The sequence below is a fragment of the Numenius arquata genome, chromosome 12 (genome assembly GCF_964106895.1).
Source record: "Numenius arquata chromosome 12, bNumArq3.hap1.1, whole genome shotgun sequence".
Taxonomy (NCBI): domain Eukaryota; kingdom Metazoa; phylum Chordata; class Aves; order Charadriiformes; family Scolopacidae; genus Numenius; species Numenius arquata.
In genome coordinates, this window is record NC_133587.1 from 7,814,625 (window position 1) to 7,958,803 (window position 144,179).

The following is a 144,179-nucleotide window of genomic DNA, read 5'->3' on the forward strand; positions in this document are numbered from 1 at the left end:
AAACTTGCCCATACATTTTGTCCCACATATAATATGCTACACCTAGAAAATATTCAGAAGGGGGAGGAAAAATGAGTAAACCATTTTTAAACTAAAAACATAAAATATTAGTTTTCTTTAGAGAACTAATCTGATGAAGGACACAACATAAAAAAAAAAGAAGGGAAAAAACCCGCCTACATTAAAAGCCAAACAAGATAATAATTGTGCATGTCTGGCTAAGAGAATCTAGAGGGCAAGCCTTACGTCATTGGCACTTGGGTTACCATGGTGAGTGATTTATTGATATATATCAAGAATGAATAGATCAAAGGCAGCAAGATGACAGGTGATCAATCAAATGTCAAATCAAAGCTGGCAATCAACTGGAAAGCTGATTTTTCAGTGGGTGGGTCTGGCAGAAGAAAAATGAACTTCCATATTGCGCTTCCCAGAAACAAAACCCCACCACACTATTAAAAAAAAATAAAAAGCAATTAAGCAGCCTGAAAGAAAACTCTTTGAAAAGATTTACTATACAGGCCCACTCATCTGTTTCTTTTTCTTGGCCCCCAAAAGAAAAAGAACACCCTACAAACGACAGAACAAAACACTTCCAAAGTTGCAAACTATTTTCTTCTTTTAAAAAAAAAAATTAATAAATTGCAAAACCACTTGGCATGTGCAAATATATAAACTCGGCTACAAAACAAAAGAAGGATTTGATTTGAAAATGTGGATTGTCTTCTAACAGTCAGAACGTTTCATTTTATTTCCTGTTGCAATTTTCACCACTGATGATCAAAGGCTGAACTTCCCCACCGGGTTCATCAGCAGAGACAGTCCCTGTACTATTTCAGGCATACACAACGCGCACACACACACACACACACACACGGACCCGGCCAGCATTGCCACCAGAAACACGGTGAAATAAAAGATGAAACACACCGACCCACTTCGCGAAACACACGTTTTAAAAACAAAAAACCACCGGGAGAGGGGAAAAAAAAATCAGAAAGGGGGGAAAAAAAAAAAAAAAAAAAAAAAAGACTAAAGCGGGAAGCAAACGGGAGGCTGCTTTCGGTTCGGTGAGGGAGAGGGGCCGGGGGAGAAGGGGAGCCGAGTGGAAGAAAGTTGGGGGGAAAAGTTTCGGCAGGGCAGGATGGGAGCTCGGAGCAGGAGGCAGCGGGGACCGAGCGCGGTGGGAGCGGCGGGAGGGTGGAAGGGGACAGCCCATGTCAGAGTAGAGATCTTGGCAATAAGGAATGAAACTGGCTCCATAGAGTTACGAAGGGAAAGGGAGGGGGAGGGGGGATAAATAAATAAAGATCCAGCCCGGAAAAGCAAGGGTGACCCTAAATAATAATAAAGATGGGGGGTAGGATCAGAAGGAGTGGAGAGACAGAGGCTGTGTAAGTGGATGGCTTCTCCTTACCTGCAGCCCGTTTGGGTGCTTGCTGTTTCCTCCTTGGCATCGCTCTACTTTCTCCAATCTCACTTCTGTCCCCAGATCCGAGAGCCCTGAGACGCTCCTGAGTCGTGTTTCTCTGCCTCTGCCTCTCAGCTGCTTTCCCCAACACCCCCCTCAAGCCGCCCCTGCCCCCCTCCTTTCCACTTCACTGATAGGAACCTGTTTGGTTTTTATTTTATTTTAGAGATCTAGGTTTCTTTCTTTCTCTTTTTTTTTTTGGTTGGCTTTTTTTTTTTTTTTTAACTGTTGCAACACTTGCTTTGCTTTGATTCAAACATCCAAGCTCAGGAGCAAATGAAAGGCGCCCACAGTGCCAGAGAACGGTAATAAATAAATAACAAAATAGATATGTATATATTAAAAAGGCAGCTCTGGAAAGACTGTGGGGCTGGCTGCTTCCTCCCTTTCCTCTCCTCTCCTCCTCCTCCTCGCAGAGCTGTATGGCGGAGCGGTGCCCGGGTGTGCGTGGTGTGTGTGTGTGTGTGTGTGTGTGTGTGCGCGGAGCGCTGCAGGTTCCGTGCTGTCAGATGCCAGGCAGTGAGTGATATGGGAGAGGACAGGGAGGCTGGGGATAGAAGGAAATCTGGTATTCGCACACACACACACGCACACACACACTCGCACAGGCACACACACGCACACACACACACGCACACACACACACACACACACACAGGCAGGGCGAGGCGATGCCAGCAAACATCGATCCACTGAGCAAACTGAACATTAACAAACTCCTCCTCCGCCACCCGATGACAGGACGAGATTTACTCCGCGCAGACGGGCGGCGGAGCGGGTTATTAAAGGGACAGGGCGCGCCGCCACCCGCCCCGACCCCACGCGGGACCACCCCCCCCCACACGCGGGACCACCCCCGCAGGACCACCACCACCCCCCACGCAGGACCAACCTCCCCTACGCGGGACCAGCACCCTCCTCCGCGGGACCACCATCCCCCCTGCGGAACCTCCCCCCCCCCCCCCGGCGGGACCACCCCCCGCGGCCCCCGAGAGCCCGTCTCCCGGGGGAGGGCGCTGCGGGGAGCGGCGGGAAGCGTCGGAGGGGGCGACGGGGAGGGGGACGGGGTGGCCCCGAGGGCGGGGGGGGAGGAGGCAGCGCCCCTCGCCCGGTGTCACTGGAGAAAGGCGGGGATACGAGCGTTTCCACTAGAATAACGGGGATTTGAGGCAATTCCCCTGGCGTGCGTGGGGGGCGGCGTGTGGCGCTCGCCGTTTTGCCGCGCCACTGGCCACCGGCCGCGGTGTGACCGGTGCCTTCTCGGGCATAGGCGCCCGCGGGGTGCTCTCGGCTGGGGGAACCGGGGCCCTTCCACTGCTGAGATCATTTTCCTCACCCTCCCGGTCGTCCCCGTGCTGGCAGGAGCAGGGGGACTGCCTGGTCAGCAAAGTTTGGTGAAGTTCGGGTGAAACCCAAGGCCCTCCCGTCCTAAGAAAGCCCTGCACCACTGATGAGCCCGGGAGAGCAGGGTTAGTGTGCTGGGCTCAAGCACCCTCTGATCTCCAACCACCCTCTGATCTCCTCGGGTATGTCCATCAGGTGCTTCTGCACCCTCATGGCAAGCCGAATCGATGCCCCATCCCACCGTACAGAGTTTCTCACCCTTTCAGAGAGCCCGAGAAGCTGCCAGGCCGAGGAGGGGTAGGTGACGCTGGAGTTTGGAACAGTTTTGGTCACTAGGACACATGGAGATAACTCCCCATGCCCTGTTTATTCATTTCAGTTGGTTTTTTCCCCACAGCTGCTGTTGACACCTAGAGGTTTTAAAAGTGATTTGGGACTGAAGGAATGGCTTCAATTCTATGTATTCAATTACAATTTATATAAGAATTCTTAAAAGTGGATTTTGCAATACTCCAAAGCCTAATCCCAGAATTTGCTATGGAACTGAGATCTTAGATACTTTTGTTGCTGTTTTGACTTTAGTGTCTTTCTAATGAAACTATTGGGTTTAATAGGAATAATTTGCATCCCTCTAAAATCAATCTTTTAGATCAGGCTCTGTTAGAAAGCACCAGCAAGAGCCGCTGTGTTAAAGCCGGTGTCACTGGCGCTCTGCAAACCGCAGTCCCGCAGCTCAGGCAGGGAGCGAGTTTCTGCAGGAAGACCCCTAAGTGACCTTTGTATTTAGCAGTCTAATACAAGATTGTGTTGATGAAAGTGTCCACCTAACTGATTTCACTTAAATTATTTCATAGCCTTCCCTGTACGAACTTTAGCAATTTTTATAAGCAATTTGAAAGTATTTATTGGTGCAAGCAAATGCTTAGTTTGGAAGATAAAATAGGATAACGCTACTATAAAATACTCATTTTTCCACTTCTGCCTAGCATAACTCACACTGAAGTGAACAGTTCTGTTTGAATCAGTCGGAATTGCCCAGAGCTCTTATACCTGTGTGCAACCCATGCAAAATCCTGTCGGTGCGCACCAAGGGATTTCTGCATTGCCTCCAGTTCAGGCAGGTGTAAACACAGGGCCAAGAGGGGCCGCAGCATCCACAGCAGCGGGACAATTATCCCGGCACTGTGATGAGAAGAAGTGACACACTATCTAATTTCTTAAGTGCGGCACTGGACCTGGATCAGGTAGTCAGGGGCAGGGTGGCGAGCTAGGATTTTCTTTTCACGTTTCATCCTGCCTTGATTTGTGGTTTTAAACCCTTCAGCTTCTGCGTCTTGGTTCCCAAATCAGAAAAATGAAGATACTTTCAGTTGGTTTTGTATTTCCTCTCCTTGCTGGCTGCACAGAAAGATACCACACCTCTCATTAGGATAATTTGTTTATTATGGAGAATAGTATATTAAATGCTGAGGCTTTTGTCAAAAATTCTGCCACACCGTGGGACACGGCGCGATGTGTTTGGACACTAGCAGGCATTGGGAGGGGGGTGAATGACAGAGTCCCCTCAGATTTTAACCTCTCCATCTGGGATCTGCTACTTTTGTGCAAGTTGCAAAGATACAAACTCTAGATGTAAGTGAAGCAGCGATTCTGTGTAGTCTGGGATCAGCAAGTAGCGGCTATTGTTTTCCAGAGTCATGGCTTAAATCCAAATGCTACACACTGGGTATGGTATTTGTATCAGTGACGTTTTCAGTCTCAACATGCAAGATGAGAAAGTCACTGTTTTAAATGGTTACTCCTTTGGGAAGGGGAAATTGAGAAGATGGACTTCTGAGTAGAGCACTAGTGAGATGGCACCCTATCCTCGGTGATAAATGGGAGCATTAACAAGGCTTGGTCGAGAGGAACCCTACAGATTTATGGCTTCCTGTCTCCACCAGCAGATGCCATTATGGCTGACAGAACAGAATGCCTTTCAAGAGGGAACTGGGGTGGGATTATGAAGAAGGGGAAAAAAAGCAAGCAGAATCTGGTGTCCATTTTTATCCGCTGGTCAGAATGTGCTGATAGGTTTGAATAGAGCTGAAACTATACAGCGTTTGTGTGCTCCCTGCTTCTGTTATTTATAACTAAGTTGGTGAAGGTCATTTAGCATCTCTTTTAGCACGAGAAGAACCCATAATATTTACTGAAAGCATTTTTGCACACTTGAAAATTAGAGATAATAAAATGAACAGATAGCACTGGAGGCTTCCTTGGCTTATCCAATGGAATAATCTTGATGGGTGCTTAATGTTTACTTTGGAAATGTAGCAAATGATTCTGAAGCTATATTGAATTTTATCTATTTTTATTACATTGCAGAATAATATTTCTCTTTCCTGACAAAATGTTATGACCAGTAATAGCAATGGCAGTTATGCATGTTCAAAAAAGAGTAATCAAATCTCATGCTTCAGGGCATGAGCTGAATTCCCCACTGGGATCCGGAAGGAATTTTCTCCCCCCAAATATAGCAATATACAATCAACTAGATATGTTCTTATAGGTTTTCCAATTTCTTGGTTAGGTGCAGATTACATGGAACAATAGTGTGATCTGGGATAGTGAAAATCCTGTATTGCTATAGCTTTGGGGTGGTTTTCGTTCTATTTTTCAAAATAATGTGTGTGATTTGTTTTGCATTACAGAAAGTTTACAGACATTTTGTGCACAATAAAGGTCCAAATACACTTTGTGTACTTTATTTCGATAACAGTTCCCATCATGAGCAGTCACAACGAATCGGCTGTGTTGCTTGAAGTGTCTTATCTTACTTATTTTTGTTGCCTGTCTTTCTTTCTGTGGCTGCTATGCTGATATTTAAATGTGGGTTGGTTTTTTTTTTCTTTCCTTCATTTTTTCCCCTAGAAATTATATATATGTAGGTACATAACTCATCTTGAATGAAATTCATCTTGGAATTTATGACCCCCTCCGCACTTTACCTAACACTTCAGAGAAAGAAAAAGTGGAAGTTCTGACAAGTTCTACAAATAAAAAAAAAAAAGAAGTTATTTGGGTTTGATAAATGAAAATTTTTCAATATATAGTATTATTACCAGCTAAAGACATTGTCAGCTTCAATGTTTACTTCCTTTTTATTTGGAATTTCTGAGGAAAAAAAATTTTAGAAAGGGGGGGATTGCAACTATTTCAAAAGCATCAACTTGATATACGGACTGGGGATTCCTTACAGAATAGAGTGTACCTTGGTAAGTGGTCTGGTGCAGTCCTCTCTGCCCATGATGGGATTAACTGTACTTGTTTCACTCTTGAGGCATATTTGACCAATACGATGCAGATTCAACAATCCCTCTGGGTAACCTATTCTAGTGGCTTTACCATTGGAAAATTTTCCTACTGCTGAACACTTTCTGGAAACCTGTCTCTTTCTTTTTATGGTGTTCTCAGATGAAATGGAGAACAATTTATTTCCATCCTCTTTGCATCAATTTTTAATATATTTGAAGAGTCACCAAACAACTCCAATTTCTTCAGTCATTCCTTGTAGGTCATGTTTTCTGGACCTGGCACTATTTTCATTGTTATGTGGCTGGACAACATATGTTTCGAAGTGCAGCACCAAAAGCTGGATGCTGGATTGTGTTTGAAATTTTCCCAGCACCAAGTGGGATTACTTCACATGTCTAACATATGACACTCCTGTTTATATGTCCCAGTTTGACATATGCCCTTTTTGCAACAGCATGACACTGTTGAATCATGTACAGCTTCTGATTCACTGTAACCCCAGATGCTTTTTTGCAGAACTGCTTTGTAAGCAGTTGTCCCCATCCTATATTTGAACAGCTGATTATGCATCAGTGACAACTTTGCACTGATTCATCTTGAATTGCATCCTATTTTTTCAGACTGTTTCTGCGATTTGTCAAGATCATTCTGTATTACAATTCTGTCTTCAAAGGCTGTTGCTGTTCCCCCTAGCTTGGTACCATCTGCGGATATCACGCATGGTATTTTCTGTTCCACCTTCTAAGACATTAACTGGATATTGGATATTGCTGGGCCCAGGACCCACTCCAGACGTTGTTTCAGCCTGACAATGGGCCATGAAGGTATAATTTTAGAGTATGATTTTCCAACCTCTTCCAGCCCCCTGCTGTAACATCATCTGGAGGATATCCCGTAGCTCCCTTATGTGAGACTGGTATGTGAGACACTGGTAGAAGCTTACAGAAGTCAAGACATACAACTTTCCTGTCCACAAGGTCTGTCACACTGTCATGGAATGAGATTAGGTAGGTTTGACATAATTTATCCTGAATAAATTCATGTCATCTGTTGTTCATCTCCAAAAACCTTGTTCTAGTTTCTTATGGATAGTTTGATTTTTTTTTTCCAGTATTTTTATATAAACAGAAGGTAAGATGACCTTCCCTTCCCTCCATTCCATCTTAAAGATAGTTGCTGCACTGGCCTGAGTCTTCTGGAAACCACTGGTCCTCCACGGGTCTTCAGGGATGATCACTGGTAGTTCTGAAATTCTTCTAAGGTGAGTTTAATGGCCTGACCTTATCTATGTGCTTTCTAAGTGCTCTTGAAACTCTTCTTCTTCCTGTAGCCAGAGCTCCCACTATTCTGACACTGGTCTTGATTATTTTTGCAATCTGATCACAGCTGATTCCTGTAGCGAAGATGAAAGTAAAAAAGGCTTTCTTAGGGTGATCTGTCAAAAGCTTTCTCTCTTTGCTGAGTGACAGACGTAATCTTGCCTGGGTCTTTTCCTGCATAGAGAAGGCACTTACCAAACACTTTCTTATTATGTTCCTTTCTAGTTTTATCTTGTGACTTTCACTTTATAATTTTTCCCTGTGTCTTCATGGTCACTATAAGGAACTCTTTTCTGCAAGTTTTTCACATTTAGACAAATACTCATTTGTTTATAGAATATATATTTGGCATTCTTTCTAGAAATATTCCTTGCCATGCTGCCTTTCTCCCTACAAAGGGGTAGAACAGCAGCACTGGGACAAAATCCGTTTCCTCCCTTTCAGACATTTCTCTCCACACAGTTCTGTTACTCCAGCTTGATGGGGAGGTAAGGAAGGTTAAATTTCATCTCCTGGGATGAAATCCTGATATTGCTAATAATTTATACTTTGAGTAACAGCAGGCAGCATTTCCAGAACCCCTTGCCTTCTAATCTTCAGCTAAAGGATTCACCCTTCGGCTGCAAAAAAGGCATTTGAGTTAGAACTCCCATCTAACTGCAAAAAATAATCTTTTGTGGCCAAGTAACGACAATTTAAAACAGTGCGATGGTTTGCACAGCTCTGGCTGCAGCTACCTTCTCCAGCCACATCTGTGGTTCATCTTCCATCACAATGTCATCAGCTAAAATATCACATAAGATCTCATTCAGAACTATACATAAGGCTCACCATGCATTTTTTAACTATGACATCCTATTTCCAGAATTTATAATTCAGTCTTGCAAACCTACTGCAGACTGAAACAGCCTGGAAGCTCTCATTTTAGGAACTGAATTTTCCTTCTTTAAATCATAACAAATCTCCAGTTTAAAAAAACACAACAAACACACCACTTTTTCTGAAATAAGCAGAGCAACACTGTAATACCATTTCCCAATCAAAACAGGAAAAGCAGCTAATTGAATTGGTTTGATTTAAAAGTTGTTCATACTGTAATCCACAAACCTCCTATTTTCTTCAGTGGATCTTGAGTTAAGTCCCTAATCAGCAGGCACTTTGGACTAGTGGATTTAAATTATTTTCTAAAAAATAACAACATATTTTGAATTTTTAAAAATACTAGCAATCAGCTAGAACTGGGCAGGAAATGAGTGTAGTCTCAGAAGAGTCCTTGGAAAAAGACATAACTGAAAAAAAGGAAAAACTGAGAACTGCCATTTTTAGGGTGAAAAAGAAACATTAAGAAGGCAGTGTTCTTCCAAAACTTTTTTCCCTAAAAGTTTTCATTGAAAAATATGTTTTAATAGATTTTAAAAAAAAAATGCTATGAACATTAAAATTAAAAAATGAACATGTTTTATGCAATCTTATATATACTACTGAATATCTTACTGTAAAGTACAAGTTTGAAGATTATATCAGTTTGTTTTGTTTTTTATTTCCAGTGAATCAAAAAAATGACTGTGCCCTACTCTAATTGGGAAGCAGGGAAATGAAAAACACAAGCCCTGAGTTTGGTCCTTTCTTTCAGAGAGCAATGTTTCTAAGGAATTCTGTGCCCATACGAAATTCCCATTGTCTTCTCTGTTAGTTGCTAATAGCTCAGAGATTGTGAGGTTGTATCTTCTGGAGGAAGCAGAAAAAGAAGGCAGAAGCAGTTTTCTTTCGGAAAATAGAACATCTTTCCTCTTTTGAAAGTACTAAGGGGATGGGAGAGCCCAGGCCACTTACAAAGACAGGCAAGTAAATATTGGGAGCTCTTTGATGCTGTATTTCTCCCTTCCTTTTAAAGATTGAGTAGCCATCCAAATAAAGAGAGCAGATAAACTGTGGAAAATATATTACAGAGTTGACAAAACCAGATAAACATCTACAGAAAACTTTGGGTTAGAAGCTGCTTGCCCTGAGCAGAAGGCAAAGAGAAGGCAGAGATGTTTGGGACTAAAGTTGCTTTTAAAAATGGCTAGAGCAGTGTCGATTTGAAAAGTATGCAAATACCCCTATCTCTGTGGATAATTTCATTATAAAGCACCCAGTCACCATAGTATTGGGATGTATGCTATCCATTATGCCATAAATTAATTGCATGTGCAGTGTAAGTCTATTCTTTCTTTTATTGGTATGATTATCTATTATTATTTATTGTTAGAGAATAAAATTATGCTGGCAATTGGAATAATTGATGTATCTGATATTTTGGGGGCTAAAATAATACTGGCACTTTCTGAAGCCTCTAGTATTCTGTCTCTGATAACAGTTGGGGAAAAGGTGAGGCGCTAAATACTTTAAGAATCTGTAATTCTTATGTTGCCACTCATACTAAACCATGTCACTCACTGAGCCATACTGGGATATTTTTTTTTAATGTCAAGAAAAGATAAATGGACAAACACAGTTTACTGTTTAGTAAACAACGTAGTAGTAAACTGAAATGCTAAAGCCACTAAAAGGGACAAAATTCTTATTTTAATTGAAATGTAATTTTAATAAAATAAACCTCTTATTGATATAAGGGGCAAAGTTGTCATACAGCAAAACCCAATAATTTCATATGAAAGCTAAAGGATAGTAAAATTTTGGAATTTTTTCTTTCTACAGAAGAACTTTCAAAAAATTTCTGAATGTTAATGAAAATGTTTGTACTCTAGGCCCAGAAGACTGAGCTTGCGTTTCTGGGTGGGACTCACTGGCTCTTCCCCAGGTGTTTCCCATAGACACTGCAAACTGCCCTGATGAGCAGCAGCTGCTGGGCAGCTGGGGGGGGGGCACTGCTTGGGTGAACTTCTCCTGCTGCCCCGTGGCTACACTGCCTGAGCTCAGGGTATTTACTCTGGTGGCTGATTCTGTCTTGCCTCTCTCTGTGCATGCCTCTGTCAGGTAAGTGGTTTTCAGTAATATTTTTCTTATGTTTTCTGTGTAGTCTGGTTTGAATATGTGCTGTGAAGGGGTTTCTCTGATGGAAACAATTTCCTTCTTTCTCTCCATAAGTGAAGAGTGTAACCTGCACGCTCAGGTACCTGACGTGTGCTGCTTACACCTAGGGTAAGTGCCCATCCTTAGTGTGTTGTCTGCCACTGGTGTGCAAACTTCTTTGAGTTAAATAAAATGGAGTTTTATCAGTGAATCACATGTAATTGGGGAGTTGAAGACAGAAAGCAAAGAGCAATCTGTATAAATGACTGAGAGTTACAGAAGAAGCAGATGAGAAACATTCTAGTTTTGTGGAAGTCTGAAATGTTAAGGGTAAAAACTGTGAGGCAATGTAGGCAATATCCTCCCTAATTGGAAATTTAGGAATAAAATGGAAGGGCATTCAGAAACAAGAAAGACTTACTGCTCAGCAGTAGTAATTGGTTTTGTATTAAATGTGTCCAAAATGAGTGATAATAAAACTAGGAAAAGTAGTATTTTTGGAGGCTGGAGGCTAACAGTCGAGAGGAATAATGCTGTATTTATGCTTACTCAGGAAAAATGCTGTATGTTGCTCTTTCTTTGATTAAAAAAAAAAAAGCGCTAGGAGGTTTTTTTTAATGGCTATCACTGGTCAGAATATTTTTTTCTTTGTTCCTAAATCATCAGGTGTTTCTGAAGCACCTGTGTCACTAGTGGCGGAACTTGTTGCATCACCATGTGCTGCCTCACACGTGTGTCAGAGGACACTAGGTTCTTACAAACTCTCTGTCGTACTCATGGTTGTACATCTCATAGTCAGGTGTTGTTTGGCCACTTCCTTAGCTTATGGGAACTGGTGAGACCAAGCGTTAGGATGGTATTTCATTCCCCTTGAACTGAGACTTGCTATGCACTACCAGTGAGGAAACGCAATTGGTTACGTTACTTGTTCCTGCCTTGTGAAGGCGAAACGTCTCCGCTTCTGAAAAAGAAGTCTGAGGCTGTTCAGTTTGGCTTTAAGAGTGCCCCATAAAAAGCAGAATACTTAGTGGGGGAATGGAATTCTGGTTTTGTGGAACAATATTACAAAAGGATACATCAAACCATTTTCATGGAAATTGACGCTTTTATGGGCCTTTCTCTACTTCTGCTTTTAATATAAACTGTATAGTAAATACAGGTGGGGGAAAAAAAAAAAGCCCACCTGTCAAAATATAGCTCTGTTTGGTTACCTCTGTCCATGGGACAATTTTAGTAACCTGTCAATCAATGGGCTGCTAAATAGCCTCTCCAAAGCACAATCTGCTATTTCAGACGACATCAGTGTGTCAATCATTTATTGAATCAAAGCCAAATTTGAAGCAAAGCAAGCCCAGTTTGTCAATCACTTCTCAGTATTCTCTCCACTAACCACCTGACAGCTTTTAACTTTTCACTTTTATATTCCATGCAGCTAGTTAAGATTCTTTCATTTTTAATTGGGCTTCTTTTATGATTGGTAGCTAAGCAACTAATATGTTGTTTTATATGGTAATAATGGGCCCAAACTTGAGAGCTTTCTTGACCATTCCTATTTGTTGTTGGGAAATTATTTTCTTTCAAGTTGCTAAATAGCAGATGTAGCAGAAACAGTTATTTAATTATGGGTTGTCCTGTTGTTTCTATCTATAAACACTTTTGGCACTGTTTAAAAATAAACACTGCATGCGCTGGCAAATATATACTGAGTGATTTTAACTCCTGATAGAGTCCCTTGGAATTTCACTGCTCATTTACAGGGAAAACTGGGTGCAAAAATGAAATGATTGCCCAAAAACAGTTTGGAAAAATATTAGCAAAGGACAGAGCAAGAAACCTCTGTTCCAGAATCCTACTAGGCTTTAATCCAACCTGATCAGTTTTCAGTCTTAATTTAGGTACAATTAAATTTCTGAGGCCAAGTACAATGCTGTGAACCACCATCTCTCAAACAAGGCAGAAGCCCTTCCTGAACGAGCTCAGCTGTCTTTTTACTCCAGAACAGTGTTTTGAGTTAATTTAGATTTTCTGTACCTGAGATATAAAACTTCTGGGTCAGAACTGGGTCCCCCCCAAAGGTGACCACAAATCCTGGTGTGGTTTCAGTCCCACCTCCTGTTTGTGCACAAGATGAACACTGCTCTCGCATGTGTAAAATGATCTTATAACTAGTAGTAAATGTTCTTGCCTTCCTATTTCTAAAGACTATCATCAGTAAAGCCAATGTGTTGTTTTCAGACAGAAAGAATTAACTTTCTTTCCTTTCCATGAAAGGAAGTTTTGAAAAAGAGCTATTTCTGTGTTACAGAAAATTCTATTTTGGGTTCAAAAGAGTTTTCTTCATTTAATTCTTTTGCATATCGGTTTGATGGGCTTCTGGCTGCCTTTTGACAGACTGCTGTCATCTGGTTTGATCCAAAACTGTGGAACTCCAGATGTGCCCAAGAACTTGGGAGAACATGGGTATAGTTTAGTAAAAAGCTGCAGTAGGTTTCAAGGCAATCTGATATCAAATGTACTTTCCAGTCGTATTTGAATTTTACATTGCTTTTTGTGTTTGCTTTTACCAAAGGCTCAGTAAAAAAGACTGACAGCCCATGAGGATTGACAGTGGAGAGGCAAACAAGGGCTTTGGTGGAGTCTGGAGTGTTTCAGAAATCCAGTCCAAACATTAAATGTAGGTGCCTTTGCCCTGTTAAGAAGCTGAGGGAGGCTCTGAAGAGCACTGGGAAATATGCTGGTGCTAGGACTAAGTGCCCTTCTCTTAGCAGATTCTAGCAGACTGTTGAGATTGGATAATTAATAAACTAAAACAAAAGCTGTAAAGCAGATCATCCTTTGAAATTGATGAAAACAGCAACTACTCCTAGCACACAAATGAGTTCTTAAGGAAGTGCCAAAAAATACAGTCAAGCTTGGTTTTTCTTCCTCTTGATGGGATTTCTGATGCCTTCCATTGAAACCAATAGAGTTAAGCAATAACGAATTACTATGAGATAAAGGATGGGCATCTACTGTTAAATGACATTCTGACAAATTAGTTGTAAGTTGTCTGACTGCACAAGTGATTAAGAGATATTTTTTTTTATGGACAGATTTGTGCTATTTATATAACTAGATATTAACAAAAGTTTAAAAAATGTGTTTTGATCCCAGGCTGCCTCCGTAGTTTGGCACCAAGTGTTAATCTTGGCTCAAAGGGTGTTCAGGCCTGGCTGAACATGATGCTTAGCTCTTGTAGTTCAAGCATCTGAGCAGAGGGGAAACCCACACAACACCCACCTACACAGCACCTGGTCTGTGAATCGGCATAAGACTCTCAATGGAAGAATTAAAATACACAAGATCATAAATATTATACCAATAAGAGAAGGGCAGGGTCAGGAAAGCCAGAAATACTTGTAGGCCATTTTTTCAAACAGCTCCATTTTGGTCATTGGCATAAAAATAATACTAAGAAATGTCCTTCTGTGTGTCAAAGTGCCTGTATATGTGTTATTACTCCTGTCCTATAGCTCTTCCTAAGGACCCTTTGGACCAGAACAGATGATACTTTTAAGTGTATTCAAGCATATGCATTGTACAGTGGCATTTTTGTTAAATGAAACCTGTTGGTCAGGAGCAACTTTGAAGCACCTGCTTGGTTGAAATTCCCAGCTGGGCAGGAATGCTGGAGCAAAGTGTCTCTGTATTGATGTGGTAGTTTGCTCAGTCTTCAATGCATCCGCTGAAAGTCAGTGACAAGCTTTAGTGTCATTGGTTACACAGGATGCACAGGGATTTAAAAGGTTTATAGGGCCATTCATCCCAGGCAAACTTAAAAATATGGAGTCCAAGTCTGTCCTTCTCTTGGTAGTGGTCCTTCTCAGGGCGCTTACTGTGGTAAGATAAACACATTACCTGGAACTAAGAACAGGAGTTTTCCTTGATTGTTAATGCTGTCTAGTTCTTTATTGCACGATACACTCGGAGCTTTGTGGTGGTGCAGCCCCATCACTTGGGCTGAGTCTCTGTTTCTATTTGCCTTGTACTGAGACTGGTTCCTGTAGCTGATGGCGAAGTACCATTTGTCCCCGAGTGAACTGTGCAGGGATATCCATCTAAAATGTTCATATTCACCATTACCTACTTAGCAAGCCCATTTTTCCACCTATGTGTCAAAAAGTTGATCAGTGTCAACTGCTGCCTTTGTTCACCCCTATTGTGGGAGCAGTACAAAGACAAAAATGGTTAATATCTTTTCTAATTGGAAATGGAGGAAGAATTTGCTAAAGCAGAATGCAGTTACCTATGTTGGAATTTGTCCAGGGTACTCTGGTTAACACAGTCACCCTTCCAGCAACTAAAACAGGATATTTAGCTATACTGAGTGCTTGCATTCTTTGAGTTTACATCTCAAACGCCTACTAACCAGGAGCACCGTGCAGCCCACTAAATCATCAGTAACCCTACCCTTGTCACCTTGGTGTTGCTTGGAGTCCGTTCTGTCGCATTCTTACCAACCCGCTGTGCAGCTTCCAGCAGTCGCAGCATTTCCAGGAGCACAGAGAAGAGGCTATGGTTACAAACCATTTTTATAATCCAGAATTTATACATTGAACACTGTAACTGGTATCATCTAGAGGTACTAACTGCTAAAACCGCTAGCTTTCAAAACAGAAAAGCAAGGCTTCTCAGTTATACAGGTACTTAAAATGCAAAGTGAGGTTTTCCTCACTTCAAGAGGGGCTTTGTTCAGAGCAATATTTGTTCTTTTGAACTAGAACTAAGAACAAAATGGGTTAATACACACATACAAATGCATATACGCACATGCTGTGCTTGATGCCATGTAAGGAATTTAAAACCATAGAAAAATCACAACTGAGAGATTTCAAAATAGCAACAAAAAATTTAGATTGCTTAATTTTAAAACCTGGCTATTATTTGCCTTAAGTAGCAGACTCAGCTGTAGGTTTTTATAAGTCCTAAAAAAAAATAAAAATGCAAGATTCCATACACCTACAAAACCCATTTTTTTGTTAGTAATGGGTTTCTGATTAATTGCATATGTTCTATACTTACAAAGTTGAAGAGTATTTGAGTGCCTGAAATTATGAGCACTTCAGCAAACCAGTGAAGATATCTGCAATGTAAACTTTACACATACATGGTTTGCCCTGCCAATGACCTTAATCTTATTCTAGCAGGGGAACACAGCATGTAATGCAGTCAGTGTTAGCTTTTTCCTGATCCCTTTTTAAGTACATACTAATAACATTCGTGTAAGTGTAGATGCTGTTATGGGCTCAGGTCACTAGAGGATATAATGAATTAAAATCACTTGACCTCAGAAGAAGGTGCTTCTTTGAACAGGTAACACTCAATCAACCCCTGTTTTCTATACCATCAGGTATTCCGAGGTTTTTATAACACTTAAAGAAAAATATAAGGGCTATGGTACCACTAGGACTTCCATCTAGCTGAGCTGATGTGATGGTTTTGAGGCAAGGATAGATAAATCGGCCTGAAAATACTTCTGTATTACTTCATGTCTCAGTTTCTTTGGGAGTAGATATCAATACGATTTTTTTCAGGACCTACTTTCCAAGGATGATGTGAAACTTAATTTTCACCATCTTTTGAAGACTTCATATTTTCTGGTAAAAGATGTATTTATTTGGTGATATGACTATGCTCTAAAACGCTGTGTAAGCTACCAAACCTTGTAGTTCCTCTTTAAAGAACAGATAATAAACTCTTTGTTACCATTCAGTATTAGAACCCATTCTAAAATTATTGGGAGGATGCCTGGCAACAATCTGGTGCCATTCTTTGCTATTACTTAAAACTTGAGTTCTAAATTTTCATTCTCATAAGAAAATCCAGGTGTTTCATTGATGGGATGGATACTATATTGGGGAAGTTGGTTTGCCCAAGAGGACATAAATGACTCTTTTATTTTTATTTGTACTTGCTTAATATCCATGCTGTGTTTTATACCTTGAAATTTTTGGTAGCTGTAGAACTGTGCTTCATAGTACTCAAAGTGGTTTAATAAAAAGTATTTGCAACTCTGACTTAAATACTATTCTTTGCCAGTAAGTTGTTTTTTTTAAGTTATGGAGAGAAATTGCAATCACATGTTTATGTCTACACCTTTCCAAGCATTGCAGGTTGACATGGTATCATAATAAATGAAGTATTAAATACACTACTGTAGCCAGTCCTGGAGACGTTGAGGTTATCCTTTTTACGGTTTTACTTAGGTCTGTCTTCAGCTTGAGATGTTTGTTTAGTTGTGTTTTGGGAGAGTCATTCATTCTTGCTTCCAAATGCCCAGTGCCCTTTTATTCTGTTTGCTGGAACTTGTCTCTTCGAAGTGTTTCTATTTGGGTGTTTTTTAACTTAAAGAAAAATGGTTCCAATATCAATGAAAGAAGCATTATGTTTAAAAAAACAAGTTTAACACTTAAATTTAACTACATGATCAGATCCTGCAGTGTAGAAAATAAGCTACATTTTGCTCTTGCTGGCTAACTCTCTGATTCAATGCGATGCTAATTTCAAGGAGAGGAATTCCTCTGTGGCCCATAGTGCGATCCTTTGGCTTATGGCTCGCTGCCGAAAGGTGCAGAGCAACTCCAGTAACGGTTTTGGCAGGTATTTCTCGGTGTCGTGCAGACTTCTAGTGCTCTCATGTTGTAGATCCTAGCAGGATAACTGCCCAAGGGTCAACTTGTGTTGATGTTGACCGTGCCCGCTATATGCTGCCTTGTCCTTATTCTGGTGCTACCTAACTGAAGATGTAAAGGGTATGCTTTGCAATGTCACATCTGGTATAGACAGCCCGTGTATGGAGACAACTTTTATGCACTTAGCTCGCTCTTGGAAAATGGGAATCGGCTATTGTGGAGCTGATTACAGAGGCTGCATTGTGACAGGTACAGGTTGAAGAGGTTTTGGGATTGGTCTGGTACATACAGCTGACATGTGAGCCCTGGCCTGGGTGGGATCAGTGGTGGGATAGGGTTTACTCTTTCCAGAGGCAGCTCTTCAATTAGTGCAGGGACATACCCCTGCAAGCAAAAGGGCACCCCCTGGGTGCCCTATCAGAAGTCTGTCCCAATCTGTTCACGCTGCTGTCTGCTGCATTCAGTGGTGTCCCTACTTGTGTGTGTCTGCATCCCTGCATGAGAAATGACATGCCTCCTTCATTTCTTCCTGTTATGGCTGATGTTCCCTTTTTGGAAAAGGGAGTGAGGGAAGGGAGAGGAAACTTTTATCGAGAAAAGTAGTCCTTGATTTGAGGCCGGTGCTGCTAGTGTGTTGTGTAGAACTGATGTCTGTTTTCATGCCTGTTATAATTTTCGTAATTGTCAAGTGCAGGATATCATGGCATTTGGCATATAAATGATAACCAAATATTGCTCTTTACACAACTGTCAAGGTGATCTGATGCTGATTTTCTCTTCCCTCCCCACCCCCAACTCACTTCACAAGTCTCTTGAAAAATTAACTTTTGAAACCATAACTGAATACTTCGTAGAAATTCGCTTTATCACTCCTATGGGCAAATTTCATCGACTTGGAATTTAAGAGCTAATTTTGCTGCTTAAGTTATATTATCTTCAATTCACATTGGCAGCTAATGAAATAAGAGAACGCTAAGGAAATAATTAAATGTTGTGCAATTAGGGCTACAGCACATCAGGATACAAATAAATACAAGCCAATATATCCTTTCACGGATTTACCTTGTCTTTATTTTGTAGCCTTTGATCTGTGTCTACCACAAAGTAAAATCTTTCAGAGCATGATTGTCTGATCCTAAGACTGCACGAAACTCTCACTGAGTTATGCTGATTGCAGGTATGTGGAACAATGATCAGAGGAGAGAAAACAAGGTCCAGTTCTGTACTTGTATTATACTTATTTATCGTAGGTGCCTTTGAGCTTCATATGGGTTACAAATTTATCCTGAATTCCCACAACAGACTAAGGTTTAAAAAAGCAAAACAGTAAAGAAATGTTCAGATGAAATATTCAATATATTTTCTTTTCCCTGAAAACAGTTTGTGGTTCGTGGGTTGTTTTCTGCCTCCTCCATTTTCCAGAGTGCTCTGGGCATGACAGACCATTGTTTGGAAAGACCTTTTTGAAACAGGGAACAGTGATGCTTACCAAAATATTATTAGGTTGATTCCAGCCAGGCTAGCTTTCATGAGAGGTCCCTGACGTTGAACAAACCTGTTTCCTTCACTAGGATGTGTCAGTTAGAAACACCAACTGCAAGGATTTCTTATGTTCTCACGAAAAAGGAAGGAAACAGCTGGTAAATGTTTCACAGATGGTAAAGCTCTTGGCATCTCTCAGGAGAGGGCCACCCATACAGATGGCTCATTATTTTAACATTTGGATTTTCATCTTATTAAAACATCTTTTTTTTTTCTGGTTTTATTTAGCATCATAAATTCTCTTACACTTTAGTTAACAACTCAGTGATTTGGGGGAAGCGTGTGCGCTATAAGGAACATCATTTGGCTTAAACATGTATCTGCATCATTATTCTCGGCTCTGATGTGTAGTGAGTGGACTTGAACCCGATTAAAAATACCAAATGTAAGCAAATGTTTAGAAATATGACTTTATCAAGCAAAGGTCAGCTAAGCCTGTATAAAAGCTGAATTATTCAGCAAACGAAGAAATCTACTGAGTGAAACAAGCAAACATTTTTATCTTGGGCATTACATCAATTAATGCTACAGTGCTTTCTGCACGCACCATAATAGACAGGGACTGCATGTACTGAGTGTTAGTAAATGTTTTGTGTTTATAGTATCACTAATTACAAATTACTACTTTTAAAAAGATCTGGTCAATAACCCAGATGATACTTGGGTTTTCAGAAATGTTTGTAAAATGGTGCATTTGCAAAGGCAGTTCTACCTTGCATTTATGGTGGCATGTGCAATCATAAACATGCAAATAGATGGTATGTTTAGCATATGTCATACATAAATCCCAGCTCCACACATAGTTTAGTAAATATCATTAGTCCCATTTGGCTTTATGGCAGGAGGAGGGGATGGAAAAGGTGCCAAAAGGTGACAAGAACTTTCCCTATGTGGCAGAGGAAATTGGGGCAGGCTTAAATTGAGCTTGGATGTTCTGGCTTTTGGCTTTAGTGCCTTAGCTTGCTTTCTCTCTTGATACTAGCTGGTCTCTTCAGTAGCTGATGCTCTGCACATGCACAGTTTGAAGAAGCTGAGGCGGAGACTTTAAGCCCTTTCTGCAACACAAAGCAAGCAATAGGTAGGAGATAGTGTGGGGGAGAGAAGGAAGGAAGAGAAAGTATGAAATATAATGCCAAATCTTTGGCCTCTGTATTCCTGCAGAGAATTTTTTTTAAGTTTCGTCATGGCCTCTCTATGAAACTTCTAAAATACAGGCTTGTGGTGTAAATATGGATCAACAATAGCACAGATTGCCATATGGATCGATCTGTAAAGATTAAAAAGTAGCAATTGATGCATGTGCTACAGCTGCCTTGTAAATCTCATTATGGTCCCAACGAAGATATGCAGTGCCTTAAATATTCTGGGTTCTGTATGATTAGGCTTGTTCTCTGCAATTTAGTTTTAATTAAAAATTAAATAATCGGGAGTGGGAAGAAAGAAACCTAAGTCTCTTTCTGCAACTCCTCATTGATTCCAGTAGGTTACATCAACACCAAAGATTTGACCCAAATGCTAGCTACAAATATTCCATTTATAAATACAGGGACAGATTTGTAGCATGTAAATCACTGGAGCTCCACTGATGCCAGTGTAGTTATGCTGATTTACATCAGCTGAGGAGTTGGCCTGTGGAATTCACATTCCTTCTGAGATCAAAGATGTGTCAGCAAATGGTAAACTTCATTTGTATTTTTCAGCCTTCTAATTTAAAAATAGCCAAATTGATTTATTATTAAACGGCTGGGCTCTTATGGCGAGACTTTGTATGCCACGTTTCAGCCAGACGCCACTCTTGCAGCCAAGCTGTAAATCCTTCCAAAATGGGGTTTTTAGCTGAAATGCTGAAAACTCTGTAATGCTTGTGGGTACTGCTGTGTCATATTTATAATGGATGGGCTAATCTAACCATATCCTAAAAAATGAAAGGCATGAAGGGCTGGATGGCTCAGAGGGTTGGCAGAATTGCCAACTTAAATTCAGTCATAGCCAGAAATGACGAAGTTGTTACTGTTTTTGGAAACCTATGAGATGAGTTGTAGAGACTCAGACAATTTGTTGTCTTTCTTTCCTTGGAGAGGTCAAAGAATGAGTGAGCCATGGAAGAAGCTGGTGTTCTAGTTAGCTGCTTTTGACTTATATGGCACTGCAACTGGTGCCTTTCAGAAGTACTGCAAAGGTACCTTAATGGGCTGTGCTCATGGTCTGGGGAGGTTGGTGAATGTTTATCCTGGGTGCTATAGGTAGTGAATAACTTTGCATGGAATGGTGGCTGTAAGACAGAGAGGGGAGTATTTCCAATATCCTTCCTGATTTGCCTCCAGGCTCTGCTGTACTGTTTATTAGTAAGTTTTAATAGGTGATTCAATTCAGGTGTCTAAATATTGTAGGAAGCTTATCAGAAGTGCTCAGAACTGTTGATCTTACTAGGAGCATAGCAAACTTAGATTAGAAGGTACTTTGGAGCTCCTCCGGTACAACCGATTTGCACAAAGGAGTCGCTAACTCTGAAGTCAGATCAGTTTGTTCAGGATCTTCTTCCAACTGAGTTTTGAATACTTCAGTGGATGGAGATTTTGCAGCCTCTTTGGGGAATCGGTTTGCATTGCAGTGGTGATGGAGCAAGTGGACCAGGAAAAGGAAGTTATATGAAGTACATCTTTTTTTTATTTCCTATGAAAATAAACTAAACGCAATAATACTATTTGTGGGTAATAAATTTAAGCAGATATCCACAGTTAGTGCTGAGGGATATGAGAGAGAGAGCAGGTCTTCTGTACGTTGGGTGAAAATGGGTGGCCAGTTGGAGGGGGAAGAGATCATGGTTGAAGGACAGGTTGTTATATAAACTCATTAGGCATAAGGAAACTGGGGAATCCTTTACAGATGCTTCAGCAACAGGGGTAGCTTCAGGTGGATCTTGCAGCCTCTTGGGTTTCAACTGACTACAAGATACAAATCCATAAAAAGCAGGCTTTGTTAGTTCTTGTCATATAAATTGCTAGTGTCTTTTTTTAAGTCTTTAATTGCAGTATTTAGTGTTGATAACTAAAGAGGCACAATCTCTAGCTGAGCCTGAAAGATAGTTTTTACCATTAATGTCTTTATTTGTGATTCTGAGGTTTGGGTGCTATACTCACTGAAAAAGGGCACAGTGGAAATAAAGTGATACAGAAGGTGAAATAAGGAAGAGACTTATTTTGTCTCTTGAGAGCTTGTATTTGCAACAAATGAATGCTGCCATTACTTTCAAGCTCTTCCAAAATGAGAGTTTCTAATCATGCACAGTAACGGGTATTCTAATGGACTCCTACTTGACCATAACACAAAAACAAGTAGCGAAATGGAAAAATAGCTAATGAACTACACAATCTAAAATGCACACTTCTCTCTTGGGACTTACTGCTACAAAGCATCGCTGAAATAGCTTGGTAGGAGTCACATTAGATATTTGCATGCAGGCTGAGTGTATCCAAACAGCATTAGCCTTAAAACAGTTTGAGCTATATGGCCCTGTCTGCTCTATACAAGAGGTTAATCACTAACTAGCAGAATTGAGAAGAGGCTTGTGCTGTACACATGCATGGTGCAATGTCTTGTGGAGGTGGATTGTCATTGCTGCAAACAGGCAACAGGAGAGGATGGACCACTGACCTTTATATAATACAGTAGTTTGTTTCACATTTGTTTTACCCTTCAGAAATGTGTATCCTAATTTTGTGTAGGCTTAGATGTTATTAGCTTGCAAGGGAGTGTGGATTGCATCTCTGAAATCTAATGTGGGCATGGGGGCTCTCTTTTTGATCATTATAGGGTATGAGTGTTTTGTAATTCTTCTAGTGCAAAAGAAGGTGTTTGGTGACAGGCATCAAGTCAAATTCCTGCAAGAGGCTGGCAGCAGAATACATTTGTCTATTTAACTGCATGCAAAACACTTGTCAAGACAGATTCTGGTCCTCTCTCCTAAGCAGGGACTCTTGCTACCTTGTGTTCCAGATAACCTGGCAGAGAGAGAGGCTTGTGCAGAAGCACATGCTGAGCTGTTACCAGGGCTTACCATGTCTCTGGTTCCAGCATCTGCCAGATAGAAACCTCGTTTGCACATTGCAATGGGAGAAAAATGAAAGGCAGAAACATTCACATCTGGAGGTAGGCTAAAACAGAACAGTATTTCTTAGACCCTCTAAAGAGATGACAGGTTGTCTCATTCTGTAATGCATTTGCCACCATGTCATGGCATTTGGTAGGAAAACATGGGGGTAAACAACTTCCTTTGGGAGAGGACAGAAGGTAGAAGACTGTAGGAAGCATGGTGGTGGTGAGACTGGTGAACCTGCTTGGGTGGTGGGCAAAAGAGAACAAAAGCCTGGAAATGAAGCGTCTGCCCCTCTGAAGGAGGAAATTAGTTCTGCTTTGTTCCCCTCCCATTGTACTTGGATGCAATATAAGAGTTTTTCTTATTTGGTGGCTTTGAGATGTGCTATAAACTCTATTTAAAAAGTAAAGGTGTAGACACATGGGACTGAGGTTGCTACTCATTATACTACTGTTACAATTATAGCTTTGTTTTCTTTTGGACTCTCTCTGCTATTTAAATGTGCTTATCTTCATGCTGTGCCTCTCTATTTATACTTGATATTTCTCTTTTCCTATGCATGTTACCCTTCTTTCCATTCCCCTCACTTTCATCTCCTGTTGTCTCGGCTCCTCCGCTTCCTCCTGTGTGTATTTCACTCTGCCCCTTTGCCAATTCAAAAGTGTTATTCTATCATTTCAAGTGCTTCAAGCTACCTCTGGGGCCATCTCCTCCTTTAGTGCTAGCTGACCTTTTCTGAAAGCCAGCCTCACCTCTTCAGCATCCAACTTCAGAGGCTAAAGAGACAGGCAGGCTTTGGCACGTGATGGTCAGCTCTGGCAGAAGTATGTATGTGTTTTGGAAGGGGAGGAGGGAAAGATGGGGTTGAGGTAGCTGAAAATGATAAACCTGTCACAAACCTCATCTCTGAAAACTGTAGAAATATTGAAATATCCTCGAGAAGAATAAACCCCCACCCTTGAATTCATACCTTTGTCCAACCTGTGGTTTTACAGAATTCCTGCTTGCTACGTTGTCATGGCGCAGATGCTTTGTACTGCCTTTTTGTTCTTGTTTCAGCATTGAGAAATCTGTGCTATCTTAATTATTAACCTGTTATGCTTAAGTTTCATTACCTATATATTTTTTAATGTCTTCTATTGAGGTGACAAATGAAAGTGGTAGTTCTGCCACCGCTGCAGTGCTTTAACTTCAGACTCTGCACTCGCTGCGTGCCTGTAGTAATGATTCCCATAAAAGTCCTTTGATTGTTCTCTGATGCAAATTGAGATCAGCAATAATGCACCATTCTCTTTATAACAATTGTATACTGCTCAACTTCTTTGGACACCTTATTGAAGCATAAGTCAACATTAGGATAGGTTAATAAATACTATGGTAAAAATTTAAATACTTGCCAAAGTATGCATCTCTCTGTGCTGCTGCTCATGGAAGAAGCAGAGCAAAAATTTTCTTTCACTCAAATAGCTTGGTTTGAGCCTAACCCCTTTTGGAAGAGAGTAAGGGGAAATACCAAAGCAGGATATGCTGGTGGTAGGGTAAAAAGGACTCAAACCCCAACAGCTAGCTACTATTATAATTTGTAAGTCATTGTTACTTGAGTCAGGGCTGAATCTCTGTGCTTGCGTGTTTGCTGGGTGTTGGAGCTTACAGTTCAGCTATTCCAGCCTATTTGTGCGTCCACCCACTACAACAATCGAACTCCAGGCAAATTAAGGTTGCTAAAAATTTGCACCTCCTTTTTCAACTCTTGCATATCTGATGGGGGGAGAATGTTGGTAAAGATGACGTAAGAAACATAAGGTTTTATTCCCTGACTCTTGCAAACATGCTTTGGATTTATCACTATCTGCTTGTTCCCTGACTGAATTACACCACTTCGCTATTACAGCAGAGCGTTGGGAGAATTAATTCAGTAATGTTTGTAAAGTGCAAAAGCAAAATAATAATTATCCTCTTATAGCCCCTTGTTTGTATATCCACTTCCATGTAGAAATGCCCTCAAACTGAGTAAACATACACAGATGAGCATTAAAATAAACCTGTCAGCACCAGAGACTCAACAGTCCACCTCTTACAGTCACCCTTTGCCACGCTCACCCTTGCGCGTTCAATATCCACCCAAGGCCATTTGTCTGCATTCGGGCTGGGGCAGGAGTTCCTTGCCTCTGTCTGGCTTTTTTCTTTGTTTGCTCAGCTCTTTGTTTGCAGAGCTCCTGCACGCTCAGTAGAACTTAACTATATCCACAGCATCTTGGGAAAAAAAAAACACTATTTTGTTCTTCTTATGAATGCTCTAAATATAACTATTGAAGCAAAACAATACAGTGGGATAAACAAAGAAATGAAGGCAGTGTAAGCAAAAGCCTCTTCAGCAGGTCTCAAGTCAGCCAGTCTTCCTTTCTTTTGTATGTTTTAGCTAACAGCCCATTGAACTAACAATGAGAAAAAAAGGGAACAAAGATTTAACAGTACTCATCACTACTCTTTTAAAGATATTAATGCTAGTATAAAGGGTATGACTTAAAGGAACTACAACAAGGATGTTTAGCTAGGACTGCTAGTTTCCTTGAATGTCCCCCGAAGAGTAGTTATGGAACAGGGTGCTAAGGGCGGTTGTGTTATCAGTGATTGTAGGTTGTGTGACACTTCATAGCAGCGCTGCTATAAAGGGATTAACTGGTTTAAACAACTCCGATACTTTTGCTACAATTTTTGCTTGTATCTTAACTTCATATATTGTCCCTACGGTTGTACCCCACTGCCATATTTGTGGCTGCACAGTGAAGCAGACCGAAGTAGTGATCTGGCTGAAAAAACAACATGGCCAGAAAAAAAAAAAGGTTGTTTTCAGTTTCCTGAACTGCTTGCCCTGCAGCCACATCAATAGCCAGGCTACAACTGAGGGGAAGGTGATCTGGAAGCAGAATAAACTATTAATGAAGGGATGCTTAAGCCACCAGAAAATTTCTGGTCGAAATACCACCTCACAAAACAGTTTCAGGACACAGTCTCCCTTCCAGTAGCGGAGAACTGCTTACAACAGAACAGGGGACAAAAGCCTCCGTTTTCTGATTCCCCTTGCTACTTCGATCACTAGCCTTTGTGCCATGGCTTGCAAGAAGACAAGGTAAAACTAGGGTTAGAGGGGAAAAAATAGCAAACATGCAACGATATTACATATATTTTAAATCATTTAGTTGAATAAGTAACTAAGGACATAATTCTGCACACCATTGCTCTGTAATGACAGTTCTTGGAGTGTGAATAGGGAGTGGAAGGTTGAACCCAGGAACTGAACTGCTGAGGAAATGCACAAGACTTCTAGAAGCACTACATATTGGTCTTGATGTCCACTAAAGTTACTGGGAACAGAGTTAGGCTTTTGCTGAGCACTTTTAAAGATCCCAGTGACAGAGCAGACAGCATTTCTCATACAGGTTGGACAGCAAGTGTGAGTCTGTAACTGTTTCCCCATGGAAATCGCTGTGTAAGTGGATCTGATGCATAATACATTGTAAGTAGCAGGTTTCTGTGATTACACAACAAATGCATTCAATTATTGATATTTTAAACATATATCTCTTGTCATGTTTGGCCCCTTGGAAGCTCTGGCCCATGTGGTTCAGCATTGACACTGGATGGTACTCTTTTCCTTTAGAGTATGAACTTGTGCTGAGAGGATAAAACCCCAGTGTGTGCTGGTGCCATGCAGGGAATGTGCTGCACAGTCACACTAAATCATAAAAAAAAAAAAAACCCTAGATAAGACATGCCTTTAAATTTCTTTGCTATTTAAGAATCCACCTCAGGATTTTTTGAAGTGATAAGTAGGTGATAAAATAACAAGTAGGGTTGGCTTTGGATGCTGTCTGGCACATGCGGAACAGTATTTTGTTAGCAAGCACCTGAGCAGTGGCTGTATTTGAGGGAGACAACTTCTGAAGGGCGCTGCAGGGCTACCACAGACCTGGCTCTGCATGGCTGTAGATGGTGACAGCAGGCATAGGGCCTGTGCCGCTGAGAAATAAGTGTAACGCACAGGTGAGGCTTGAGCTTCATTTGAGACAGGACCCTCTATAATAGAATTATGGAGAGAAGGAGGATCCCATTAGCTTCCTCCACCTGCAACAGACATGTTCTTGGTGAAAATTTGAGTGTGCTGCATCACGCCAGTAGTGTGTGGCAGTGCCTTACATGGAGATTGGCAAAGGGGAATATCGCTCCCTGAAATAGCATGTCTTGACATTATACGCAGCAAAGGGCAACTCTAAATTACTGCACAACAAATGCATTTGAATAACTGATTAGTGTTTCTGTAACATTCAACTTCTGTTCTGAATTATATTAGAAACTAGTGATTTTTGGGGAACTTGATACCTTAGGGGAGCTCTAAATATCCTTTTTCTTCTGCCTCTTTATTAAATAAATGGAAGCTTTCATCCAAGTCAATCCTCTTTTTCTGTTAACTGAACAATAGAAATGGTGTGCAAGGTCCGAGGCCGGAGAATTGGACTCCTTTGGAGCTGGTAGCTTTGCAACGGGTCAAGGGGCACAAGAGAAACCTCTGGCAAATTGCTGGCATGGGAGAACTCCTAGGGGTTGCCCATCTGGCTATGGAGCTCATGTTTCTGCACCTGCCAGAACAAGAAACATGCTGGGGTTGAGACAGAAGAAAGAGAAGTAAATACAGTTGGCAAAACATCCAACACATCAGGAAGAGCATCTCCCATGCTGCGCATGCTGTGCAAATTTGGCACTGGCCTGAAAATCAGAGAAGCATAACTGCTTCCTTGGAGGACTCTGATGCTTTGCTTCACCCTAAATTTGGCCCATTATTAATATCCCCTATCTCCCTTGCAGAAATGATCCATTGCTTTATATGTCACTTTTTATTTAGGGTAATGCTATCTGATGTGTCCGGGATGGGCCCATAATTAGTATTGCTTCCTTTCTAAATCCTTGACCAGCTACATGAGAATGATTTAACTTCCTCTCCTCCCACCTGATTTATCAGTCTCTCTCTCAATAAAGGAGGGTTTCCTAATCAGAGTGCTATTTTCATGTGAACATTTACCCAAAGTACAGCCTGGTGTTCACGTGTTTTCTACTGATGTGAAACCTGCTGGTTACAGAATTCAATCTAAAGTATTCTGGGCTAATCATTAATTCATCTGCTTGCAATTCATTCATCTTTATTTCGCTATTTACTTAATGAGGATAATAGGGAGCATCAAAATCTAGAGACTGATCATTTTTTAAGAGCAAGCATCTGATGATAATTAATTAATAATAGTGACAACAATAACCTTAATTTTCCAGGTATTCCCCAAAGAGCTGTATTTTAATTATAGTTGCCACAAGAACAAATTAAATCTCACGGATTCAAGCTTTGGTTTATGGCATTCACTTCACAAGAGTAAGGAGAAAGCTATCTTCATGTAAAAATAATCTGAATTTTTGGAAGCTCCTACAAATGGCAGAGATGAAGAGAAGATAAATACTGCTGATGATATTTGGTGTGACATTGGTAATTCTCAGAGGGACTCCACAGTGTAGTGTGCCAGTGTAGATGTTCTTTGCTTTTATGAAGGTGACAGACTTGACCTGTCATGTACTAGTTACACCCTGGACAGACTAGAAATGTCACAAACTGCTAACAGTTACTACATAAGATATAAAAGCTTCTCTTTGGAAAGCTGTGGCACTTACAAAGGTGGGGGGCAAGCTGCTTTCCTACTCTAAGGGGTTTTTTTTGTTTCTTTTTTTAGTCTATCCTCCCATATGACAGTATACATGCCAGAAATTATTGGGGGCAGAAAAAGCAATTTTAGCAAGCTTAAAAATGCTAAATTAAATAAATCAGTGGCAGGGAATAGGTACAGTATTTTGTTACTATTTCAAAGGCTTTGTGGAGTATGAGGCTGAGGGGGACTGGGAGAATTGTAGAAGAATTTCTTACACGTATAGAAGATGCAGATATTAGGAAGGTGTGTGACTAATTCCGTACTGATTTATCTTGCTGAGCATTTCCTCTAAGTGCACTTCAGTTGCTGTAACTCGGCTATGCACTGGGTTTCTCCAGTTTAAACTGAAGCTGGCGTACAACTGGAAGGAGTTGGTTACTAGAAAGATATTTGTGCATGTGTCTCTCCCTAGATAAACCTGTGTGCTAGATATAAATACACCACGTGTGTATGTGAGATACCGGTCCAAGACCTGAACTTCAGCATATGGCTGAATTCTGCCTCTGAGCACCATGCCCAGCCTGGTGAGTGCACCCACGTGTTGAGCTCCCAGTTCTGCTTTAGTCCCACTTACGTGTCGGCTCCTGGTGCAGCTTGTGTTTCTACAGCAGCCAGAGGCAAATCTTGTTCTTGGAGCTGGTGACATACCATTAAGCTGTCTTTGTGGCTCTACAACCTTGTTTTGTACTTGGCTGTGGAATAGCCACCACATACAATGTTATAATTGCAGGATTTCCAAGTACTTTGTCTGTAAAATGTATTATAAAGCTTTTAGGTGAATGAGAAGCTTTCCTAGCTGTTGTTATGGTATGATCTAAGTTTAGTAGCGAAAAGGAGACAGACATACGTGGCTTCATGTAGGTTAATCTTTCATCAAAACTTTGTTTCAGCAAACTGGGAAGTAAAACAAATGAGTATCTGGTTGGTTTGAATTCACTCTTAACTTCTGCTGAAGTTATTTGAAGATATTTGAAAAGTTTTTAGGTTGTTAATGTTTTGATTTTACATGGCTGTTCGTTTTAGAGGAAACTCAGCTCTGAGCAAAACAAACACAGGACCTGGCTTGCCCACTCCAAATATGTAAACGTGTCTTAGTCCATATCTGAAGTGCTTCCGCGACACAGATGATTAATGCATGAACCGTATGTTCTTTGCAGGTTGGTGTACAGTGTAAAACGCTGCTGTGTTCAAACACAACTGTGAAGAACTGCATGAGTCAACTGACCCAACGCTGAGCACGGTGTACCCTGCTCAGCAGCCACTGGCTGCTCGTGAGCGCCGTAGCTGATAGCTGCCTTGGTTCTTTGTGTGTATATTTGACCATGATAACATTGTCTGGTAGAGATAAGCGATTAGACTCTCTCAGAAAATTTTACTCAGATTGTTTTCATCTTAAAGTCAAATATGCTTGGATCAGACCCTTCCGGAGTTGACTTTTGGCGCAGTTCAACTTATTACAATGGAGCTGCGTTATTTAAAGATATCACCTCCAGTCTTCAAAGTCAACAACTGCTGCACTGGAGGCAAGTGTTGGTAATTGATGTTTGAAATATTAGCTGGTCATAGAGGTATGTGTTTAGTAAAATATAGTTCAAGTTTGCCCTCACTTGTTTATACTTCCAGGGAGCTTTTCACTTGCTTATCACTTGGTCCCATATTTTGCTGGACTGTTCAGCAAGCCCCAGCAATATACTGAATCTTGAGCAATAATTAATCTAGTTTCTCTTGAACTAAAAGCTACTACTTCAGACTAATGCCAGTCTGAAGCCTGTTGCTGCAGGACCCTCCCACTGTGTCATTTCATAGCTGCAGGACTTCGACCTCCATTAAATTGTGTCCTTTTTTCCTCCACAGGCAAGTGTTAGGTTTTTTTTTCTTGCAGGAGTCTGAAGTGAAGGAAGCTGTTTCTGGCTGTCATTTCTAGGAAGAAAGCATGCAACTGCCTCTGTGGGGACAGAGAAATGCCTTAAGCAAGTTGTAATGGGTATATCAACATTAAAAAGATTAAGGAAAGCTTAGGAGAGCCCTGGACAGGAGGGTTTTTTGGTAACCTGCTTACCCTGTCTCCTGTAATGCTAGAAGACCCTAGAGGAGAAAGGAGATGCCCAAAGAGAACTCTTGCCGGGTTGCCTTGGTAAGGATGCTGAAATTGCCATGAAGCAGGTTAGGGATTTGCCCAGAATCAGTTAAAACTTAGGGTTGCTTCTGTCTTTGTGTAGTTTGTGGAGGATATTGGAAATACCTGAAGATTAGGCATTATGAAGTGTTTGCTGACAACTCTGCTATTTGAGGAATATCCTTCTAGTTGAAAACAATGCTAACTGAAATTATTTCAAGTCATTCTCATTAACATAACAACAATTAACCTCTACCTTCTCTCGCATATGCTGACTTGAGTGGGAAATAACCTGGGATCTGACTGCACTGTCTTGCTCCTGACCTGGTACCACTTCCACTGAAGTTGCTGGAAGCCCTTTAGTGACTGCAGTGAGAAGCAGAGCTGTTGGATGTTTTCTGAAGAACCAGGATATTTCTGTAGGCTCCTCTTGGAGTCTTATACTTTAAATGAAGTATCAAGGAAAAAGTGTTCTGGGAAAATGTGTGTAATGACTATTAAAACTACCTATGAGGTGCTGTAGGACCTTTATCACCTTTTATGTATAAAAATAGCATTTTAGAAGCAGAATAGCCATAAAGTATACATTGGTAATGTCAGTCTCTGCTGCCTTGTAATACACAGCACATTAGAACTGCAGGGAAGCTATGCATAATCTTGACTCTCCCTTCTGTTTTTCTTGCCTTTTAAAATAGACAAGGAAAAGACTCCAGCATCCGCTTAAAGGAAATGTGGAGCTAGTCATTAGCACTGGCTCAGCTTTTAGCACTTTGTTGTTGAAGGTACCTACTGGTCTCAAGAGGCATGACAAGCTGTTTTCATTCTCTAATTTACAGGAGAGATGAAATGTGCAACCCATTTCACATTAGGTAGTGGCGAATCTGCAATTTAAGCCTTCGGTCTTTGCTCTGTCAAAATTTTTCTTGGGGAAGAAAATGCCCCTGTAAAGGTTTTGGGATTCTAGTCCAAACTGTTATTGTCTCGAGAGCAGGTAGCTTGCTTTCTTACTAGCAACAACATTTATGTAGTAAATGCTTAAGTAATTTAGAGATAATGAGGAAAGGATAAATCATTGGTTACTATGAACATGTCAAGGTTGCTTATTTTATTTTTTCTTCCTGAATTCCACATGTGACAAGCAGCGTCATGACATGTCAGGTCAGGCTGCATCAATCATGTCCTCTTATATTACTTCATGTGTGCAGGATGGTGGAAACCACTTATGGGTCACACAGGAGAGTGAAGAAACAAATTTTTTTTGTAGCTTGAATGGGGGAAAGAGGGTTGGAGAAAGGGAGGAAACTGAAGTAAAGCACAGGATTTTTTTCCCTGAACAGATGGCCAGCCCACCCACCATCAGGTGAAGTCAGATAGGGCTGGGGATACAAACCTCATCAGATGGATTGTTATTTCATAATGCTGTAAGAACCTAAGATGCAAAAATGTGCTAGCTTCAGGAGAGAGACTTTCAATTTAGAGTTGGAAAAACTTTTAATGGAATACTTGAGTTTTGGGGTGGAGAAACGAGTTTGGATATCTGCAGAATTTTCTGAATTTACAGGGACAGAAAGCAAAAGTTTAGACCCTATAGGAAAAAACTCTGAAAGGGAGACAATTCTTTAAAAAGCAGTCTTCACTTTGTCCAAAGTCTTTTCTAATACATACAGTAATTAAAAAAGTAAAATATCATTGATGTTGAAATTAACTTTTTATCTCAGTGAAATTTTATCCTTGGAACTTTTAACAGTATTAATTTCTTTAGGTGTCCTTTCTAGTAGAGGCACAATTATGGAAGATGCACGTTTGTAAACAAGGATGGTCACCCTCAGTAAAGCTCTGCTTTTAAAGATGAGCCCATCAGTGGGAACATCTTGACTTTCAATGCTTTCTGAGAAAGTTTATAATCCAGAAAATGGATGCTCCAGGGTCATTTGAGGCTCAGCTCCACAACAGAAAGCCAAGTGTAACATACAGCAAATGTTTGTTATTTCTTTGTTGGTATCTGGGTCACAGAATCAAAACAGATTTCAGCAGATTTTGGCTTTTTTTTTCCTAAGATTTTGCTTCTGTTCTTGTCAACAGCAGGTTTGAATGTCTTTCTGCAGAGGTCTGACTTGTATGGCTGTTTCAAATCATGGAAAACAAAGCTTCATCTCAACTGTTTTAGGCCAAGATTAAAGCAGATCAGGTTTTCCAAGCGTTTTCACAACAGAATTAAAGTAAAAGGTCTATCTCCACACTTCCAGAAAATAAAACCAAGTTGATTTTTTTAGTGAAATACTCCCTTTATGCTTTACATATTTTTTTGCTTTTTGTTTTAAACTCAACATAATTTTTAAGCAAGGTATTTGAAATGGAGAGTTTAAAAAAAAAAAAAAAACACAACAAATTAGCCTAACCTTTTCTTCCTACTGACAAATTGTGGTAATTCATGCTTTTTCATCTGGAATATATTTTAATGGTATTGGTTGTGATCCCTTCTAAGACTTCCAAGCAATGCCAACAGCTGCTACAGTTTGCAAGGTGGGTAATGTGCTTTTATATTATCATGCATCCTTCAAGATTTGGAAGTTACTGAACTTTTTTTGGATACTTCTAGGCTCTTTTGTTTTACTTGCCAAATATGGTGAAAAATAAACGTGTGATATCAGAATTATTTCAGTAGTTGTTGCGGTTCCATCCAAAGAGGCAAAGCACCAATGAAAAAAACACACCCTCATTTCCTTCTCAAGCTACTGCTTGCTTGAATGGGTTGGCAGATTAAGAATCAAAGAAAAGCTGTTGGCTCAGAGGTCATAGTTGGCACAAAGTGGAATTTCTTTTAAAAAGGCTTATTGAATTCAATTATTGGAGGTATTGAAATGAAATACAGTAAGTGCTTAGTATGTCAACTGAATATGTAACTCCTTAAATGAAGAATTAATTTGATATCTGGAAAGTTGGTGTTGACCAATTGCCTTAAAGGACAGATGGGAAAGGGGAGTAGTGAACCCTGTGGCTGTCCAGACAGTACAGCGACAAGTACTTCACTCAAACATGTTTTCAGGCAGAAGGCCTAAAAGATCTAGCAGTGCTCAATACTGAAATTCATTTTCATATGTCTCTTCTTACAATATGTAGTATGAATGTGTGTACCTTACACTGTGTAGTGCAGCTGAATCTGACATGTCTTGTCTAGACTGAGTTTGTCATAATAAATGCCATTTCTTTGAGTTAGCTCTTGAAAGAAAAGAAATACTCAGTTATTCCTTTATTTTCCTCTTTCTTTCCTTCCCATCCATCATTTGGTTTTTCTGCTCGTGTAACTATGGCAAGAGTTCTTGGAGCGTACCTTGCAACTTGCCTCAGCTCTTGCCTCAACTCTTCTTGTTTGTTTTTGAAAGTAATAAAAGTGTGGGACACTTCTTTTGATAGGTTGAGCTACTTAAAATTTAATTCTGCTATCTCTACCTATTCTTTTGACCTTCCATTCAAGGTTTTGCTCTTTCTTTTCCCCTTGTGATCTGACTCCAAAAGAAGATAAAGGGTGAGCTCCTCCTTGGTTTTAAATTGGCCTTCACTTGTGCAATGTTAGCTGGCACAGATCTGACTTCTGAATCTTCCCTGGAATAAGATCTGTCCAAAAACAGAGTTCTACAAAGATGAGATCATCTCTGAGTTTCCCCAGCAGAAATGAGAACCGACTCAAACTTTTGACTATGATTAGAGATGAACTACAGGAGGGGAAAATGGAGAACAAGCTAGTTGTGGTTGACAGTGCCTGGCTCAAACTTTTAGCCTTATTTTCACTGTCCATATAGCATCTTTTGGAATAGCATGTAATTCAAAATGGCGCATCTTATTTTCTTAAGTTTTAAATTATTCCTAATATTAAAAACTGCATCTAGTCATCTCCATACTGTAAGTTTTCCTCAGTTTGCTCCCTTGACAATAAAATGTGTCCCCCTGAAGAGATAACCATTGCAACATATTGATATAATATAGCAAACTGAGGAAACTGCTGTAATTTAAGTGGCTTGGTGAAGAGCAACCAACCAAGGAATGTGTGTACTACAATGTGCTTAACATGAATCCACAATAGTATTGCAAATATATTTTAATGAGATGCTCTGGAAGTATTGCCCATAGCCTCATTGGTCATGTTATGAAAATGATGATCTGAGATCTGAGACATAACAGAATAAGTGGGGTAACTATGAATTGGTTTTGAATGATCCATTCCCATACATGGAGATGTGCCTGCACGAGCATCACAAGCATGTTCGGAGTATCTTGAGGTTCTCAAAGTAATCGTAGGATTCATTTACTTTCGTTTATTTCCATCCCCTTTTTATTAAACTCAACTTTAGCTCTTAAACTCTAAGTGAATAAAAATGGTATATGTCTGTCTAGCTTTTGTTTTTGTATTTTTTCCTCTTTCCAGAAAGTATTAGCATTGCAGACAAGTTTAGAGGATGTTAAATCTTGGCTTGCTAACAGGAGGCTCAAAGATACTGCAATCTGGTCTCAGTATAATGAGCCCCTTTGTTATATTTAAATACTATCATACTATCCTATATACAGCGAAGCATTGGGATGTTTTGTATTAACAATGCACCAGCACTAAAACCTCAGACAACTCTAAAAAGGCACTAATTATTATTATTAGTGTTTTACACTAACAATAAATGTCAAATGGAACCCTGCAAACAAATAACTACCTGTCACTAAGTGAATGAAAAGCAATCTTAGTAAAGTGAATTAAAACCCAAACAACAGAAAACTCAACAGGCAGGCACTACTGGGGTGGCTTAGCTGGGTGGTTGATGCAGCTCCTGTTACAAGAGCAGCAGCAGCATGTTCTTGATTGTGACAGTCCTGATAGTCGTGTCTTTTCATTGACATGTAGGGCACCTGGTTAGTGGGAGGTATATGAGCTCATATCTGCTGAAGCACATCAGCTGTAGGAGACACTTAGTCATGGTAAATGGAAATTGGATACTAGTGAGGATTTAGCTGTTTTATTTACTGTATTTGTTGCAGTGCTTGGGAGTTCTAGCAGTGAAAAATTAAAGTTGGACAATAGAGTATGTGCTCATTTTGGTGACATTTCTCTTAAATTTTTCAAGATACCTGGAGTGTGTCTCCCAAAGACTTATAAAAATAAGTCGTACATTTTATTTTTCAATCTTCATGTATCTTTGATATCTGACTGACGTTTTCAGGACATTCTAATCCTTTCTACTGAAGGAAGCTCTCACAGTGGCAGCTCTTGCAATCAGCTTCACAGAGCTCTCCTTGGTCTGTTATTATGATGGGGATGAGGTCTATGACTGAAGAGCTGAAAGGAACTGAGATCCGATGAGTGGCAGGACAGGCTTTCATGGTGACACAGTTTGATTCGCACATAGACTTGTTCACAAAATTCATATTTGTGGACCCTGAGATTACCCTCACACCGGTTTGAGTCTAACAGTCCAGGAGCCTCAGTTGAGGACATAAAGAAGGAACAAAGGAGATGAGAATTGACCCCGAAGCCTTGATTCAGACAGTTTGCAATCACAGGCAGCAATGGAAGTTTTGAATACAGGTTATCTGAACAGCTTTTCTGCAAAGGGGGAGAAAATGGGAGAGAGTTGAAAGGATGGTGGCTTTCAAAACCAGATCTCTTACAAAATTTTATGCCTCTGCTAAGGTAGACCAACAAGTTGAAGTGGGTGAAAATGAATGAGATCAGTAGTTAGTGCTCAGTAGATTGTCATCCGCAATGCAGGACAGTCTAAATCACTTCCTTTTAGATTACCTACCTCAACCTCTTCTCCTTGTTTTAAAAAGAAAACAAAACCAAAATACCCCAGTCTCATAGGTGTCCTGAGATGATGCTCAGAGTTAAGGGAAACTGGTATCTGTCTACTCGCCTACCAAGACCCAGCACAGGTGAGTATCTCTCTTTATGCCTCCCCTTTCCAGGTTCATCATCTTTTCTTTTAAATGCTGCATGATGGAAACAGACATATTTAAAAAAAAAAAAAAAAAATCCATTCACAATGGGTTCATGACTGGGGTGATCTGTGTTGTGATTTATCTTTAGTACTTGCCAAATCATTCTTGGTAGGCTTGCCTCCTCTGGGTATAAGCCATGAGGAGACACCTACAATTCATCTAGGAAAGAAAGCATGGATTGATGTATTCAGATTTAAAAGGGAAAAATTCTGCCAAAGCCGTTTTATTCGTTAAATGGTGAAAGCAAGTATCTGGATTGCATGGTGGTTTTTGTAGCGTTTTGAGCTTCAAATCGGGACATGTTCTGTCATGCACAAAAGGGTAGGCTTTCCTGTAACAATACTGGCAACTCTAGTTTATTTTTCCCTGACCTTGCCAAAAACGTTGCATGCTTTAGAGCCATCAGCTAGGACCCATTTTGGACACTATTTGGATCCTTCTATTGCAATATTATTTGCTGAAACTTGGGGTGTTTCTTTTCTGTAAAGGGAGGTCACGATGAGGAAGGAACGCAGCTTATACTGAAAAGTTTGGTTAAACTCAGGCTAACCTATCTGAAAATTTTCTAAAACTTAAAATATCTCTACTGCAGGGTTTGGGCTGCTGTGATCTGAATTTCCTCATGAATGCTGGTAAAGGATTTGTAACTTCAATCAGAGTTCATGCAATAATTTTTTTCAGTAGTTATCGATAACCTGTGGATGCTAGCTTGGATAATTTTGTTTAAGTTTTTGATATTTTTGGCTCAAAGACCAAACTTCTAACTTTAAGTCAGAAAATGCAAATGCAGAACTGAGTTATTTTAAGTTTAACAAAGCTCAGGTACTTGCTATCTATTACAGAGGACTGATAAGACAATTCTGTGGGCATCTCTGCACTGATACAGGCTGAAATCTGGGGAGGGCTGTTGTGCACAACTTCAATTTGTCCTCACCTGAAGGCAAAGATGAAGCAAGAGGGAACTCACGCAACAATAAATACACAGATAATGAGCAATTTATAGGAAAAAACTTGAAAATAAGACTGCATGGAGAGAGATCTTCAGTGTCATGGGGGAAAGTAAAACTTCTTTTGCTGGACATGTACCCATCTAGGATATGAAGGATTCCCAAAGGAAAAATTCAAGTAGCTTTCTGCAGAAGGAAACGGAACCTTTCTTGCCATAAGCAGTGCAAGGGTGAAAGTGTTGCACACCCAGGGGGTCCCCAGAAAGGACCAGGATCATGCAGTGCAGCTCTGCTGGAAGCTAAGGGAGTGATGTGGCTGTAGGTCAGGAAAAGGAGTCCAGAGCAGGTACTTGGTGTGGGGTTTTGCAGAACAACTAGAGTCAGCCAGCGTCCCATCTGCGACTTGAGGAACAACTAGTCACAATTAAGAATACAAGGATGTTGCATCCTTGTATCTCTGTACCCTTCTCTGAAACAGAAGTTTGTACAGTCATAGGCATCGAGATGAATGTTAACACTTGAAAGCAAAGTTAGTGGGTCACAATTGCACTGAAGGTAGTTTGTGTTCAGCTAAATCCACTTCCTGGAAGCCTCTTGCTCTGCAGACTGAGAGCAAAGCGGAGCTTGGAGATAGACTCATGCAGAGGATTGCTTTTCAACAGAGAACTCTTTCAAAATTTCCCACCAGGCGTCAGCAGCTCTTTAAGTCATGCTGTCTATTTTGAGTTTTATTTAGATTAACAAATTCCACACCCTCGCATACAAAAGCAGAATAGAGTGAAAACACAAGCTGCCCTAACAGAGCAATATCCAACAAACATTATGCTACTCAGAAATATTTGCTGTACAATCCTCCCCACAAAAGGGACTTGTTCAGCCAAAAGATGTCAGATAGCATCTTGCTAAAAGCAATGGTGCCAGTGGAGCTTGCTTCCAAGTTCATGCAGCTGATTTTTTTTTTTTTTTTCCCTACGCTTGCTTTATGCTAAGAATATCAGCCATTTATTTCCCTGAATCTCTGAACTTAGAGAAATGAGAAAGATGGACTTTACGCAGGACTGTATCTACTAAGGAAATGGAGTACTGTGTAAACAGAAGATGTTATAGTGTGCAGTAGAAGCTGCTGCTCTTTATTTAACAGCTATATGCTATTCCACAGGTTGGTTTACAAATACGTGTTGCTGCATTTGCTCATTTTTACTCTCTTAGGCCTCCAGGAGCTAATAGAGTAGAATTTTAAAAACTATTCTGTGTGGCAGCGGTCCGTTTTTGTGAAATCTGAGCAATTTATGCATTGAAATCCCAATGATTTTTGAGTGGCCCGTGAGGGCCTTGAACTGTGAGAACATTTGATATGTTAAGACAAAGACACTTTTCTCTATTTTTATAGTAGATCTCTTGCAGAAATTTTGTTTTGTGTACAAATCACAAATGATGTTATTAGGATAGATTGATTTATTTTTGCATTAAAACTTGGAGAAGAGAGGAGAGGAAAGGAAAGAAAAGAAGGACTTATATGCTTTTTGACTACCTTTAGATGGATCAGTTTTGCTTTTAGTACTAGGGCTAAACTTTTGCTAATGGAGGGGAAAGTAATCCCTCTAGTGAACTACCTGTATGAGAAGTCCAGTGCTATTTCTTTGATTTACAGAGAAATATTTATGTAAGAAGCTGCCACGCAGCATTTTAAGTGGGGAGGACACAAAGGTGCTTACACAGAAGCTATTATAAAGCTAAGCATTTCAATCCATTTATCAAAATACTCATCATTCCCGTCTGGAGACAGGTGAAATAATAAATATTGAGCAAAGAAACCTCAACTAGATCCAAACCATTTTATTAAAGATACTTTTTTTTTTTTTAAAGTGACAATCTTTCAGTTCTTGCCAACTTGCTTAATAATTAAAGTACGTACCCATCTATCTGCTGACCATGGCAGGCTTCTGCAAAGGTGTTTATTGATCAGAAATGTGATTTTAGATTATATGCTTTTGCCTTATCTCTTAGATTCTCAAATAACGTTTAGCAGAAATTGCATTAAAAAGCATTTTTTCTAAAGATACATGTTGTTTAGAGGTAATTAAAAGACCACCATCCTTCGAAGGCTAAAAACTCTCTGCTATTTGTGGAACTGCAATATCACTAATTTAATTGGGCAGTAGTTGAGATGGTGGGGGGAAAAAGCAACCAAATTAATTCTTGGTATGATCTCTGTAATGGGAGGGAGATTCTCATTCTAACCTTGAACATAATGTTCATAACCGTCTATAGTGTAATGATCCTGGAATAACCAGAAGAATCACTTCTCAAACTCGATGATCTAATTTGATACATTAATTCAGAGGGGTGGGGGCGAACAAAGATGTGATTGAAGCTACTTTTGCAGCAAATATAGGAGCATTCTCCCTCCCACCCAAAAAGGAAAAAAGCGTTAGAGGCTGATACTTCCAACCTGTGCGCAGTCGCTTCCTCAAAAGGTGTGATCCAGTCTCACAAGGAAATGCCATTCCAAAAGTGGCAACTAGAGTGTCAGGTAGGAATGAACTGGGGCATGGACGATATGTGGATGTCAGACCAGTGAGTCCTCACTGAGTAAATTGAGGAATAATGCAGTAGTTACAGGCAATGCTGCTGTTTCTTGTTTTCTGCTGTCTTTTAGCCAAGCTGCAATGTATATATCTTGGAGCTACTGGTAGGATATTAACCTAGCATAAAATTATCTCAAAAGTTTTTAGAAGTACCCACTCTTCCCATGCTTATTATGTACCAACCTAGCAACACGTACCTCTTCATCTGGGGCTTCTGGAGAAATGGACAAGCTCATTTCCTGCAAAAATACCGATGACTTTTATATTTGCTTATTGAAAGTGCTGAAACCCATTTTAGCTGGAATCTATATTCAAGGTAAGAGCTGGGTCTCTCCTACATGCATTTTCAGGCGAGGGTGTTTGGGCTATTTTCACTAGAGATTTCTGGTGAGCTTAATAGCAGATCCTCTGTCCTTTCTTCTTCCTGTTTCCAGTTATTATCAATAGCATCACATCTTGGATTAAGCTGGTTCTGGTTTTAGCAAATGTGGCTTTTTTCCTAGTTTAAACCTCACTGTTTCAGGGGAATCTGTTACCAGAGCCATCAATTTTGATTTGTATATCGATAGCACTGTCAGTAGCCACAGGGTATGGCACAGGGATTTCCATAAGCCTTTATTGGTGGTGTTGCTGGAAGATTGTTTCAAATTAGGTTCAATCTCATAAAAGTACAGTATAATGTTATTTCCCACTTGTAAACAAAATGGTGACTAATTAATTATTGCAGTAAGCAAAACTGGATGGTTTGCTTGTTCTAGAGTTTCAGCAGAGCTCTCGCTCCACAAATGTCTGAATGCTGCAAGTCACCTTTTCCTCACTGTTTTAAGGCCAAATACACCACAGGCAGATTGGAGAGGAGCATGCTTAGAGCAGTAATGAATTTGGCTGTCTGTATATGTCTTTTTTGTCCTTGAAAATAAAACTATTCAATGCTAACTCATTTAAAAAAAAAAAAAAAAAATCTATGGGACAGTTACTGGAGACTGGCTAATGCCATGAAACTCAGATTCATAACGAGAGACATGAAACTCCAAAGTTAATTAGTGCTTCAATCTAAAGATTTATTTTAGCTCATTATAGATACTCAAGCTGTTTGCGAGATGCAGGGAGCAGATTTGGTTGGAATACTGCATTGCTTTCCTTGGCATTTTTGAAGCCATGAAGGATTTGGGTTTTTTAAATATCAATGAATATTTCTAGAAGGTTATGAAATACGTGTAATCTGAGAATTTTAATGTGACTTCATGGGATATGTTTTCAAAATATTTTTATTAAAGATTTTTCTTTTAATCTAGGGGGAAAAGCCTCTCTATCAAGAGGGAAATTAGAAGGTCTTTTTGGTTTTCCATTTTTATGCACTAGGATGTACAGCATGTCATGCATGAGGACTAACAGTAGTACAAAGCAAGTGTGCAAATTTTACTGGAACAGTAGCGCTTTATATCCACTTTGTATCAGTGTAAACAACTGCAAAAGACAGAGGGCAGTTGGAGGAAAAGGCTCCAGAGAGCAGAAGGAAGCTGATTAATCTTCTGCTATCTTACAACTTCATATTAGTAGTTTCTCTTATCACACATATTTATAATCCATACCCCATGTATTTCAAGTGCGGCTAACTTGTACTTTCTAAATGCCAAATCCATGAAAGCTAGCTTGCTGATGCCCCTTTAAAATCAACTTAAACCTGACACTGTAATTTACACCACTGTTTGTCACTATTTAATTTTCTCTGACACTCCCATTAGTTATACCTGTTCACATCTGTTCTGAATTTATCCCTTTCAATTTAATTTACTATTACTTTCAATGCATAAAAATCTAAACCAGTAACAAATTGTCCAGGCAATAAGTCCCATCCTCTGGCATGCCTATAGCCAAGAATTTGTTGACATTTCCATTATACATCCTGGGGTGCAGGTGTAGGTAGGAAGGAAGATACACTGACAACCAAAAGACTCAAAGTGCAAGGAAGGTTAAGGCCAGGATAAGAACTAGATCGGTTTCTGAAGAGACTGGATGATTTTCTTAAGGGAATGGTAGCAATTAATACATTGCACTCGTACAAACTGAAAAGACCTTCAGGAAGAAAAAGATTTACAGTGTTCTAGATAGTAAGTCGGTGTCTGCTCAATAAGTTCATGTGAGGAGGCTGGATGCAGCTGTTGAATCGATAGAGGTGGGAAACAATTCTGTAAGGCACATTGTTGAGTGCAAGGAAGGAAAAGCAATAGGAGAACAATTGAGACGTGGCGCAGGAAGAAAATTAATGTGTTTGGTTTCCCAAGAGACAACAGAAATCTGAACTGAAATTTTCAAAAAATGGGAGAGCAAAAAATGAAGGAACTAAAACCCCTGTGTCTGTTAAACTTCCACTTGCCCCTTCCACAGGGGCACTGAATTGCTTTGGGTTTTTGTACATGATCGTTCACGTTCCCATCTGTTTTATGGGATCTAATATGCCCTGTAGGACAACAAAAAATTTGAGACTTTAATCTGTTAGTTTTGCAGAATGGCTATTTCTGCTCCAGGATAATTAATGTTTGTTCCTGCGTATGTCTCTACTCTCCCTTCAGTCTCTTAAGTGTAGGGCATGTCCCAGGGTTGTGTTGGGCAGAGAAACCTCAGCAGCACATGAAAGACCACCAGCTTGCTCAGAAGTTTCTGGAACAACAGGTTTGACATTAGTTTCTGGATCTGGAATGTGAAAATAAAACTTGAGGCTCATTTGGAGGAAGGCCCTCATTGCAGTAGCTTGCAGGTCTGCACGTTCTCATTAAGGAATGAGATGGAAGATCCCAGTGCAGGATGAACATCCTTGGGCGGGTGGAAGAATTAGATGGTGATGTTTGATAGGCAAGCAGGATTTGAAGATGCAAAAGCACTCTTGGAAAACCACCTGATGACTCTGCTTCAGCAGAGTACACTGGATTATTCATTCTGTGGGAAGGTGAAAGTCTTTGCTTTTGAAATTGTGCCTTAGTGAATAATCTGGAACGTTATGAAAACAGTGAATTCATCTGTTCATGAATAGTGTGGATATTTTTGCTTTTGTGCTATACCCATCCACAGCAATATTTTTTGTATTAAATACTATGAATCCACTTCACCTGTCAGCACTATTCAAAACACAAAATGCTGCATGAATAGGAAGGATGTTCTGGGATCTCTCAGATGATTACTGTTGCTAGGAAAACCACTTCCTGATATCTTTGTGCTCAGTGTCTGTGTCTCTCTTTGTGTACAGCCTTCAGTGACAGGCAAAATCATATCAAGGCACAGGGAAGAAATAGGAAAAGTTTAGAAATGTTTAAAGAACGCTGCTTAAAGTTAAAAGGCGGATGTCATTGCAAATAATAGTTAAGAGTTATGATTTCTTTCCTACGTGGGATTATTGGTATTAAATTGGAGAGAATTGCAGTGCTGGTTATGCTGTGACTGAGTCTGATGCAGACTAGGGCTGCATTAAAGCTGAAAATTGTTAGGACCTCCAAAATGCACTTACGTATTTTTTTATTGTAACAGCAAAGAGGCTTATACCAAAGGGTCACAAATGCTGACTTCTCATCCCTATTTGTCTGTTTGGGGGGGTTACTTATTTTGATTTTTTATTTTTTTTTAAAGCAAATTTCTGAGCGAGTTAAATGTTTACATTGCCAGGGGGATTTATAGGTTTATATTTTTTTGGTATGCACTTGCAAGTATGGGAATAATAGTATTTAATCTGCTGTGATATAATGTGTTGAATGCTAACAACTATCAGATAATATGAAGAACTAATATTCTTAAAGTCATGGTGTCATCAGAAACCTAGATTTAAATTACAGAAGATATTAAGACTCATGCCATTCTCTCAAGATAGCAATACCTTAGGTATTTGAGGCCCACCCTTCAAGTTGTGCTCTTATATGATGGATCCTAAACTAGGGAGCTAGCATTACACTCAGAGTAACACTACTGGCACAAAAAGCTGGCATCAGCCAGGGGAAAAGTCTGTTCCCCAAGTTTCTGCTCTCAGCTCTGTCTTTACTAACACTATTGCTGCCTGACCAGATTCCCACAGCAGTGAGGGGTGGGTGCGTGCAGTGTTCCCTACTGCTGGGTTTTGGGACTTACTGGGGTAAAACTGAATTTTCTGAGTTGAGATGTAATAAGGATTTAGGCTGATGTCTTTGAAGGAGTTTGGGATAGCTACAGTTAATAACATCTGTAACTGGCTGAAAAAAATTCTTAAATCCTCTGCATTTTTATGCAAATCTTTCCCTTCGTTTTCTTGATATTCGGTACCCCTATCCTGTCAGGTCTTTTCTTAATGAAAACAAAAATTTGATATAAACAGAGTCTTCTGAAGCTGGTTTCTATCTGAACAGAGCAGCAAAGTTGTGTAGGTGCCGGTCAGCAGATGAGCAGAAGCACTGTGGCCAAACCTTTAAAATCTCTCGCCTGAGAAATGTCAACAGGTTGGCCATTGCTAACCATGTGTGAGGTTCCCCTCTCAGGCAAGTCTATGGAGCTTATCCTTCTCAGGCCCAGCTGGAGAGATTTGGACTTTTTATCTGAAACACCTCAGATTTTTTTGTCTGTATAAGACCCTTGTGTGTGAAGCCGATGTGCTGAACAAAACAGCATCCATCACATGCTTTTGCCCAGATGTTAGCACTGATTCTTTTCTATTGATGGCAAATTTGCTGCTAAGCTGTGCTGAATTTGTCAGTTCTACCAGCTGAATAAGAAGATGCAGCTGTACAGGGTAGATTTGGCTACTTGATGGATAGATTAGTTTTTATCTCTTGCACTTGGCTGGAACTAGTCTGAATGTACCATTTCCTCCCAAACTGGATGTGTAGTTCTGCCGCCTGCCCTAAGGAGAACAATGGCTCCCACTGGATGCTTTGTCCTATTTTTTCCCCTCTCTAGCTGCAACATCCTTTTAATAAACCAGCTCCCAGCCAAGTACAGTCTTTCCCCAACGCATTCTAATTCTTTAAAATAGCAGAAAATTTATTCTGTTCTCCTGGGTCTTTAAGTCCACGTTTTAAAATTCGAAGGGAGTAAGCAGAGTATCCTCTACTGTGATACAGCCAAAAAAGGGGATATGTTATATTTTCTACAAGGAACTAGCTTAACAGTTTTAATGATTATTAAAAAAAAAAAAAAAACCAAACTCTAGTAGTTATTAAAGGGAAAAGTTTGTGGGCAATAATAGCTGTGGATGAAACAAAGATTTTTCTGACTTTCTGCATAAGCGTTTCACTTTCCTTCTCCTTTTTCTTTTATCATTATTTATATTTATTTGTTTTACAGTCTAGTGGACTCAGAGGATAAATTCCTTTATGTGCTTGGTGCTATAGAAGAAACATGTTAAAACATAACTCCTGGTTTATTTGTAGTCTAGTGGAGACAAACAAGCAGAAAATGGCAGCGTTGGCATTACAGATGGCTAAATGAGGAGCAGTGGCAATAAGCAACAAGCCTGGGGTTCCAGGAGGAGGCAGTGTCAGAGGCTGAAATTAGACCTTGGATTTTTATGCCATAGCTCAATAGGTCTGAGGGTTTTTTTCTTTTTTATAAGACTTCTCTGCCTTCCTTTCCCTGCCACTTTCTTTGTTCATCTCTTGTTCAATTTGTCCATTCTTCTTTGTCTTCTTCAGGGTGCCAGAAAAGAACTAAAACCCTATCAAATAATATAACTAGTTTCCCTGGGATGGCCTAATGAATATGTGATGAAATAATTTAAGTAGACATTTAGTCTCCTAGAATTTCGCAGTCTGAATGACTAAATTCCTTCCCTTTTTTTCCCCCCCTGTGTGCAGGAGTCCAAAACTTTTAAATCATTATGTGGTAAATTTACCCCCACCCACCTATTGCTTTTGCTCCCACTTTTCCTTTTTTCTGCTAATGAGTCATGATATGTAATTACCTTCTGTCTTTTCTGCATTTAGTGAACATGCCAGTGCAGAATGATTTAAGAAAATAAAAAAGGCTTTAAAAAAAGACGAGGAAACAAGCAAGCATCCAGGGCTGCTTTGGCTCCCACTCACCATTCTTGCTCTTGCCAAGTGTAATGAATATTGCTTTTCCTCTATGGCACTCTGAAGCAGGATTAAGTAAACTTAAATCTATATTATTACATTTTAACGATTGTTTGCGTATTGGGATGATTATTTATTTTTTTTTTTAGTGGGCCATCAAGCTTTACTGGACTTAAGAAGGTGGTGAAATTCAAATGATCTGATCTTTCCCTGAAACACTTTGCCTTTAAATCTGTTATTCAGCGTTGCAATGTGTGTTAGAATGAGCTTTGCAAAACATACCAGGTGAAATAAGCAGCGACTGCAGCGTAAGGTGGGAAGGGCTGGCTGTGGGCTGTGGTATGCTTTTATACTGGCACCCTCTACAAGGGCTGATTTCACTTCTGGAAAAAAACAGACCCTCTAAACCTCCACCTGAATTGGGGAAGTGCACATCAAAGTCAAGGCACCTCAGAAGGGCCCTACTTGCCAGATCCCTCTGTTTTTAAAGTGCTTTTTCTGCATGTAGCTGTGACAGTGTGTCCTGAAGAGAGAGATGTTTAGGGCTGCTTATTAAGTAGTGGGAACTAGAAGTTCATTGTCACTGTAGGAATTTGTTTTTAAGGATTGTTTCTTCTTACTGACGTGGGGAAGAATGTAAAAGCCAGCTCTCTCAGCCACTGAATAATAAATGATTGAATAGCAGAAATTCAATAGGGCTTTTTCTGTGACTAAAATGGCAAAGAAAATAACCATTTCTTTGGGATAACTCATCCATTCATGGATAGCTTCTTTCGGTAAATAAATATCTTGCCACCTGCAACTCTGTGCTCCTAAAGCTGTTGTGTAATTTCCAGTATCTTCTGATGGCTTCTGAAATGAGTTTTAAGAAGATTGTTGTTTAAAGTAAACAAAAAGAAAGAAAAGAAAAAGAACTTACATCAAAGATATCAGCATTTCTCCTCTCTCTCTGCATGTTTCCCCTGAATGTGGAGTTGGCAAACTCTCAAATCACTTTATCATGTTTGAACTTGGAAAAATGTATGATAATACCAGCTGAGCTAATATTTAAAGAGCTCTTCACTTCAGAATTTTATTGTCTCCTTTCTCAGTTCTTATAAAGTCTTCTGACAGGCATGGTGGTGAGGCTGTGAATGGCTCAGGCAACTGAAAAGGGAGGCAAAAAGACCTGAACGTGGAGCAACTGGGTCTGAAAGAGCCCCTTCAGAATTTCTTGGAGATAAATTTATTGCAGTAGTCTCAAGGACTACTTAGTAGCCAAGTCTCAAGCAGAGTACCGTGTACTCTGGCTTTCCCTGCCAGCTTTCCACCTCTGCAGGATCCTCTGGCGTCTACAGGAATCTGGTTGTGCCTCTGCAGATCTGGTTGCTGTGCTCAGGCACCAGTGGTCACCTGAGTTTGCAGTGTCTGGTTAGGATGACAAGATCCCTCTTGCACAGACAAAATTATAAATTCCGTTAGCGTACTCATGTGTTTTCCCCAGTGTTCTCCCCCCCTCCCCCTACCTTCCTCTCCCCAGTGGTTTGTGAGATTTTTTAGCGTATATCATGGTGGTAACTTCATGTAGTTGCAGGTTGCTGACAGATCCAAGGAAAGGTGGGAAGTGGCACTTTTGATGTTAAGTGGATGTGCAGCGGGAGAGGGGTTATCAGCACATTAGTGACATTTTATTTTAGGCTGTTATTTACAGCTTCCTTACTGGCCTCTTATGTGAGTTGAATTGATAGTAGGAAGAAATGGTGGGAAAGAATAATTCTGAGGATGTTGGAGGTCCTTGGGGCCCTTAGACATTTAGGGCTTGCTTTGAAAATGCTCTGAGGCTTGCAGTGTGTGGGTAGCAAATGTTGTCTTGTGGCTTTGTTGGACTTTTACTTGCTTTTACCCTGTTTCCCACCACACCAGACAATCAAATCAGGCTTTGGCAGGTGATCTCTAGAGGCATTTCTCCAAAATGCTTAAAGGTTAATATATCCTCAAAATCAAGTGGGCCAGAGAGATAAGGAGGTTTTGGCTTTCCTTCTTCTGTGGTCTGACCCTGGGAAGCACTGGGTATTTTCTCCCTCAGCACCTCAAGTAATGAGTGCTTTAGTGTGGATTTAGGATCCTTGACCCAAAGATCTGAGCCACAGGGTTGGTGTTTCTGGGTCTGAGGTCAATGTACGCTTAAGGGTTAGCTCAGTCATCTGTAGGTGAAGTTCTCCTTACAGCTACTATGTACTTTAATCCCAACTTGTGGGAGCGAAGCTGTGGCAACCTTAAGTGTGTGATTTCCTTCCTATTACATTATTTCTTCCAGTACAGGAGGTACCCAGTGTTTGTCATTTAGGAGTGTCATATCATTACATTGCATATTGCAGTGTAATGATGTGAAATGATTAAATGACAAAATGCCAGTTCACTGCCAAAAATCTTAAGTAGCATAGTTTTATTTGCAGATGGGAAAGCTATTATTAATTTCTGTATGGGCTTTGCCAGATGAAATAACAGAAGCAGACTGAAAAGGGAGGTGGGTTTAATCCTTTTTCTAATTTGAACATAAGTAGTAGGAGTGATGTCCACCTCAAGCCCTCAGTTCAGAGCATATGTCCTGTGCCAGTGGCACATTGCCATACACTGGCCTAGTCTGCTGTCAAATAATGACAGCAGGTATCAAAAGAAGAACAGGCTGGCATTTTCTGAGGGGGAAATACTCGGTTTCAGAGAAAGCTGTATTAAGCAGTGTAAGCTGTTTTGTTCAATATTGTTTCTTAGCATTAGTATTCAAAAATGTTTCTTGGTAGATTAAAGATAATCTAAGTATGGCACCAAAATTAAATGAGTGTGCCTCTGTTTTTGAAAAAGGATGATGGGACCAAAGACAGCATGAATAAGTGGAGCAGTTGTCTAGAATTTGAAATTACTATATCCAAGGTGAAAACAAAATTTGGAGGGCTCAAAGTGTTCAAGCCAGGAGGAACAGGAAACCTCCATCCTAGAGTGCTGAAATAACAACCCAGGAAACTACAAGTCTAGCAGCAAGGATTTTTATCTAACAGTTTTGGGGGCTGCCAGGGTATGTGTTAGAGGCCAGCAAACATAGCCCCCCTTTACAAAAGGGTAAAAACTGTTCCAGGTCCCATCTGGCTGTTAGTTTGACCTCAATAGCACCTGAGGTCTTAGAACAATTGTAAAGAGAGTGAAGAGACAGAGCTAAATGTAAAACTGGAGAAAATGCAGTTGAGTTTACCAAGGGCAGACTAGGGGACTATCCAATGCCATTAAAGATTTCGCCTCAGACATCCCGAAATACTTGTTAGCACTGTTCTTAGAGAGGAATTCAAACATTAAGATGTGAAGAGCAAGCCAACTACTAAGATGATTGGGAAAATAGTCTATTCTGTTAGAAGACCTTTGTAAAACCAAGGCTGAGAGGGAATTTGACTGCTTTCTCAAAACACTGAGTGAGCATAAGGGAGGTGGAAAAGTGAAAAAGTAAAAGATAGTGTTAGCACAAGAGCAAATAACTCTACGCTAAAACTGAATCCATCTCTACGCTAAAACTGAATCCATCTCAACTGTCATCAAGGAGAGGAGGCTCTGAAACAGCTCCTCTGAATATTAGTGGAGGCCAGAACATTTAATGGCTCTTCAGGTGGAGAATAGGCGCATGAAAGGGTTTATGCAGTGTGGCTGCCCTTGTCATCCCCTTCCGGCTCTTGAACCTGTGTTCCTATTTAATGGTAGCCTGAACTTCCTACTTCTTGTTTCCTTGCACAAAGGTATTGTAGGGACTAGGACAGACAGATCAACCAAAGGTTCAAAGTGAAATGTTGGGTTTGTTTTTTCGCTTTTGAAAAGTAAAAAAAAAAAAAAAAAAAAAAGGTGTTTTCATCAAAAAGAGGAATTACTATCTGGTGCAACTTTGGGTGTAACAAAATACTTAAGTGAGAACTACAACTGATTTATTGAAATTTCTGGAGGATCTCAAGAGATCTAGCTTGTTTTCTAATGCAAAGATGGGTAAACCTGAAATACTGTGTCTGGCTCTCAACTTTTTGGGGAACTATTTGGGCGTTCTCTCTGAATAACATTACTCTGATATTCCTCCAGGTTTATTTGAAGCTAAGAGTCCCTAGGTTGAAGTATCAGTAGATGAGTGACAAGAAATTCTAAATAGATGGTCACTGGCTGAGAAATGCACCTCTCTCCTTGGGTCATGCAAATCCATCTTCGTTGCGAATGCCCATCTTAGGCCAGTTTCTGTTCTGACTTTTGCCTGAAGGGAAGATTACTGGGAGATACATAGGTTAAAGCCGACACAATGACACTGTTTGCATGCCTACAGCTACACATATGTTTGTGCTTTGCTGGACTGGGGCCTTAGCCAACAAGTCATGTATAGCGCTCTTCGTGATATAGATAAGGTGATGCAGGCTCTTACAAATAAAAACTTAATAAACATAAAGTATTTCTGGCTGGTTCTACACTAAAATCTTGGTTTAGTTATGTTTTGCAGTCTTATTTTGCTTTGTTAATGTAATCTGTGCTCAAAGTAAAAACTGAAAAAACAGGCAAATGGTTTGTATTTATTTCCTTGACACATTGGAAGTCACTTGTCTGTTATAAAAAATAAGGTAACAGAAATCATCGCAAAACAGTAATAATTTTATGGATTTATAAACAATAGTAGCATGTTTGCCAAGATGGCTAGTAACTGTTTAGACCTGTCTTTTTAGCCTGACATTTTTTTCTAAGAAGAGAAAACACAAGAGACAAGTTTCCACTCCTAGCATGTTGGCAGAAATACAGAAACCCCATTCTTAATGTGATGGGACTTACAAATGGACAACTATTCAACTAATAAAACTGTCAAAAGCACTCATTGTACATGCAGCTAAGAGGTTAGACGATTGAAAGGCATTGCCGTGCTAAATATACTGCTTTATGTATGGACCAACTTCCATACATAAAATGGAATTTTTGGATGATGGACTTGATATTTAGTTGCCATTCTCTAGGTTCAAGTGTAAGAACATAAAAACCCTTAATATTATGGATTTAAAAAAAAAAAAAAAGCCTTAATTGCCTTATATAGTACAATAGTAAGATTTAAATTTTGTTGAGTCTTTTCTGCCATGGCTCCCCAGTGCAGAAAATATTCTGAAGCCCGTATTTTGTCCTAGATCCTGACCTTACCAATGGGGTTTCAAACCGCTGGATCTCTAAAACTCAATGATTCACAATCATAAAATTTATATTAAATATATAAATGGTCTGTGAGGATAATTGACTCTGCAGTCCAGGTGCAAGTTTCTAGGATGCCTGAGTGCATCACCGCCAGCTGCCATGGTGAGATCCACACACTGAATCCATCGCAGTACCCTGGAGCTGCAGCCTCTTCTTCTGCAACTGCTCTCTCATTCCACCCAGTTTGCCACACTCTATAGAAATGCTTTGATCTTTGACAGGAGAAAGCTGCTGCTAATTTCAGGGAAGTGATCTAGCACTGAGAGGAGAATATGGTCCCTTGTCTGTTCTGGGATTTGCTTCTGATAAGTGCCTGCCTCTATCAGTTCACTTTCAATCATACGAGAATAGAAAGTGTTCAATAACTTAAAGAATCAAAGTATGAAGGATGAGAGAGAACCATTAATTTCTCTTGCCTCTTTTTGGTAGAAATGAATGACACTGACTTAAAGAAAATGGGCCATATCTATCCCTGCCATAATTCTGCCGGTTCTAGTGACTGTACAGCAGAAGCAAAGCAGTCTCCCTGCCATTAAGGACTAAGCAGTAATAAATGGCTTAGCCATAGTTAGCCTTGCTTTCCTTCCCAATACTGAACAGTCAGTGACACGTTTTACAGTCTATTTCACTGTAAAACTCAAAAGGGCAAGAAATAAGCTTATTCCTACCACCTCCTGTATGTTACAACCAGTAGACTGTTATGGGGAAAAGAAAAAGGCAAAGTTAAAGGAAACAAATCTCTCTCCCAAACAGCCTAGTAAAATGGGATTTTATTTTATATGATCCTACACCTATCCAGCAAGACACCCACAATCATTTTCACCTATAGTTTAATGAAATTATTGCCATACAGCTGATTTCTCCTGTGATCAAAGTAAAAAAAAAAAAAAAAAAAGATATTTTATATCAAAATAGTCATGGTTCTCGTTTTCTCAGGTTTTTATTTCATTCCAGGTTTTTTGTGACAAACTTTAAAAAAAAAAAAAATATATTAAGTGAGGATTTGGTGACTGCCTAGTTAATTAACTGTATTATCTGTGGTTTGGAAAAGGGCGATCTGTGTAATGCTTCTTTGCTTACTCAATTTTGGCTGTAAAATAAGTGTAAAACTCATTTTACCTGAAGTTGATGTCACCTGAGTAATCACTAATTTATTTACAATATTCTTAAAGTATTAGGTGGGTTGGGTTATAGATGACCCTAAACAGCAGATTTGTATGTTTTGCTGCTACTTAATGGCCTTAATATAGAAGAATAAGATTTTAGTGGATTATTATTTTTTTTTTGGTACCGATGTCTCTGGCCATAGTAGGGAAAAAATATCTTGGGAAGATGTTTTACAGAAGGATGATGTTCTTACTTCTCTTCAACAGGGTATGTAGGTCTTGAGTTACGATTCAATTATTTTTCTCTAAGATATATACTTTCATTATCACTTAAGAGTAACTTTGAGCTGAAACTTTCTGCCAGCTGGTTGTTGGGAGTCCCTCTGTCCTACTTATTCCTCTCAGGACTGATCTTGCAGCAGAGGATGACAGCAGTTGGGGTTGTCTCACGGAACCAGCAGTGAGTCACCTTTCTGCTTGTTTGGATTTTAGTGAGAGATGGCTCAGAAGCCAACCAAACCATGAGCTATGGAGCACATACATGCCTCATGTGTCTTATTACACTTAATGCCTCTTCCCCCATATTTTGTGTTAGTATATATATAATATACTTTTTTCTTTTCTAGTATTTTTTAATTATTAGTTCACATTAAGAAAAGGTAATAAGTGGGACTATGTTCTTCACAGAGCCAGATCTGTTTAAAAAAAAAAAATCAAAGCATTTTTGTAGCAATACCTTTGTGTGTGTGTGTGTATATATAGTTAATGGGGTGTTGATCCATTTTTTTAAAAAATATACTTATTTATGGGGGGGCTGAGAGCTAGCATCCCTAAAAGCAATGCTCAACTTAAAGTAATGCATTATATTTGAACACTGTATGTTTGACAATACATTTCATGGCTCATTTCCTGCCAGTTGTGAGCTCCAGTAAACACAAAGAGCAAATTCACATTTTTCATGTCAAAAACCCCTATAGTTTGTTCCCTCTAGGATATCACTAGTTAAATAGATTTCTGTAAGGACATATTCTGTTCACACTATAATCTGTTGTGACACTAAATCTTAATCCGTCTTCAAATTTCCATTGTTTTTGTATGAAAAGATTATTTCTAAAATATTTTATATCTCACATTCATTTTCTTTGCTAAGAATTAATTGCATAAGCAGTGGGTATCTGACCACTATTAAGTCTTCTATCGTAACCCAAAATTAAGAATTTAATGTGGATTATTCATAATATCTATCCAGTTAATTCAAAGTAATTTTTCTTTGCACTAGGCAGAATTTACACTTTCTTGAAATGGGCTTACCTCCTCATGAGATCTTAAAAAGAAGTCAACCTGGGCTGTCCTAAAGGCTTTGGAACACCTGTGCCACTACTCTGCTGCAGAGCTGCAGGTCTTTGCTACCCTATGTCATCCATAGGTTGCTCTTTCATAGGTGCATATAGCTTAACGTGGCAGTGTAAAGCAGGGAAATGAATTACAGAGCTATTTGGCCCTGTGAATGGCAAATGGGTGTGTGGCTCTGCTACTAGTATAAGTAGGTAGAGAATTCTGTTCTTGTAGCATTTTATACAAACTTGTCATACAAGCGAGTTACTATGGAAGTCTGGAAAAGTGGAGAATAAGACCTCATATTTCAAGGCTCTGTCTTGTTATTTTAAATTAGCTCAGCAAGGAGCTGCCTGGAAGTTTTCTGGCAGTCGTAATAAGATTCTGTGAGAAAGACCTATGTTTCTGGAATAGCTGGGTTTATTTCATGATTGGTTCTTATTACCACAGAATCACTCAGGTTGGAGGGGACCTTGGGAGGTCTCTCTTCCAACCTCATGCTCAAAGCAGGGGCAGACAGTGAGTTCAGACCAGGGTGCTCAGGGCTCTTCCCAGTTGGGTCTTGAAAAATGCTGAGGATGGGGATGCCATGACCTTTCTGGACAGCCTATTTCTGTGCTTAATTATCCTCCCAGAGGAAAAAGTTTTCCATGTATCCATACAGAAAATCCCTTGTTTCAGGCTGGTTTTTGTTCTCCTGCTGTGCACCTCGGCAAAGAGCCTGGGTCCATCTTTTTCTGCAACCTCTTCTTTGGGTGCCGGACAGCTGCTATTACGTCAAGATATATCAATACTAGCACTGGATAAGATGAAAGATGTTCACCTGGCAGCTCCAAGTAACTGCAGTAGATGTGGGGGAAGAGTGAGAGGAGCAGGCGTGTTTGAGAGATGGACTGGTGGATCCTGAATATGGGCAGGACTGGTTATAGACACAGACTGGAACTTAGGTCTGCCTTAACTTTGACACATAATGGAGTACTTCTCAGTATTCTCAGAGTATTTCTCAATGCTGTCTGCCTCCCTGAACCCTGGGATAGCGTTGGACAAAAAGTGAACGTAGTTAGCTTAAGGTATTAAAACTCATTCAAATTATTTAATATATACACAGTTCAAAACTAGTAAGAATTCAGTTTATTGGCAAAACAGTAGTATTGGTTTAAATGCTGAATCTCTAATATTTTGAAAGTCTGCCTTCAGACTGTCTGTTATTTCACAGGACTTGGAAAGCCTCTAACAAATCAGTTTGAAGTAGGCTGCAAAGAATGGCAAAATTCTCTTGCAGAAAAGAAATAACTGTAGCTGTACACAGGACACAGAAATCTTTGCTTAAAGCACATTGCTTACTTATTTTTTTTTTAAACATAAATGCAAGCTAGGATAAAGCACATAGCTAAGCAGAAAAGGACCTCTTGGAGTCAGATATTTGTGAATAAAGTGTCGGCTCTAGAAAGGTAATACAAATGATATACAGTCGCTTTGTAGTCGTTGGCTCTTTAATTGAGCAGACTGATGTGTTGGTAGCATAATGGATCTTCGGAGCAGACTGAGAATGAGGTGCTGTTATTTTGTTTCTCAAAGCCACACATTTGAAGTGCAGGTGAATACAAACCATTTAAGAAATAATTGGTCTGACCTAGCATTGGAGTAGCCATTTTGGCAGCAGTAAAAGAGGTGTTACTCAGGTGACAGAAGACAATGAGACAGAGATATATAACACAATATTTGCTCAGTCTAAAAAAAGTCAGCCTAATGAAAAGAGAGGAAAAAAACTACAAAAGAAGTCCTATCCCTTTTGGTTCTACTCTTACAGCCTCTGCAGATTCTTCTGCTTCATTAGCCAAATTTCAATACCTTTCCATCTTTCCTGATTGTTCTCTAAAAACAAACCCCCCAGATTCATTTATCATTTCTGTCCCTGCTAGGAAAATCCTTGTCCATGACCTAGGCATCTCAAACCTGGATCACTGCAGATTCCCAGTTTTCCTTATGTCAGTTCCCCTCTCTTCAAGTCCATCTATAAGAATCCAACTGAATTCATTTCATGTTTTGGCTATTCTGTGACACCCTTTCCTTTAACAAGACTGCCAATGTTTACACTAAATGCTATAAAACTATTTTCCACTTAAAAATGATATTATGGGTTTCCTGGGGGGAAGAGAAGGAGGTTCTGAAGAGCAGACAGTTGCTATTAACACTTCAAAATCAAAAGGTCAGATCCAAGTGAATAAAGCTGATCAATAGAAGTTGAGAACCTAGCTCCAGGTACTTCTGTATGGACTTTGAAAGATACTGCAGTGCTATTTTTTAGTGTGTCCTTTCTGTACTTCTGCACACATAAGCTGCTTCAGGTAGGCTAATGGCTTTTATCCCTGGTCAAAGTGGCATGTTCGGGTGATGTAAGGAAAGGAAGAAAAGAGTTCTCAGTCTCTCAAAATCTACTGAGAATGTGATTTATCAGGAAAGGGTGTAGATCCTGGGCGCCCTTAAAAGTCAGGTGCGTTTATGAAGGAGGATATTGGTAGAAAAAAGGTCCAATATGTCAACATGTAAGTAATATACATATTTGTCACAGCAGGGGTCACTGGCTCAACAACAGAAACAGTTGCATGAAGCAGTGTAAATGTTCTTGGTTGCTCCTCATCAGACAATATCATTTTAGAAATCTGACACTGATGCAGGCAGTGCAGTGACTGGGGGAAGGGAGTTCAGTTTCAGACAAGATACAATCAAAGCAGGTGCCATTACGAAGTGGCTCTTGCTGATAGTTTTATCTGTGTCATCTTCTGCCGGTGAACATAGAAATATTTAAAAAGAAGAGGCAATGGATTGTTTTAGAATCCATTTAGAAGGACTATGTAATAATTCTGCTTGGATAAATGATTGAGCATCAGGCTTGGGTTGATACACCTAAAATGTCAGGGTCACAGGTGCTCAGACTCATGGGTAATGATTGGGACTTGAGGGTACAGCTGTCCCGGGTTGTGATAAGCACAGAAGGTTCCCCTAGATGGTCAACACAACTGTGCCATGGTAAAAGATATGCTGCCACAAGGTGTGCCTATAGGGAAACCCTTTTTTCTTTCTCACCCCACACCTCAGCTTCCCCCAAAGACCTGTACTTGCCACACAGGAATATTAGTTAGTCCCATTTAATCTGTTCTTCTTGATCCTGTTAAAGGGTGCTTTGAATAGCAAGCTGTCATTATTTGGATTCTTTCAATGTTTTGTATTCATCTAAAAGCAGCACCAAGATGTGGGATTTAAAATCCTTTCACTCACATTTTTAGGATGCTGTAATAAAGAGTTGCTTCATAACATGTTCAAGGTCTATTAAATAAATGCACTGAAGAATTCCTGTTCCTTCTGAAATGGGCTTGTCAAGCTAATCTAATTTCAGTGTCTGCACATGGAAGGTATGCTATTTTCTCCTTTCAGTGATTTCAAAAATTAATAATTAAAGTTTCCTATTTTCACTTAATAATCAGTGCAAATTACTGCACTTTTCTTCCTTTGTGTTTTATAGTATTATGGTAATTATTGCTATGTGTACCTGTATGCATGACACACTGAAAACATTTTTATCAAATCATTTGAAGAAATTGATGAGCCAATACAACTTCAGGTTAGAGAACTTCATAGGCCAAATTTACTAATAAATCCTGGCATGATGCTTGTTGGAAGGATGCCAGCCTGTCAATGGCTTAATCATGGAGAATAATCCTGATATCTCTTTATTGTACTGTGGAAAATGATTGGTTTTGACTGCAGGGAGTGTGAGTTCGCTAATTTCTGAAATACGCTTCCTTCCTCTGCTTGTAAAAAGAAATGGTTCTTGTTTACAGCCTGCTGCTCTAAGAGGCCAAGTTCCTGGACCTAAAGGCACTCAGTGTGTCTTAGGAAGGCTCAGTGGTGTCCAATGCTCCTGCTATGTAGGCATGATAATCAAGGGTGGAGATTTGTCTGAGATAGGAAGCTTGTTTTATGTGTTTTGGGCTTTTATCTTACTTACCTCTGTGCAAATACAGCATTGAAGATCTTCACCCTCCTCTCCCCATGAGAGAGTGCTCATGGATGGATGCCTTCCCTTTTCTCCAAATTCTGGGTTTGTGATACGTATACCTTTTCGAAACAAATAAATTCTGCCTCTTCAGAAAATACCATGGTTCATTTTGTTAATTCCTGTGGAAGGCAGGGCAGTTATGTAAGACTCCCATATTCATTGCTGAGGGCTCACACTCCTGTTATTCTTTGGGAGGAGTGGTCAATAAGAAGGGTTTAACAGATAGAAAAATCCTCTCCTGTATGAAACCTGCTCAAATTTTAGCCTTTACTTTAGAGTACAGAGCAGGGCCACCATGGTGCAGAGTGGCCTTTTGCTCACTTAAATTGTGATAAACACATGGTAACGTCAACCTTGAGCTGCCTCTGAGCGCTGGCTGTCCTGGGCTCTGCGTGCTGCTGTGGGTGGATGGGAGCGGGGCTCTGTGGCCGCACCAGGGTGGGCTCCGTCGAGCACAAGAGGGAGCTTTGGCACAGGCTGTTTGACTTGAAAACCATTGAGTCCAGCCTCATCCAGTGCCTTGTTAATTTTCCCTGCTCAGATTGAATGGTGCTTGATGTGCAGAAGTTGAGGTGAAGCAGTTTGCTGCTGCACGTGTGGTCATTTGCCTTGGATAAAAACGCAGAATAGGAAACAAAAGGATAAGCCTGCTCAAGCGAAACTTGTTTATGCAATTTGCAAAAGGAGTCATTTACTCAGTTTTGAAAGAAAGATGAGATAGCGTGTGCCCACCTCCTAGAAACAGTCAGTCTGAAGATGTGCTGGCATTGTTCTGGGGGAATTTTTCCATGTGAATTCAAAGACGAGAGGGGCAGTGCTGCAGAGGCTGTGGGAACTAACCTCTTGTCCCCTCCATAGCAGTGCTGCTCCACCTCTGCATCCAGGCTGCCTTAATGATGCTTATGTGACTTCTGCCTGTGTTTACAGGTACTTTTCCAGGAGCTCTGGTCTGTTCTGGGGCTGTAGCCCTGAGGAGGGCTCAGTGAAGTCACAGAGTTGTGCCATGGAGGTAAATTCCACCTTCTGCAAGCTCATTGCCTGACCATAACGAGGTCACTTCATCCCTCTGAATTTCAGGTCTTGCCTCTGGGATGAGGCAGCCAGTCAGGACTAAAATGATACACGCTTTGGAAAGGGAACTTTTTCTTAATACACTTGACCAATGCATAACATTCCAGAATATTTAAAAGTATTGTAACACACTAATAGCAGTGACTAATTACAGCCTTTAAGTTCACTTTGGCCTTTTTTTTTTTTCTCCAAAAGCTTGTAAGACTTCAGAAATCTGCTCTTTGTGATTGTAGTCAGGCTATAAAATCCTAAAGCTGGGCACTGACACTAAACGTTATGTGTTCTCTCTATTTGTAAAATTTGCCTGTGCATTTCTGTAAACTGTGCAGTCAGGGAAACCTCCACAGAGAAAATGTATCAACACTGGTTGGTCAATTTGCGGTTATTGAGTGACTATGTGTAATTACTGTTTATAAACTATTAACAAAATCCGCAGGAGAACTAAGTGTAATGGCAGCTCAGGGAAGAAAATGTTGTGTTGGGAGGAGAATGGGTCTGAATATGAAAACTTTCTTTTAAGATAAGTGATATTTATTAAAATCGGTACCAGAGATCAACTTGGGATACAATACATCTGCCCTTTTAAATAACTTCCTATGAAAATTGGGCCTGATTTGAATTGCTGGAGATAAATGGTGAGAATTTAGAGAGAATTTGGCTCATGCTGACTATGTGTCATGGGTTGAAATTAATTATTTTGTTTATTTTAGCCCTGCTGATATTTTGACCAATTGCTACTTTGATAGAGAGTTTTTTAGAAAGGAAAACTTAATTATCAGAGAAGATGGGTGGTGGCTGAAACAAATCAGCTCCTACCACTGAGATTTGATCTGCATGGATCTTTGTCTGAGATCCCACCACTCAAGATGCTCTATTCATAAAAATAGTCATTGTAAGTATATACATTTGTGGTGTATCTCCTTACGAAGCTGGCCAAGATATTTACAGGATTTGGTGGAGTGAATTAACAGAGTGAAACTTAGCCTGGATATTTAGGGAAATTTACTGCAGAAAACTCTTGAAAAATTGCAGCTTCCTGTGAGTAAACTCAGTTAATCCCTTAGTGTTTCTTGTATTTTCTTGCGTGATAGCTGTAAATCAGTGAAAATGTAACAGCAACAAACGGTTATTTTTCCTATTGAAAACTTACTTTTGGTTTAGATTATGATGTTCTCTTTACAGTGTTTATTTTTACTCAGAGTCTGAAGTAATGTTAAGGTAACTGGTGAGTTTTCATAACAACGGTGTAGTCAGCATGAACAAAACCTGCTACTGGATATCAAATTAGAATACTTTTTATAAAGAGCAGATATTTCAAAGGAGTTTTTGTAGTAAATATTGAGATAAAAATACTTCTGCTTCAATGGTTTAGTCTTCAGTACAGCTGCTCCACAGATACCCTCTTTTCTAGGAAGTTTGGTTGATCACCCTGCTTCCCCCTTCTGATGCTTAGAGGTAAAAAAGGAAGGACAGGCTGGTTGAGAGTGGGAAAGGGGACTTTTGTTTTTGTGGTTTTTTTCCTAAAACCCCTAGTTCTCAGAGCCAGAGCGCTGGCTTCTTTCATCAGCAGTGAGTCCTTGTCTACTAGACTTGCACTCACTTCCAGGGCTTGGTGATGTGACAGCTATGACAAACTCCATTGGTCTGGACATAAGTTTGTATGCACATACAACTCATTAAAACTCTTCAGCAGAATTGAGTATTTGTATTGTCATAGTGTCTTGGAGCACAGATGGTCTTGCTATTAAAGCTTAAGACTGAGAGCCAGGTGATCTCACTACTATTTCCAAGCTCTGCCACAAACTTGACATGTGGCTCTGGGCAAATCAGTTGAACACTCTGTGCTTCTGTTTTCCCTCTGGTACAGTAGGTACAGTGATTAACTGCCTGATATACAGTATTTTGCGACTTAGTGCCTTATGAAGTATTTGGAGATCTTTAGTCGCAAGCTGAGGCAGAACTGCTAAGCATTGTTGATGTAGTATAAAGATTAGGAAGAGAAATTTCCTTTTCTTCTTTTCTCAAATCTGACACTTCTTCACTTATGGCAGAATCTCCAAAGTAGCAGCTGTCTTGGATTAGAGAAAAAGCAGCAAGTAGGAAAATAATCCATAGGTAAAACTTCCAAAGTAGTCAGTGTTTAACTCTGTTCCCATAAAATCAGGAAGAAACTTCCCTTGAAAGCTGCCTCAATGTTGAGCTAACCATAAAATAATATACTTAAAATACTACGTATAGTATTCAATACTATACCCACAACTGTGGGTTCAATATACCACATAACCTTGATAAAATTCTATTGATGATTTTTAAAGAATACCTATATTTGCAGCAATGCAGTTGCCTGTATATGGGATTGCTTTGAGAGGGGCCCATTACAGTATGTGCAATGTCATGGTGCAAAGGTGTTTACATCAACCAGTCATAAATTTGGGAGACAAGTTAAGAAGTTCTGAGAATCAAGCTTATACGTGAGCCTCTGTGCCTGTTTTGTGTCTCCAATTACTACTCCGGTGGTCATGTGCAAACACTCACACATAAAGAGATGGAAAAAAATATTTTTGCAAAAAAGGCCTACTTCATATATATGTGTGCTCCATAAATGAGCACTCAAAACGGGCACAGAAAATGCATACCAGTGTCAGACCTCCTCTCTCTGAAAAATCCAGCCTCTAACACAAACATCTGATTTGCAAATCAGATGCAAGATAGGTTCTTATTAAATAGTTAAATATCAAGGTTTGAATTTTCATAAAAGGGCAATTTCAAACCTCATTTGTGTGTGTAATTATTGTGCTTGTGAGAGCAACCCTGGTAAATGTGCACATAAATGTCATGTCAGGTTTCTAATGGGTCATTGACACGCTCCCTTCCCACAACTGGGTCTGTGGTCCCTGCGCAGAGACAGAGCTGAGGGAATATGTAAAACGGGTGCAAAAAATCTGGCAGAAACGGTTTTCTTTCTTGATGAAAAGAGCAGCAAAGCTTTGTGTACGCATCGTTATATTCTCAAGATGGAGTTACAGCTCTGGGGTCTAAACAAACTGAATCAGTTTTTAAAATAACAGTGCATACTAAACCTTGGAAATTCAAATACATCGTTTTCCAAGGCTAAAGAATTGGCAAATGCACTCTTGTAAGCCTGTTGTCACTTCCACTTTCAAGAAGGTTTAGAGATACTTCTCATTCCTTTTTTTCATGCTGGGATTTTTTATCATCCAAAAGCTGTGAAGTACTTGAAATCTGAGGCCGCCGCTATCAGATAACACACTTTAAGACTCTGCATTACTGAATCTCCCACATACTCATTCTCAAACTTGAGAGATGAACATCACTAAAACAGTCTTTGGTCACACTGGATTGGGCTGTGCAGACTCGTCTGAAAATACTAATCCTGCACTATGAAAAATTAGAGGAAATACAGCCTGTGATTTGATGGCAGAATACATTGCCTATACAACACAACTGAGGGCAGGAGCAACAAAATTCAAACGGGATTTCCGTGATTGTGTGTAAATTATGAATACCTAAGAGCTAATATAGGCGATTTTAATGAATAGAATATGGGAAGAAGGAGGGAGGTAATAGTTAAGGTAAATCTACCTTTGTTAAAATTCAGGGTGACATCGTGTGGGCGGGGAGGCATAAATTATTTGTAAGTTTTGGTGTTTCTTTCACCTTTCTTTGGTTGGTGGCAGGGGAGGATTTCAGGAATGTACATCCCATGGGTCAGAGCCAGTCCAGAGATTCTTATGCCTCTAAATATAATAGTATTCTGTAATTCAGATTAATCGTGCTTGTATTTGAATGACCTCTCTCCAAAGGTAGAGGGTTTTGGCGATTGTGCTTTTGTGGAGCAGGAATAAATAGCTTGGTGAGATGGCAGTGTGGGTGGAGGGACAGCAGGTATCAGTCTCCTGCAAAAAGCAAGGTAAAATATCAGGCTGAACAAAAGTAGCAGCAGAAGGCAGGATACAGAACATGCTGACAGATATCGGTCAAGAGTCAGAACCCAAGGCTAGGACTTGAATAGACTCAGGAGAAGCAGGCAGGAGGCCAGGCAATGAATAAAAATTAGCATGCCCCATACTGCTCTCCATATTGTTGCTTGCCTGACTACTCCCCCTTCCACCCCCTCTCCCGTATTTTCTTTAACGTACCAGTGGTCAAAGCAAATAATGATATTATGTTTGTAAGGGAGGCCCTTGAAAGCTATTCTGAGACTAGAGTCCAGAAAAACGTAATCTCTGTTTGATTCTTTGTTTAGTGGGGATTCAAATCCCAACTTAATTTAATCTTTTGATTTATCCTGCAGGTACTGCCTGATTATATTCCAGTGCCACCAGTAATAGAAATGCGGGGATTTTCTTATTTTTATTTATTTATTTTTGCTTTTAGCACTTTGAGAATAAAAAAGGCTTAGCAAAAGTCATTATTGCTATTATTCTTTATAATGCATCATAAGTGAATGACTGCATCTCCAAGCATGTACCCTATCACTTCATATTAATAACATCTTATCAGCGCTACACAAATTTTTGTTCTGCGCTTCAGCTAAAGCAGCACAGCATGTGTAGCTGAATAGGGCTGAAAACTTGGTTTGGTTGCTGTGAGCAGTCAAACTGCCACCATTGCTGCAAGATGACCAGGATTTCACTTGGAAGGGTCAGGGCTGGCCAGGAGCAAGAAGGAAGGTGACACAGCGCATGGGACTTAAACCAGTTCCTTCACAGGGTCCTGTGAGATAAGGCATAAATTACTTAAGGCTGCATTTTTGAGGGTTTGTTGTTGTTTTGTTGTGGGTTTGGTTTTTTTTTTAAAGTGTACATAAAATGACTCTTAATATCATTAAAATGTATGAGGACGCCAAGGAAAAACAGCCATCAAAAGGTGCAGATTGGAAAGGCAAAATAGCAGCAAATGTGCTGTGATTTCAATGGTCCCTTTCACTGAAATACCTGGGCACCTCCTGTGCATTCATGTGTTGAAATGAATGGAAATTCACTTACGTACCTTTAATAGCCTGGCAGCCAGTTTCTCTGTGCCTAAGCTTCCTACGTATAAGATAGGGAGACAGCATTTTTCTATCCTGGAGTCCTTGCGGAATGAAGACAGTAAAATCAGGAGATAATCAAATACTGGTTATTGTTGCTGTAAAAGTAACTAGCGGCATACCAAGTACCACGTGTGTAGTCTTGCTTTTCTGTTTCAAGGCTGCTAGTTTCCATGTGCATTTTCTCATTTGCCTCCTGTTCCCTATCTGGACCTTTAAAGTATTAAACACTTTTATTTAATTTTTCCTTTTACTTTCCCAAACAAGATACAGTTCATTCATATCCTTCAAGAAGTCACTAAAATTAAATTTTTAAAAATCATATTAAATCTTTAATATTCTCCTATGGATGATAATATGCCAAAGCAGACAAGGACAGCATGCAAATCTAGTGGCATGCCTGACAAACATAATGCATTTATATTAAATCTTTTGTACAGTAAGAATTTCAAGACGGCAGTGATCAGAGGAAACCATGCAATTGGATTAATAGATAATTTAGGCTGTAATCCAACAAAGCAGTTAAGCGTATGCCTAATTTTAAGCGTGTAGTGTTACTTGATGTCAGTTGAGGCAAAACAAGCTTAAAACTAAGCACATGCTTAAGTGTGTTTTGCTGGCTTGCTGACTTAATCTGAACGAATAAGGTTTTTACAGCTGGAAATACGTGAAGGAGCAAAGAGTGTCCATTTTTCCTGTAATTATTAAAACAGCAATCCAGCTCAAGTTTCAAAGCATAACATTTTTATAGGGGGTTAAAAAACAGTGCTTGCCAACTGCCGAGGTAAACAGCTTACAAATTATTTATTTTACCTGCATTCCTGGTTAAACTGAGTTCAAAATAATTAGATAACCCTGTAAAACCTGTGACTGGTGCTGTTAATTCCACATAAAGATTTTCTCATGCAATACCTAATAAATGGAGTTATCTTTTAACAAAGGCTTTAAGGGGATTAATATGCTGTACAGAAGATGCACTCTGTAACTCGGTTAAGATGTTTGCTCCAGATCTGAACTAGATCTAAAAGAAGAAAGAAAACTTAACTTCCCGAATGACCTTAGACTGTCACCCAGAGTTCTCTGTACAAGCTCTACCAGTTAACTTGCTTCTGATGCTTTACAGTATTTGTGGCCTTAATTGAGGGACATAACCAAACAAATTTATCATTGCAGCCCATAAAAACGACAGAATTCATATGGTAGCATTCTTCATTCTCTCCAATTTGTTTCCCTGAAATCCCTGCAGCAATTTATTTGCTGAATATGCGAGTTTTCCTCCTTATGAAAATTACAAATTGTTGTCAAGGTTAACGAGTTAATATTCTCATTCAATATTTATTTTATATGGGGGGAGGGGGGAAGGAAGAAGCGCGACTGTTCTTACACTTTCTTCCACAGCAAAGTCTGGTTTCTTAATCAATATGACAAGGACACTGTCCTTTGGATAATACCCTGAATCATCGGGACTAAAAAATGAGCTTTATTAATCAACAGCCCCTGATTAATTATTATAAAGTGATGCTCATACATTTCTGTACATTTTAATAATTCCTGCAGAAGGCTAACAATGTCCCCAGTGATTTGAAGGCTTTGGGGTTTGAATTTTTCTAAGCAATGTCACAATAAATAGTCCAAGGGTACCACTGCTCGTGCACTAATCCAGTCTGTTTCAATCCAGCAAATGAGTAAAACCTTCTTTTTCCTATTTCCCATCTATAATTCATCATTTGCATACAAAGTAAGAAGCAAGAATCGGCAGTCTCATCAGTTTTCAAAATATCAAGGGACAACCAGGGTGATTTATAGCAGGCTACATTATCTAGATCATATAACCAGAATATTTCTGTAAAAACAGACCTATGTAATTTCTCGATACGAGTGTCTGTCTAGCAGATAAATGTGATGAAGGTCATTGGTCTGGTGAACTTAGTGTAGACCTGAGTAGCCATTAGATCTTTCTTTGCAAAGAAATATCCCGTCTCAAAACATCTAACAAGCATCCTCTTCAAATAGCAATTTCAACTACTAAAGTTACCTATATTTAAGGATCTCTTAGCCATCAAAGAATGTAGCCTGTGTGTTTGCTTGCTAACAGTGAGATGAAAAATATGCCACCTGTTTCGTATGCTTTCGATGCACTTCTGAAGACATAACCTTGCTGAAAGGAACAGATGCATTCTCTTGGTTAAGAAATGACCCAGCCCCAAAAAGATATGTAAGAAGGTGACCACAGCTGGTAAGCGTTTGTATTATAGTTCTAAAGGGCAATGTGTTTCTGAACTACAGTGCAATTGCTCAGATGGCTGTATTGCAGATTTGTAGACAAATTAGTGTTAATTTAGTGAAATAATAGGAGCATTAGAAGGGCCTGGCATAAAGCATTATCCAGCACCAGTTCTGATCCATTCATTCTTTTTACCAGGCAACTTACAGTCTGGCTTTTTCCTCCTGTGAAATATTTGCCCAGCTCATGAGGATGTTCTTAGAGCAGTGTGGTTGTGATAAATAATATCAGACTTCCAGAGGCACTAGCCTCTTGTGTTTGTATTTTAAAATAACATGTTCACATTGGAAAAATTCAGTGGCCTTTTCACAACCTTTCTGCAATGAATGTTTTAATTACTCATCAGAGTGCTCATCTATCCAAAGCCAAGTCCCAGGAACTTTTCACAGTGAGATGTTATAATCTATGTGCAGGTAACCCACAGGTTACTTGGGTTTAGCGTCTTGATTTCTGTTTTAATTCCGGTATGTCAATAATGAGTTCTTTCTTCATTTTATTAATGTGAACCACTGAAAAAAAATTCATTGCTTTAGGATGCTCTGCGACGAGCAGTACTCCTGCATTTTGCCCTCTAGAAGTATGGGTTCTGATCACAGATAACTAAAATGAGATTAGGATGTTAGCTTTCTCAAGAGATAACAGCAGTCTAGGTCATAAAACTACCATATGGCAGATTTGGCAGTCTTTACAGAGGTCCATGGTTTAATTATCACAAAGACAGATTCAGTTCCCCACTTGCAAATGCCTGGGTCCTCCTGTGGCAAGGACTGGCAATGCAATTAAGGGGAAAGCTGTATTGTACTTGGCTGAAACGAGAAATGACCTTACTGTGGCCAGCGCTGTCACTTCCTAACATTTCACTCATGATTAAGTTTATCATTTCAAACAAACAACATAAAATGTCAGGTCTCTGGCCTGTTTAACATGCGGGAGGAGGGGTAGAGAGAGTAGAGAAGCATAAACCATGATTGTATTGTACCAAGCCAAAATGGAAAGCTTTTCTTTTGAAAAGAATTTCAGAAAAAGTCGACGACTGCATCAGAAAAGAGCAGTATCTCTCAGGCAGAGCTTGCCTTTCTGGTCAAGTCTTTTAGTTGCTTGCATCAAATGGTTTGGTGTTCCCTGTGTTTCCAGTCCCTTGACCTGTCTTCATTCCCAGAGTAACATATTCTTACACCAGCACTGCCCCCAATTTCCTATGCAGTCCATGTTGTGTTCTGTTTTTCTGCTAAAGTGAGCACGTTGTCACCTGTACTTCCCTGTGAGCACTACCTATTATACAGTCACCATGCGGAGGAATACCTGATTCTAAGAAAAACAGCATTCCATCTTATTTTATATGGGTTTGGGTGGGTGGTGATCTGTTTGCTCCATACAGCATTGTGGTCAGCACAGATAAGCAGCAAAGGTTAATGCAGATGACTTCCATCAAGAGAAAGAACAGATCCAGGGCTCAATGTGCAATTGAACTGTTGCTTTAAATTGCCATTTCCCAAAGAAGTCCTTCCTTTGCCTACAATGTGCAGAGGTGTAGTGCAAAGAGATATGACAATTGCCTTCATCAAATAAAGAACCATGTTAAAAGTGTGTATCAACACACTATGTATCAACACTTTACTAAAAGCAAATTCATTAATGTACCTTGTGTTAAGGTAACCATGCTGGCATTGCAACTATTGCAAGACTGAAGTCACAAGTTAATTTAACTTGCACTAGCAGCTAACAAAATAATTGTTGTAGTTCTTTTGTGTGCAATTGTAACAGTGAGAATGTCTTTCTGAAACATAACTGTATTGTAGGTTGAGATCTTTAAGATTTTTTGAAAGGCTGACATCAGTGAGAGTGAATGATGCACATATAGCTGAATGATATGTGTGTTTCTAGTTGATAGGATGAAAATATTTCTGAATACAACCAATATTTAATAAGATAGAAAAATATTAAAATGCAGAAAGTGATAAATGCTAAATACTTAACTTGTAGTGGGGGTAGGGAAAGAATCTTTGAAAATTGGGTTAAAATGTCACTCTATCAAACCTGCTGCTGACTGTGTTTAGTTACATGATGTTGCATGAGTGGTTTTATGGCGCTTTTTTTTTTTTTAACTACTTGCAATATCTGATAGTTTTGAGTTGTAATGACAACTCCATTTTCCCCACGTCTTGGCTAATTTTATGCAAACCCTTGGAGACTAAGTTCAGTTCATAGGCATGTTCATGTCCAATTAAAAAGTAATAGATCTGAAGTGTATATAACAAATCAAAAGAAAGAAATACTGTCAAACACAAGAAATAAAAACCCAGCAACAGAGGCCACCAAGCTGCATGAAACTGTAGAAAATTATTTTTAATATGTATATCTAATTTCTGAATCTTTACAATAAACAAAGCATACTTAAATCCACCCTTGTTCCAGTCAAGGCTATGTAAAAAATACTGGTTTTCATTGTCAGATTTTTAAATAATCAGGAGTTTCTTAAAGCTGGGATTTTAACAAGTACAAAAAACTTGTATTAGCCACATGATTAGATTGAGAGTTAGCATCAAACAATGTGATACACCATTGAACTTTTTTTCTCACCTATACTCTCAATTGGTACTAAGGAGATGGAGTTTTAGGGACTTGAGAAGTGAGCTCCTGATTGTTCTTATCTGTTCCTTTCAGGGAATAAAATATGTAACATCAGATGGCCAGAAACTCTGTGGAATTTTAATTATGAAGGCTGGTCTTGGTTATTTGTATTTTTAGTGTACAAAGTTTTAAGAAGGCTGTTAAGGCTAAAATGCACTAGGTGGGACATGAGGATAAAATAGAAAGGTGGTCCCTATCAAAACCAAGCACCTATTTCTTATTTTTCCTTTTTCCTTCTCCAAAACACCTGTATGACCAAAGTACAAATGCAGATGCAGCTTCTACAGCTGGAAAGCTTTTCTTAGTCTTATAATGGCCTCAATTCCCTATTTACTTATGAAGTCAGCAAAGGCCAAAAAAATCATAAAAAATTTAGTGCATGGAGAGATAGCATTACTGCTTTTAAATAAAATCTATGAGAAGTAAGAGAATGATATCAGCATAAAAATAAATCAAGCTAAATGTAAATCTGTGGACAATAAAAATTAAAACTATTGGAAAGTGATCATATGATTTATTGTAGACATGACGTGGACAACTGCATGGAGATACGTAAGCAGCATGTACCCAACTTCTGAATGAGAGAAGTATAGATGGAGTAGGGAAAAGTTGTTCTGTGTTCAGGGATGGAATAGATCACACACTGAATTCTCTGTTAATAATCCAGGATTTTCTGGTAAACACAAGGGTGTCCTTTCTTCCATTTCATAAGCCATGAATTGTTGAGTTGGGGCTTCTAAGTTTACCTCAGTGGTGAGACATGAAAGTGCCTTATTGCATAAATAAGATCAAGGAAATAATGAAACTTATTGTATGAGACTCACCAGGTATGGTCACTGTAAAGTACTTATGCTTTAAACTTTACTCACAGTATTTCCACTAAATGTAATTTTTTTATTGCTTGCCCGTTAAGATACATGTTTAAATAAGCTATCCCCTAGCCCCAGCAACTTGGTTTGACTCTGGAAGCTGGAAAAGTTCACATTTTATTCATGCTGCCCTTTGTGCATTCTTGATCGGACACTTTTTCCCCTCATTAGAGTTGCTAATTGGCTACAGCCTCTGTCTCTCACCTTTTAACAATCCAGTTGTTTCAGATGTTGGTGTACGTGGTACTGTACTACTAGCAGATTGGTCAAAAGAATGCAAACTTCCTAGAAGAGCTATTAATTGGGGTAGAAGGGGAGGCGGGGGGGGGAAGAATCACACTTATCTTGGAAAGGTTTTCAATTCTTATGTGTCAGAATATCCTAATTCAAATCCAAATGGGAATCCACCATTCTAGGGGATTCACACAGCTCCAGGTAAACAACTAATGAGCAGCCTGCCAGTTTCATTTTTATCAAGAGCCCTCAGAGATTCAACTGTGCCATTTCATAAAATATGCAGATGATAGTGGAGGGAGAATAGCAAAGGCTTTGAAAATGATTCACACAACCTAAAAATGATGTTGAAAAGGGAGGAATTAAATATTCACAAAGTGAGAGAAATTAAGGCATATTAACTGTTAGAATGTGGAAATGAAGTGACTAACATGCATAGAGCTGATGAGAACTGGATGATTACAGATCTGTCAAAAGTTTCTAATTCTGACACCGTGTGATGTCGAGGTGCTAGTTGGCTGGTAAGGGCAAAAAATTAGGTATGGGACAAGTAATGCAAACCTGACAGATCAGAGTCAAAGGCAGTAAGACACCGCAGTGATTAACATTAGGCTCAGTCCTGTATCAAGGGTGAACTTTAAGCTTGCAAAATGAATACTAATTATGGTTACAAACAGAACACAAGGGGCTCAATTCATCAGCCATAGAAGGGATGGTGTAATGAGTTAGTTGGGGGAAAAAAGTCACCTAGGGCCAAATTTGTCTCACTACTGAGTCTGGCTTACACCAGGGATAAATTTGACCCTTGGGATACGAGAGTTGGAAGTTTCAGTCTTCTGTAATTAATCAGGGGTGTTTCTTGTGTTGCAATTTTGATAGAACAGAGGAAAGGTTGTTGGCAGATGCATTCATGCAGAGCTGGTGAAAAAGAATAAAGAATAATAAATAAATAAAAAAAAAAGATTAAACTGAGTGTCCACAATAGATGAAGCTCTTCATGTTGTTCTAGCATTGCAAAGACGTAGTTCAACCTTTCTCAAGGACAAAGCCACATCTGTAAGCAGTCCTGAAGCAATGGGCTCCCAGTGAGTGCACAGAACTCTACATTTCTTTGGAAAATCAGTCACTGAAAGCACTATTTGTGACCCAAGATGCAGAGCTCTAGCTCCGGAGGCTAGTGGCTCTTCAGCATGGTATCAGTAGCACCATCTCACATCAAGGGTGCTTGGAAAGTGTTTGGACTCATTTTTGGCTTACTGAGTAATGCTGGATTGCCATGTTCGTGTGGAAATGGATTGGCTCCCAGTGAGGAATCATATGTTGATGGCCTTTACTGAGGTTGCCCAACAGAGAAACAGTTGCTAGCTTGTTCATTCATCGATGTATAGTTTTTATTCCCTCTCTCTGAGCCTTGCATGCAAGAGTGCTCTGTAATAGTATATAGTGAAACTGATGCTCAGACCTGTGCAGAGATCTCTTCTGGATAATTAATATTTTCCCTTTTTTCATTGGAAAAAAATCTATGCAGGTAGTATCTGTCTGAGCTGTAGACAAGAATGTAGATACTGTTTATATGTGTACAGTTGTCTGCTTGCACATACAATGTTTAAGCAGCCCTTTCAGGGTAAGGGATATGGAAATTCAGTGGAAGTTACACCCTGTAGTCTCCTGTGAATAACCCCATCTTACAGTGTAAGCTCAGCTTGATACAGAGTGTGAATTAGTGTCATGTACAGCACTGAGTATGCTGAGAATACTTAACAAATAAATATTATTTTGATTACAACTGTATCAATAGCATGCTCGATATCTTCCAGAGACAAAAAGAACTTGAGATATTAAAAAAAAAAAAAAGTGGTAGTTGTGCATGCCAAATAGATGTGGTACTGTGTATGTGTTTTGCATATGTAATTTCTTGGAGAGCCTGTCCTATGTTCATAATCAAGAGACAAGCATAAACTCAAAGGTCACAAAAAGACTGAGCTTGGTAAGGTAGATGTTCTGAATATATTAGGTATGTAAAGCAATATTGCGGCCCATCCAAACTAGAATTAGTGGTAATTATTATATAATATGTAATGATGGGATTTAAATGGCTAACACATTTTCTCTGCTGAGATCATTTAGACATGATTCATATAAATGATTAAATTAATAGATCTTCCTCTTTTAAGACTGCTAGGCAGCTTAAACTAAATTTCTCAACAGAGACTGATCCCAGTGAAATAATATTAATAGAAAATGGAAGAAGAATTTCTGAGAAGTGGGTAAATACATGCTGGAGTTTGAGGAAATTTCTATAGACATCTTTGCCGACAAAAATACTTTACAGATTTAAATATTCTCTAGAAATAACCCATCAAGGACTTTGGAAGGTGAAAGAATAACAAACCTAACTTTCCCTGAAAGAATAGAATGGTGAAATGTACTGGAAGACAGGGACTTAAAGGATCACTGTCTACTTAGTTTAGGCTTAAACATTAGGCTTTTCATAACACTAAATGGTTTTACAAAACCTAATGTGAATAGAAATGTTTTTCTTTTTCCTTCTTTTGAATCAAATCTCAATAAGATAGCTCCCCTCACCCCCACACACTCAGGAGAATCCTCTGCAGTGTTGTAAAGTCACATGCAGGAGCATCGTGCTAATTAGTGAGAACAAGGACAGGAAAATGACTACGGATGGGATTTTTGAAAAAACCTGAGGGAGTTACTTGCCCAAAAGCTGGCAAATTCAATGGGAGTTAAGCATTCAAATCTGATAGACATCTCAAAATTTTAGCTCGAAACTACAAGTCAAAACATCCAATGTGAAAGCCAGTCCCATGTGCTTGTGAGGAGTTTTGGCAACTTAGTGCCTCTTCATCCCCTTCCAGCTCGGGCCTGATTTGCAGCTCCCTCTGCTCAAGGTTGCGAGGCAGAGCCTTTGCTCTCCAGGCTTTTTATGGGGTTTTGCATGCTTCAGCTCGGACCCTGGTCCCACCAGAGCTCCCAGTATAGAGGGAGTACACAGGAATGAGAATTTCATGGAGACGGATTGGTTTACTTGCTGTGTATCAACACAGTAAAAACAGAGTGTGGTGAGGACCACTTCTAGCCATCAGATTGCCCTCTTGCAGGTAGTCGTTGTCCTATCCAGCATACGTACTAGAAGGTGAGATGAGACCTCCCGGTTTCAAAGCTAGCCCCAGGCGTTCTCAGCATCTGCTTACTTTATATTAGTCACAACTAATAATCAGGGACAGAGCTGTAGCTGTTTGCTGTATATCAACCATTCTGCTGGGAAAGGCCTGTCATCTTTTAGCTCTCTTTTGCTCAGATTGAGAAATTGATAGGTCACCAGTGCCTTAGAGTACCACAAGGAAGGTATCATATTTATTTTAGCTACAGCTTTGCATCAGTGCTATCACACTGTGAAGAATCTCATAAAGCATATTCTGTCTTCGTTTTTTTTTTGTATTGCTTGGAAAAGAACATATGGTAATCTGTATAGTTCTGTCCCAGAGGGTTACCCAAGTGCTGTATACCAAGTGGTCTTTCTATTTTTATTGTTAAATTCATGTTCGTTTCTTATCCTAAATATTCCCTTTTTCTGCTTAGGAGGTTAAAAATACCTGGAGCTGCAAGTCTGGCCTATTTACTACAGAATTCATGAGTCATGCACTATACTGAAATCTTGAAATATCACAGAGGTATTATTCACAGAGAGTTCAGCAAAAGAATGGCAAAATCTGCCCTTCAAGACTTCAGGTTCAAAAGCCAAGTGCTTTAGTTTAACTGGTCATCAAGCTTTCTCTTTCAGAAAAGATGCATAAGAAAATCGCCATAAGCCTCTGATTAGTGAAACAATCTTTATCTTGCTCACAACTGGAGAGTGAGTCCTTTCTAAGGAAATGGCACGCGAATGTTGTTAGTATCAGAAAACCTAGCTCACTCTCAGGTTTTGGTGCTATATTTATATAAAGAAGTGATTGTTTTTCCAGATCCCTATTTCTTTTGCTTCTTTTCTCCAGCCTTGGGTGACATAAAATACTGACGGAATGTCTCAAATATCCTTAATGTCTCCAGTCTTTCAGATGAAATCTCAATGTGGAAGGCAGCAATGGGATATGCAGAACTTGACTTAACAACTTAGCTGTTGTTGATGGTTCAGCCCATGGATCCACACTGGAATATGATCAAATGCAGTTTGCCATTGCAGGAGTAACATGAGTTCTCTGTAAACTGGCCCCTCAACTGTGGGTTTGCAGATGAATCAATTTAGATTCACTTTATCCTGCTGCTGAGACGCTCAGTATGATAGATTAAGCTCTGTTTCATATCATATTATCCTTTATTTATCTTTGTAGCTAAAACAGCCTATCAAGATTTTTGAAAATGATTGGTTGTCATTGCATGTCCTTATAAAGCAGAGCATGGAGAAACTTTGTAAAGTATTTTAACTGAACCTCAAATAGTCCAGAAGTGCTTCAATATATTCTGTGAAAAACAACAAATCAGTGCTAACTCTTGAAACAAGATAGTTCAGCAGCTCCTAAAAACACCAACCAGACATGTGGATGCACTGAGATATAACAACTCCATTGATTATGACCCCATGTTTCAGAAGACTTTCTAGCCTTTCTTCCTACTTGGTCACCTCCTAATGTTTTTGCCATGGGAGAAAATCATTTAAAGCAGAGAATATCTGCTCTAGGGAGAGAAAATCAGGTTTCTTTGGATAGCTACACCCTGGGTGTAGCTAGTTGGGCTGCCTGAAAAATAATTCTATGCTCATGTGGTAAGACATAACTTTTTCTGGAGGGGAAAAATTAGGACATATTTTTTCATAATATTAAGCAGGATAAAATGTTTCTTCAATTTCCTTTTTTTTTTTTTTTTTTAAATAGGAACTTTGGCATCTTGTACAGCTCTTTTTACTAAGGTTTAGTTTAAGATTAAAGAGTTCTACAGATGGGATGCTTGCACCCCCATATGTAAAAGGGGTAGCTCTCAGTTTTGTAGAGAATTTTCCATAGCTCTTTGTTAAAGGACCTGGAATTCACAGTTCCTGATGGATGGGGGACACAGCAGACAGAGTAAGCAGGCTGGTTTCTATTCCTGGTTTTGCCACCTACTTGCTGACCTGGGGTGATTCATATAAGTTCCCTGTGCCCTTTTATCCTCATCTGTAAAATGAAGATATTGACATTTACATTGCTATATAAAGTGCTTTTAGATCTATGGATGAAAAGTGCTAAGTAAACCAAAACTCTCAATTAAATTAATTGGAGAGAAGGAACTAGGTCAGTGTTATAGCAAGGTTCATTTATACATCTCTTAATTTCTTTCGTCTCGTGTCTCCAACCCTATTTATAGTTGGAATTGCTACTATATCCTTTTACCTGTAGAAGCAGTCTCTCTGGGACAGATATGAAGCGTACTGATGTGCTAGAAAGGAAGAAGCTTATACCGTTTCCTATACAGATACAGGAGTTGGACTACAGGCACCCTGTCCCATGTGTTCATGGTACAAAGCTCTCATACAAGTACATCACCCTTAAAAATACAAAAAAAATCCAGGGCAATACCTCTGGCATTGTAGCAGATTGCACACTCAGAAAATAAATTATAAAGCTCATATATTGATAAGTGAATGTTTGAGCTTTGCTGGTGGAGAAGAAAATTGTGAATGTTAGTTCCTTAGTGATCTTTCAAGGTCATAATTAGGTTGGTACATGCAAATCCACTTCCTACCTCAGTTCACCTGCAGAATGAACCGTGTACCATCTGCAAAAAAGTCCATATTTAAGCTTGTCCCTGGTCCATGTGTTTTCTCTTGTAATTCTCAACTGAAGGCCACCACTTGTGTGTATGTCTTCTTGCAGGGAAATATATATTGAAAAAATCCCATGATTTTCATCTTGTTAGTGGTTATTCTAATCACCTGAAGATTGTTGTGTTCTTTGAGGAGGTGTTTTTTTTTTTAATGATTCTTGAATGTCTTGCTACATAATAGTAAGAAAATAGATTATGCATAGAAGCTGGTTTTGTTTTGAAAATTTTGGGAACAGATGCAATCCAGGAGCTGTGATCCCTGCACAGCTCAGAGATCAGAAGTAGTAAGAGGCCTCTGAATTATCTCTCTTCTGTTCACAAAGCTTGAACTTAATCTGCCAGACTGCCTATAGCTGGAACTCAGTAGAATACAACACCAAATATCAGATATGTGCTTGGCTCACACTGTGTGCAGAGGGGAGTTAGCATTCAGAGAACAAAGAAAGTAGGGCAGACACCCTTAAACTGTAGTTAGGCAGGTGTTCTTGAAAGTTTCTTAATATAGTAAAACTTAGGCTATAAATTTCACTGCATATGGAGGAGAAAAAAGGTTTTTGCAGTTTGGCCAGTATTGTCCTTGTCATCTACAGTCATCTGTGTGGATGGATTTAGTGTAGAGAGGTATACCTATCTTAGATGTTTGGTGTTTTGGTTAAGAAATGTCAAAATGCAGAGTAATGCCCTGAAAAAGATGATTAGTGCTAGACTGGCTATTTTTGACTGATTTGAGTCTTCCAGAAATTTTAAGACAAATAGGAAACAGCCTAGTATATTGCTATTTTACTTGTGTGTAAGTTTTGATTGACAGAAAGTAATTATATTTAATGTTCACACTATTTTAAATAATGTGTTTATATATAATCTCGGGTGTTTCAGCAACACTGGCTTCCAGCTGTGTTGGCAGGGGTGGAAGTGGGATGTCAGAAAAACAGTTATCAAATATAGGGGCATGAGCATGAAGTATGGGTCAAAAACTATAGACCTAGTGAGATAACAGTCTTCGTCTTTCTAAAGAGAGTTACACTTGGAGGAAGGAAAGGTAAGTAAAGGAGGCAGAAAAAGAAGGTTGGTAGCAATAACTTAGAATTACAATGAATTATTTTAATAAGTAATTGAAAACTGACCGGTCACACAAGTCACTATATGGTTTCCTCTGAATGTCCTCTGTATTGTCCATCTGTTTTACAAGTAGGTCAGCTGGACAGTAGGAAATCTAAATTAGGGAAGGCTGTCCCAAGAGAAGACCCTTTTAGGTTAATAAGCTAAGATGGACCAGTAAAAAATGAGGAAAAGGAAATCTGAGAGGAAAATGAGTACGAAAAACACAACTCCCACATGGTATGTCAGAAACTCTTATGTTACAGTACTGTATTTGTAACTCCCTTACCTGGATTATGAGTTGCAGTTTAAGTCACCGACAGCATAAATCTGGTGTAATTCCTCTCACTACATAGGAGCCAATCTGAATTTAGGCTGTGGGAAGCTGGCTTCATATTATTTGTACAATTTCAGATATTCTAGACTAGGGGGGATACCTCCATAAAGACCTTCAGAAGGTCATTCTCCAAGCAGGGGAGTCCTACTTAGAGGTGACAGTCCTGCTTGAAAGGTGAGACAAGATGAATAAAAACCAAACCAATTCAGCCTCTGTCCAATTCTCCATAAAGCAGCATTCAACAACTTCATCTGATGAATCAAGCTCCAGACAATCCCCTTCCAACTCATGGAAAATGCTTTTTTTCCCTTGCATTTGAAGCATTCTTGAACTCTCTACGTCTGCACGGTTGCTGCAGCATCAGCTGCTTCAGGCAGACTCACTGCAGGTCTTTCTTGCCTTTGGAGACACCTGTAAACCTCAACATATGTCATCTCAGCCGATGTCTTAGAATGTTTATTTTTTTTATTATTGCTATTTTTCATGACCTTTGTGTCCAGTTATGCAAACTCTTCTAGCAAATTTCATGCAAGTTAGTTTGAACAAATAAGTGCTATAGGCTTGCTTTCAGTCCCATGTGCTAGCTTAAACTAGCAATGGAGCCAGCTGGTGATTTCACATTTAACCAGTGGAAAGACAGCGGAGTTGATTTCCCCAACGAGGTAAGAGTATGACATTTAATTTCCTTTCCCTTGTCAAGGGGGCTAAGGACAGACACTGTGGTGGGGGTACTTTTTTAAAGAAAAAAACCCCAAACCTTTGTCATCTCCGTGTATGCTGTACTGCCAAACACTGCTGTAATTAAGAATTTTTTTCATCAAGGAAAAGTTTTGCAGTAAGACTTTATTTTGCTTTATAAAACCTTCCCAAAATATCCTGAAGAGGGTTTTTTTCCAAAATGGGTTGCTGTGCCACTAGCCTATCAAGTGGGGTCTGTTTCCGTATTAATATCTAATGTCACGGAAGTATTCTAAAAACGAGATTTGCTCCTTTTCTTAGATATATGAATAACAACCTTGAATGCTAAGAAGCTGGGGGACAATGCTAGATTAATAAATGGCTTTTCAAATCATAAATTAGAAGGTTAGTGTCTTCCAACTTCTACAAAAAAAGTATTTGAGATCGCAGTTTGTTGCTTTTCGAAAAGATCCTAGTTTTAATCCATTTTTCACCTGAGTTTTCATAATTGCTATCTTTTTGGAACCATTGTGCAGAGAACAGATAATTCATGAAGTAGTTTGAAATACTCTGTCCTACATCTTATAATATTGTGTGGATTAGAAGTTAGTTTTAAGGAGAAGAACGTATCCAGGGGAAGTAGGACAAAGAACTGATTGACAGCTGAGGAAATAATACTGACTTGGGTTGTAAGAAAAGCTTTTGGGTGGAGAGAAGAAAGAGGTGGCAGGCACTAGGGCAGCAAGAGCAAGCCGTTTACAAAAGCTGTAGTTGCTTGAAATGTTAAAGGAAGAACTTGTGTGCTGGTGCCTGGAAGCCTGGTCAGATGTAGAATGAGGCGGGGAGAAATGCGAAGGCTAACTATTGCCGAAGAGTTGTCTCCATAGGGAATGGTGCTATAACACAGCAGTTCAGGTCTTGTGCTGTAGCCAGCTTTTAAAAATGTTGAACTTTTCTTGACAACCAGCCTGGCATTCAGAAGTCAACCGCTTTTTCTCCAATTCAGACTTAGTGATTGCAGCTGAATTCTTACTGAATTTTGGGACCTTTTTCAGGCTCCCTGTTCTATTGTAACCAGCTGTGCAGCTGTAGCTTGACCGATTGAAGGAAAAAAACCATCATATAGATAATCACCTAGGGATACTGTTCTAGAATCAGAAATAAGAGGTGCTGGCAGAGGGTGAGTCAGTGCCCACTGTCTGGAGTGCACTGCGCTGTAATCAGTGTTGTGGATCCTTCACTGCCTTACGTACAGAATTCATGCATCTTATTTGATGGCAGTGATTCTTGCTGATATTGTTTGACTCTTGTTTTAATAGAGGCTTCTCAGCTCTGAGCGTGTACTTTCCAGTATGTCAGGTCAGAAACTTCCTCCTTTCCTTTTGTTGTACAAATCACTCTGGAACTGTTGGTGCTATCATCACTGAACATTTATTGTATCCATCTTAACTGGCAGACATAATCCATCTCAAATAAAAACGTTAAATGTTTAATTTTGTGTAGAAAAATTCTCATGTTGTTCTGTCAGTGTAACATATGCTGAGATTTTCTTTAAAAAGAACCATGCTACTCAGATTTCTGTTACTTTTCTGCAGTAAGACACAAATAGCAGAATTTCCTTTAAAATTGAGCTGTTACAAGGATTTCTGCTTGGAAAATAGAATATTAATTACCTCTCGACTCTCAGAAGGGGCATGAATCTTTTAAGTACCCTCTATAGAAATTCACGTACCTTCTAATGCCCTCAGTAGGATTCTCACTCGATCTGGTTTCCAGCACCGTCAAGAGAATACTTTTGCCTTTCCGTGAGATATGCTGAGCTTTAACTGGGCATCGGAGGCCTGTCATACCTTCATCAGAGCAGATGCAACAATTTCTAGCCAAAAGTATTAGCAATACTGTAGTAACTGATAATGCAGAAGTATTTCGCAGCTGATACAAGCTTTGAGGACAGTAGTAAGTGAAGCGATGGGAGACCTGGGGCTGAGCAAGGAGGACGGAGAAATGCACAAAATGTTCCTCACCAGTGTTAGACTCCTAAGGGCCTTCAACCTATTTAAAAAGGATCATCATTCATCAGCACCATCATCATTATCTGCTCGATCGGGAGGAGGAGGGGAGGGATAATCAGCAAGAGATGATCAGCGTCTTATCACTGAGCTCCTTCATTTCAGTGCTTAAACTGCAGGATTCTTTCTGGAGAGATAATTCATATTTTATCATTAAAACTGCTGATCATAACCTCGTTAATATATGGATATTGCTAACACACACAAAAAAGCTAACATGATAAAATGTAACACTTCTATTAAATTACTTAAACTAGTTTACCTCGCCTCGACATTATTCCCCTCCCTGCCGCTCCTCTGCCATCACAGACACTGCTTGTACATGGCGCACAAAATCTATAAACTCTTTCCAGGAATACAAAAGCATTCTCTATGATGTTGATAAGAAACAGGACAGTCACTCTCCCCTGACATATTTGTTCTTTAAAAACAAATCAATGGTGCAGGGATTTGGCACCTGAATGCAGAACAACGGCTTGATGAGGCAAAGATTGTCTTCATTAAGGACATTAATATTCATAGAGAGTAGAAAATCTGACACAAGAGAGGACTCACTAACCTTTTCTCATATTAGATTTTTACTTCTTAACACAATTACAGTCCGGCAATGACTTAATTAATGCTGCTTTTTGTCAGACTGCTTTAAAGAGCTGTCAATTTGGTCCTGCAGAGGCTGTCAGTGAAAGAGAAAGACAGTCATCTAGGCTAAAAAGACACAGGAAGAAATTCAAACACTTAATAACATTCAAAGTGCTATGCAAAGTCACATATCAACCTGTATTAAGGAGAGTTTTTGTCTTTCCTCTCTTCCTTCTTATGCTAATATTTTTCAGGTAAAAGTGGGGCTGCCGCCACCTCTAATTCTGAAGTACATGGCAGAAAACGAAGAAGGGGTCATCAAATCTAATGTATTTTAGTTTCAGAATGTTAGGGATATCTCAAACCCTCAATAGAGAACAGAGGGGCTAAGAACCACTCCAGGAATCCTTATTAAATGTCTGCTAATAAAGGTTGGTCTCTAGCACAAAAAGGCTTGCACAGTTGTGTCTCCTATTTCTCCTTCAACCTCTAGAAGCCAGGAAAGTATTTCATACTTTTCATTTAAATAAAACATCATGGAAATCATGCTGTAAGGCTGAAGGATTCTCAAAATACCACTGGATTTTTAAGGCTATGAAGTTGGTTTAATCCAACTTCACAACTCTGGTGAGCAGCAACTAGTTACTGTGGCTCAGCAGGTGAGTGGTAACTCATGAAGTTATGGTAGCACATCTGCTTGCAGTTATTTGGCCTTATTTCATATAGCTGCTGCAGGGAAATATTAAATTATTTGGGTTTTTTGACCTATGTAGAAAATTACCATGTGATCCTGGAACCAGCACTGTGTCCAACACGCTATTTGTGAGCTCTGCTTAGCCCAGCAGCAGTTCATGATCTGCTTTTTGCAACTGTCTAAAATATTAAAAAAAATACCGTTCATTTGCTTATGTTGCACACCTGGGTTGCGTTGTGATGCCCAGATAGTATCCTAAATCCAGATTTACACCACATGTGCCATTTAATTCTGTGGGGTTTGTTGACTTCTTTGAGTTTATTTTAATAAGTGCTTTAAGTGCATAATGTAAATAGAATAGGAATGTTCTTTATGCCAGCACAAACAATAAAAAAAAAAGGCAAAGCACACAACAACTTTGTACGTTTATATTTTAGAAGAGTAATTATATATTTCCAGTAGAAACACCTGATTTAATCAGCACAGTTTGATCTCGGTCTGAAGAATTCTAGTACGTCAAAGTGACGTATTAAATGCAGAAAGTTTGGAGATATTTTTAAGGTGGAATTTTAAATGCTAGATGCTACTTTCTGTACTGGGTAATGCTTTCTAAATGTCCTGGATGAGCACTGTTTATCTGAACCTCCTCAGTGATGCGCATATTCTCTCTGATTGTTTCCAGCATTCCTTTCAGAGGTGAAACTGAAAGTAGTCAAGTAAAAAGCTGCTAAAACTTTTATTGCTTATTATCTTTTTTAAAAGACATGTCTGTTATTCTTGATACACATGTTGTAAATTGCATTATAATTCAGGTGGGAACTGAAACATCTGTCCAAGCTAATGCTGTATTTAAGGGACTTGTTGGGTTATGGACCTTGTGCAGGACTTGCCATGCTATAGGCCTATAAAAATAGAGTTAATAATTTCTTCAGGTTGGCAGTCTGTCATTGACATTCAAACAGAAGCACAAGTATGAAACTTCCTAAAAATGTTCATTTGAATTTCATTTGTGCAAAACTTTTCTGATTAGTTCAGCTTGTAATTTAATAATGTAATGTGGGAAGGGAGAGACAAGCTTCTGTAAAAGACATAAATATAATTAAACTTTTAAACTATTTGCCTTATAAGCTACTTGCAATAAGGCACAGACTTTTCTCTGGAAACCTAGTGTAAAGAAGTCTGTTATTATCTTGGAGAACACAGACGATTGCTCTAAAATTATGCTCTTGTGAATATCTTTGTGTGTGTGGATGGAGGGGACTAGGTTTTATGTAAATGGAGCCACACCTACCAGAAATCTGTCTCTATTCCAAAAAAAAAAAAATCAAGGGAACATTGAGAGAACCTGAGAATTAGATATCATGAGTACATGTTTTCCCCCTTGGGGAAATGTTATTTGCTTTGCAGAACAGAGTCCTAGAAAATTTGGACTGAACTGAGTTATGCAGTCTTAATATGATTGAAGAATTGTTGACAAGAGCAGAGTTATAGATTTGAATCCATTAGCTAAAAGAGTCCACAAACATTTGAATGATGGCCCTCACATTTTTTCCATTGGTCTATCAAACAAAGAATCCTCGAAAACCCAAAAACTTCTTAAAATCCTTTAGTTACAGTGTAAAGAGACTGGATTAAATTTCCTTGCTTTAAAGATAAGTAAGATTTTTTAATTTCGTATTGGAAACAGGAGTTTTGATCTGTGCCTCTACACTTAGAGCTCTATACTTTTGGCAACTGGAAAAGTACAGTACTTTGTAATAAACATAAATGTCTCCTACTAAAGTTCAAAAGGAAAGCCATCAAATTAATTTGATATTAAAGGAAGAGTTTAAATCAACGATCCTTTTACTGAACGTTACCAATGGGGTGGCAATATGTTGCAAAAGTAGAATAGTTCCTGTATAAAGGGCCAGGTTCCCATCTGATGAAATTCAGTGTAATTTCCCTGTGGCGTCTGAATTCATATTCTGACTTGGAATGTTTTACCTACTTGCATCATACACTTAGCATGTTCTGAAGCTGGCTATTCCAAAAATACCCTATGTATGATAAATTTGGTAACGACATTTTTGTTGTGATTAGTCTTACCCTGTAACTGGGGCCCAGCATACGTTAGCATGGGAAGGGTGGTTTCAGACATAAATTTCAAAAGAATTTATATTTGTGAACTATCCCCTGAAGTAGGGGGTTTATTGCTTCATGGACAGATTATCATTTCCCCCTGTAGATGCAGTATCGATATCCCAAATTTTATTTTTTTTTTTAAATAAGAATTTTAGTTTAGAAAATTAAAATCCATATGGTTTCAGGTAGTATAGGAGATTATTGTTACAGCGAGATGTAGCTGAAGGTGGGGGGGAGGAAATCTTGTTGATTTTTTTTCTCTTTCCTACTTGTTCTTCTCCCCATCTTGCAGATCTTTTGTGGGTGAGCCAAATGTAATCAGGTTTGGCTCACTTGGAGGAATTAGGATGACTGAAAAGTATGCCAGATTTCAAAACAATTTCTAACAGTTTCTGTGATACTGTGTAAGCAACTGAAAATTGACATGTTGTGTTGTGCCCAAGTCAGCCAACTGCTGTCACTGAATAATTAGATTCTCTAGAAGAAGGGAAAGTTTTTTTCTTCTGAACAAAATTATTAGAAAATAATGTAGTAGCTATTTTATACAGAGATAGGCTCAAATCCTTCTGCTCTTACAAGCAAATTTTTAAAAATAATTTGAATCTGGGCCCCAAAAGTATCTTTCATGTATTTTTATGTATAAAAGTATAAATAAGTTGTTTGGGCATTTTTCTGCCAATATGTATGTCACTTGTGCATGGAGAAGTCATTGTTGCAGATGGCTAATATTGTTATTCTAATATAAATTAATTATTCTCTTTAATTATTTTTATTTCATATGGCACATCAATTCTATGAATTAAATTCTAATATCAGACATAGGTCATGATCTAATTATAGCTTGATCTGTCACAGAGTTACAACATTCATGAGCATAGATATAGTGCCTGATTCCCCAGGAACTTCTGCCTCTGCAAACTGACTATGAGCTGGGGGGAGAAACGTTCTGCTTTGTTAGCCTTTATGTCTCTTCCCACTCTTCTAGTAGAGGTATAAGTGATTGCACATTCCATTGTGAAAAATCATGCTTAGTGAAGTAATAGGGTAGTGCCATAGTCAGGAGAGACAGGTGAGGAATCCTGATCTGGTAGAACCACAGGCAGCCAGCGCTCTCTCTTCATGCCCATGTGAGTAATGTGGACATGCTAATCTTGTCTGGAGGGGAAGATCTGGAAGACTGCATGGGTGAGATCCTCAGGGGACGGTCGCAGCTTGCATCAGCTGAAGGTTTGAATGGGGACTAGTGAAACTTGGCTAAATTATGATATCACAACAACTGGAATGAAATTGGAATAATTGAAAAGAAGGGGATTTTTTTTCTTTGCTCATGTTTCCTAAGCTCTCTTGTTTCTCATTTTGGTAATGCTATCAAAAAGCAGCACAACTTAAAAATGGCTATTTTTACTTTATTCCAAGCCTTAGCTCATAGCACCTTCTCATCTATCCTTTATGATTGAATGCATTCCTTCCAATTTGTTGTTCAAGTCACCTTTTCATAAGGATTCAGAGTGATTCTTAAATCTATAGAAGAGCTAGTTGCACCAATACCCCAAAAAACAAAAACGCCCAGTGTAAACACTTATATGACAGCAATTAATGAAAAATTTTTTTATTCTCTGCTTTTTCTATTAGCTTAACTGTCACTAGGCACTCCTCAGACTGTAAATATTTCAGAAAGGTGACGTTAGGGATAATTTTTATGTATTTTTGAAACTTTTACAGAATTTTCTCCCATTAAATTCAGCTGCAAAACGCAGTTAATGGTACTGTAGGGGATGGAGGTAGGAATCTTCTTTCTCCCTTGAAAGTCCCACCCTTTTTTTTTTTTTTTCAGGTCCAGCTGTAAAATTCCTCGTACTTTTCTGGCACTGTTACAAATGAGAGATAAATAATAAAGAGTTTCTCCCAGGGCATCCAAAGCTACATATATAAATCTATATTAAATCCAAGGTTAATGATTGCTTTTCTGTTTTATTGGCTGCGGGGAGCACTTTCTGAAGGAAATACCATCTAAGTGGTAAAGTAGCTTTCTTCAGGGGTTCTTAAGCAAAATGAGACATTAAGTTTTGACCATCTTAGTCTGCAACATGCGATCAATGCTTTGTAAAAGAGTAAAAATATCTTTTTGTATTTGTCAATTAGGAAAAAAAAATCTTTTTTATTTCCCCAAAATTATTCTGTATCTATAACATCCCTGATTTTACTTGGTCTTGCAGAGAAAAGTGCTGTACTTCTCATTAGTACTTTGCATTTATCCCTTCCCTGGCTGAGGTGGAAGAAGCTTTAAATCATGTGGGAGAATGGGAAAGGGAAAAGAGAGAAAACAAGCTTTTTGAACCCTGTAATGTAAATTTGCAGACAATTATTCATTATTAACTGCCTGAAGCATCACACCTCTCTCACCTTTGCTGGAATGTCTGAACATTAGGGTAAACAACACACTGCTGTCTTATCATAATGCGGTCTGCTTCACTGCAGCAAGAACTTGTCAGAAACAGATTGTGATGTTGACTTCTCAATAGGGGAAAAAAAGGGCCTAAATTAGACTTCTATAAAAAGAATATTGCATATTTATTTCCACAATAACACCAAGGAAAAACGTTAGTCAAGAAGCAAGCAATTGGGTGAATAAATAAGCTTGTCTTTGTTCTCATCAATTAAGTTATTACATCAGTTGGAAAACCAGTGAATTATAATACAGATGTTTAATGAAACACTGCTGTGCCTATAAGTCAAACTCCTATTTTGTGGTGTGATTTTGGCTGCATAGTTTTGTGTGTGTTAAACCGTATTTATTAGCTGATACCCATTATTATTTTGAGCAAGGTATAATTCAGTTGTCAGGCTCCAGCTCTGGGAAGGAGATTTAATCAGTGAGAGCCCGCTTTGCTGCTGAGCATAAAACAATGCGGGTTTCATGAAGCAATCACACCAGTGTGAAAAAATGGGATTAATTAGTATTGTACAAGAACAGGCAGCATGCTCATTAAAACCTTGTGAGCTGCCTCTTGATAAACTGCCACTTGATAGGGCCGCATTAATGTGACAAGGCAAAGACTTTATTTCCAAATCCTTTCTGATTATATCTCACTTTTAAGTTACCTGAATTGACTCTCTAAGGCTTTTGGAATACAAAGATCAAAATTGCAGCAAGAGATCCCCAAGACACCTGGACAAAGGAGCCATGCTCAGATAGTAAGGCTTCAAAAGACAACTTTTTTTTTTAACTCCCTTTCAAACATAAATCAATAGCTGTACAATGAGGCAGCTCCAAAGGTGGTAAATTTGCATTTACACTCAGCAGGTTGGGCTGGAACTTATTTGACGATTAGCAGCTATCTAATGAATCCCATATAATTCTGTGCCTATCTGCTTACCAAGAGCTTCATATGTTTGTCAGCATATAAAGTCTTATGAATATTCTTACAGCTTCAAGTATGCTCTGAGGGAAGGGGAAGAAAAGGTAGGCACTGCCAGCTGCACATCTGTTTCTTATAGTTTGAGTTGGCCACTGAAAGACTTATGGTCATATTTCTTTTTTATCCTTTCTTTCAGAAATGTTCACAAACTAAAAATGTAGATTCCCACTAGTGGATTTGTTTCTACATGACAAAACATAATAGGAGCTACGCCTGAATAACAACAGTAAATGTTGGATAGGATGTATTTTTGATCTCGTGTGTTATTTTCCTTTAGGCATAATGTTTTATTCCTTCCTGAATTTGTAGTGGTTCTGATGATTTACTTGCACATGATCTTGGCTTCTTTTTTTCTTTCCTTTTTGTGGATTAGTGGCTATAATTAAATTATATCTGAACTTCTAATAGTTAACCCAATCTATCAGCTGTTTCATGATGCATAGGTGCTCCAAGATGCTGACTTTCCATGTAGCTTTAGCTGACATTGTATGTAAGGCAATTGTAATGCAATACAGTTACCTGTCAGCATATATTTGTAGGTGTGGAAAATGCCACTCAGAGAACAGAGATCTCGTATTCCCTGAAGCTTTTCCCAACTATTTTATTTTTAAGCAAAAACATCTTGTTAAATCTCAACACCCGATTAAAGTAATGCTATCCACCATGAAGTCTGAGTATTCGGTTACCAATTATAAATTGTTTGCAACTGTACAGGTGTAATCCCGCCCATAGCTACCAGTGAAAGGTATCAGACTGGAGGCAAGGTACCTGAGCTGGCTAGATATGGATGAGTACAACGCTTTACAAAGTGATGTGTTGCAATATTATTAATTTAAACCCTTAGATTTCATTGTTGTGATCTGGGCTACATGATGCAATGCAAGATGACAGCCATTGAATTAATAGAAAATGGGATTCATCTCTTGAAATTTCACACAAAATAGAAGCAGGAGACAGACAAAATAAAGGGAGATGGATAGACAGACTGATAATACCACTAATACTTTTAAATTTAAACTGAATGGGTGAGATAATTTTAAAACACTAATGGTATTTATCAACAGTGTGATAGCAGGCAAAAAAATTGCACTCCCTCTCTCTCCCTCTTTCTCCCTTTCGTTGATTGCTTTGTTGAGCAAGTCAGTGAATATTTTACACTTTGTTTCTTTTATTTTAGCAAATGAACTGCCTCGAGCTAATGTAGTGTAAGTGGAAATTTCAAGCACCAATGTCTACTGCATGATCCAATAATAGGAACTTTCTTTCCTTCCTAGCTCAGTAACATACTGAAGCAGCAAACTCCCTGATGCCTCCAGGTAGTCACATGCCTGATTTATGATTATAAACTATAGCTCTGGAAGAGGTTAGCTAGGTAGTTTAAATCACTGCTTTTTCTCTAATGAACTGGGGTCAGAGAGAAAGTACTATATGCAATAGCCTTATCTGGTTGTTACTTACGCCCTACATAGTACTCCTCCATGCTTTCGGATGTGAGAGGGGTTTTACATAATTCTAGTTGTTAATGCCATTTTAGTAAATTGTGTTACTGAAAATTATGTGAAATGAATTTTCCTGCTGTTATCATTCATCTTGGTGCAAATTGGATCCAGGTACCTATTTCAAATGTGGCATGGATAGCATCAGGATGGATAAGAAAGACAAGGTAAAGATAGATAACACCCACACATATAGTATAAGGGGTGGTTTCTTCTCACAGTAACACTATGCTGTAATGTTGAACTCGTCTTGTCTGATGTCTGCATCAGACCATTGTACCAGTATCTAAATAGAATGACATAGATATGTTAAAGATCCCTGAGATATGCAAATATAGTGATATTAAAGATATTGTCACAGATGAAGTGGTTCCAGACTAACATTATCAATCTGTCTAAGAATTCATGGAAGGGTGGGATTATTGTGTAAACTCAAGGTACCCTTGATGCAGATCAGTCTTGCACAAATAGGACTTACTCAGCAGATCACCATAAGTCTTACTGACCTTGACAACAGTGATATGGTCATATTTTCATATAAATAAACTCTTTTCAGGCAATTTTCCCCAGTGGGTTCAGTATAGATGGACTTTTTCTGGCACAAGGCCTGTTAACCAATTTTTTTCTTTGAAGTCCATTATTTATAACCATCTAAAAGACACTACTATTTGACTTTCTCTTTCTGTGCCACTCACTACCTTAATGGAGTATCAGACACTTAATGCACGTTCACACAACTCTTGTCATTCAAGTGCATCAAAGCAACTGATCATGTCACCCTCTTCCTAAAGTAACCCATATTTTGGAATTAGTGAGGTAAAATTCTTCCTGTCAGCAACTCTTCATATCAGCAATTCAAAACCAAGACTTTGGTAGTAGAGTTATCTCTCCAGTAGCCTTGCACCTCTGCAGAAACATTAAGCTTTGGATGTCTGCATCTAGAAGGATTTTTCAGCATAATATGAAAGGTTATTTTAATAATCTGGTAGTATTTGCATGTGACTTTCTTCTGTCGGCTAAAGCTTCAGGCAACGGAAGTATATGGGTCTGGTTCTTGCCTGTTCTTTCACATCTGAGGTCCAACTTTGATAGAAGCTATACATGACCCACTATAGTCCCTGAATTCTTTTATACAGAATTGTTACTTAGCTAGTCATCCGCTCATCACATACTGTTGAATGTTGCTGCCTACGTGAAATTTGATGCACCTGTCCCTTTTGAACAGCATCCTATTTTTCAGACTACTTCTCCGATTTGTCATGATCATTTTGAATTCTAATCTTGTCTTCCAGCATACTCACAATTTGATGCTGTCTGCAGATGTAATAAGCATAATCTATTCCATCAATGAGGTCACTAATGAAAATATTGAATAGTACCAACCCCAGTCCCCTGTGGAACCTCACTTCGTACAGCTTCCCATTCTGGCCATGAACCCTTGATAAATACTCTGAGTACAGTTTTGAAACTGATTTTGTATCCACCCTAGCATCGTTTTATCTGAACCATGTTTTCTTAGCTTAAGTACAAGATATCTTATAACAATCAGAAATTTCTCTAAAACTTAATGACATCTATTGTTTTCTGACCACAAAACCTCCTTCCTCGTAGAAGAAAATTAGATTGGTTCAACAGCCAGCCTTCGAGAACAAAATGTCAAACTCTTCTGCTTTGTTATCTTTACAGAATACAGATAATTTGTTTCAGAATTTTCCCAGAAATTTAAAAGAAGGAACTACTTTATAATCTCCAAGTTAGTTCTTTTTTCCATTCCCTTGTCTTCTGTGTTTTGTCACTTCGCCCATTCTTCTCTGTTTCTCAAGAATAACTATTAATATCTCTGAGCTTTAGCCCTTTAAGTAAGGGAGGATGAGGTAAAAAGGATTACAAAGCAGGCAAATGATTCAACAAGATCTAAATTGCCCCAATATTTTCTAACTTTTCTTATCAAAGACTACAGTCTTGCGGTGACGCTGTCTTCTCAGTGCAACCCACCCCCAAAAAAAGACGTAAATACACAGGCCATAGATTCATAGATTGGTCCAGGCTGGAAGGGACCTCCAAAGGTCATCTAGTCCAACCTCCCCACAGTCAGCAGGGATACCCCCAACTAGACCAGGTTGCCCAGGGCCTCGTTGAGCTTCACCTTGAATATCTCAAGGGAAGGGGCCTCAACCACCTCCCTGGGCAACCTGTTCCAGTGTTCCACCACCCTCATGGTAAAGAACTTTTTCCTAATATCCAAGCTAAATCTCCCCTTCTCCAACTTAAAACCATTGCCCCTCGTCCTGTCACTGCAGGCCTTTGTAAACAGATTCTCCCCAGCCTTACTGTAGGCCCCCTCAGGTACTGGAAGGCTGCTATTAGGTCTCCCTGGAGCCTCCTCTTCTACAGGCTGAACAACCCCAGCTCTCTCAGCCTGTCCTCATAGGAGAGGTGCTCCAACCCCCTGATCATTTTAGTGGCCCTCCTCTGGACCCGCTCTATCAGGTCCATGTCCTTTCTATATTGAGGGCTCCAGACCTGCACACAGTACTCCAGGTGAGGTCTCACCAGAGCAGAGTAAAGTGGCAGAATCACTTCTCTGGATCTGCTGGCAACACTTCTTTTGATGCAGCCCAGGATGTGATTGGCCTTCTGGGCTGCAAGTGCACATTGCCTGCTCATGTCCAGCTTCTCCTCCATCAGCACCCCCGAGTCCCTTTCCTCAGGGCTGCTTTCTAATACCTCATCCCCCAGTCTGTATTTATACCGAGGATTGTTTCGGCGCAGGTGCAGAACCCTGCACTTGCTTTTGTTGAACCTCATGAGGTTCATCTGGGCCCACTTCTCCAGCCTGTTCAGGTCCCTCTGAATGACATCCTGTCCCTCTGGTGTATCGACAACACCACACAGCTTGGTGTCATCTGCAAACTTGCTGATGGTGCTCTCAATCCTTCTATGTCGTTGATGTTAAACAGTACCGGTCCCAGCACGGACCCTTGAGGGACACCACTTGTCACTGCTCTCCATCTGGACTTCAAGCCACTGAGTACCACCCTCTGGGTGTGACCATCCAGCCAATTCCTTATCCACTGAACAATCCACCCATCAAATCCATATCCCTCCAATTTGGCAAGCAGGATGTTGTGAGGGACTGTGTCAAAGGCCTGACTGAAGTCCAGATAGATCACGTCCATAGGTTGTCCCTTATCTACTGACCTAGTCACTCTATCATAGAAGGCCACTAGGTTAGTCAGGCAGGACCTGCCCCTAGTAAAGCCATGCTCGCTATCTTGAATCATCCTGAGGACATCTGCCAATGGCTTCCTCCACCTTTTGAAGCAAGTTGAAAAGTTAGTGCAATTCAACTTCACTTGGACTTCCTTTCACTCAATTAGTTATAGAGTGATTTATATTTTTTATGGTGTATATCATTTGTGTCTCAGTTTGTACCTCGGTCCTTGCCAGAAGAGTTAGAATTTCTCATTAGCTTTAGAGTGTGAATCTTCCATTTTTTCATGAAAAGTTTTGTGCACCTGATCTTTCTGTTTTGGTAATTCAGGGAGGTTCATTCCACCAGTGACAATTAAGCTACTGCCTTTTGAAGACCCTGGAACACTTGCTCCTGGATGTTGAGTATCCTTATTCACTATCTGCTGTTTCTTTCATTTCCCCTGAGTTTCTGGTATACATGCTGGAGACAGGTACTGGGCTTGGATGGACCTGAATTCAATTCAGTAGCGCTTGTGCCAACCTGCAGGAAAAGGGCAAATTCTGAAGAGTTGCTTCCTCCCCCACCCTAACTCTTGTCAGGTGTTGGGTTGACACATTTCACTGCTTCAGAATTGCAGCCATTCCATCAAAGATTCAATTTGGACCTTCTGTGTAGCAGTGAGAAATATTTCTTTACTGTAAATCACTTAGTACAGAGAGTATCCTCAAGTTGTTTTCATGCAGAATCATAGAGGGACCTAATTTTCTGTGGTGGCTGCTTCGGTTATTGCATCACAAAAATTTCTCACTATGCAGCAGCAGGTTTCATTCATTCCATCACCACCTATAAATAAGGGTTGTGAGTGGAATAGGTCATGAGAGTTACTCCTGGGAACACCACATATCATATTATCTGTGAAGAAAATGTGTTTTAAATTGCATTCTTCTAACTACAGCTTGGTTGCTGCATAGTTCATTTCTGAGCGTGCTAAATGGCATCCTTAACACCGGTGATACAGCACAGAAAATGATGATTCAAAATGCTTATAGAATCATAGAATAATTTAGGTTGGAAGGGACTTCTGCAGGTCATCTAGTTCACTTGGGAAGGTATCAACTGACACTTGAGAATTGCAAGATGCCCCAGAGATTAGATTAGTGGGAATCTCTTGGAGTCTGCTTAAGTACCAGAACTCTTTTGGTATGGCATTGAAATCAGTAAGTTATGTAGTTTGCAGTAAGAATCTTATAAATGTTTCAGTTCACTCTGTTCCATGTGTGCTTCTGAGAAAAAAAAAAAAAAGGCCTGTTTAGATAGATATTCCAAACTGAAATTCCCAAACCCCAAATTATTAATTATGTTTCACAATCTTAGAAATATGTTTGCTTGCATGCACTAACAACTTATCATGGAAATTTTTCAATTTAGTCTTGATGTCAGCTGATTGTCTCTTATCATAATGACTGTGAAGGAAGACAGTAGAAGATTACTGCCTACAGTGTGTGTGGACAAAGCAAACGAATATGTGAATTAGATGTGATTTCCATCTCTGAGTTGTCTTGCGGAAGTTCAGCTTTTGAGATCTAACTTCTGAAGCTCCCCAGTTATCTCATCTACCTTGTGCATTGCAATCCACCTGATTGCCAAAAAGTGATCAATGCTCAGAAGGACCTTTTTCCAGCTTTTCTGGGGCTATACTTCACAAGGCTGTTCTGTGTGAGCAGGACTGGCAGAGGTATTAACTCGTATTGAGCTCTGAGCAGCACAATCCCTTGTTCCCGCAGGTTTTCCATGCAAGCCAAGCCGAGAAGAGCCAACACTTCAGGGAACTTGGAAAAGGGGAGGAGCACCTCTGTATGCATCCATATTGTCACAGAAGCCACTTCTGTCTGCGTGTGCAGCTGCTGGTTTTCTAACCCAGCTCTCAGGTAGGACATCTTGTGATGAAATATTCGGCAAATAAGTAAATATGATTAGGAAAAATGTAAGAGTCATACACAAAGGTAAAGCGCGAGTGTGTGCATTTGTACGTGTTTTCTTGTTGCTAGTTGCAGCAGTGCCTCAATGTCATTATTTTAATATGTTTGTATGCACAAACTTGTCAATGTTATAGTTACGTTACCCTTGACTTCCAGCTGCACTATAATCCTGGTTACTATTATTTTATATTGTGTCTCTACATAATGGTCCGCCCAGAAGAAAAAAATAACACATTATCTTATATTAAGCAATCAACATTCACAGAACTTCAGCATCTCAGTTATCATTTATAATTATCCTTATGTTTATAACATAAAATACAAATTAGCATTCTCAAGTTGCATCTTTGGGGGCCTGTCCTTTTTCTTTCTAGTAGTCGGAGAAAAACTTGAGCAGTTGTCATGAAATAATCTTGTGTGTTAATCTACTGTTTCCATCTTGAAAAGTGCAAAATTATTCCCTTCAGAAGTAGTCCTTATGATATTCATTTGAAGGGAGCTAAAGGAAACTACCCAGAATTTTAACCACTCTTGAGTTTATAAGGTAGGGAATGGAGTTGGGTTTCATTGTCATATTTTGCAGATGATGCTTCAACATTGTTTAAGTAAATTTAAAAATTAAAACCATAATCTGTATTTTAATATTGACCCAATCCCTGCCTTTTTGACTTTGCCATTCAGCCATAGTATTTCAACAACTATCAAAAGGATAATTCTTGCATGGTTTGGTTAGAGAATTAGGCAAATTAGAGGGTTATTCACTCATTTCTGGAATATTGGGAATTGGACGTGTCAGTAAAGTACACTGTCTTAAACCAGAATGACTCATCTGATACAGTATAGTTGGCATTTCTAGCTTTTTAAGGGAAATACTTTTTTAAAAAATGAAAAAAAAATCATTCTGCAGGATAATATTACCTAACTAAGGATGCTGAAGGAACTCGGAGATTCAGATACAAACACTCAAATATCAGGCTAAGCCCAGGATAATGTTTGTACTCGCAGTCAAAATAATCACTAGGTGATTAAGGTCTTCTCTAACAACAAAATTACACTGCGGATCTCCTGGACTCTGAAGGGGATTCACTTTGCCAGTGTTTTGAATAATAAAGGTGCTGGTGATGTAATATATATTCTGGAACACTTTGTCCACATGTTATCGGAATGCCCGCAATGCAAGAGTTATGGGAAATATATCATCGTCCCTAGACTGGAGTTTATACAGAATATTACTCTGCCATAGGATCCCTTTATCTACATTCTAGATGGCCTGACAATGACTCCCCAAATGCCTGAAGCCAATTTAAAAAGGATACTAAGAGCACTCTAATAGCTGAAGTTATTACTACTAAAGTGTAAATCAATGCTGTGTACATTCCAAGGAGGAAGAGCGGGTCCAAATGAGCTTAGTCTTAATGGAAAGAGTATTTTAGACAAATTCTGCATATGTGGAGGCACATTCTACATGTATGGCGCCATATTCTGCAGTCAGGTCTACAGGCTGCCCTTTGTCTGCAGTGAAAGGTGAATTTACTTAGAACAAACCTGCACTGTTGCTATTCTTTCTTAAAGATTGCATTAACCTTATTAGTTTGCTAGACAGGCATGGAAAGCAAGCTTAAGCTGGGCTATATGTACAAAGTAAGTTCATGAGGAGCAAGACGAGGGGCAGAAGAACATAATGCTGCACCCCTCATCTTGCCCACCCCTGGTGCCAGACCCAGGCTGGTAGAACATGGAGGTTCCCAGCCATCTGGGAGCCAGCCCATACCTCCTACCCCTCAGGCGCTGGTACAGTACTATGCCATTTCTACTAGCAAATATTTCTTCATAATTTTAGCAGTGATGAATAGGTCTGTCAGGCACTTTTGGTGGATTGTGCACTAACACGCATCAAAAATATGAGTTGAGGTCATGGGCTGTGCCTAGTTCTGGGGCGTAGGTTTTCTCACCCCTGATTTATATACAGCAATTGTGTGACAGCCGTTTCAGTCAGAGGGGATGTAAATCTTTTAATTTCTGCTCATCTTGAGAAGGTTCTGTACTCTGAATACCATGGATTTTTAGGGATTACTAGTGGGGCCCAGTTCTGGATGTGGTCCTCTATCTTTACCCATCTCCAGTTATCCAGAGATAATCAGATATTAGAGTAGGTTGGAAATTGGTCTCCTATTAATAATTTAAAAAAAAAAAGTGATAAAAGACTCTGATCTTGCCAGTGTCATAAGTAATGTCACTTAGTAAAGTGACTGGCACTAGCTGTAGGCTCAGATATGCCAATTATAATTAAAGCCATTATTTTCAAATACAGTTCAGTTTATTCCTGGTGAAAAGTAAAGAGAATTTTAGAGTGACAAATCTCTCTGCAAAATGCAAACTTGAAGAAAGGGCTGTATTTTTAGACTACCTGTAATAATTTGGTTTCAGGTTTGAAATGAGTATTACATTAAAACATATTCTTTAAAATGAGTGTTGACCAACCTAACATATTGTACAACATTAGAATATGTATGTGCCTGTCAGGATCATCTTGAGAAAGCAAAAGGTGACTTACAAGGCAGAAGTGACATTTAGTTCTTAGATCAACAGCCTTCAAACATCTGTAGTATGGTTTTCAGAGAGGTACAGAACTATTATCCATTGCAAATCTAATGCCCATTCACAGTTTTCTAGAAAGATAACCAAATTGCCACCTATTTTTCAGAATTAAAACCAGGGATGGTGCTCTAAAAAAACAGAGACAGTGAAGCTGTATTCTTTGTCTGTTAGCAGACCGCAACTGCCTGAAAGAAGTGTTGATAAAACTAAGAGTTTGGTTATTTACTTACAGCAAAATACAGATAATGGTTGTATTTTGTGAAGTTGTATAACACCCTGAGACACCAGTCACCTTTGGTGGGGTTCTTTCCTATGATGAATAGGATTCATGGAGTTGACTGTAGGAGAATACAAAGCAGCCACCAAGCAGCTCCCCCGAGCAGCAATTCATTCCTGTGAAGGCAGATTTTAGCTCGGGACAAAAGCCACAACAAGTGGAAGATGTGCACCATACCAGGCAATATCCCAAATGCTCCGAACCCTCTGCCCCGGGGTATGTCTCGGAGGGATGAGTGCTCTAAGCAATTTGGGACTGCAGCTCCTGTCATTGGCAACCTGGAACTGAAGGTTAACTGGCAGATGATGAAACAGAAATTTTGTCACTGACCTTTGCCTGCTAATGAGTACGCCAGTCCTGCTCAAATCCAGTGGTGTAGTCAGTGTTTCTCTTATTCTGGCCGTCTTTTAGATCCATTTGCACAAGGTGATGGTGCATTTGTGCTCTCAGGCATTTGTTTGAATGCCCACCCTACTGCTGGCCACCAGAGATTACCCTGAAAACCGACTACGGTGCAATGATCTGAGGTCTGATGTTAACTGAAGGTGTAGATAAAATTCCTGCTTGCGCTGCAGGTGACCGGGATCTAGGCAAGAAAAGTTGCTGTAGCTGAATTTTTTTCATTCTCGTCTACTGCATTGGGCAGCTGTTTTTTCATTATTGGCAGTCTTAAAATCTTGGCTTTGTTTTCTGCCCTGTAATCTTGTGTTGATGTCCTTTATGTTCCCAAACCCTCTGTTTAAAAGTGTTTCCATTTGATATGATTAATAGCTCTTGTGAGTGATCTCTATTAAGGACTCAAAGCTCAATTTCAAATATTTTTGTGGCGCTTCTGGTGGGCCTTGCTGGGATAAATTAAGCCTATTTTTCCCCTGATTGCTTTGTTGGATCTCTTTGTAACTTCACCTTGTATTCCTTTCTGTTCAATACTTTTCAAAGTACTGAGAGTTTAAAGAGGTACAATAAATCCCAGATCAGTTTTTAATGACCATGGTAAGCCTGCTTGTAATATGTCAGTAAGCTGAGCCTAAAAGCCAATGGGGAATAGGCCATTTCTGCCTTAGTAATTGCCTCCACAGAAAGATTTATAATGTCATTATCTGAATCTACAAGAAATAACTCATAGAGCTGAAATACCCTAAAAAAATATTACAATTCTCTTAAAATCTAGTCATTCATAAATGCTAAATCATAAAACTTTTTTCAAGATGTTTTATGTTAAAAATAAAACACAGTCAAAATATAAATGTACTTTTCTTAATCAGATTCTTCGTTCTTTATGTATCTGTTTTCCGTGCTGTAGTTTGGGCAGAAGAATGGTGCAGTGCACAGCCCAGATCTAGCTCTGCGCTGCTGAAAACACAAACGAGTACTGAAAAACCACAAAGAGGAAGAGCATTCCCAGTCATTTTTCTTTATTTGTGTGTGATTCCAGGGGGGAAGAGGGTTAGTTAGCACTGCAATAAAATTAATTTTAGCAATAAAAATCACTCCCCCCTTCTCCTTCCACCATTTTCCCATGAAAAGCCACGCTAAATGTCCTGATAAATGTACTGCAGTACTGTTTTAAGCCATTTCAGCCAGCTTCCTTTGCCCTTAGCATTCCCCAATCAGAAGATATCATTCATTTCTTTCAAAAAGCAGGAAATGTACTCTTCAATTTGTCTGGTGTTTAATAAAGTGCTAGAATTACCATAGCTACCCTCATCTTCTGATGCTTTAATACACTGGGAGATTTATACTAATTTCAACCAGACTGTATTCTTCAGTGTAGAAAGCTTGTACACTTAAAAGGGGACTGTCAGTGTGTGTTTTCTTTTTTTTTTTAATCATGAGCCCCTATAACTGAGGACCAGTTTTCTATTTCCCTGAAGATTTCGAATTGTTTTACTTTTTTTTTTACGTTATTGTTTGTTCTATGTCCATATGAGCTTGGGTTTTTTTGCTTCTGAGTGGTTTTGCCATGGCTTTTTTTAAATTATGTCTCATTCATTGTTTAAATGAATATTATTCGCTGACATCTCTGGAGCTGTGTTGTAAGGCACTTGCTTCAACTCAGTCAAGTGATTCCTAAAATCAGTGAAAGGTTTCTAGTCAGATATAGTGTAATTATTCTCAGAAGTTCAAATTAAACTTTTCAGGGCCCAATATCTGCTCTTAGATTGTAAATTATAGAGGCTAACACACTTTAAAAAAGTGTGGCAGTTCTGTTATTAACTTGAATACGTCCAGGATTTCATCCCATGTCCACGCACTTCAGAGCACAGTTGTATCTTAAGTAATAAATTATTACTCATTTCTAGTGAGCATTATAAACTTTCAGGTTCTTTGCTTCAAAGAAATGAACTCCCTGAAACAGAAATTATTTCAAGTCAGGACACTGATCTCCATAATGTCACCTGAATCTAAGAGGTCTGTGAAAACAATATTGATATGTTTCTTTCCTGAGTTTAAAAATCATTTATAAGCAAACAAACGTGTGCTTCTGCCTCTGGATGTGTATATCCAATTCTTATCAATAGTAGTAGGAATATTCTTTTGCCCAGAGATCAAAATACATTGTAATACACCTATCATCTGTGAGCTTCTACTGTGTGCCATGTAGCTTTATTTTTAAGTCTTTCCCTGATTTCTGAGGCAAGGTGATGTGTGCTTTTCAGCAGTGAGCTTTGTGAAGAAGTCAATGACAACTAAATGAAACTGGAATTTTGGAGTGGTCTGTCTTAAGTTGATGTGTTTAGGAAAGAAGAAAACCCATATCTTCTATGAAAGCTTATTTTCCTTAAGAGCTGCTGCACACTGAGTACAGTCAGATTTATGATTTGAAGTAAACTTGATTCATTGTTGATCATTAGCTTTTAAACCTAATCTGGATTGAGATCAGAATACAGCAACTAAAATAAAAATCCTTGCACTGCTTCTAAGAGCCTGTGAAGAAATTGCAGTTGATGCAAGGTGACAGCCTGGACTGAGCTGTCTTGGGCCACACTTGGAGGGGTACAAATTCGCTTTCATCAGGATTGTTGATAATAGGATTGTAGCAGAGAGAACCTCACCCCAATGAAGGCTGAAAGAATATCAAAATATCCTTTTGCTCCTTCTGTTAGAAACTCATCCTGTAAGAATCAGGGTGAAATAATGAATTGAGGTTGGTCAGGATTAGTCTCTGGTTATTCACTTGGTGCCATGCTTCTTCACTATTGTATGTAGCAAATGTTTCCTGACAGGCTGACTAGGAATAATAAAAGGATAAAGGACTCTGGTGACATACCGAATGTTACAATTGTTATTCCTGTCCTCTAAATGTGGTTTACCTTTGGCGGTGTCAGAGGTGACTAATCTCGGAGCCCAGGCAAACGGAAAGATGAGCTGCTGGGGATAAGCGCGCTCGCGGCTGCTGCGCTCGGCGCCACTCTCCTGCAGCCTCTGCCCGTGTGAAGGCCCATTAAAGTTTATAAGACTGTGTAAGTGTAAAGTGAGGGGGAGCTTGTCCCTTTCCAGGAGTTATTCGGGGGGAAAGGAAAAAAAAAAAAAAGAAGAGGAATAGTTTTTATGCTCATTCTTTCTCCTGTCATGAAAATCATTAGTCAGTTAGCTGTTTCATCCTTACTTCATGTATGGCATGTTTTTCCATGAGATCTTTATTAGTTACTGTCAAAGTGATGATGTTCACATCTGTATACATGAACTTTCCTGGAATCTGATCTATTTGCAAGTCTGGATCCAAAACATCTCCTGAGGTTGGACTGCTGACTCAATACAGAGCGGCAAAGGCGTAGGCATGAGTTCTCATTTCTGTCTCATGAGGTAGCTGTGCAGACTGCCTTACGTGTGAGCTCATTTCTTCTGCAGCCAACGTGAGAATTTGGACATACGCATGATGTTTTGTCACCTTAAATCAAAATACTTTTCCTTCTCATAAGACATACTATGCAATTCCTAACCAGCAACTGGAGAATAGGGTCTGCCTTATGTTACAGACTATTGTTCTACCGATATTTCTCTTTACTGCCATCCCCTTTCCTATCCAAGGAAGCGAGAGCTGCAGGCACAAGTCCTCGATCAGAAGTCTCTGATGGTAAAGACTGTATCTTGCCCTAGCAGTGTGTTCTTCACCAAGAAAAGTGCTGTGGCTCCCCTAGGAAGTGCCCTGTTGTTTTTCCATATTGCTTCAAAGAGAATGGTGAATTCACAGGTCCTCAGCGCTCGTGATGCCTGTGCAAGACAGAACAGCTGATGAATGTTTTCATAGCATTTAAATAAAAAAAAAAATTTTTTACCAAAAAAGGTGTTGCATTTTTTAAATTGCATCACTGTTAATGTTGTGAGAAAATGCCTTCGTCTGTACAAGTGGAGTAATTAATTATAGGGGAGAAATCTTATCATGAGAGGTCCTTGAGAAAGGGAAAAAGGACCCAAATAACTAAGAAACATACATTTAATTCATTTCAGGTTCCCCTGAAGAGGATAGTTCCGGAGGGAGGCAATGAGGTAAAATTATGTTGCTCGTTGGAAACATTTAAGCTAAGAAAGCAAGCCAGAGAGAAAGACAGACAGAATGTGCACGTACTTAAATTCCTTTGCTTAACGTAGTATGCTGTTCTGCTTTATTTATTGTTGTATCATACAAATATAAACATATGCAAAAATTTTAGGTGAATAGTTTAAGGTTAAATAACCTTTGAATTATTTAGAAACCGTAACTGTGTTCTGGGTAGTTTAAGGACCTTATTTCTATCTGGCTTCTAATTTTGTATGCAACTTTCCACTCTCAAAACCGACCGCACGAACAGAACTTGAGTTTGGATAAATTACTCTGATATTGGCCCATGTGTAATGTATGCTAATGAAATATAAGTGTACAGGTCAAAAGAGAAATATTTAATGGGGGTGTTTACCAGTTGGTGATGGGAACAGAGAGCTCAGAATATACCAAGACAGAGTAGTTAGTGAATCTGTCATACACATAAATCAGCCACACTCCCTCTGCATTTCTAATTGTCTCCCTAAAAAGGTTTTAGTCAACCCCTTAAAATGATGATCACACAAATGCATTTTTATATCGCCTGTTTGCTTTTAGTTATGCAAATTTGTTCAAGAGAAACGATGTACTCAAAATGCTCTAAAATTTTTAAAACCCACAGATGTCTGTGGTGTGAGAGCATGTTAAAAAAAAAAACAAAAACAAGAGTTAATCCTCTTCAGCCAGATATGGGAATGTACTGATTTGAGGTTCAAGGCTGGTTCCAGGTATAAGTAAAATAGGGTATTGGTCAGGGCAGTAACAGGGGCTGAGGAGAGTGACAGTATTATGGTCTGTCTTTATGGTATTCTTCAGGCATCCCATTTCAACAGTAGTTTACTACAGAAGTGAATTGTTAGATTGACTGAAGGCCGATTTCATCTCTGCAATGGTTTGGGGTTTTTTCGTTATTCAATTCATTTCTTAAAAATGTTAATTGAAATGAACTTTCCAGTGTGGCTAGGTTATTTTTGAAAAGGCACATTACCCCTCTAAATAAGTTAGCTTTACCGATGGTGGCCAGAGCAATGATTAAACAGCTTTGGAAAACCTGGACCTTCCTTCTGTGGGTAAATGTTGTCTTTCACTACTTGGATATTCAGCAAACAGCCACTACCCTGGGGTGCTGTTCCTAGTTTTGGCCTCAGACACAATAGGAACGATGGTATACTTGAAAAAGAAAAGATTGTTGTATGGTCTGTCACTGTTCAGGACATATATCTTGCAAGAAATCTTGTTAGGCTCAGAGACTTTAGATTAGGCATAAAGCTTTCCGTCAGAATCTTGTGTATTTGACCTTCACACTTGTCTTTCACAGCTGTCACTACAGCAGATTCACAAGAATTAAACTGAGCGCAGCTGTATCTGGAGGTGCAGGTAGGGGCAGACTTCAGGAGACATCTCTGCCTGCTTTCTCAGTTGACGCATCCATGTCCACCAACCCAAGAGCATAGGGAGATGGATTTTATATCAGTCTGAGCTTGCCCATATAGATGTACTTCTCTATTTGATCACAATGTTTAGCACTGAAAGTCAGATTTAGCAGGATATCTGAAACCTTACGTTGCTGTCACTGTGCTGAGCCTATGCTTTGGCTTGAATAGGCCCTCGGTATACCTGGCACCTTCCACAAGTACTAAATTAATGCACAAATACTGAAGAAGGATGTAAAAATCAAAACTCTGAATATGATGCAGTGATTTTATAGAGTTCTGCATTGCCTTAAATCCACTACAGAGCTCCTGATCATGTCAGTGGGCACTATATAGCCCGTCGTTTGTCAGACCACTTAAATTCAGCGGCTCTAGCACTTAGTCTTTTGGAAAGCATCCTGCACGCTTTGATTTACAGCACTGTAGAGCTGATTAAAAAGTCACTCGTTAAAAAGGTATCTTTTATTATAATTGCTAAATATTTTTTGGTGTGGTTAGTAGGTTTCACCTTTAAAGTGATCTATGCATGCTGGCTCTTCTCCCAAGCTGTCGAGTCAGAGCCACTGGCTGGTAGATTTGTACCGAAGTCGCAGAGGCTTTGCAGTGCTTTGCATTTTCACATGCTTTCTTTTCTCAAGTAGAGGAATATCCACATATTCTTCTGGATATGGTAGAATTTGGAAACCTGGCTTTCTCTCCAAGGTACCAGTTTCCTCTCTGAACTGGGAGAAGCTACTTAGCTCCTCCCCTTCTATTTCACAACAGCTGGAATCAGACCTATCTGTCACAAAATGTTTGGACAGTCCTGTATAAAAAGCACTACTCAAGTTCTAGCCAATTGATGATCGTAGGATTTAATTTACCAAGCACTGTGAAGCTGGTTTTCCAAATAACAAAGGAGAAATGTTGCTCTAATGGCATACACACTCCCTATTTCTATGCCTACCTTCTGCCCTGATCTTGGAACCCTTTTTCTTCTGCTCTGTTTGCAACTAGATCCATGGAAGGAAGATAACTCTTAGTCCAGCCTTTCTTCTTGGCTCTACATATGTCCCATGCCTTACCAAAGCTGTTAGAATCCAAAATCTTTGACTAGAGGGTTTGCTTAGATGTTAACGGCTCAACAACACATGGTGACACCCACTTTTAGGCCAGTCCATCCTAAATATCAAAACCAGCAGTTTCTGGTTTTCATTGTCATGATCATCATGTGTTTTCTGTGGCAGGGCAGTAGCTGCATCAGTGAACAGGTAGAACTTAAAAAAAAAACCAAACAACTGACTGAGGCAGGGGAAGTGGTTGTCACAGCATCATCACTGCAGTGACTTTCTGCTTGTGCTGCATGGATGGAAACAGGATAGGTTTAGCAGAGAGGATCACAAGATGACTAAGCTCTTTTGAAATGAGAAATCCAGCCAGGACTATGACTGCTTGGAAATCATGGAGAGCAATTGCCTGATCTGTTATAGGGAGCCATACGGTGATCTGCTTTGCAAAGCGTGGGTGAGGTCTGAGGGCAACGACAAGAAGAAGGAAACCAGACTATTTGATAGGACTGAATCTAGGTTTTTTAAGGGGGTTTCATGTCAGGACACATTCCTGAAGAAGCAGTTTCATAGCTGAGCTGGCATTTTTAACTCATCTCAACTCTTGACTTGAAGTCTGCAGTCAGCCCTACAATATCATCTTCAGAGTAAGATACTGCTTTTCTAGCAGAACAAAAGAACCATTAATGACACCAATTAACCAGTGTAATTCTCATTTACACCTCTTTATTACCTTCCACACACAGTATGTGATACATTATACATCCCATTAATTGTTAACATACACGCAAGTCAAGATCTTTTATTATACTGGGTCATCTATCATTGATACAGAGATATAGATATTTTATAGCTGAGCCAACTAACACTACTGTAGAGCAGAATCTATAACCATTTTCACATCAAATCTTATTGTGTTATTAAGCCCTTTAGAAGTGCTTAGTATGTAATTTGGCCTCCTCCCAGAAGGTATTTTATAGAGGGGAACAAAAAAGTGGGATCTGGGGCAAGGTGTATTCATTTTGTGTTTTTTAAAAACATTGAAATAATTTTTATCATTTTAAAGCTCAGAGGTGGAGTATTTCTCTATTGCACTGTTAATTCCACTTATAACAAGCATAATAGTTTTCTTTTAATTAATTTAAAACATAGAGGAATTAGTGAAGGGCCAGCATTTAAAGGGAATCTAGGTAGGAATTCTTTTTTCAAGTGCCAATGACTTTGGATTTCCAAGGGATAGAAAAATCAAAACTATAATTCAATAAGTATAACAGGCTTTGCTTATTCCCAGCAGAACCCCAGTTATCAATGGGCTATGTATTGCCCACAAATATTGCTGTTAACTATTAAAGTCAATGACTCAAACTTTTGAAGCTTGTTTTAGACACCCAGGTCACATGGCTACTCTTCCGTACTCTGCTCTAAAACTCCAAATGCACTTTTCTGTCTTCTTGCTTTGTAGGAGACCTCCATAGCCAATTGGAAATTTTTTTTGCGCTTTACATACGTAGGCTATGTTTCTACTTTCTTGCTCCGACCTCTGAATTGATTCCTAGTTTCTCTTATTACACGTGGTTCAACTTGTGAGCCTTGCATGCAGCACTCCTTGTCTTGGGGCTTGAAGCCCTGATGTCCACTGCAGCCACCTGCAACGCAGGCTGGGCAGAGGGGTTGTCAGTGCTGGGAAAGGGGCTCTGTGTGCTGCTCCCTGCTACCTCCACTGCTGGTTGTTGTGTCCCCACCAAGGCTAGAGCTCAGCTCATCCTTCACACTGCGGTTTGGGAGCCCTGACTGACGGCACTGATGTGCTGCTGCCAGTCTCCCAGGGAGCTGCAGCAATGGGACACTCATGCAGAATGACTTTTGGAAGCAACTACTAACAGTATCACCCCTCAACTGAGCCCAGAGACTAACTAGGCGAGTGCTTTTCTTCTGCTTTGCTCCTGAGAAGCATCAGTTAACAGCACCCTTCCCAGGCAGAAGTTGGACCTGCTTCTTAGAAACCAAGCAGAAACAAATTTTTAGATTTGAGCTTGTATCTGCAATGAAAAGCAGTGTTGCCAGTTACCTACTGACTGCTAAAAGGTTGTGAGTGCTGTTCAATCAATGCCTGCAGTAAAAAGCTTAAACTTGATGGTGTTTAGCAAAGAAATCAACCTGGCAGGTAACAGGAGCCAGAGCAGCTGTCTCTTGGTTGAGATGGGTGCCCGTGTGTATGCTCTTGCAGTGGTTAAAGGAAATCAGGCACCTTTACTTAAACCCCAGGGAGGGTGGAGCAGGCATTGGAGCAGATAGGTGTGTGTCCTGCCTGAAAATTGCCTTTTGAGTAGCTGCCAATGGTTGCTGCTGGGCTGGATACGATAGCAGTGGGTTGGTGGGCTTGCTGGGCTGAACCCGCAGGTTGAAGCTGAAGAAGACAGCCACAGGTACAGTAATTAAACAGAGGAGGAAGGGGAAACCGTCACAGTGTTTCAGGAGGACAGTCCTGCCCACTTGTGCCTGGCAACACCCACAGAGGAGTGCATTTCTTTAAATAAGTGCTTGCTTTAGGCCAGTGGAGTCTGACAGTAATTTGGTGCTTATATTTAGCCTTTCCTAAACAGAATCTCTCCGAGTGATTTTGAAACTTAATTTCAGTAGTGTCTGTGTGATGGTTCCTCTGTGCCTTCCATCTGAGTAAACAGATGAAGGAAGATGCTGACCAAGTCCATCCATAGCCATGGACTGATGCAGTGACAGACAGGAAGGCAGACCTCCATCTCCTCCCTGTGCCACTCCAGCCACTGGGCAAAGCTCATCTGCACCCAATCAGCTACCAAACGGAGCTGTAAAAGCTCTCCACCTGGTACATGTGTTACTTGTTCACTCACATACAAGTTTACTGCATAGTAATATATAAAGAAAGGCTTATTAAGCATTGGAATGGGCTGCCCAGGGAGGTGGTTGAGGTACCATCCCTGGAAGTATTCAAAAGATGGGTTGATATAGTGCTTAGAGACATGGTTTAGTAATGTGGGGGGTTTCTTTGGTTGGTTGGTTGGTTTTTTTGTTCTGTTTTTTTTTTTGGTTTTTTATCAGAGTTAGGTTGATGTTTGGAGTAGATGATCTTAAAGGTCCCTTCCAACCTAGACAATTCTATGATTCCGTGATTCTAAGAAAAGCATCTGTGCATCTGCTAGGCTGACTTGTACTTCTAGTACTGTATTTCTGCTTTAGGCATAAATCACAGAATCTGGTGCTAGAAGTGTAGGACCTGAGAAATACTGCAGTCCACGTCTGCTGTTGGAAATCTCTCGGCAATTGCTCGCGCAGGGCTCTGTCCCTGGTTCCCATGCTGTCGAGCAGGGCACTGGCAGCCTCGTGCCCACCTTGTGCAGGCAGTGCCCATATCTCTGGATCTGGCACGACCTGAGCATGACGGGTCCCAGAAAACTGCTTCACACTATTCTAAATCCAGCTTCCATTATCTATATTCCTTAATTAGAGCAAATGAATACTAATTATTCATGGCTAGTATTTTATCAAAATGAATGGCAGTAGCGGTTGGAGGCTTTGCCCATTAGACTTATATCTATTATATACAGAATGTTGATATATTCACTTCGTGTGTGCTATTCTGGTATACATTTAGAATGGAAGTGATTTGAGGCTAATGCAGTGTCAGTAAACAATTAAAGACCATTGGCTGAGCAGCTGATGCCCCTAAATAGGGAACACAATGTTAGAGGGAGAAGGAGGTTTGCATTAGCATAGCACCTACAATAAATATGTGCTAAACCATATTTAAGTTCACTATTTGAATAACTCCCCAAAACATTGCTAATTTTCATTGTTTTCATTTTCTATGACTGGATTTCATTGTTAGTCAACACTTAATTAATTGGCACTATCACCTGATAAAACTGGTGTAGTCCCTGACTGCTGGAAATAGGAATTAAAAAATGCTGGTATCATACACAGAGAATAAGACAAATATACTTATTTGTGCTTGCCTGGCATATCAGTATGTACAGATCCATTTCACCTTTGATTATTAATGTTTTTACAATTAACCTATCATAAAAATAGGTTCTCAGCTAAAAATTATACTTAAAAAAAGAATTCTGTAATGATACTAGCTCCAAGAGATTTTCATCAAAATACTATCATGTGTTTTCTAATTGTATCTTGTACTACATCTGGCCTTTTTATGTGACTCCTCAGACCAGTATTGGTAAATTCTCGATAACTTTGTAATCTCTAGTTAAAGAAAGAGGAAACTAAGCTGTAGATAAGTTTCTCCAGTTATCCTCGTTCTCTACTAGGATATATGAGAGCCTCGGAGTGGCTTGTGCTAGTTAATACTGAAGAGCAGAGCTCTTATATTGAAATCACAGTTTAATATTCTGTAACCACGAGGCAGCCTGCCTTGCTGAAGAAAACCTAAAAATCCCTTTAAGATTCTTTTAAGAAAGTGTTTAGCATTTTAAGAAAATCTAATTTCCTTTGCTGTGGTGTTGGTTGTACAGTGTCATTTTTAGAAGGGATATTAAAGTCCTAAGACAGAAGAATATTCCTAAGGAGACCTTTATAAATACCTAAATTGGTAAGATGATTAACAGTCAGATTTTTAGCAGGCTATTGATTTAACAAAAGAAAAAAAAAAATAAAGAAAAAAAAGAAACCTGAAAACCTGGTTTTCTCAAGGCTTCTTCAGACTCCCATACTGTGACTTTTGTATAATACAGGCTGTGGAGTCTGACAGTTGCAATATGAAATTTGTACAGGGATATGAAGCAAATGATAGAATAGTAAAATGGGGAAGCAACATTATTATATGCAACCTGGTCTAGTGGGAGGTGTCCCTGCCCATGGCAGGGGGGTTGGAACTAGTTGATCTTTAAAGTCCCTTCCAACTTTAGCCATTCTATGATTCTATGTGTGTTCTATAAGCATGCATAAAGAAAATCTTTGATTTAATTGAAAACAATAATTATGTCATTTATGCTAAAAGCAGAAATACAATACTAAAAGAATGAGTATTGCATATGAAGAACATGTATTTGATGGTTTTTAAGAGTTAATGAACATAGTAGAATAAGAAGGGGTTTAGGGTTCTGTTTGTCTTTATTTCCCTTTTCCTTATTTATCACAAAGACTAAATTTCTCCAGGCTAGACACAGTTTCTTTAGCAAGGAAATGGTAAAGATCATTTTAAGTTCACAGCAGCGTTAATTCTAATTCCTCATATTAATCCTGAAGTTTCCATTATTCCCAGTTATACCTTTTAAGCCGCTCACATTTTCTTTTCTTTTTTTAGCATCTTTCTATAGGAAATAATTGTAAGAGATATCTTACCCTTCCTCTCTTATCTGTCCCTCAGCTGCACTTGCCACGTGCCCAAAAATCTTTCTATGTACATTCATTTTGTCCTTCTTGCTTGTGAAACAGGTTGATCACTGTTGTGCAAACTCTCTCTGCTCTGTCAGCATCGGGCTGATGCTGAACTCCTTACAGCTGCGCTGCCCTGGGCTGAGCTGCCAGTGTCTGGTCTTTGTCTCACCCCTCTTGGTGTCCTCCTTACTGTTTTACATTGTAAGCCTTTGTCTAACTTAGCTCCCTCCTATTGTTAACCGTGTCCTATCTTTTAAATATTTTATATCTTTTTCAGTCTTTTCTTTCTAATTTAAGATTCAGAGCGTTTATTGTAATGAATTAAAAAACAAGGATACCAAACTATAATTTGCTGATAGTTTAGCATAAATAAAAAAGCATAAACTTCCAGATTAAATTATTCATTCTGGTTTCTTGCTTGGCTCTAGTCTCTAGAAAGCACAGATACACCAACAGCTCCAAATTTGCAGAAGGACTGACTGTAGAAGTAGCGTAGTTCCCAGAAGAACTGGGCACAAAGGTAGCATCCTTTTATTCCCACTTCCTTTTAATCATTTCTGTATTTTAGGGATGGGTGTAATAAAGATCAAGGAGTAAATCCTTACTGAGCTGGAAAATACTAGGACTTGTATTCTCCATGCCCTCTGTTCTCCCCAAACAGCACTTGCTGCAGTTCTGGGAGGAACCTGGATTGATCAGTTGTTCTTCTTAACATCCTTGCCTGTGTGGTGGAGAATTCAGACTGAAAGAGACTGGGCTTATGTTGCTTCCTAATAGTTCACTAATAATGTGTTTTAATCCCAGAATGTGGGATAGGGGAAGGTGCTGCACCAGCCTCTGAAGCTCCCCAGAACCAGGGAGGGTCTGCGGCTGGGCAGGCTGCTGGGTTTTCTGCGGCAACGCGGGCTGGAAAAGCCAAAAACCCAGTGAGGTCAAGCTTTTTGAATTAAGACCCTTCATACTTGCTTTTTCTCTATTTCTTTTTTTTTTTTTTTTTTTTTCCTGAGCAATCTTGTACAGATTTCTGATGGATCATTAAGAGTTGCACCCCTTTAAACTAAAGCAAGCAATAAAGCTTGCATTACTATTACATTAGTATATATTGTGTCTATTAGCAGCCTTTTTTTATTTCCGCATACCCGTAATATCAGTCCAAGCCAGATTCAGTAGCAATTTTTTAAACTTCCTATGCCCATTGATAGTTACGTGGGAGTCGGGATTAGCTCCTTTTAAAACATGTAATAGCTTTGCAAAGAGGGAATGGGTTGGGAATGTGTCATTTGAGATTTTGATAAAAACCTAATGGGAAATTGGTCCATGAGCCAACTTGAACGAGCTAGAAACGTAATGTGAGCAAAGATCAGCAAAGCTCCTCAGGTTGCCCAGAAGTATTAAGTGTTTCATTTGTGAAATCCCCAAAGTCTGCCAATACTTGAAAGGTTGGCATGATGCAGAAGGTGCGCTTACTAAGACAGGGTTAGCACAGATGGGAGCCAAAGAACTGAGAACGTTTTTTGTCCCCATCTGATGAATCTTAAGGCTCCATTTTTGCAGGTGGATTCCAAAATAAGAGAGCAGGTGGCATATTTAAGGATTTCAAAGCAAACCTGCAGTTTTACTGAAGAAAGGTGATAAAATTCCAGAAGGGCATGCATTTGCAGCAAGATCTTTAAGCTGCGTTTTATATCCTGTTCACCCTATAGAAGACTATTTAACCAGAGACACAGTACCTCTGGTCCCTGTGGATGTTGTGATTCACAGTACATGGTCAGTGTAAAGAAACTTTTGCTGTGTGCACTTCTCGAAATACATCCAACCCACTGCAAACTATGCATCAGATAGGAAACAAGGCAACTGTGAGGTGCCCAGACAAGTAAGTAGAGCTGGTTCTCAGCTAGTTAAATCGGAAATATTGGGAAGAAATATAGGTTGAAAATGAATGTGCTGAGTTTAAAAAGAAACAATGTGATGATTATTTAGCAAACAAAAAGACCATATGGATCCGACATAAGCAATACTACTGTATTGGAAAGAAAGACTTTTTTTTTTTTTTTTCTGATCAACTGATTGCAGTTTTTGATAGCCGGAACCCTAGCTTTTCAGCGTATTTTGTGTAGGTGAGTTTTTCATGTGTGAGAGAACCCCTGAAGTCTAATAGAAACCTTTTAAGTAAATCTTACAAAGCTCTAATCTCTCAAAAGCTCCCATGTTCTTCTCCTCTGTTCTTATTTAATTTTTAATAAGAACAATTCCATGCAGCTCTAAAGCATAGCTCAATTAAGAAATATTCCTACCAGGCATCTTTGAAATCTTGGTAGGTTTTTCCTTTTTTCTTTTCTTTTTCTTTTTTTTTTTTGTTTACCCCTACAAATCTCAATTTCGGTTGGCTGGAGTTTAGAGAAGGAGTTTCTCTTTAATTGCAAGCTCCACTTCACACTATTATTTACAAGTAGACCAAATACCTCTCAAAGTCTCATGTTTTATGCTCGAAGGAGACCGTCGAACACATTAGTGCTGTATTCGGAAGTTACAAAAAGGATCTTTGATCTAATTCCCTAGACGTTATCTGTCCAAAAAGTACCTCTAGGTCATGAGAGGTAATTAAAAAAAAAAAAGTCTGAATCAAAATTTAAAGCCCAGGTATTTTTTAGTAATCAATCCTTAACTGCTTTATGATTCACTTTTATTTTTATAGTGTATGGCACTCTTCTTGCTGCTCTAGTTAAGCTTGTATCAGCATTTCCATTATAAAATGCTGCTTTCAGGGGTTTATAACTTAGCTGCAAAAAATTTACTCTGAGTTTAAGATGGCATTATGACCTGACTGGAAAATCATGTTTGTATAAAATACGTGTCTGCCAATATGCATAAAATTTTTGGAATCTTATTTTGGGCTTTTAGAGCAGATTGCAATGGTAGTGTCTCATCAGAATATGCATTGTTAATGATGAGAGAAGTAAACTGTGCCTGAAGCTATCGTGCACAATGGTTGTGGCAGGTTTCATTTTCTGGTCCAGTGTTTACTGAAGTCACCCTGACTTCTCACAGCTGGAATGGAAAGAGATCTAAGACGCAGACACTCATATATTTGTGGACTTCCTTATTTTTCTTTTCCCTGGCACCTACACAGAATGGACAGTATGATATTATAATAGATCTCACTTTGTACGTCGTCATTTATAGTTGTTTTATCATAACTGCATTGGCAGAATTCAGTACAAATAATTGTGTTCTGCCTATTAAAAGGGCTGGCGAACTTTTGATGTGATGCAGAGTCTGTCTTCACTTCCTACGTTTGGATAGAGTTGAGATGGGTTGTTACTTTCTGTGCAGCTGACGGTTTCGATGGTTACGTGTCAGTGCTGACCTGATGTCTATAAAATGCCTTGATGTGTTATCCAGAGCATGAAAAATATAAAAGAACATATGTATTTACCTGTTGCAGAGCAGTTCTGCTCTATAAAAAGGAAGCAATATACTTTTTACGGTGTTCTAGAAATATTTTCTTTAAAAAGAAGTGGCTAACAGGCCTTTTTTAGGGGAGGGGAAAGTCTGGATGGCGTTTTTTAATCTAAACTCCACAAAATTCAGAGAGATGAATGACTTGTCAATCTCTGGTCTGTGGTGTGGGGGTGTCGTCTTTGCCTTTTCAGGAGGTTGTGGGAGAAGGGTTGTGGGCACTGCTCAGCGCTCTGAAATGTTTGGCTTTTGTTACTCACTGCCACACTATTTCACTCAGTCTTTTGGTTGTGTTTCTTCTCTTTATCATTTTCTTATGCCTTTTTTTTTTTTTTGAAAACTTGAAGGTAAATGGCAAAATGCCACAAACCATGGAGATTTAATTTTCTGCATTCCATTTTATTGCGCACTTGTATCTTAATGAGAAGCAGCTACACGAGTTATCTTCCCAGCCCCCTGAGTTCTTAAATACAGACTTTGCTAAGCTGCACTTTTGGGATCAGATCTTCCCATTTGTGCAAAATTTCTGAAGGCAGTGGCCAGCTGCTATCAGGTGTGGCCCTCTTCTTTTATTCATTACAAATAACAGCATAAATTCAATGTCTGTCAGACCCATTTAGGCATCCTTAAGGAAGAATGACAAAAGCTAACAAGGCACATAAATACGGGATGCCTTATAGCGCTCTGAGTGGGAGGAATTCATGAGTCACTGATGCTGATAATCTGGGTACCCCATCATCACCCATCAGTATGCCTCAAAAACATCTCATAGGTTGAAAAGAAAGCTTGCCAAGGGCTCCAGGGAGCAAAGAGATGGAGGGGGGTAAAATGACAAAAAGGGAGGAATTAGGAGCACAATCAAGTCAGAGCAAAAAGTTGTGATTCAAAGCAGCAAAGTCTGTTAACTTCATAAACCTGCAGCCTGTTGTTCCAATAAGATTTTTGCAGAGGAATGTTTTTTTGGAGTTTGGAGACTTTGTGTGATTCTTTCTCTCATGCTGTCCTGCTTTCCCACCCCCCTTGGCTATGCACCTGCAGCAAACAGCACTCTGCTGGGCTGGAGAACTCTTGGTGACACCCATCACTTTTACTTTGTGAATCAACCCCCTGGAAAGATCAGATCCCTAGTGACATTGACGGATTTGAAACTGTTCTGCAATGACTACATGCGGGTTTGGTTATTTTTGTGGGAATTTGGATTTTTTTCATCATTTGTTTTTTACAATCAAATTGATTTAACACAACAGAGGACTGACTGTCTGGGGATAAAGAAAAAACTCACACAGGAGAGGTGACAGGCCATCTTATTGTAAACCATTTAGTTGTTAAGGACCAATGCCAAAGCATTAGCCTAGCTGAGAATGAGGAAAAATCATCAAACTGACAAAACTACTTTTAACTAGGACAGGAAAAAGAGCACAGACAATCAGACCTACTCCGGCAAGTTTGAAAAAGGCCAAGTCTCTCACAAAGGGGAGAGAAACCAGAAGCCAACACTTCTTCTGAAAATTTTGAGTAAAGTAGGTAGACTTTTTTTTTTCCCCTCGCCTGGGGATTTACATAATATAGGTGTATATACAGCTTATTGGTTTAAAATCTTTTTTTCTCCTAAATGCTTAGTTTCTGCTGTTTAACTAATGTTATTCTTCTAAGAATGGCGCCTAAGAATCACACTCCACTTGCCAAAACCTCCTGAAAAGAAGAAACTTAAGTTAGGTTTGCCAAGAACAGTTGATTCATAGTGTGTTGTAGCCCGAGACCAGTCCAGTTGTGGAACAGTTGTAAAACCTCATCCTAGCTGAAGAAGCAGTAGCCTAAATCCATACTGTACTTCCAGTCTGTGGTGATGATTCCTATCTTATGGGTACCCCATCCCCTTAGACTGAGTTTGCCAAACTTGTGCAGGGCATCAAACAGTAGCAGGTCCCTCTTCATGATTAAGCTTGAGCTCAGTTTTCAGTAGTGATCTGGTAGTTCTGTTTGATTTATTATTGTTTTCTCAAGTTTGATGTAATTTAACTCCTACTGCACTAACAGTAATAAGTGTCATGATAAGGACTGAAAACAGTTCAGACTAATTTGCAATTTAAAAAAAAAAAAAACAAACAAAACCAAACCAAACCCCAAAAACTTTCAGTTCCACAGTACCACAGTACACCCCCTCAATTTTGCTTGCTCTAGAGAGGTATTTATTACACCAGGAAAAGGAGCCAGAAGCTTTTCTGTCATTAGTGAATAATGCCATATGACTCCCTTGTGGTACAAATGCCAGATTATGCAATGCAGGATAGTTATTGTCTCTAAATATAGCATTGTTTGGTATAGAAGTGTCTTTGGAATAACAAATTTTCTCTTATGGGCGTTAATATTATACTTTAATAAGGCCAAAATAACTGCAACAAATCTCAGATTTAGCTAAAGGGCATGCATTGTAAATTCAAGTTTGTTACTCTCACTTTCATAACTCACTGGAACAGTCCACTTGGTGACCCTGATTTACTTATCCTTGTCTTGTTAGAAGTAGTACAAATACATTGTAGTATTTCGCTCTGAAGTGGCAAAACCCCATACTTAGCATTGTGTAAAACCTTCCCTTTGTTTAATACTTTCTGTCAGACTACCACATTCCTTCTGCATAATGGAAACAGCACCCGCAGCTAGTGGGCTGCGAATTACAGAACAGTTCATCACTCAAGACTCTCCAGCATATGATAGTATTGCAAATATTTATATTAGCAGCTTTTGTGCTTGACTGTAAAGATTAGAGATCTTACAGGGAGTACTGAAGGAATTACAGCTCTGAGGCGTGGGGGGCACACAAGGGATGGATCTTTCCTGTAACAATCCAAGCTTTCTTTTTTTCAGGGAAAGAAAAAAGCATCCTCTAAGAATCTTTCCGGTTATGAAAGTCTCCATACCTTATTGTGAAACTAGTGAGAGTGTTGCTCTGCAATTCACAATTCAGTTGGAATTTAGCTTTTGCTTGCTATAGTTGAAGTGGTGAAAGGTGTCCTTGACTCAAACTGAGGGAATTTTAGCAAGGAAGTGAAGGTATCTTTTGTTCTTAGTGTTTTGTGGTCTTTTTAATACAGGCAGCACAGTACTAACATCATCCACTATTGTCAGCACAAATATGAACTCTTATTTTCATCGGGAGGTAACCTAGTTTTAAAAGAGCACCTTGGATGCTGAATTTTATATTACCTAGAGAAAAACAAGGGGGAAGAGAAGCTCATCTGATATTTCAGTCATATAGAGGGTGGATATATTTGATACAGAGAGGAAAGGGGATTGTGGCCAACTGGCTAGGGGACAATGCTATGCTGTATTTCTGTAACAAAAGGAACTGCACGTATTTGTGACAGTGCTTTTATGGACTGTATGAAACGCATGGATTCCTGCTTCCTTGTTAACTGTCCATGTTCTAAGACCCTTCTATCTTGGGCTACAAGTGCTGTACAGGGGCAGTTCAGTAAAGCTTGATAGGTGAACAGCTGGCTAAACAGGGGAATGTCTCGCTGCAGAACTCAGGGCCGCTTGGCCACTGACCCATCTGCTCCTCAGCAGTAACTGCAACACTGAGGTTCAGGGCAAATTTTGGAAATTTCCTTGTTTGTTTTTCCAGGCTGTTAGACACAACAAATGCGAATTACAAAGGCATCATGAACCATTTTTTAGGAAGGAAACATGCAAATGACATCTTCATTGAAGTAATAAAGGGTGTTACCCAAACGAAAACCTGCATCTCCTTTCGGCAGCCTGTCTCTTAAATGATCCTGGGAAGCCTGGCAGGTGTGTGCACACTCAGAGTCACCTACCGGGTTTGCTGGTGTCTACACGAGACCTTCATGTGGCTGAGCGGGACTGTGCTGGGGAAAAAAAAAATGGAGATTATGGAGATTTGAAAACAACCTCCTTTTCCTTCAGATACCCAAACCTTTATCTTATGACATCCAAGCATTAATTTGCAAATGTGAAATTTTATGCCTGCAGAATTAATGCTAAATGGAAACTTGGTTCAAATGGCACATTATGACCATTATCTCGTAGTCTATGGAACGCCTGTGTCTGAAAGGGAAGAATACAGGCAGCTGGCAGAGTCTCTGTGTAATTATTGTTTTGTATCATCTCCCTGGCTTTATTGTGAAGCAGAATGCATTTGGTCCTTTACTGGGATGCTCCGAGCTCGATGGGTGTGTGAGAGATGTGAGAAGTCTTTGCTGCCTGCAAACCTGAAGCTCCCTTTGAATTTTGAATGTTTTACTTTATGCTCCGGCTTACCTCTGATAGCCATTCATGAGTCGTTCGTTAGTGCATATAACAGTTATCAGATGCCACAGGAGCATGAAAAATTTCCACTCTAATAAACACTATCGTAACTGTCACCTCTTTATGATGTGCAGAAGGATACGTGCACAGGATTGCCAGCTTTTCGTCTGCACAAAGTCTGACACCCTTCTCCGGGGATCTCAGTTTTTCATAAAACTGTCCTCCCCATGAGTTAGCTCAGTAAAGTCGAGACAGGTACAGTGTCCCACAAGAACCTGATGGTCTGCTGATTGCTGCAGAGAGAAGCTGTAGGATCAAGGTTAATGTGCTACTTCTGAGTCCTGCTCTTTAAACTGATCGAACGAAATGATCTGTTAATAGCACAGGATTTTTGATGTTAGGCTTTTTTTTTCATAATGTTGAAATAAAGAATATACCGTCCTTGAGACCAGATGCACCCAAAGTTCATGAAAAATGCAAGCACTTATGGAATGGGTTTTTAAAGCAAGGTTTTTAAGAGCTGGTTCATCAGATGAGAAAACTTTTTTAAAATTAGGGACTGACCATTATAAGACGCAGCAAAAGGAATTCCGGAGGACATGTGAAGAACGTTGATGCAGTCACATGTGGAAATGTAGCTGTAGTGCAGGCACAGATCTGTGGATAGAGGAGAGAGGTTTGAGCATAGTGGCAGGACAGGAAAATAATCACCTTAAAATATCTTATATCATCTTAACCTCCTGTTAAACCTTCCCTGCCAGAGGAGTGCAAAATAACTATAGTAAACATGAGCAGCCAAAACAACAGTCCTTTGATTCCAATGTGATTATATGGTCCATAGATAAATCTAGCCCGTATTCTCCTCTAAAAAGTCTCTGGAAAAACTGTCTTCAGCTTTATCAGCACAAAATCTTGCTCATACCTTGTTGGACTCATGGTTAGCTATGAGTGCAAATAACAGGATCTGTAGTCACCTCCATGTAAATTGTAAAGCTGGATGTAAAGTTGTTAAAATGTATGCACAATTTAATGTAGCAGCAGAATTTAGCAGAAAACGTATGCAAGTATGCAGGTGCACGTGTGTGCCAATGTTAAGGCTGAGCTGAAAAGAACCCTGGAATATAATTTTAATCGATTTTAATCTGTGTGAGGCTTGAAGAAAACTTGACAACTGATAGATAGAACCTGCTTTTTATATTTTTTTATTCTATCTGAAAACATAAAAATAGCTGGTGAAAATACTAATGTTCACGGCCAACATCTCAAAATTTTGAGTGACAGTCTTTCAAAACAGAACTGTAGCCATCCCCTGTGGATGGTGTCTATTTCTTCAGCACAGGATTTTGGGAGGGCTTCACGGGACATCCCAGTAAGCAGCATGACGCAGCAGAAAATACTAGCTAGTTGAAAAACTTACTTCAAATATACTTATCTATGGCTTACTGCAGAACTAGAAAGATATTAAGTGGGTTTCTGGAGGTCTAGTGATATTTCATTAAAGATCTGTGTGATGGACCAGGGAGAGTGCTTATTACTGTTCGAAATGACACAAACCAAGAAGGGTTGTGATTATGCTGGAACACAGGATTAGAATACAAAGTGATACAAGCAGGGGAAATAACCTGAAGAAAAGGATGCAGTTCAAGAAAGACAAATTCAGGGTCCTGTGCCTCAGCAAGAGTAGTCAACTGAGCAAAAAGAAGACAGTGCAACAACTGCTTAGTAACAGGTTCTGCAAGTCAATTGATTGAGCATAAGGTGGCCGTCAGTCACCAATACCATCCTGTGGCAAGAAACTGGAATATAGGAAGAAGACCATGACCTTCCCTCCATTCTTCTGTTCAGTGCCACTCAGCTACATCTGGTTTGGGGTACTGCAGCTTGGACAATGTGGAAGGCAGCTTAAAAGAGTTCAAAGAAGAGTTCAGGGAGAAAGACTGAAGGAATCTAGAGGATGGGGAAAGATGAAATAAGTTAGGGGAGAAATCCAACCTCTGAATGGTCCTTTTTCAGAACCCCTGCTTGCTGCTCCTCTCCCTCTACCCGCCCCCCTCTTTCTTCTCTCTTCCCTTTTGCCACAGATAAAGTTGACAGTTTGCTGCGGGAAGGCTGGAGTCTGTTCCCAGTGAAGAAAAGTTCACAAAAAAAGGAAAGAAGGGAAATGGTGCTTCTGTAGCCACTCCCAAGAGTGCATTTTTTGAAATGTAAGACAAACCATAGCTCCTGGCTTGTCTGTATCATACAGTTTGTTTCCATTGGCTGTACTGCTTTCCAAGTCCTCTTACCAGCTGAATTTTGGCTCTAGAACTGGATTTTAATATAATAGCTGATAATTTTATGACCTACAATAACATTTGTAATTGCACACATTAAAAGGAAGGCAACCTCATCTCATGCTTCTAGGTTTTAGAAGGGCATTAGAGAGCAATAATCTTTCTGTTAAAGCCATTATGTTCTCATGTCGAGGTTCACACCAGAGGTCCGGGCAGCGCCCTGTCTGCAGAGCCAGTGGCTGAGCATCGGGGAGCATCACGTACTGTCCTTAACACCCAGCGGCCGCAGCCCAGACTGCCTCAGCCAAACCTGGCGTGATGGCTTTTCCTTCCATGAATTTGCCTAGTTACATTTGAACCCTTCCAGAGCATTTTGTAGCTATAGATGCTAAACACGACAGATGCCTTTCTCTTCTTGCCACAACGAGCTTGAAGAACTGATGCAGTATAGTAAGTTGTAAGGGTCTGGATTAGTATGTATAGAAGAGCATGCATCATGTTAGATAACAGTATTTCATGACCTGAAAAAGCAGGGACAACTGCAAGTTATTTTAGGTTCTAATTTAGTGTTCCAAATGAATGTGAAACTATTTTGGAATATCAATACATTTTTTAATTTAAACAAATCTAATTATTCTAAATTAAAGATTTATTTAGCTAACTTGGTAATGTTAAATGCTTAAATATTTTAGATGTCCGAGATAAACATAATAAAATGACTCTGTTTAATCTACATATTAATCCAAAAAAATAAATTGCATTTTAATTACATTGATAATGATCAAGCACAAGTATGATTGGCATATTCCTTCCCTGAGACAGCCAAAAGGCAGAGTGAATCTGTGGGCCAGATTCGGCTTATTCCTTACTCCACTGGAGATTTTGAATAATTCCATTAGGTTTTGTACATGCATTTCCAATTTATACTAATCTAGCTAAGCAGAATATGGCCTTGTACCTGAAACTGGTCCAGCACATTCCTACGCTGAAGATGACTCCAATAATGAAAATCTGTCTTGCAAATGACTCATTGTAAGAAGACTGTGCTGAAGATGTTGAAAATCAGGATGATGCATGTGAAAATGAAATTAATCAATATGAAGATGAGGATCAGCAGTCTATCACAGCAGAGCTGTTTGATAATAATGAAACTGAGGAAACAGGCACTGCTAGGGAAACACATGAAATTGCAAGAAATGTCAGTGATAATAATGAATTAGTAGCTATTTCCAGAAACTGAAGAGACTGAGTTTGCAGACAAAGAAAGGTGGGCTAAGAAGTTGTGATTCTTGTAACAGTCCTGGATTTTGCGAATATTTTGTGACGTAAATACATGTGCAAAAATAAGCACAGTTATTTCATCTCTGCTTGTAGTTACTCCAACTGTGCATTCGAGTAATTGTCAGGTTGGGTGATTTCTTATGCAAAATAATGTTTTACAAAGTTCAGCAGACAAATAACTCTGGGTATAGTAGTGGGATACTGCATGTGCAAATTGCCTTGTTCTGTCCTGCCTTTCTCTTTGTCCCAGAACTTACAAGAGAAAGTTTTTACCAAAGCTAGGTGGTGAATTTGGTGTTATGAAAAGGAGGGAGAGTGCTCATCCTTGCTATTGGATTAAAGCACCAGGGAACGTTATCAATCATTAGGCCCATCCAATAGGTTTGTACCTTAACAAGGAGATGCAGTGCTTGCTGTTTACTACCCGATACCATAATTTCTGAACCCACAGGTGCTTTCATAGACTCTTCCTTTCTCTGTATTTCTTACAGCAGACATTTTTTTGTGGCATTTCTCAGAAGTTTTATCACATTGATGCTGGTTGACTGTTCTGTCTGGAGTCTGGCTTGCAAATACAGCAGCAGTTCTGACCTTATCACCATTTAATACATGCATATTTAAGTTACTGCTCCTTTGGTGTAGTAATATTATAACCGAAGTGAACAGAGGTAGGAGATGCTGCTGCCCTTGGTAGTTCTCTGCAACGGGACACCCTGGCTTTGGAGTTCATCTCTTGCCTTTTGATACGTAAAACTTCCAGTTTGCTGATTACTGGGACACTAAAGTTTGCCCTCCCAATAACGGTTTTATAAACTGAAGTTTCTTTGCCACGTTTTGCAAATCATTATGAATTATAATCTCTGGGGATCAGGGACCACAACTTGAAAACCACTTCAGGAGAAGAGAGTCTAGAATAGAGGCTGGTGCATCTCCAAGCCTGACATGTCTTTTTTTAATAGCTCTTTACCAGTTTAGAGAACTTATGCATGTGTTATGTTGTATTGGCATACTGACTGATACATGGCAAAGGCTCCTTGGAGGCCTGGGATAGATGCTTTTTTAATGCATTCTATAAATCTAAATAAATATATATCATGGTGAGCACAGATAAGTGATTGGTGGCAGAGCTCAGGTAGCACTGAATTAAATTTGATTCCAAATGAAATTCATTTGTGAACTTGAAATAAGGGGGGAAAACAGATCAGAAGGGATTTTGGAGATATAAATCCCAGAAGGGAGTAAGCTAAGGCCACCGCTCAATGTGCCAACTCACCTCCACAACACACTCATCATTTTCTGTCTTGTCTTTTCTGTCTTTCTACAATGAAATAGGCAAAATGAGTTTAATTCATGCAAGTTCCGAGGTAACAGACAGAAAAGAGCATCTCAGAGCTGATTTAAAGACCGATGCAGCAGAAAACAAGCATTTGGTGGATGGCAAAGTGGGCAATAAAAAGCTCTGATGTCTAAATTCTGTGTCCTAAGCTGTAACTTCTACGACTCCATCACTGCAGCACCCAAGCCCCTCCCTGTGTTTAGCATGTGCTTTTGCATTTGATTTCCAAGTGCGGGAAAGCCCAGATGTTTCCATTTTAGAGCTGTGGAACAGAAAGGGGCAAAGAAACTAAGGGCTGGGTTTTTTAGTCATATAAGCGTCTGATGACACAGACTGCATAGATGGAAAGAAACTTATTGTGTGTTACCAAAATTTTGAACCTTTTGGAATACTGTCCAGATCCTTCTTCTGATAAGTAGTTCCTATTCAGCAGGAAACTAGCAAGAATCTGAGAAGAAGCTGGCTGATAGGAGACAGTGTTGGGAAGTCTCTCATTTCAAATATCCTTAGGAATGAAAAAGAGGTCTCCTTCCTCTTGAAAACACAGCCTGAAGTAATTTCCTCAATGTCCCTATGTCATGGCAGGTGCAGTCCCTCACTCAGTAGTACAGAGGCACAGATAGAAGAGTTTTTGATCAGGACAGAGGAGCTAAAAATCTCTATTTCCCATGGTACCTGAAAAAATTAATCCACACTTTTTCAGTTACCTGGAGCGACCTAAGATCAGCTTATGTAGTAGTGTCTGTGGTGTAGAGGGGGTTCTGAATCTGGGAGTTGATAGGTGAGACTCAGGGCATTGGCTCAGCTCTCTTAGCTTCCTGCAGCAGGGGGAGTCCCTGTATGGGACCCATAGGGCTAATCCTTAAATCTAGCTGAGCTGAGACCAAAAAAAGAAACAACCAACCAAACACCAACCCAAAGAAATAGACAAAAAAGGCTCAAAAATCTCTGAGATAAGACAGTCAGAAGCTTATTGAATTTTTTACTTGCTTTTACTCATATGGAATATACAGGTGGCCACGTGCCCATTGCAGTATGATCCGTAGAGAGCTATTATCCTAAGAAATACAGCATCCTTAGGGAACAGCAACAGATCCATCCATACATAACCATAAGACTAGTTATAATTTACCCACCAACACACAGATATTTTATCAGATACTTACTGGTCACACATATGTAATTATACTGCTCTTTTTTCATACTTAGAGTCACTAGGTGTGTTTCTCAGGCTGATGTCTTGGTTTCTCCTGCCTTTTAGAGGGCTTTGGAAGATTTCTGTAATGGTTTCTAAAATCACCAAAGTGACTTTGAAGCTCAAGTTTCATTGCCTCTCATTGATGCTTTTTGGAAACTTTTTAGCTGTTACTGAATGTAATTTATGCTTGCTCTAAGGTGCATTTGCACTGCCAAAGACATATAAGATAGTCATAGCTCAAATGAGACTCGTCCCCTAAATTCTGTCAACTTCTACTTAGACTTAATGGTGCCTGTAAAACTGCTGACCATATCGAGTCCCCTTTCAAAATCCCACATTAGGAACCTATATACAATGATTATTCTTGCATGTAAGAGCTTCTGTAAGTTTCTACAGATGAGTCTTGTAATAATGTCTTGGGCTCAGCTCATCTTTGAGTCTCTGCATTTTAGAGTTCTTAAAACAAAAAAATGGAAAGATACTCATGCCTATATAATTTTAATAGAGTAAATATATCTCTGTATATTTTGATTTCGTAAATTCCTTTTTAACTGGACTGCAGAGAAACAAAACTGATTGTTTATCAAATCAGGTCTTGGAAAATGCTTTCCCCCTTGAGGTCAAAAAATCGTTTCCACTATTGTAAGTTATTTTGGCTTCATAGTTCTTTAAATCTTCTCCAACTTTTTCTTCCTTTGTTCTTTATCCAATACCACAAAAATGTAATAACAGCAAAAGTAGACAATACAGATTAGGCAACCTGGATAATATTTAAGCATGTGCTCAAGTATTTTCTTAGTAGGCTTAAGTACTATGCTGTAGTGTATATGGCATTTTCAGCTTGTTGGATGGAGGTGTTTTTCTGAAGTTGTAAGGACAATAGAGGCCTTATAGCAAAATAGGATTTTTCACTGCATAACTTTTTGCTCTATTCTTGTAGTTAATAAAGTGTCTTCTTAAATTGTTTAAAGTAAATAATAAAAAGTCCAAATAGCTATTGTATTCATGTGTTTCTAGAAAAAGGCAAAACATGTCTTTAAGGAAAAGATGTATCATTTATGATTTAGTAAACAAGTATTACTTGACACCATTGCAATGAAACTAGTTTTACACTGGTTTAAGTGGTAAAATACTGATTCAGTAAAACCTAAATGTTCAACAAGTGCGTGGCCACTTGATCCTATTTATGGGGGACAGAACAAACACTGTTCCAAAAAAAAAAAAAAACAAACCCCAAACCCAATAGAAAACTGGTTGATTTTTTGGATTTTTTTTTAAACAGTTCTCATTGTGTTTTGAAATTGTCACTGTTTAAAAATTCTTTTTTATTTTAATTTTTATTTTAAAATTGCAACTTTCACACAAGACCCTTCCTTTTTACCTGATTTTGTTTGTTTAGAACAAGGATTTGGGGTTTTTTGCTAAACAAGATGCAGAGTGAGAGGGTGAACCTTTCAGAATTTTCCAAATTGTCCAGAAAGTCAAAAATCTGTCTCCTCTCAGCTCTTCTTGATGCCTCTTTTGATCAGCTTTCCAAGCACTAACTGTACAAAACTCTGTTATTAACTATTGTCTAAATGTCTATCCAGTCCTAATTACTGCATTTTTGTGCAAACTCGTATTTGTGTTCCCATAGTGATTACTGCTGTCAGGATTTGGACATCAAAACTGTAAAAACAAAACACAGGACTGGGATACATTAGCTTGGGATAAAATGGGATGAACTACTGCTTCTTTTATTTTAGGATTACATGGAAGGCTTGGCTTGAACTATATATCAGGTTTAAAGATGGCTCAAACAAAAACCCTTCATCGGCAGAACAGTATAAGTTGCTGTCATTTTTAATTTTTATTGAGCCCTTTTAGCACCTAAGATGACCATAAGGGAAAAACAGACAAAAATATTGCCCATTGTAATAAATAATTTGACTCAAGTTTCAAGCCTGTTATTAAATGAAACTTGAGGTAATCTTCTAAGCAGAGCTTCAGGGCACCTGTGACTTTTAAATGGAACTGTTCTGTTTCTAGGGAAATACATACCTTTAAAAATTAAGCTTGAGGCTAAAAGCTTCAAACAATAAATCTCCCTCCAGCTCTCTTCTCTGGGGACGTATATACTATGCAGCCTTCAAGCAGGGCACTTAGCCTATCTTTGGGTGTCTTTTCTCTGGTGTTAAAGTTCTTTCATAAGAAACATCTGGGTATGTCTAGACCTTTATGAGTTTTCAGAATCCAAAATATCTCCTTTTGATATAAGCCTGACTGTCGGCTGTTTGGATGCTCTCTAAGCAGCCGCCGTAGCTATTAGGAACTCAAAATGTCAGACTGTTTCTGATGTTATGAAAATAACCGTTTAGCCTCAAATATGTGTGCAGTTAGCACACAAACCTGTATTTTTAGCAAAGATGCATGTCCAGTATAGCGCATTAGATGTCAGTTCAGTGTGGCTTGAAACTTGAAATTTCCCTTTCTTGGCTTGGGAGGTATTCAGACACTCAGCATAACGGAGTCACAGAAGATCCACCCTGAAACAAATGGGTTTGTCTTCAGAGAAATGTTTTAAGTACTGGTAATGGTCCTCAACTATTGAACCATGTAGTAGCTGCTGATTAATTTAGCACTGTTCATTTTGAACACTTAATACAGGAATCTTGAGTAAAAATAATAGCTGTGTAATTAATGCGTAAGTACGATGGAATGAAAATGAGGTCTCACAGGTATATGTATTGGAATACATGACGTAAATTTACATTGTGAGGATCGTCTCATCATCCTCTTTGTTATACGGTGTTTCTTGCCATTATATAGCAGAGAAGTGGAGTCTCTCTTTTTGCTGCTGAATCATAAATGTTGCAACAGCTGGCTATGCCATGGTGCGCTCTGCAGCTGCATCCCCAGGCAAATGAGCAACGTGCTGCCTTCAGCGCACTCCCTGTCTATATGTTTATACTGTCGACTCTCGTAGAGATAGGCCTATCTAGCTGCTGTAAGTTTATTTTTCAATTTATTATGATTTTGGTATTTTTGTCAATATACTGATCACTTGTGTGACGATCCCGCCTAAACTCTGTAATAAAATGTAAACAACAGAAAGATACACAGGAAGCCAAAATAACTCATTATTGCCGGTTTTATGCTCATCAAAATCCTAAGGGGGCCGTGACCTGATTGTAACTTTCCCCTAGAGCCATACAATAACTTTAGCTGTGAAAGGAAATTTTATGGCATGTAAGATTAGCCCACACTAATGCAAGGTCAAAAATAATAGAATCAATAAGCAAACTCAATACTGTTAACATTTTGAGAAAATTACTACTAGAAAACAATGTCAACAACAGATTGAAATGGGTCTCCAAAGTTGTCCTATTGATTTCCTTTCAGATTCATGACAATCTAACTCTTTTTCCTTTGCAATATGGTATACATTTTTCTTTCTTTATTTTTTGTTCTTTGTATTTTACAGCCCATTTTTATTATTTTAGCTATGAACATTTGTTAGTTTATTATTTTTAAAAATGGCAAAATTAGTATCTTCGAGTTTAAATTCTGAAATAGACAAAAGCCTCTGATACTGCTCAAAAGTGGTTAGAAAGCCTAAGGCTATTTTCAAGTTTTAATTCTGTTAGTAATGCACCAGCACAAAATGTGGGGAGGAGGAGGGAGGAAATTGAAAGCAAGTTTGACATTTGTTTAGAACTGTCAAAATTAAGCACACTAAGAATGGGAGAGAAGTAAAATGCTTCAACATATACTTAAGTATTGCATTTCATATCAGTAATACTTTGCACTAGCAATGCTATTGCAAATTGATTGTGTTATGTCTTTGAAGTGAACAAATTATAATTTAGCTTTAAAATAGAGACTGTGCAGTCTAGCTTCCTTAGCGGGGATGTGGCAATCAGGTGCCTGGGGTCTGTGTTTCCAATAGGAACATGCTGTGGCCATGGGCAAGTTGCATAATTTTCCATTGCCATGTCTTAACCTTGTGCAACATGTATACTTATATATATCCTCATAATATTTCCATTCTTGTGTGCTGTTTGAAAAACAGCTATTTAATACTGAAACACTCGGAGGTTCTGGGACAAATGCTCCACATAAAGTGAAAAGCAGGGTAAGAGCAAGGAAAAGGGTGAGGGATATACATCGCCCTTGTGTCATAGAAGGGGCTGATCTGTCTTCTTCCTCATCACCTCAAAGCAGGAGCTCTGGTGCTGTGGCTGGAGAGGAGAGACTATTACTCCAACCCATGCTTGAGATGGGTAGCAAGATATAAGAAGGTAAACCAAAATGTCGCTATTAGTCTAGACTCTCGTGTATCCCCTCTTCAAGGAATCCTCTCTGTTCAGGAATGCACTTAAGCTCCGCTTTCCTTTACACACAGGAGCGTAAATGCTTTCCACAGATGAGGGTTATGTTTGTGAAGCAAAATGATGTATTGTGTTGTTTGATGATCTCATGGTCAGAGGAAAGGTCTATGCAAACTGCTCTTCCTGTGTTGTTTTGAAGTCTGGCTTTTGCAGGCTCTGGGTACAAAAGAGAGATATATGCAAGTTCCAGAGCTGGTGTTCTCATCCTTTGAAGTCCTAACGTCAAAATTATGAGGGCCTGGGATTTTAATTTAGATATATCTCAAAATAAAAGTTTTATTTATAGTGAATCTAGTTCATGTTCTGTTACAGTTGTTTTAAAAACAGCAGTTTAAACTATGCTCTATAAAATCTATTTTAAAGCTTTTTTGCTTCTTAAAAATCATGAGAGGCTTGAGAAAGAGGCTTTCACCATCTTTGGCATTTCTGTACCATTTTATTTCATATGGATATACATGAACAGCATTTTTCCATTGTAAGCCAACATGTGCTGCTTGAGAACAAGTGAAACTTGAACTATAACATTTTCTTGTTTATTTCTATATCTACTAGGCTTTTTACTGAATATTATATTTTAACAAAAATTATATTTAAGACAACCATCCAGCTTCATTGTTCCATGTCCAGAATGGAGATCATCATAGGGATTTCATTTTGAAGAAATATGGATTCTTATACTTAAAAAGGAAAACAAAATCCCTTTTGATTTCTTTCTAATAGAGGCCTCTGCTGTGATCTGTGTTTAGATTTTTAACCCTTCTGCATATAATGTTCAATGAATGTTGTTTACTTTTTACCACTGGTATTTTGTGTTGGTGTTTTGAATTTTCCTGTTTTTTCTATGTAATTCCTTCTCACTGCCTTATGCTAATCAGGACTGTGATTCAGACCAAACTGGTGATTTTTTTTTAATAAGGGTAAAGCTGTGCAAGGGACAAAGCTTATTGCATGTTGTTATTACTTGGTAATCTGACCATGCAAAGCTATGGTTGTACACCCTGCTCCTAGCCAAGCTGGTTTCTAAGTCAAAGGCTTAGGAGATATGTAAATAAAGGACCCTGAGCTCTTCCATCAACCTGGATTTCTAAGACCATTTGTAAGAAGGTAGCCCACACCTTCCTGCTGCTGCCCCTTGCTTTGGCCCTCATAGTCTTCCCCTCCCTCACCCTCAGATCAAAGCAGCAACTGTGATGGTCTGTTCTTCATACACTTTGCTGTGCTGTGCACGGTCCTCTGATTAGGGATACTTTTCAAGGAAGTGCAAAATCTAATTTTAGGTCCTTCTTCTTGTGTTCTGCAGACCAGAAGAGTACACAAACTGCCAAGTCATTGGCAATGTTGGGTGGCATCTCATGATCGCTCGCCACTGCTGACACAGGGTTATTATTATGTGCGCGTGTGTCCACAGGAACTTGATGTATTGGCTCACATGAAGGTACTCTATTGCAAGGTGGCTTGTCTCAAATTCTGGTCCTTTCTGTAAGACTAGCTTATGCTTTTTGTGCTAAAGAGTTACTAGGTAAACCATGTGAATGACACTGGGATCAAGTTTTGAAAATCAGACTCGCCTCTCTGAGAAGTGTAGCTGTGAGCTCCCTTGACTAGCTGGACTAGAAACAATTTCTCCTGCTTTTCAGATGAATGCTTTGTTACAGACTTATGCTAAATATTTAGGGGCTTTCCTTCTGGGATTGTACCAAATCTCTTTACAAAGATTAGCTGGTCATTGTTTACAAGCACCCTGAAGGTGTTTTCAGATGTACTTGTCTTCCTCCTTTGACTATGGGTGAAGTCTAGCTTATAAACTCTGTGGGGTTTAGCTTTGTTAGATGTTGTTGTGCCTAAATTGGGTAGCTAACATGAAGTGAATCCAAGGCTGTGTGGTGTTGTATGTAATGGACTTTGTGCTTCTCCCAAGTTCAAAAGCTTTGCTTATTTCCCTGCTATCTCACGGTTCCTTTTCTCCTTCAAATGTAATCCTTTCTGGCTTTCATTTGTAATATCTGTATTAATTATTTTCAGGGGCAGATGTATTGTGCAGTCCTGATGTGGCCATTGCTGTAGCAACATCTGTGTTTGCAACAAAAGCAAGTGCTGCATTCCTTACAAATGGGGCTTAGCTTGTCATAAGGGCAGGCTATCAAAAGTTCATTTGAACAAGATGATTTTCTGCTAGCCTTATGCTACCAGCTGTTTGGATAAAGGATTGGCAACAGGTCTGTAAACTGGTCTTAGCCAACAAATGATGGTGGAATTTGCGAATCTCATCAAACTTTGACAATAACCCAGAACTTATTTGAAATGCATTTCTTGTCATTGCCGGAGAAAAAAAAAAAAAGAAGGAAGAAAAAACACCACTGAAGGGAGTTGTCACACAAAAGTGTGTGGTATGAACTCGGGGACCTAAAAAATCAATCATGGCAATTATTTTACTAAATTATTTTAAACTGTAGTGTGTCCAGAAGTCTTTCTGTTAAATGTCTGCTGTCACAGCAACAAGCTGTGCTGTTTCCATCTCTGACCTTTTTCATGTTAAAATGCGTGTCAGTATGTAAAACAGAAGCACTCCACACAGAAGATGACTGTAGCAGTGCTTTGCTTTGCTGCACTGAAGGTCCTGGAGATACATATTTTGCAGGAAATTATTATAATGGGACAATTCGCCATTTCGTTAGAGGGAAAAAAAAACCAACAACAACAAGCAAAGGTTGCTTTTTTCAACATTTGTTTTGTCATGTTCATTTTTGCTATGATATATTTTAGGGAACAGAATGGAAGACTTAAGTGGCACATGCAGAGAATGGATGACTTGATGATGAAGTGTGAAATGACCATTAAAGCACTGACCGTTTGTCCCTAATACTCTATTTGGAGTTGAGATCTAAGTGAAATGAGTTTAGTGGTTGCAGCTGAGTACCTAGTGGACAGGAGTCCATATGTCATAGAAATCTAAATCAGCTGGTGCAGTTTAACATCAATAAGAGCATTGATTCTGAAAAGGTGTGGGTCAGACCAGTGGATAATAACATTAAGGATGTGAAGAGCCTGAAGGAAGATTTGGGAAAACAATTGGGATGTTTTCAAAGTAGGTCCTAGTATTTTGTTTTCAAAACTTGCTCACACATAAACAGGAAATGCCCTAGCAGGTACCATTGGATTCTCTGGATTTGGGTTCTGTGCTTTCAGATGGCTATGAAAAGACATTTGAATGCAGTTTCCTGACCGTAAATGTCAGGTCTTATTCTACTGTTGCCGTTTCCCTTTGTACTGCAGAAACTCCGGGGCGAGACTTACTGTCTAGGCTAGACTAAAACTTGCGGGGCTACATCCTTAGCTCATACAAGTCAATGCAGATATGTTGGTTGCAGTGGGCTGATGCCCGTTTACACCAGAGGAAAATTTTTACGCTTTGTTTCATGTTTCACTGCTTTGGTGTGAATCTTGCTTTACTCACAGTCAAATGTTTTTTGAAGGCTTATATTCATGAAAGTTTGTAAGAAGTTTTGCCATCCTTGAGTCTGATTGCTGCCTGATTGGAAAATTGTCATTGTTATTTGTGCTCTGTGAAACATACAGACCTTCATCAGTACAGGAGCTTAGTCATCCTACACTCTGAAAAGAGTAAAGAACAATCCTTCCTGAAAGGCTTGTGACCCATGTTATAAAAGAACCTCATCTATTGTTCATCCCAAAGGTACTGAGAACGAGTTTAGAGCATTACAGATCGCAGCAGGAGGTGGGGAAGAGAAAATCCCACCTATCTGGGACCCAAGAGCAGTCATGTGCTAAATTGTCTAGAGGTAATATAAACCACACAAAAATGTTGTAGTAGGGAGCCATGTCCTGAAGATAGGAATTACATAGAATTTGAAAAGCACAAAATCAAAATCTGGGGCATTCTGCTGCAGAGCTGTTTTCAGAGCCCGTATCTGATGGTCTCACCCTGTAGGAACAACTGACATGTATAGAATAAATTACATTAAATAGTACAGAATTGAAAAGAGAGCTCTGTTTGGAGGTTCATTCCATTCTTCCTCCCCCACCTTTTAAATTAGGCTGATTATAATTGCAGGAGAGTCCCAGACCAGATGTAAAGTGTTCATGCGCAGTATACAGTGCCATATATCTGACCAGCCAAAATCAAGTTGTTCCAGCGTAAATCTGCTTCATGGTTTGAAATGAGAAAAAGATATCCATTGAGAGAGATTTTAATTCAAGGAAGTGAGGTTTGGTGTTATGTTTCTTCCTTTTGAGATTTAGATTGATGATTAATGAAGAACTGTATATAGTAGTAAGTCACAGGGAAATTATATCCATTCTGGTAAAGAATGGATGGAGTTATATAGATATGTATCTCCCCTTTCCCAGGAGTTCAGACTGGAAATTTCTAGAAAAATAATCAAATACTATGTAGTTATGCAATTTCATACAGATGATGGCACACACAGTAGTAAACGCTTGCCATCTACTTTCAGGATACTAATCAGAGTGGAGAAATCTCAGTGTCCTGTGTTTGTACAATATATGATGTAGAGTATCAGGTAATTTGTTTAGCTTCCTCTTGCTGTAGGTTGAACTCAAGGGAAGTACATGCAGAGGTGACATCCATTTGGGATATGAACTTGCTGTAGCACATTTTGAGACTGGAAGGGAGGAAGGAGAGCAGGTAGCTTTGCTGGAATCAGCAGGAAGAAGAAAATGTTGTTTTGTGCCTGTCCTTTAGTCATGCAGAAGTAGTCAGGCTGATTAATGTATTTGAAGTAAAACAAAACAAAAAGGTCTGTACAGACTTGTGAAGTGTTTTGTGTATGCAAACACACATTAGCTGGCAGTGTGGCCATGCCAGCACAAATGTGCCTGAGCAGGTATGAAGGAAATCTATTCAGATTCACAGTAAATCTTTTCTCTTGTTTAGCTTTATATCGGTTTTACACTATCTTAACTTCTGTATGAAAGCGCAGCCAGAAAACCTGGTGTCTGATCCGGTTGTGATCATTTTTCTAGCTGGAAACACCATCCCTGTGGGGAAAAAATGTGTGTGATCAGTAGCTAGGCAAGCTCATGGAAGGAGATGCTTTTAGGGTTTGGCTGGAGGAGCCGGTGATGTTACCACCCAGGGTATCTCGTCAGCCCTTTCCCCTGAAAACCACCGTCAGAGGGAGCCCCATCAGCAGCGCCTGATGGGCTGCAGAGCCAAGTCAGCCGGATCTGCCCAAACTCTCCTCCCAAACCATTGAAGCCTGGGTGGATAATTCTGCACTAAAATAGATAAGGGGTTCTTATATGATCCATCCTGTCAGTTCTGCTATGGGGGATGTACCTGCAGCAGTGGGGGCTGTAACACTGGTGACTGGCAAATTGAATGCTTGTTCAGGCCCTAAATAAAGAGAGGTGTGTGTGTGTGAGATAGTGTAGGGGGGTGTGTAATATCATAATGAATATATTGCCATGTGTGCCGTAAAATTTAAACTTAGCAATACATAATGCAAGAGCATGATTTCTCACTTTATTTCGGTATCTGGAAAGTTTCAGCACTGGCATCGTATCAATATTTATTAATGCATTGTGAACTAGAACCTGTGATTATTACTCATGCTATCTCATACTTTACAAGCTTCAACTCTGAAGAATAAAATCACATCTGCTTTTGCTCTTCCCATATTTTATTCAATGTTTTAACAGCTTTGCCGTAAATATCTCATCCATTACGATTCAGTTGTGACTGTATCAACTTCACATCTCCTGTTTTATTGCTGTCATTATAGTTAAACAACGCACTGTTAATTCTGTTAACTAACAAGTTCATTGTTCTCAGTAGTCAGCAATCTCTGTTTGTTGAGTCCACAGTGCTACTGGTTGTAAATCAAACCTGGGGACTGAGTGAAATGTTTTCCTTCATTTGGAAAATGAAGATATGTTCCTTATAAAGGCTGATTAATAAAAGGTTAATTGTGATCCTAGATAATAAAGCTTGCAGGCTAAGTCTGATTAACTGGAACAAAAACAGTGATATCTGTTCTTTTCAACTTCTTTTACAGCCCCCACATAACAGCAATTTTCTTATATACTAAGCTGAGTGTTAAAAGTTGTAAACTTAATGCTGGGGGGGGGAGGAGTGAACCACTGAAATTATGACTGGAAAGAACATTAAAAAATAATGGCAAGTGGAATGACCAATGTCTTCATGAGTGGAATTGGGCAAGAGTGTAGTGTTGCTGGGGAACAAGAAATGGTTAAAGGAAATGAATGTCATTAGGTATGAAGAAGAAGCAGAGATAGTGGATTTATGAGACCTGGATTTGTGCTTTAGGAAAGAATGGAATATAGAGGGGTAGAAAAGTAGGTGGAGCTGCTGATGGGAGCAGTAGAAAGTTAAGTCAGCCAGCAAGGGAAGAAAACTATGAAATTTAGAAAGGGGAACCACAGGTGATATAGCATGGAGGAGGGGAGATAATTAGGAATTCATGTGTAGAGCAAAGGTAAATGGACAAAAAACACTATTTTAAAAAACTGAAGGCTTCACTGTGTTTTTTTAAGAACCATTTCAGCCTTGCCAGCGCTTTTCAGTGCAGTACATCTGTCTGCTGCTGCAGCTGGTGTGCAGGAGCACACTTGGGTTCTCCCCTTCCTCCTTCCTTCCCACTGTTTGTGCAAAGATGATGGGCAGCAGCTCTGTGGGGTCTGTGCCATCCTGTGCCAGGAAAGTAACAGGATGGAACACCAGTATGATGGAGAAAACAGAGGGGAAGGCATGCTAAATATGTCACGGGGGGTCTGGGCAAGTAAAAAACTGTTCTCCTGCCTGTAGTCCTGCTAGGCTTAAATCTACCAAAATTTGTTGAAGTGCTGTAGTTTGGCCCATCTCAGATTGAATTTCTGCAGAGAACAGTACCTGCCCTTTTAAGAGTACGCGAGTCAATTGATTTCACAACATGAGTAAGCCTGTCTTCTTTTGAGAAATATGTAGTCATTAGATCTAATTTTTTTTATGTACAATTCCTAAAGGAAAATATACCTCACTTGCGGTTTGAAAGCTGTCTCTTGAGAAATCTTGCATGCCTGGTGATCATTTGAATTCCTTGCAGTCCTTAACTTGCTGCCTCTGTGTTAGAAATCATTTTAAATGAATTGAATAAAATTCACAAATGTTATGTGCCAAGGTATGATGAACTCACAGGAAATATGACTCAAATGTATTTTTTCCTTTTCTTTTTTATTATAATAAATAGGAATGGACAATTACAACTTTAATGACACATTTCTGAATGAGAGTTTATTGGTGTGTTACCAGCAGGCAGTGTGTAATGCTTTGTTTAAATAAGTTGGTTTACATTTGTTAAATTTCTGTGTAATTATAAATGCATCATAGGGAATAGCCACAGAAAGATCAAGGACTGCCCTTTGAATTACATACATGAATATAGATGTATACAATTTTACCATTAAGACCTTATTAGGAAATGAAATATTTTTTTAATTGAGTTGGGTTTTTTTTAGTCTTTTTAATTTGGGGGAGTGGTGAGGGGTAGTTTCTTGTCGTTGCTCTGGTTTGTGGGTGCAGGCTGGAAAGGTTGCTGTCCCTAGGTTACCTGCTGCCCCTAAGTAAATGCATAAGCAGGGGAATTCCAGTATCTGGTTTGAAATGGATATTTAAGAAGAGACGTCTTTTCCATTTTAAGCACCTATGTCTCTTTAGTCACTACTGTGGGCCTAGGACAAGTAACTTGGACACGTCTTTTAGATGTTAGAAGGAAAGCAAGACGGGTACTTTGATGCACTGAGTTCTGGGCTTGCTTTGCCTGTGCCCACCACGGAGCACATGGGGACAACATCAGAGCTGCTGGACTGCAGCTTGGGTGGAGCCTGTAGACGCAGCATGCTCAAGGGCACCTGGGTACTACTTTGGTATGTTATTTCAGGATCTTCTGGGCTGGGTACAGCCGAGTGGCATGTTTGTGCAATGGGATGCTGGTTTCATTATTTTCTACGAATTACGCTACAAGTTATGTCAGTGTGAACTAGGCATTGTTCTTTATTCTGTGTGGTTAGCTTAAAAAAAAAAAAAATCCGTTTTTAGATCTGTTGACAAAGGAAATAAGAGAGTGTAGTGGAAAGTGAGCATGCAGAAGGCCACTTTTTACCTTCATATCCTCTGAACTGTTAAGTTTGTCTATGGCGAGCTTGGGACTATGTCCCTTTGCTGAGCTCTGTGTGTTTCTTCAGGATTAATAATTGGAGAGGGAGTCCACTAATTCCCATCTCCCCATTTGAAACTTGGTATGAGGTGATGTATCAAACTAAACGCACGATGTATCTCGGCTCAGGAGCAATCAGTTTACCTGTTAGTACTACTTTTTAAATTGAATTTAAACATGAAACAAGAACTATATGAAACTGTTTGGCATTTGATTGACAAAAGTGTATTGGGGTTCACTTTGTTGATGCTGAATCTGCATCAACACTGAAGTTCCCAATAAATCTTGGGAAAAAAACATGCCCAAGGCAACTTCCACGAGCCTGGGTACCACCTTGAGATTCAAACCAGGTTGGCTCGGAGTTTGATCCATTCACTCGAGAAAGCCCTTAAGCCTCTTTGACTTGGTTTGGGGCTATCCTGTAGCTAAAGGATAGATCTGAGAGCTCTAGCTTTGATTTCTTGCTCAGTCATAGATTTGTGTGTAACCTGAGGGTACGTCATTCAGCTGCTGTACTCTGGGTTCACATGTACAAGGCAGTGATGATGATGATGATAATAATACTAGTAATAATAATAATAATGCTTCTCTACTTTATAGGAGTATTGGAAGACCTTAATTTCTCAATATTTGTCATCTGTAAAGTACTTTATTTCATAGATAGAGGAAGCTATAGAACCAAGGGGAGAAGGAAGAGATTCATAGAGTTCTGAAGGGAAGGTTACCTTAAGTTTTGCATTCAGTGATTTAACACTCCACAAGATTTTAGACCATTTCACAAGAGCCCTTGTTCCCTTTATTATAAAATTTTGTGCCATGGAATTGTGGGTGGTCTGATATTCATCTCAGGGAATGCAGCTCTGAAAAGAAATGCACACAAGGTGGGAGGGATTGCCTATCGCGTAGCATTTAGATAGAGCTTTGCGACGTCAAAGTTGTCCACTGTATAAATATTGAGGGCTGTAACCCTGAACTTGAGAAGTATTCAGTTTTTATCTTTTATTAACTGACTGAACTAATCGTACTCTTTCACTTGATAACGCAGGAATGGATTCTGCAAACATCAGTGGGTATAGGGTAGCACTCACGCTCCTTCAGTATTTCCACCGGCTGCAGGGGGACAGGCGTGTTTGTTATTTGCCTGAAGGAGAGGATAACTCTCCCTACGTTTGCCTAAGGAGTACACTCGGTAGCAGCTGTAAGTCGGTAGACTTCCACTTTGCTCCACTGAGGTAGCTGAAAAGAATTTATCAAGAAATATGTTGTTTTGACGCTGGCTGCAGAACTGGAAAGATGCTATAGTGATTATAATTTAAATCCACTTCCCTAACTCCTGAATGGCAACTACACATATAACTTATTAAAATTTACAAGCTTTTGATGGCTGATGGGAAGCAAGTCTGCATTAATCCTGAAGTGAAAGTTCAGAGGAGAAAGGATCACTGTCGCAGAGTATCTGTAGCGAGGTCACAGCTCAGAACAGGTATTTGCCCAGAGGTGACCTCTAGAATGGGCAATGCATTGTGTATTTGGGAAGGTTATTAATCTATGCCAAATACATGATCACATGTGAGGGTTGTACTTTGTATTATTTAATTTCATTCCAATTATTCCAGAAAAAACAATTAAGAAAATGAATAATTATAAAAGTAAGGTCAACTCAATTTTCTCTACTAATGTTTTTAGTTACTGGACTCATTATTGCTAATTTCTTTCATAATCTTTGCCATCTAACCTCATTTGTTTCATTGCTAAGTGGCAAGAAGGGAGCATCATAAAACTTCAGTGAAAACAAAGCAGAAAAATCATGTCATTTTAGTGATTTCCTGAGAAAGTAATTATCTGTTGTTAACCTTTATGGAAAGAACTCTTCTGATCATCTTCAGTATAGCTGTTATATTTCCGTCTTTCCATTTCTAATTGCAGTTTATCAAACTAAAAACATATAGCTAGGTAGATATATTAATATCACATCATCTTTTTCTTCTAATAATTATATTATTAAATTATAAAGCACGTGAAGCACATTTTAGCATCTAAAAGAAAACTTCTCCCTATTTCCTATATAATTTAAAAATGTAACAAATTTTATAGCACTGAATTTTAAACATTTTTTGGCTGAATGAATTATTTGGGCTCATAAAACTACCTTGTATTTTTCCTGTAATATTTGACATCTGAACCAACATACACTGAAGTCAATGGGAGTCTTTCTATTTATTTCAGCAGCTGACAAATCAGATTTTCCTCTGATCCTGTAAATTAGTATGCAGGGGCAAGTGCCCCCACTTTTGAAAAGGTTTTTTGAATTCAGTGTTGTCCTGTGAGGGGGACACCTGTATGCAACAAGTTGTGTAGCTAAATTTTTTATCTTCTGTTTCCATCCAGAAAACAAAGAAGCTGGAGGAGGTAAGCTTTGAAATGAGATGTGGGTGGCAGAGAGGAAGAGTCAGGTTTATTTGCTCCATATCTATTAAAATGAATATAGCTAACTTTTGCTTAGCAGGAATGTATATTATTATGTAATAATCCTCTAATGAAACTTTAAAATAGCAAAAAAAATATTTTTTATTTTTTGTTTTAGCTGGGCTTCAAAGTTTGGGATTTTTCTGTGTCCTTGGGTTTTTGTGCTTTGTTTATTTTAAGAAGTTATTACTATCTTTAGGTAGTATTTAAATGTCTGTACTAGCTACACATAAATAGTGATGTATTTAGAATGAAAATTAGGGCTAAATCTTTTGAGTTGTATTGATATATATGGGCAATAAATTTTGCAGTAACACATTTATGTGGGCCTTCATAATTCCTTAATTGTACAGAAACCATTATATAAGAATGTTAAGGTGAAGAGGAAGCTCTTGTAGATGTTTAAAGGAGCATATCCACATCGAGATGCCTAAATTAAAAAGGGCGAGTGGAGATCATGAACAGTCTTTCATTGCTGATGGATTTACTGCGATGGAGGTGACTAGACGAATAGCCTCCTTATAAATTTCTTTGCCTATCAGGATTCCAGGCAAAAGGGATTTTCTTTATTTTCCCCTCTTATTTTAATTTTTCAGTTCTAAATGTAACTAAAAGAAGATTTCCTCTCCGCCCCCCTCTCTGGTTCAGCTGAGCTGCTGCTGATGTTTTGATAGCAGCAGGGTATTTTATTGTCTCTTCTCCAGTAGCTCCGTGCTGTGTGCGGCGGGGACGGATGCTGTGTCTGTAACTGTGACATGATTAGAGGAAGTGAACAGAGAGAAAGTCCGTCACAACCTGGATGCTTAGTAGCATTTACGTGGGTTTTGGTTTTTTTTGCACAGAGCAGGGTTGGGCTAGAAAAAGGAATCTTCTACAGATCAAAGCAAACCATGATTTTAAAAAACTATGGGAGAGAAGCAAGGATCAAGAATGAACCTATGTAAAGTATCAGTATCGCTTTCAAACTCCAGCAAAGCACTCCCCACCAGCGTTTCACGCATGGTAGCACCGCGTAGTAGCTCTGTTGGAAAGAACCTGGTCCCTTCCTCATTTTTCTGTCTGCTGTTTCGCTCTCCCATCTGCATGCTGCATTTCACCATCCTTCAGATGTCCCCGATGGCTTCCAGCAGTCTCTTCTCTGGCCCCGTGGGGGAGGTGATGCTGGGGGGACCCGCTCCAGGAGCACCTCTGCCTCAGTCCTCGCCTGCGGCACAGGGAGGAGTGTGGAAGCTGCTGATAGAAGTTGGCTTGTGCAGCTTTAGGGGTGCACTGCTACATCGCTCCTAGTCACAGACCTGGCGTGGGGTTTCCCACACCGTTTCCCACTGCAGAATGTAGAACTGCTGAACTTCAGTTGCGTGGTCTGGAATTACACAGGTTGGAAAAGGGGGGAAGACTGTACAAATTAATTTAAAAAAAAAAAAGAGCAGCCATTTTGGCTCTTTAAATTCAAAGTGTTGTGACACCTACATACAGATTTCCATATTCAGTCCCTTGGCTAAAACTAAGCTCTGGATCAATTTAATATCTGAAATACTTCCTGCCAGGGATTATATCTTGCTATGGAAGGGAGCTAGGCTTAGTGAACTAATAGGTCTTTTCCATCTCTAACTACTGCCAGTATGATTATGTTTTTTTAATCAGAAAAATGTGTTGCTGAAAAGTACAGAGATTAAGCACCACAATTGCCTGTAACAAAAGCAAGTTTTGTTGGATGAGCAGAGATCTGATGAATGACATGATTTGAAATGTTTTCATCCTAATGGCTTCCTCTTCTGAAGTTAATTTTTTTTGTCAGTTGCCAAAACATTTATGAGCAGATTTGTGGATAATGACACTCTTAGATGGGGGTTTAAATAAAAATCTGTTCCATTTGCAACCTAAAAGACCTAGTATTAAAGCAGACAAATGGGTTTGGAGTCTGATTCTTCTTATGGCAATGTAATAGATGAGCTGGGGTCACTGATGGTAGCCACAAACTTTTAGGCCAGTTGTTTCTTCCTTGGAGGAGTTTAACATAGGAAGTGATAAATATAGTCAAAATACTGTTTTGTAGGGAGTGCTTGCTGTGAAGTGCATGGGTGTGCAGTTTAGGGAAGTTTCTGTTCCCTATGTAGATTGAAAAACAGGCAGGTAAAGAAAGAGAAAAGAGATGGGTGTTATGTGCCGAATAAATAGCTAAATTTAGAATTGGTCTCTTTGTCCAGCATTCGTGTTCTTAAAAGGGACAAGAAGAAACTACCCTCTACCAGCCCTTTTGCCTGTGGATAGATTCAATAGATTCAATAAACAATAGATTCAATAAAAGAATCTACATTTATATAATAAGCTAGGAAAGGTTATCAGGGAATTGTTTGATCGCAGTACTCTCATGCCAAATAAGCCACCAAAAAGAAACACAGACGCCAATGCTGCACCTGCTTCAGTTATGTGTATCAAAAAGCAGGCACTCAAATATGTTCAAATAGTCTCTAAGAAAAAAATATGAGCAGAACTCTTGGTTGGCTTTTAACGACAGTGGGAGATTTTTATGTCACACTTTGGTGTCAGCCTGTGCCAGCCCATCAGGGCTGGCGGAGGTTAGGGCATAATGCATCCTGTGATAGGCTCTCCCTTCAGCAGTTTTCTTCCTTAATTCTAACTGATATTATCTGTACCAATTATACTGGTAGTGCAATAAAGAGTCCCTCTAGTTTAAGTACTGAGAAATAAAATCTTATTCTGCATTCCAATTTAAAACTATCAAACTGGTAACCCTGCATAGGGCTAATTTTAAACTCCTTTTGTTGTGCCAGTAAAGATACATCTTTAGTATCAGTCACACATCTGAGACAGTGGCATTTGCAAAATTTTTATTTACATATACAAAACATTGTTTTGTGGGTGTAAATGCTTAAGGTAAGATATTTGCAAATACATCTCTGTTTGCTTCTTCCAAATTTTACCTGCGTGTAAATCCTTCATCTAGAATGAGAATGTAGCCCATTATCCTGCTAGGAAACAAAGTGAAACAGTGTATGGTAATTTTGCTTGAAATGTTATTTTCTTACACAAGTAATAAGGCCAGTTTTCCCTACCTGGAAAACATAAACTTTTACCATACTGCAGGATGGCATTAACATTATTTCCTAGTGATAATGTGAATCTTATGATAATGAATGCGGCGGTGCATCTATGTCACGCTTTGCAAGATTCTTAAAAAATATCTTTTGCTCTGTTGTCCTGACTTCCACCTTTTCAATAGATATTTTGTTTGATCCAGTCTTTCTTTTCCTCCAAGGCCAGAATCTATATCATACAGAACTTGAAAAATTTCAGTCACTAGTCGGGCTGAATAGCATTTTCTTTCAGTTCATGTATGAATTAACAAAAAAGGTAGAAAACTTGCAAGGCAAATTATAGGAAGTTCAGCTTCTTTGCAGACATTGGTGGCAGCTGAGAAACATTGCAAATGCTTTCAAAACATTCCTCTAAAATACTAATTTAGTTAAAATTAGTTATAACTTGTAAAAACACACTTCTTCTTTGAAGTCAGCTGAGTCACCAAGTTCTATCACTAGGACAACCCTAAATTACAGAATTAAATCCTGGCCTTGATTAGATAAATGGTAAAACTCCCATTCATTTTAATGAGGCCAAGATTTCAGATATCTATTATTTAGGGGAAAAAAAAAAAGATGTTTCAGGTTTTACCTCTGCATCCACCGTGCTAGTACAGGGTTGTTTCTTACCATATATTTTCTACAGTTTATTTTCCAGGCTACTTTTAAACAGTGGGGTTTCCTTTACTGTCCGCAATACATTATTCCACAACTCCATAGATCTTGTTCATGCTGGACTTTAAATCAACTATCAAATACCCACTAGTATCTTCAAAGGCTTCTGAAAAAGAATAGTTTACAAGGCTGTTTTTTGCTTTGCCAGTATTATGATTTGTTATTCATCTTGTGGGTTTTAAGCAGACCCCTGTACTTAGTATTCATATTAATGGTCTTACTGTATTTAGCCAGATAAAAAACATTCAGTACAATGTATGTAATAGTTACATTTCTATGATATACATACTTGGTAAAAGCTTTCTCATTTTCATCATTTAGACAGGTAGGATCTGGTAAATCATGTGCAGCACTCAGAACAGGATGACAGGGGGTAGAAGAAAATAGCAGGCAACTGCTGCAGGAGATTTTTTCTGAAATCTTTGACCAAATGTTTAAATCCAAAAGAGGCTGAAAATTATATTCTTTTTTTCTTTTCCCATAGCAAGTACATTATTAGACATAGCACTAAAAGGCTGTGCTTGCCTTGCTCATTTCATACTCAGGTTGAACTCCCTATTATTACAAATCTGTTTTGCTTTTAACCACTTTGTCCTCAGCACCTGGTTTTCCAAAGCTCTGGACTTTCTGCAGCTTCGGCCCGTGGGATCCCTGTGGTTTCCATGTGCTTGGCAATACATAAAATCGGTCCAGCATTGCAAACTGAGATTGAAACACCCAACTAGTCCAGTCCATTAGATACTGTTTGAAATTTACTTATCTCTGTTTCGCAATCTATGAAATGAGAATGTCATAGTCTGTATTCAGATTCTTGTATACTGGCTTTAAAACCTTTCCTTCCAGCTGGCAATGCATCCGTTAAGCTCTAGTAACTAAGGATACAGAGTACCTCTGTGGTACATGGGGCAAAGCAGAAAAATACCTAAGGGCCAAATTCTGTGCAAGGATGCAAGTTAACTTGACTTCACTGACTTAAGTTAGTTCAGATTCACGCCATTTTATATGACAAAAAGTTTGGCCCTCTGGTGGGATTTCTTCACTTGAATATCGTCATTTTCTGCAGCATATCGTATACTCATGCGTCTCTGTTCTAGCTTTAGCTAAAGTAGCTTAAGTGCCAGAATCAGTTCAGAGTAAGACCTTTACTGTTCGTGAACTTTCTCTGGAGGGGAAAAAAACCCATCGGTTCACTATGTGCATAAACAGACCGAGGATTCCTGTTAGATGAGGGCAATAGTGATTTAGTGAACAGAATCAGCAGAGAAGCACACCTCTTCCATCTCACCGGTTTTCCCTAAGCTTTTACATAGTTTTCTGCTAAGGCATCTTCATGACCTTTTTTTTTTTTTAATTTAACACAAGCTTTTCTCAAGTTTAGAGCATATGATCAGTGAGAATGGTGTGGTTTTCTCTTTTTTTAATTTACATTCCTTGTTTGTCAGTCTTCCCCCAACACAGAATTGTTTCTATTGTTTCACATGCTCATGTGTATGCACATGCTTGTGCTCTGTTATTGTCTTGTATTGTCCTACACACGCTGATCTACTTTAGTATCTCGGTTTTTATACTGTAGCATAACCTTTTACAGGATTCCCATTTACTCTGCAACTGTGCTGTTCAAAAAGAAAAAAAAAAAAAAAGGAAAAGCGAAAGAACCTTTAGTTTACATTGCAGCCTCAGCCAACAGGATTTTAAATGTGTGTCAAGAGAGAAAATTAAAATAATCAATAAATGTACTTTGCAATCTGGTCAATGTTGTTGGCATTAATTTTCGTTTTCTCTCAAATGATCAAAATAATTTCATTTTCTCAGCTACTGGTTGCTTCCCATGAAAATACAAACATAATACCGCTCCATGTGTGGCTATGAAAACACAACTTTCTATGTTATTTTCCATACGTCTTCTAAAAAGCCCTCAGCATATTACACATTACCTTATTTGTGCCAACCACATATTATGAATAAGAATATCAGTGGTTTTCTCTAATACCTTAAAAATTCAAAGACATAAACAGTATTTCTGTAGCAAATCATTCTCACCTCATATTAATTGCTGATCTTTCTGCCGCTATAATGATGCTGTTTCCCAACAGCCTGAACGTGTCTGTCCTTTCGCTGAGGTCATAATGACTGTTAAATGTGCCACATTTCCTCTCTCAATTTGGGAAAAAATGTCAGATTATATATCAAGGGTTTACTTTGATGCATAACTTTCTGTGAAACACACGTCACCAAAATAAACTCTGGTACCCGTCCCATTGGGAATGGGAACTCATAAATACGGAGTCAAAGGTAATTGGCCCTCCCAAGCCCACAAATATTACTATTCATTGCGTTACCTAGAGGTTTGTGACTAAAGTTGTTGTTTTAATGGAAAGCCTTTCAAATTGGTCTTTAAAAAGATATGCTTCACTACTTTTATTAGTTGTTAATTCCATTTTTAACTACCTATTGTTGGTAATATCCTCTTAGCTTGAAAATACAATCTCTCTTCCTAGCGACTCTATCCATTTTTAGTTCATTGATTCACTGCGGTTTTTTCTTCACTGGATTTCTAAAGCAGCAGAAGTTAAAAGAAAATCTTAATTGTTTATTTCATTGTTTGTGCAATGGTATCAGCATTGACATCTGCAGGAATATAAACAGATTTGAGAAGATTTTTCCTTGTTCATTTACTGCAGGGAGCTGTGCTATGTTAAATTGACTTAAGTTTCCAAATATGGGTCAGATAAACTGAAATAATCTTTCTTGAGTTAACGTTCTTCTTTCTAGCTACTTATACATTGTT

At 39.3% G+C, this 144,179-nt stretch overlaps 1 protein-coding gene across 1 annotated transcript in view; it reads right to left on the reverse strand.

The window, feature by feature from the left end:
- Positions 1-1,551, reverse strand: part of TSHZ2 (teashirt zinc finger homeobox 2) — a 142,522-nt gene extending 140,971 nt beyond the window's left edge. Inside the window, exon 1 of the mRNA XM_074157117.1 lies at positions 1,418-1,551. Coding sequence (XP_074013218.1) covers positions 1,418-1,457 — 40 coding nt within the window. The 5' untranslated portion in view covers positions 1,458-1,551. The remainder of the gene's footprint in view (positions 1-1,417) is intronic.
- Between the last annotated feature and the right edge of the window lie 142,628 nt (positions 1,552-144,179).